The following is a 144,179-nucleotide window of genomic DNA, read 5'->3' as shown; positions in this document are numbered from 1 at the left end:
TTCAGAAAATAGGTCGATTTTTCAACCAGAATCATAGCTTTTTACTCCCTGATAAACTGTTTATGTTTACTCCTCTCAAAAGGGGTACTGTTTTTACGCCATTTTTGTTTCCCCCCTATGGAACAGTTGTTTGAGAGATCTTAATTTATTCGAGTACCTTGAAGCTGAAGGTTTGTTTCTGTGGCTCTTTTGTGTTTTTTTGGGGGCCAACAGACCACCCGCCTTATCAATCCAGTCAACATAATTAGAAGCAGTCAAGTCCAAAATATGAGCTAGTTGGGGGTGTGTTTCAGATAATATTGAGTTAAATCTGTCTGATTCTATTTTATGCCAAGCAAGACATTTATACATTTGCCCAGAAAAGATATATGACAGGTCTGACCAGGAAAATAGTAAAATGGAGTCAAAATTAAGAAATGAATTATCTGAAAAAAATCCATCAATTGTATGACCTGCTGAATTGGAAGCACCAAAACCAACTGGGAAATGCCAAAACTCATATTATCTAAAAAGCGCTCATATAAAAATAAAAAAGGCTTCATTAACACACCTGTGCATAATTAATTCTTGGTCCAGGTGGACGATAAATTAAAAGGTCATTAAATGTATGATTCTTAGATAAATCAATCAAAAAAAAGAATGCCTCACAAAATGAGGAAGCTACAGGCTGGAAAATAGCCTGCAAACAGTCACGGTAAATAACAGCTAGAACACCCCCTCAGTTATGCATGCGGCCATTTCTAAAGATGGAATAGCCTGCAGGAATGGCCAAAACCAGGCCAGGACCAGAGGAAGACTCAGCCAACGTTTCCTTGACAAATAATATCTCTGGTGAATGATTGTGTCAATAAAATCCCAAAACTTTACTTTATTTTTAATCAAGGATCTAGTGTTAATTTTTTTAATCAAGGATCTAGTGTTAATAAGAACACAAGTAGAGTGAAGTTCTGTTTTTATAGCTTCTGGTTTATCAATACCTAATGAAGATTGACGTTAGCCCAATTATATGTTACAGTGAAATTGCAGCTGTTACATGCTAACTTGCATTTACCCATTACAATGCTTAAATCAATTGGGTTACATAAAATATTCTTATGTACTTTATTAAATACAGAGACTGACATCTTTTGAGTAATAACGTCCAACCAGGGTTTTTGGCACTAGGCAAGTTCAGGGTACTAACTTGCGCTCACTGAATTGGTTCAGCAGCAACACTATCTTTGCAAGAGAGGCTCAGCCCATCGGAAATAGTGCAAGTCTGTTAAATAATTCAGTGGAACGCCTGAAACCTTACACCACTCACATTTATCATGTGACTCTCTCCAGCATCATGCATGATCTGAATGGCAAGATATCAGAACCCTATGTTTTCTAATTTGATACCCATATCCAGGTAGTTCCCTTCTTCCAGTCTTTTACGCCCTCACAATGGAAACAATCTTCACTAGTCATTGTTGATGCATACACCTAATATCTCCCCATATCTAGATAGTATTGGCCAGGATTGCATTTAGCCTTTAATTATATGAGTATACACAGAAACAAGGGGCCTCATTTATGAGGCTGTGCGTCACTTTTACGCCGCCGGTGCGTCACTTTGTTGTGCCGCAACAGCAGAGTAAAAAATGTGCCTTGTTGTACCATATTTACAAAGTGACGCATCTAGGTAGATGTGTCACTTTGCAAACCCCTGCTCTACATTATACCTACACCAGGTATAATGTAGCAGGGGGGGCGTTCTGCCGCAAGACAGGGTCATAGAAGTGACGCAGTGAAATCTATAAGATTTCACTGCGCCACTTCAAGGACACAAATGCGTCAATTTTTTACGCCTGCCTCACAGCAGGCGTAAGACTGACGCAGGCCCTTTCCCATGTGAAAGGACACATTGCTGGAGGAGTTGCGTCACTTTTGTGACACACACCAGCAATGCGTCACTTTTGCTCCATACAGATACGTCAGATATACTGACGTATCTGTAACTCCTTGCGCCATGATGCGTCATACTGTAAATATGACGCATCATTGGTGTCGCAAGGAGGGCGCAGTGAAAAGTGACGCATCGCTGTTTTCACACAGCGATGCGTCACTTTTCATAAATGAGGCCCAATGTGTTTTGCATTTCCAACATGTATAACTGTGTATTGGAGGGCAATATTTTGGCAATCCAGAGTTCTAGTGCATTTGAAAATAATAGAGGTGAGAGTAAGCACCCCTGCTTCATTCTTCTTTCTGGTGTTCTGCTTTCTGAGGTCTTGTATAATGTGTAAACCCTGGTTGTGTGCTTTTCATTCAGCTGGCCAAAAAACTGTGTGAGTGATCCTGTGGTCACAGTATGGAGAAATCCAATTGAATTGCAAAATAAAACTAAACTGGAAAAGGAAGAAAATATTTGTCTTTTTGCATTTAGTTTATTGGATAAAATCATCTTTTGATAACATGTTTGATCATATTTAGTCAAATTTTAAATGGATTACTTACTCACTTCCTTTAAATCGTGCAATCATCTCATACATTCTGTATTATAATAGGATGTGAGTTTTAATCTTTTGTTAAAACAAAATCTTAGCATTTTTCTTTTAATCATACCATTTCATGTACAGTTGACTTATTTGAAGTTTATGCTTCTGCTGACATCAAATTCAATGAACTCTGGATAGGTATAGATAGATATAACTAAAACTTTTATATTGTTTCAACTATCAATTATCATTCACCTGGATATGTAGGCTTCCAAAATAAATCAATTGTTGTCATATCACATCTTGTACAAATTCAGAGGAATGACAACTATGAAAAAATCACATAGACCCGCTAAATACATTTTTAAATATTATTTATCTATCTACATATATTTACATGATGAATTGTAATAGAATTATTATGACATCCATCACATGCATGCTCATGACTACTAATTTTACTTTGTCCAGATTCCAAATTCGAATTAACATCAGCCTATTGAGCTATTCTGCTATGCCTTACTTGTTCAAAAAGTGCCTATTTCATCAAATATTTATTGAGAACACAAATGGCTTTTTTTTTTACAAAGTATGTACTAGTGGGAGCACAATGGGTTTCTTTTTTTTAACAAAGTATGTACAAGTGATATAAATGTGTTGTTCACAATGCATTAACTTACGGGATGGTCATGTAGACCTTCAGTGTAACGTGTTTGATGTCTTGGAACACTAACCTAATACATGATCTCTCCTTTTGATTTTTTGTATAATAATATGGCTTGTATTATGAAGAAGACTGAAATATGTCTGAACTATCCCTCCTGTTATCTGTAGTAAGTCCTACACAGCAGGATTGCTAAGAGGTTTTTGGAGCTCACCCCCCCCTTTCTCTATCACTCTGTAAACATAGCTCCGCTCGTGGTGCACTACTGGTTGGGTGATGAAGTCCCCTTTAGTCTTCAGGGACCTTAGGGCCAGGAAGCCCTCGTGCTACCCCTTGTAGGTCCTATGCACTGGGATTCCTGAGAGATCAATGATGTCACTGACCATCTCATGAATGGTCTAGTATGTGAGATCATAAGCAGTGCATTCTGGGGGTGCAAGTTATAGTTAGCTCAGCTAACTACAACTGCTGAATTTCTCTGGTTTTGTACGAGTGAAATGTTAGCCTAACTATAACGTCTCTGTAACCTTTGATTTTTTTCTGTGAATTTGTAAGGTTTTTTTAACTTCTATTTGCTAACTATATCGTCCCTGTGACCTTTGGTTTTTCAGTGAATATATCTATACCGACGCACCATTATATCAGCCATTGGGAGCATGATGGAAAATACATCCAAATATATTGATTTCTTTTTAAAACCACAAGTATCAAATCTATCATCTTATGTGAGGGACAATTGTGACTTTCTCAAAATGATGTATGATACTCCAATGGAACATGATTATGTATTAATAGCACTTGACATAACATCTTTGTACACCAGCATAGACCATACTGATGGTTTGAGAGCAATGCAACACTTTTTACAGGAGAGACCTGCAGGCTTTCTCAAACATACCCAGATTCTAATGTCTATGGCAAAGAGATGCTGTGAAGATAATTTCTTCTGATTTGGGGGTGAGCAATATCAGCAGAAGTGGGGGACTGTGATGGGCACCTGTTTTGCCCCAGTTACACATGCTTGCATGTGGGCTGGTGGGAGGAACAGGTGCTCTGCAGGGAACATGCACATGTATGGGACAAAGACATAATCACATGGATAAGATTCATAGATGATTTGTTTGTAATTTTGAGGGGCTTCATGGAATCTGCAGAGCAATTTGTCAATCTCTTGAGTGATGAAAATAGTCTGAATTTGAAGTTCACCCATACCAATGGCAAGAGTAGTATAACATTCTTGGATACTGAAGTTTTTGTGCAGGTGGTAAAGCTAGAGACTAGACTCCACAGGAATGAAATGGCAGGAAATACAACGTTGCATGCCACTAGTTTTCACCTAACCTATACTAAACTCAGTATACCCTATGGTGAAATGCTGCGAGTTAAGAGAAGGCTGCAGCATAGAAATGGAATTCAACAAATGCCAGAAGGAAATAAGTCATAGAGGAGGCACGCAGGGCTGCCAACAAAAAGAAATGAGAAACTGTCCTATTCTCCAAGAAAGAATCAAGGGAGGAGGAAGGTAAACCCCAGTTGAGGTTCCTAACTACCTACAATGCCCAACATAGAGAATTTAGGGATCTGTGCAATAAAAACTGGCATGTTCTCAAAGCTGTCCATGTTATAGGTAATATACTTCCCAGACACCCTCCTCTAACTTACCAGAGAGCCCCATCATTGAGGGATGCAATTGGGAAAACTAGCCTAGAAACTGAATGTGAAATAAGTTGGTTGAAACCACCCCCAGGCTGCAGCTTGCAGTATAGGTCAGGATACCACTACTTTCTTGACCCCCTTTGGAGGAAGAGTGACAAAGATCATTGGGTTGTATATTTGTAAAACTGAGCTTGCGGTCTATGTGCTGACATGCACTTGCCAGCTACAGTATGTGGGCAGCACCACGCTCCAAGTCCACAAAAGAATCCTACAACACATGAGGGCCATAACCAATGGTGATCGATTGTACCCAGTAGCCAGACACTGTGAGATGGTGTACCAAAAAGACCCAACTCATATAAGATATTTTGTCTTCGTTGCAGTGCCAGTTGATAGAAGAGGTGGTGGCCGCACTAGGATACTCTGGGAGCTAGAAACCAGGTACATCCTGGCACTAGATAGCAAAACACCCAATGGTTTAAACCACTATGAGGAATTTCATTCTTGTTTGTAAATTTGGAAGTGGAGCACTTAAATGTTTTTTCTTTGGCACTCAGAAGTATTTACTGTATAATTAACTAAATCCCTGCTAAGCTGACCTATATATTTTGTATGACAGCATTGAATGATGGTAAAAACAGAAATGGCACTAAGGACTATATGGAAATGAATCCCTGTTAGACCTGACATCATTGGCGTGAGTCTCCCTTCCATTTTTGACGGATTGCCTCCTCTGTTTTGACCTATTTCTGCTGGTTGTATGTTTTGGGCCCTGTGCTACTGCTAATCAGTGCCACAGTGCAAGTGCTCCCTATGTTAAATTGATATACCGATAGGATTCCTTGATTGGCTTATTTGATCTACTATCAGCCCCTAGTAAGTGCACCATGTGTGCCCAGGGCTTGTAGAGAAAATGCTGCTGGTGGGCTTGCAGCACTGGTTGTGCCACCCACAGAAGCAGCTTGTAAAGTGTGTCTCAGGCCTGCCATTTCAAGGCCTGTGTGTAGTCTGTGACTACCATGTCGACTTTACCAAGTGCACCCACTTGCCAGTCCCTAAACCTTCCCTTTGCTTCATATTAGACACCCCTATGGTAGGCCCAAGGGCAGGGTGCATTGTAAGTATAAGGTAGGACATTCTCTGATGTGTGTAGCATGTTCTAGTGGTGAATTACAGCCATTTTCGTTTTTCACTATTGAAGGCTACCTGTTCTCATAGACTAGAATGGGCAGTGAAGATTTGTACATCCCTACAATCCTAACTGACTCAGGGAACATGGTAGAAATTCGTGTTTAGTATGCCTGAACTCAGAATAATAAAATACATCTTTTAGTAAAGTTTATTTTAATATTCTGTGTTTCCAAATACCACTTTTAGAAAGTAGGTATTTGCTTGCCTAACCATTTGAGCCCCCCTCTGCTGACTTGTGTATTCCTTGTCTGGGTTTGTGTGTGACAGGGCTTGGGAAATTCCAGGAGACAGTCTGGGACAGCCCAGTGGTGAATAGGGAGATTTACCTCCAGATGGGAGGGGGAGAGTGCACCTGGGACCTGAATAGGGCTGGGACTTCCCTCCACAATGCTGGCTCCACCCCCTGTGGCTTGTCTGAGGTCTCTGCCCTGCACAGTGAAAGGAAGAGAAGAGTCATGTAAACACAGTGCTCAGGAACTGGTTTGAACTAGGCATAGGCCTCTCTGCCTTCAGAGAACAAAGGGGTGTAAATATTGGGACCCAGTCCCACAGACTTTAGATCACTTCTGGAACAAGAAACCTATCTGCCAAGGAGAAGAACCAAGGAAGCTGCAGGAGTTTGGACTGCCCCTCTCCCAGTGTGCTGTTTGCTGGGTTGGCCTGCAGTGGTTTCTTCATTGCCAAGGGAAAGGAGAAGGAACTTTGTAAGGACTTTCATCTACAGAATATTCTCCAAGGGCTTGAACTGTGCTTGCCTCCAGCTGAAGTCTCAGGGCCAAAAGACTTCACCCCCAGCTCCCTCCTGAATTTCCTTGCTGGGAATTCCGACTCTAGTCACTTGCATGCCACTGGGAGCTGGAAGCACGACGCACGAGAAGAAGCGTTTCGCCGCCGCAGCTGAAATCATCGCAACGCCGGAGAAGCGAGAGTTCGTCGCATCTCCCTGGAAGCGTGTGTTCATCGAAGCTGTCTGCTGTCGCATCGCCGGAGAAGCGCGACGCATCGAGAGAGCTGTCATCGCATCACCAGAGAAGCGCATCGCAGGGCCTGTCGCGGCTCCAAATACAGAGCCGTCGTAAGGCTGCCAGGGCGTCATCGCATCGCCATCGCATCGCCGCATCAAGGGCGCCATCTTCTCGCATCACAACTGGATCATCGCATCGACATCGCATCGCATCAAGGCGCCATCTTTGGCACCGCAACAGGTCGAGAATCTACACATCACCTCCGCACAGGTAAGGCTCACGGCGAGTCCCTTACTCTGCGCAAGCATTGAGGAAGGACACAAACGTTCCCCCGGGTCACGGAACCAATGCATCTCCCCTTCTGCGAGTTTTTTGTTTACTTTGCGTGCCGCATCCAAGAACTTTGTTGAAAACTTTGTCGCATTTACCAACAACTTGAACTAAGAGACTTTTATCATATTTTAAGTATCCTTTAGTATAGTATTGCAAATTTTTGTCGTTTGTGGTCTTGTGTTTAAGTCTATATAAAGAATACCTATTTTTATAAAACCTGTGTTGTGTTCATCTGTAGTGCTATCACTGTATTACTGTGTATATGCACAAATGCTTAACACACTGCCTCTGAGATAAGCCTGTCTGCTCGTGCCAAGCTACCAAGGGGGTGAGCAGTGGTTATTAAGGAGAGTAATCCCCTTGTCCTGACTTAGAAGTAAGGGTCCCTATTTGGACAAAGTTGATAACCATTGCCAACAAGAGATCCCCAGATCTAACAATCCCTTTTAGTTGTAGGCACTTGCCCAGATGTTTGATGTAGTTTACATGATAAATTAAGCTGCATTTTTAATGTTAATGAGATATACAAGGGATGAAAGCAAATTGTTTACTAGATATTTAAATCAATGCATGCAAATGGGACTTGCCCATGATTATGATGGTACTGCCATAATTTATAAGGTTTCTCTGCAATATGACGAGGACGTGGTAATGGTTTTTGCTTAATGTGATGCACTTTATGCACTTTAAACAGACTTGTGCAATATTCTTGTACTCGATAACAATAATATTTTTTTTGTTTGGGATATGAAATTTATTTTGACATGAGTCAATGATTATAATGTAATTTATTTAACTGTGGTCCAAAATGTCAGAAAAATGTTTTGCTAATGTTTGTCAGGAGTCTTACTTCAATGTCAATTTGACTCCAGAAAACAAAGGGTGGTTCTCGATACGTCAAAAAAAAGCACGTGATCAAAGTTGCTGAGATGACCGAAAAGCTTCATTGCTGGCGAAAAATAAAACAAACAAAATCCGCATCGGAGTCGGCTCTGTTTTGTTTGGTAATTGATTAAATTACTTGATATATATATATATATATATATATATATATATATATATATATATATATATATATATATATATATATATATATATATATATATATATATATATATATATATATATATATATATATATATATATATATATAAGAAACCAGGTTGTCCAAGTGAAGTTGTCGCACGTGGAAGGGGACAGCACACAGCCCCTGGCAGTATCACCACAGGGTTCACATGTCCATTTCACTGGCAAACTGCCATACGCGTTTCGAGCCCAGGTGGCTCTTGATCACTGGCTTGCATAATGATAAATGAAACAGCAGGAAGGTGCTATGTGGCTGTGACAACTGGGAATTCTGGTTGGCTAAGGCTTACACCAAAGCTAGGCAGAAACCACCATTCTCGTCAGGGCAAGGGAGTCACACGCCAAGATAACCCCTGCTCACCCCCTTGGTAGCTTGGCACAAGCAGGCAGGCTTATCCCGGAGGGGATGTGTAAAGCATTTGCGCACGCACACAACAGCAACAACATCCAAGGCACACCACAAAAGGAACTCCACACAAGGTTATATAAAAATAACTTTTGTATTGTCAAAACACATCAGATAGTATTCACACAATATACATTGTGCCAACTGGCACGGGCAATATTCACACAAGATTATTTACACCAGGACAGGGCCACATGGGCCACTGTCAGAATCAACACTTAGCAGAAATAGCACTTCTAGAACTTAGAATAAGTGTAGCGCAAAATAATAATTATCGGTCACAACCAGTAACCACTGGTAAAGGTAGGTACACACTACGCAATACTAATAACCATAGGCCTAGATCACGCAGGGACACAAAGTCACTAGTATAACATACTAGGCAAAGCAAACTTCTAAGCATGAGCACCTTTAGAAGTATACACAAGCATAAAAGCAAAGCACATTACGCAGCAATCACATTTAGGCCTAAACAGTATAACTACAGTAGGCAATCTCTCACTAGTCTAAACACATTAGACTTTGCCTCCTAAGAATAAATCACATTCAGGGGCGTAACTCACAGTGAAGTAAACTCTCACTAACATAGACCTACATAGGTAAAATAACCTCATAATCATAGTAACATCACATTGCGCAAAAATCACATTAGGCAATTACCATTATAAACATAGTAAAATCACATTGCGCAAAAATCACATTAGGGTCTTGCGCCCTACCCACATACCAGCCCCCTGGCCAACTGACCATCTCAAGGAGGGGCTCAAATGCTCTTTGTCCAGAATGTCAGGGCCCGCTGCCACGCAGCGCCAGTCAGGGGTGCGCCACCGGCACAAACCTAAACATTGCAACTGCCCACTAATTGCTGGGCAGCTGAGGTCAATCACAAGGACCTAAACACTGCAGCTGGCACTAAGTGCTCCACAGCTGTGGATGGCCTGGCACCTCTGTGCCACTTCTGTCCCTCTCAGGGACTCTCTCTCAATTGCGCCTAAACGGTGCAGCTGCCCACTAATTGCTGGGCAACTGAGAATCAGCAAAACTGCGACAGGGCCCTCACTGACCCTAGGACAAAGTCTGCGCACAAATGTGCAAATGATTGGAGCCCTCTGGCTCTAGAAATAACCACATGTCCTCTGGAGCACTCTTGCTCCTTAAATTTCCAGACTGGGCAAACGTAGAAGCCCCATGTGCTCTGACAACAATGGCACCTGTTGGAGCCACCAAGGCTCTAGAAAGAAACATGCCCCCAAACACTGCTGGGCCCACAAGGGCTCTGGGACAGATGCTGCAGGGCGGATGAGCCATCTGGCTCTGAAGATAAATCTGCCCCCCTCTTTGGAGCCACCTAGGCTCTAGAAACAACTGTGGGGCCATGGTGGAGCCAACGAGGCTTGGGAATAATGGTGGGCGGCCGCCTGCCATCCGGGGCCGCTCGGGGAATGAGACATGCCATCCCCCTGCTCATCCCTGCCTTACCGGGCTCCGGCGCAGGGGGGACTCTTAAACAAATATGGGCATTGGAGCACTCGGGCTCCGTCGAAACGTTGGGGCGGCCAACTGCCATCTGGGGCCGCCCTACCTCCACCCTCATCATTGTGCCGTTTTCCGGCACCAACAGCAGCCCCCACGGAGCCCCCCAGCCCTGACTCACCGGGCTGCTGCTGGAGGCATCGCTCTGTCTCGGGGCAGGACTCCAATTCCGGGGCTCCCTCCATCGCATGGGAGCCCCGCACCACTCGTGCTGCGTCCTCTTCCTTTGGTGGTGGCCCCGGGGCTCTCCATAACTCACCGGAGCCCCGGGCCGCGAGAGGCCAGCTGCTTCTTTCTCCAGCTGGCAGCGGTGGGCGGGACTTCCTGCCGGATTGCAGGCCCCGCCCCCATCCCGGCCACAGCTGCCTGACTTCCGGATTCGCCACGGTCGCGGCGGCGATCATTTTCCCAGGCAGCCACGAGGGGTAGGCTCCCTCCGTGGCAAAATAAAAGTAAAAGCGGGGTGGCATCCAGGTTCAGCACCAATAATGCGGTCATTGAAAAAGCGCCATGAGGGGTAGGCTCCCTCCAAATTTGGCTATAAAGCAGGGTAGGCACCTGCGCTCCACACCACCAGAATAGGCAGCCATGACGGGGGGATCCCCAGGCAGCAGCCCCAAGCTGCAACGGCACACATAGAAGCACTCACTAAGCGCCAGAACAAAGTCACCAGCCTTCTCCCTCAAAAAGCGCTCCCAGGGCGCTTAGGCCACAAAAAGCCTGGGCAAAGGCAAAGAAAGCAAGGCAAAGGGTCCCAAAAGTCCTGGGCAGCAAAGGTGGGGCAAAACAGCTCCCACACAAGAAAAATCCTCCAGGCATCCAGAGGCTGGGCAGGGCCCAGGGAGGCAAGCCTTCCCGTGGGCCCCAGCAGCAGCACGCCCCTGGTGGTTTCAAGTTCGAAAAACAAGAACATCTTCAGGGTGTCACAGCACCCTTTTTATACAGCACAATCCTTTGTCTACAGGTGCAGGGTGGGGGCAAAAACAATCGCAGCTGGTTTGGGAGCACTCTTGATGAGCTCAGCCACCACTCCCATTCACTAGTCAGGCCAGGGTCATCAGTCGCACCACAGGGGGCGGAGCCAGCATTGTGTGGGGAAAGCCCAGCCCTTTCAGGTCCCAGGTGCAGCCCCTCCCTCACATCAGCATGCTAATCTCAACACTCACCACTGGGCAGACCCACCCAGACTCTTGGAGCCAGGCTCACCAGCCAGCTCCAGCCAATCACGTGCCAGCACACTCACTACACACGCACACCCATGTCTAGAAGTGGCACATCCACACGAGACACATTCACGCCGCACACATCACTGCGCAGCATTCAATCTCACGAGTTCGCACATACCAAACTCGACCCTGCACTCCCCACACATCAGGAACTACCAGGGTCACACATATTCCCCATGCATTCCTATGGGAGGGCAGGTCACTCACCACACACACAGAGAGCTCACGCACTTTACACTGTACCACAGTGAAAAAAGTGCGCAGAGGCCTAAAATCACCAACACCAGGTTACAGAAACAGGCTAGGAAAAAGGAAAAAGTTTTGGGGTGAACCTGCCAAAAGGGCCAGGTCCAACAGTGGCCATATTTATTTCATCATTGTTGCCGCCCCAGTGGGCGTTGCCCATAGCATGCTGGTTAATGTAGTCCTCTTGATAACTGGACTCAAATACAAAACATTTGGTAAAGTGCTGCTGTCCTCGTTAAAATCAGCCCAAGTGGGATAGTGTTAAAAAATCAAAGTTATTGGAAATGGCAAAAGGTTTCGCCGTATTGACACCATTATCAATCCAGGGGTCAGGCCCCCTCCACTTCAGAAAGTGCCCACGGTTGCGAGCACTGAATCTGCATGATATGCAGCGGGACGCCTCCTACGGCCGGACCGACCGCTCTATACAAAAGAAACCAGGTTGACCAAGTAGAGTTGTCGCACGTGGAAGGGAACAGCACACAGCCCCAGGCAGTATCACCACAGCGTTCCCATGTCCACTTCACCTGCAAACTGCCACACGCGTTTCGAGCCCAGTTGGCTCTTGATCACTGGCTTGCACATTGATAAACGAAACAGCTTGAATGTGCTATGGGGCCATATTTATTTCATCATTGTTGCCGCCCCAGTGGGGTTTTTAACTTGAAACGTGTTTGGCAAGAAAAGACGAATCGCGACAGGAGCACTGTGCCTGCAACCGCCTGTGGCAGCTGTGTGTTTACCCCCCGTGTGCGATGGCGTCAGAAGGGCAACTCTTTAGTTTTGTGTAATGCGATCTGTCCAGCCGCGAAGCTGTCCTGCCGCCGTAGATAGTGGATACTCAAGTCCCGCAAAATTGGGCCTGCTATGGAACGAGGGGGACTGGAGCCACAGGGAGATATTGGTCGCACTGCAGTAAGCCTGTCTACCGCTTTCAGCTATTTTAGCAGTATTGTTGGAATATTGGTGCCTTGAACATTATGGACAATGCAGAGACCCACTGGGGTTTTTTAATGGGCCTCAAGCCCGGCTAATATTGTTGGACTACCAGAACCAGAAAGCCGTGGTGCTAACTTGGTAACGCCCATATGTGTGGGGCTTGTTATTTGAATGAAGTGATGTCCTGGAAACAATCTGCCGAGTCCATGCACGGTTATGTTAAATTGCCTGCCAGTGATCAAGGTTTTTTTTCTCGAAACGCGTTTGGCATGAAAAGACGAAGTGCGACAGGAGCGCTATGCCTGCAACCACCTGTGGCAGCTGTGTGTTTACCCCCCCTGTGTGATGGCTTCAGAGGGGCAACTCTTTGGTTTTGTGTAATGCGGCCTGTCCAGATGAAGCTGTCCTACTGCTGTAGATGGTGGATCCTCAAGTCCCGCAAATGTGGGCCTGCTATGGAACGAGGGGGACCGGAGCAACAGGGAGATATTGGTCGCACTGCAGTAAGCCTGTTTACCGCTTTCAGCTATTTTAGCAGTATTGTTGGAATAATGGTGCCTTGAACATTATGGACAATGCAGAGACCCACTGGGGTTTTTTAATGGGACTCAAGCCTGGCTAATATTGTTGGACTACCAGAACCAAAAAGCCGTGGTGCTAACTTCGTAACGCCCATATGGGTGGGGCTTGTTATATGAATAAAGTGATGTCCTGGAAACAATCTGCTGAGACCATGCACTGTTATGTTAAATTGCCTGCCAGTGATCAAGGGTTTTTTACTCGAAACGCATTTGGCATGAAAAGACGAAGCGCGACAGGAGCGCTGTGCCTGCAACCACCTGTGGCAGCTGTGTGTTTACCCCCCATGTGTGATGGCTTTGGAGGGGCAACTCTTTGGTTTTGTGTAATGCGGCCTATCCAGCCGTGAAGCTGTCCCGCCGCGGTAGACGGCGGATCCTCAAGTCCCGCAAATGTGGGCTTGCTATGGAACGAGGGGGACCGGAGCCACAGGGAGATATTGGTCGCACTGCAGTAAGCCTGTCTACCGCTTTCAGCTATTTTAGCAGTATTGTTGGAATAATGGTGCCTTGAACATTATGGACAATGAAGAGACCCACTGGGGTTTTTTAATGGGACTCAAGCCTGGCTAATATTTTTGGACTACCAGAAGCAGAAAGCCCTGGTGCTAACTTCGTAACGCCCATATGGGTGGGGCTTGTTATTTGAATAAAGTGATGTCTTGGAAACAATCTGCTGAGTCCATGCACTGTTATGTTAAATTGACTGCCAGTGATCAACGGTTTGTTACTCGAAACACGTTTGGCATGAAAAGACTAAGCGCGACAGGAGCGCTGTCCCTGCAACCACATATAAATATATATATATATATATATATATATATATTATTTCTCCACCTTACCGAACAGTTTTATTGGCATATTAAAGGACGGCACTCGCAGGAATTCTTTTAAAAGTAGTTTTAATGTGCTGGAACCCCCCTGCACCGATAGGCGCGTTTCGGCAGTCTTCCTTCTTTGATGTTGATGACACCAAGTTGAAAACTCCCTTTTGAAATGCCAGATCCTGAAGTGAGTTTAAAAACAGTGACTTAAACCATTGTTACATGCAAAAGAATGTCATGATTTTATTTAACAAGTGCTCCAAAAGACATGCAGGATTTCACAATCTTGAGCTGATTTTGGTGAGAAAACAAAGTTTATTTAAATAAGCAAATACCGACAATACATTTCATTGCAATCATTAGCAAATTAATGTTATCTTAAATAGATATATGTCAGTTGTTCTATATTTAGAAAATTCTATTTCAAACCGAACAAGTATTTATTAAAGGGGGAGCACTTTAATTTTCACAATTGAGCCCTGAATGGGCAAAATCACATAACCTGATACTGAAGAAATGTTTTGTAAGTCTGGATATACATATTGATCATAGCTGGGCATTTATGAACTCAAATGTCTTGTGTCCATACACAAAGAAAAAGAAAAACAAGGCAATGGGAAAAAAAAGCAAATCAAAAGTAAAACAGAAGAATCAGACAAATCACAGTAGTCATAAAGGGCAGTTAACACTATCTCATTGAGGCAGACATTTAATTAAAAGCATCATTCCAAATGGGACTACAGCTCCTAATCATTATTGAGGCCTAATGGGAGCTTGGTTTGCAGATCGATAATATATTTAGATTCTAGGGCTCGTAACTGTCTTGTTCCATCCCTGCCTCTATCATTCTTGGGGATCTGATCGATACAGAAAAAGTTCAGAAGATGATGGTTGCTGTTATGCATTCTTTCAAAGTGATGAGCCACCGGATAGGTGGGGTCTTTTTTTAGAAATTGTGTGCATATGTTCTTGGTTGGATGGATAGTACTGCCCACATATCTTTTGGGCATGGCTTTCTATAATATATACAGTGAAATCTGAATTACAATTAAGAAGTTGATTGATGGTTTTGATCTTATTATTTTCCATCCCATATTCTAAAGTGTTATAGTTTAACACTTTATGGCTAAATTTGCACGCCTTGCATTTTAGGCATGCAAAGAAGCCCCGTACATTTTGAATTTGGTGTGATACTTATTTAAGATGACTATGCACTAAATGATAACCAATTGTTTACAGCGCCTGTAGGTTATTAGTGGATGCATAGGTATGACCTTTTTCAGAATGTTATCAGTCTGGAGAATGTGGCAGTTTCTCCTAAAGATTTGTACCACCTCTGTGGACTTCGTATTGTAGCGGGTTATCATTCTGGCAGGAGTGACCTTAGATTCAATTTCTGCTTTGTGGACTTTGGGTGTCAACAGTTGGAGTCTATCTATTGAATTAGTTTTCCCATGTGCCTGTTTGAGAATATTTGAAGAATATCCCCTCCCTGGCTTTGGCATATTCAGTTTCTGAGGTACAGTTCCTTTTTAAACGGATGAGTTCCCCACAAGTGATGTTGTTAACCATAATCCTGGGGTGGAAACTTCTGGCATGGAGGAAAGCGTTACCCGCTATTGGTTTTCTATACAAGCGGATAAGAATTTTAGATTGGTCAATATAGACTTCTAAATCTAGAGAGCAGACACTAGTGTTGCTGATGTTACCACTAAATTTTAATTTCAAATTGTTATAGTTGAGGAAGGCAACATAATCCTCAGCCGCAGAGCACCTGCCCTTCCACACGATGAAAAGATCATCAATGTAGCGTGCCCACAATACTACATTGTCCAGGTACATCCCTCCAGGCCACGTACTTCTCCTACCAGCCCACAAAAAGTCCGACGATGTTGGCCCTTGAAGATAAAATTGTTGTTTTCAAGGTCAAAGTTCAACATGATTACCAGCATATCATTGTGTCTCTTGAATTTTAGGGGACGATTGTTGAGGAACCATTTAACAGCCTCCACCGAATCATTATGATTGATACCGGTGTAGAGGCTTGTAATATCTAAGTGATTAGAAGCATGTCATCCTCCCAACTTAATCCCTCAATGATGAAAAAATCCCCATGGGGCCAGAAATTAATCAATATACTCAGAGCAGCTTTCAAGTATACTATTGATGGAAGCAACAATCGGTCTCCCTGGTGGTTCTAATGCATTTTTGGGAATTTTTGGGAGGTGGTAGAAAGTGGGGATCCTAGAATAGTCACAGAATAAGAGCTTAAATTCATCCATGGCAATCATACCCTCCTCCATCCAAGACACTAAGAATTCATGGAAGGTCTTGATACAATTGCATAAACCACTTTATTAGTGAGTAAATAACATTCTGTATCCTCAAGCTGGTTCAGAGCTTCTGAGACATAGTGCTCCTGAGAGAAGATAACAATATTTCCCCCTTTGTCAGAGGGCTTTATTATTATGGAGTCATCATTCTCCAAGGACTGAATCGCTCGCCATTGTTCCAATGGAATGTTATAGCCTTTATTTCTGTTGCTGTTGTTTCTCCTTAGGTTCTTCAAGTCAGCTATTACTGCATCGCTAAAGACGTCCATCGCATCAAGGGGTGTTTGAGGAATTGTTCTTGATTTCCTTTTTAGTCAGTCCTTGCCACTCACTTGTGTGATACCAGCTACTTCTAGGCACATTTCGATGTATAGCTGTTGATGGGTGTTGCTATCAGGTTCAGAAGAACTGCCAAGCCCCCACTTCCAGTCCAGGAAAGACATGGCTTGGCAGTTCGGGCTAGACTGTTCCCATGAGGCACAGGGTCAGACTGATTTGCATATGGCCATGTCTGAACTGAGGTGGTGGAGTGACCTATAGAATGGTGATGGATTAAACCCAGATCAGTTGACTGGGGGTGAGTGTTTGATTTGCTCAAACGCTCCGTCCATCATCCCCTTTGGTATCGCTTAATGAAATCACGGCACATAATGTAGTTGCCTCGTACCACCACTCTGCAACGCAGCTCTGTGGCGTTTACTGGAGTTACCTGGTGGACTAGTTGGCCCCCAGGGACCCTCAGTATTCAAGGGGAATTAATTCCCCAACTAACAATGCGCAAGGGGGCGCATTTGCAGTGTGGTTGTAAAAGGGGGTGTGGCCTCCGCCTACATGCCGGCTTTTTAAAAAATAATATTTTTTACGAGGGTGGCTGTGTGGCCCCCTTCTTTTACATTTCTTGGGTTATGGGGACCCGATCTCCAGGGCCTGACCCCTTTTTATGATATTTTTTTAATTTTCTCCCGGGGCTGGCCACTGCGATGGGGACCGTGGGGGGAGCCTCAACGCTGCTGGCTCCCCGCGTCCTGAGAGAGCCAGGATTGCTTTTCCACACGAGGAGCTGCTGACATGCAGCTTCCTTGTGGAAAAGCAATTCTGCTTTGGCTTTGGCTATTGGAAGAGAGAGTAGGTTTCCCTGCTCTCGCTTTTAAAAGCAAATCAGTCTTTGCTAAGAGGTGGCGGGAAGGAACGGATCTGTTTTGTTTCCTCAGCTGCCTATTGGTCGTTGCTGGGTAAAAGCAGACTTGTGGTTGTTTGTCCAAACTGGAGTGTGCATTTTCATACTACGAGCGCCAAGAGAGGCGTTGCTGTTTTGAGGATCCCAGATAGCGGCACTGGGTAAGGAGGAGGAGGGCCTCTACGACTGAATCAGCCTGGGCGTGAGAGGCACTTGACAGGAAAGCCCACGCTCCTGGGCTAACCTTACTTTACAGCTGCCCATGTTTGTGCTGTATTTGGGCGTAATTGGTATGCTTTCAATACTACTCGAGTGCATTAGAAGCACAAACAAATACACTTGCTGGATGCTGTACTGGATCCAGATATTGGATTTATGAATTTGGATTATCTCAGGATCTGGAGAATGCAGAAATTTGCTGGATTATCTGCCCAAAGAATATTAGTTTCCTTAAACACCCATTGGAGTGTGGAGTTCATACTGTTCCTTGGGGTTAATTACAGTCTCTTACCTTGGCTGGTGACATTTTAGTTCTTGTTCATACATACTTACAACAAGGGGAATTGAACAACCAGGGTATGTGTGAGTATGAAAGGTGTTTAATAGAAACAGGAAGGGATTATGAAGGTTGAGTAATTTGTGTGCTTTGTGTTATAGGTGAAGCCTCCTCCTGTGCCAGATGAATCGTGCCTGAGGTAGAGAGGTCACAAAGAAACACCACAGCTGGTGGAACTTATTTTACAGGTACTAGTCCCCACCAGTTAGATCTTTTGAGAGTAGCTAGAATTGTAGGCCTGTATTAATCTATGTGTTTTTTGGTTACAGGTCTCCCTTGCCTGGCTGATCCCACCCTAATTCCTTTCCCTCACTTGATCGCCCCAATACTCTGTATCCCAGCTGTCAGAGTTGGGGATGTCATGAGGTGGACCCCTTTGAGCATTAACTGGCTCCGGAGGAGTTTTCGTGCATTTGACAGAATAATGCACCCACTAAATCCAAGCGAATCAAATAGATGGTGTTTTTCTAGAAAGCACTGCAAGCATTGCTTGCGGTGCAGCAAGCATTAGCAACTTCTAGAGCTGAGACTGCAGCCCTCAGGGAAAGAGTGGACAGACAATCTAGGAATCCGTTTGATGCTTCCACCTCTCAGATTCCGGTACACGTCCCTCCACCTATACCTTTGGCCAGCCCTGAAAGGTATTCTGGGGATCCCCTGAAAATACAGATGTTTTTGACACAGATAACGTTGCACTTTTCATGCAAACCCACCTCATTCCCTAACAATCACTCAAGGGTAGCTTTTGCCATTTTTTGTTTGACCGGGGATGTTGCCAGTTGGGCAGTCCCCTTGGTAAAACATGACGATCCAGTGCTGTCCGATTGGACAGCCTTTTGTAGAGAGTTCGAAAGGGTGTTTGATCGATGGGTGACTACATTCGGCACTGACAAAGAGTTGTTGGAACTGAAGCAGGGAAGGCAGGATCTTATAACATACCTGACTTCTTTTAACCGGTTGATAGCGGAGACTGCATGGCCAGAAGAGAAGCGTATGTCTCTGTACTATCAGGGGTTATGAGATGACATGAAGGATGTGTTAGCCCAGATTGGCCTCCAACCCACCACTTGCATGGACTTAATGAATCTAACCCTACGGTTGGATCACCGACTGGCAGAATCGGGAGGGGAACACAGGAGAGGAGACAGGTCTAGTGATTATGTTGAGAAAGGGAACAGACCACTGAGCACTTCTAGTGATACCGGTCCAGAGCCAATGGAAGTAAAAGCTATCAGAGCTCCTTTGTCCAGACCAGAGAGAGATAGTTGCAGAACACAAAGCCTTTGTAGGTACTGTGGGAAGAAAGGTCATTATGTGAAAGAATGCCCCCATAAACCCAAGTGGTCGGGAAGTTACAGTTCCAACAAGAGGGTGGCAACCGCGACTAGTGTTACTGAGGACACATCTTTGATGGGAGAAGAAGTAGAGACTTCGCTGAGACAAGCAGTAAAGCTGCCTTCACTGGTGGTTATAAATGCCAGGGACACAGAATTTCACATGGTGCTATCAATGCTTCTCATTGCAGGTGAACAAGTGCACCAGGTTTGTGTAATGATTGATTCAAGGGCCAAAGGGAATTTTATTGGCACTAGGTTAGTAGAACGGTTAGATCTGCGACGCATACCTAGAGAGACCCCTGGTAAGGTACTGGCAGTGGATGGTAAATCCATCAAGTAAGTTCCCATTATTGAACAGACAGAGAGAGTAGAGTTGGTCCTAAAAGGAGAACAACAAGACCATGTAGAACACATCACATTGAATATCATAGAAGCACCACAATATGAAGTTATACTGGGTATGCCGTGTTTATGGCAGCAGAATCCTGGGGTATAATGGAAAAAGAAGACAGTTATGTTTCAGTCAGAAGAGTGTAGGTTGAACTGTTTGTACACACCTGGTTCTCATCTTCTGGCTCTGTGACAGAGGTTCAATATAGCCACTGCTGTGGAACAAGAGACGGTGCTTCCTCCTGTGTGTGCTTCTTACAGAGAGGTGTTCAGCGAAGAAAAGGCAGAAAGATTATCATACAACTGTCAAATAGATCTGATTGCAGGGGCTACCATCCCTTCCTGTCGTGTATATGTCTTGTAAGACCCAGAGACCAAACACTTAAAGGAGTATCTGGACCATTCTGTGGAAATCAGCTTTATACGGCCTTCATGTTGACCTGCAGCCTCGCCTCTCTTCTTCATCTCTAAAGCCAATGGAGATTTGAGGATGTGCATTGATTACCGAATGCTCAATAAAAACACAGTACGGAATCGATACCCACTTCCACTCCTCTCAGAGTTATTGGACCAGGTAAGGAAAGCAGTGGTTTACACCTGTCTAGATCTACTAGGGGGCTTACCATCTGGTTCATGTCCTTGAGGGAGGTGCGTGGAAGATGGCAATCAAGACTCGTTATGGATTGTTCGAGTACTCAGTCATGCCCTTTGGGCTGTGCAACCCCCTAGTGGCCTTTCCGTTTTTTTTAAATGATGTGCTCAAAGACTTTATAGACAGGTTTGTGGTTGTCTATATCGATGACATCCTTATTTATTCCAGTAATCAGGATAGGCAAGTAAAGCATGTTTCTCAGGTGCTACAGAGACTTGGGGAACATAGTTTGTTTTGTAAGCAGAGTAAATGTGTGTTTCGTGCAAAAGAGGTGGAGTTTCTGGGGGTTATACTTAGCCCGTCTGGATTGAGTACGGCTGAGAGAAAGGTGGCAGTGGTGCAGGAGTGGCCAGTACCAAGAAATGTGAGAGGGGTGCGGTGCTTCCTGGGATTTGCCAATTACTATCGTAGATTCACCTCACACTTCTCCCTTTTGGTATCTCCCATCACACATCTGTTGAGAAAGGGAACAACATTTTGTTGGAGCTCTGAGGCCATGGAAGCTTTCACATATTTGAAGAAAGCTTTCACTTTGGCACCGATACTGAGACATCCACAAAATGAGGCTTCTTTTATAGTAGAGGCAGACGCCTTCAAGGAAGCTCAAGGGGTGATACTGTCCCAACGTGACCAACATACAGGACAGGTCCATCCGGTGGCCTTTCTGTCCAGGAAGTTGAACGTGGCTGAGCTCAACTATACCGTGGCAGAAAAGGAACTGTTAGCCATCAAGAAGCCATCAGCATGGATTTCGTTCTTGGCCCTACCTAAGGATCAGGGGTATGATGCCATCTTGGTCGTAGTGGGCAGTCTGACTAAAATGGGTCACTTCATTCTGTGCAAAAACTTACCTACAGCAGGGCAGACTGCTCAGCTTATGCTGTCTGATGTGGTGCAGTTACATGGACTCCCAAGGGTTATACTGTCCGACAGAGGACCGCAAGTTTTGGCGGGTGTGGTGCAAAGCTCTCCAGGTTGAAGCTGCTACCACCAAACTGACGGGCAGAAGAAGAGGTTAAATCAGACACTCAAAACATACCTTTGTTTCTATTCTAAGGAAGCCAACAACTCAAGGGTGTCCCTGCTGTGGTTAGCCGAATTGTCCTACAACAACGCGTGGCACAGTTTGATCAACGAAACGCCCTTTAGAACCAACACTGGGTTTCATGCTAAGGTGTTGCCACTGACCATTCAGAGTCAGGTGATGACTCTACCTACGGTGATACAGCATGTCAAAAGGCTACAAGACGCACACAAAAAGGTGCAGGCCAGTTTGAAGTGTGCCAAACAAACGTATAGGGAATGGGAGGATGTGCATCGGCAAGAGCGACCTTGTTATCAGCTGGGTGATCATGCTGAGCGAAATCAACCCGGATGCCTATAAGCTCAAGCTTTCCGCATCACTGCGGATTCATCTTGTGTTCCATGTCAGCCTGCTAAAGCCAGCAGGGGGGGTACGTTGTAAGGCGGTTCCTCCAGTGCTTCAGGATGGGCAGCTAGAGTATGAAGTGCGTTGGGTGCCGGACTCAAGGTATCGTCAGGTTCGCCTATGGTATCTCATTTCCTGGAAGGGGCACTCCTCGGAGGATGATTCCTGGGAACCATGCCCGAACATTCACCTTCCTCGCACGGTGCACTGCTTCCAGGCCAATCCCCCAACAAGCCTGGTCCTAGGAGGTGCTTGGGAGGAGGGCGTACTGTTAGGGTATGGACTGGTGTGCCTGCATAGCATGGTTTCTATATGCATATATTCCTATGAACTTCAATTCCCAGAAGGCCATAACGGAAGGGGCCTTCTGGTATTTCAATTGAGAAAGCACAGCAAGCGGCGTACATAATTCTGAATCCTAGTAGAGGCATTTCAGAGGGAGAGTTCATCCATCTTGAAGGAAGGAGCGGATCGGTTTTGTTTCCTCAGCTGTCTGTTGGAGCCGTTGCTGGTTAAAAGCAGACTCGTGGTTGTTTGTCCAAACCGGAGTCTGCATTTTTCATACTACGAGCGCCAAGAGAGGCGTTGCTGTTTTGAGAATCCCAGATAGTTGTTCCGGGTAAGGAGGAGGCGGGCCTCCACGGCTGCAGAGGCTTGGGCATAAGATGTGCTTGACAGGAAAGCCTGTGCTCCTGCGCTAACCTTACTGTTCAGCCGCCCATCTTTGTGCTGTCTTTGGGCGCAATTGGTATACTTTCAATACCACTTGAGTGCATGAGAAGCACAAACAAATACACTTGCTGGATGCTGTACTGGATCCAGGTATTGGATTTGTGAACTTAGATTATCTCAGGATCTAGCAAATGCAGTAATCTGCTGGATTATCTGCCCAAAGAATATTGGTTTATTTAAAGACCCATAGGAGTGTGGAGTTCATACTGTTCCTTTGGTGATAATTACAGTCTTTTATCTTGGCTGATGACATTTTAATTCTTGTTCATACATACTTACAACAAGCGGAATTGAACAACCAGTGTATGTGTGAGTATGAGAGGTGTTTAATAAGAACAGGAAGGGATTATGAATACGGAGTAATTTGTGTGCTTTGTGCTATAGGTGAAGCCTCCTCCTGTGCAAGACGAATCGTGGCTGAGGTAGGGAGGTCACAAAGAAACATCGCGGCTGGAACTTGTTTTACAGGTACTAGTTCCCACCAGTGAGACTTTTTGAGAGAAGCTAGAATTGTAGGCCTCTATTAATCTATCTGTTTTTTTGGTTACGGGTCTCCCTTTCCCGGCTGTTCCCATCCTGACCTGGCCCACCCGGGTGCTTTTTTTAAACAAAGCGTTGGAATCCCGCGCTTTGTTTTTTTGAATAATTTCGGCACGATTTGAGACCCTATCATGCTTTCCGCCAAAATTATTTTTAAAAAAAACTCTTTTTGGCCTTGCAGGCCTAGGGGGTCAGGCTGTTTATACCCTGCCCCCTTTTCTTGTTTTTTAATGTTTTTTCTGCTGTTTTCTTGTGACTCGGTTCTACAGAGAAACAAGATGGCTGCCAACACTTCCTGGTTTGGAGTGTTATTAGCCAATTAGAATGAAGTTCGTTTTCGGGAGGGTTTGCGAACCCACCGCTGCCCCAGATATCGAAACGTTTTCTTTTTCTAATTTTTCAGGAACTACTGAACGGATTTACACCATTTAACAACAATATTTCTTTCTGAACCAAGACCTACATTTTTGCCAAATTTGGTGTAATTCCGTTCAGCAGTTCGGCCTATAGCTTTGTTTAAATTTTCCATCTGGACAACACATTGGGGAAAATGTGTTTTGGGACCCCCTTTTGTTCTCGGTCCCCCCCTTGATGAATCACCCCGAAACTTTCAAGACAGGAGCTGACCGGAACGTGTCACTAGTTCTAAATATTCTGCGCAGATTCGTCAACCAGTGCCAAAGGTATTGGGAAAAGAAAAAACGCTTTTCCTATGGAAACTAGGTCCTTACTATAACTACCTACTGGCGACCGCCAGTAGGTAATATGTAGATATATGTGTATATATATATATATATATATATATATATATTACCTACTGGCGGTCGCCAGTAGGTATATATAGTTAGGATTTTTTCTCTATGGGATTTTTGAAAATTCTATGTCTAATAACTTTAGCGTTTGTGGACGGAATTGGCTGAAATTTTCAGGAAAATGGCACATTTTGTTTCTGAGCAGCCCTTGAAAATTTGGGGGGGGTTCGTCAAGGGGGGGCCGAGAAAAAAGGGGGGTCCCAAAACGTGTTTTTAACATTGAGTTTTCCATAGGGCGGTTGGCCTCACTTTTAGCCCGAACGGCTGAATGGATTTGCATGAAACTTGGCAAAATTGTAGGGACTGGTAGCCCGATGTGCCTTTTGTAGGTCTCAATATATGTGCTACAGTGGATTTTGAGAAATTAACGTTTAAAAAAAGATATATATCTGTAACAGCGGACCGGGCAGCGCTCCAGGAAGCGTACTTTTCGCGCAACGGAGCTTTGTGAAGCGAAGCTGATTGGTTCTCCGGTGTCTGTCAACATTCCAAACAGTCCGTAGCGGCCGCCATCTTGTCTCTCGGTAGGATCGAGAGACAAGAGGAGGCGAAAGCGAAGGGGCAAATGACCATAAGGGGGAATAGTAGATCCTCGCTGACCCCCTAGGTTTGATGTGGAGGTTTTAAAAGGGCCCCGCGGGGCAAAAAAAATAAATAATAATAATAATCGAACGGCTGAATGGATTTGCACGAAACTTGGTAAAATATTAGGGACTGGTAGCCCGATGTGCCTTTGCTAGGTCTCAATATATGTGCTCCAGTGGATTTTGAGAAATTAACGTTCAAAAAAAGATATATATCTGTAACAGCGCTCCGCTTCGCGTAACGGAGGTTTGCGACGCTGATTGGTCATTCTGTCACTGGGCTATAGTTGGGCTACATCTGGCTGATATTTGGGCTACATTTGTTTTTTTTCGTCTCTGGCGGCCATCTTTGGGCTACATTGGGCTACATTGGGCTTCATTGGGCTTCATTGGGCTACATTGGGCTACATTTGGGTTCCAACATATATATAGGCCAATGTAGCCCAATATATATTTTTCAAAGTTAATTTTCGTAAAAACCACTGGAGCATATATCTTGAGACATAGCAAAGGCACATCGGGCTACCAGTCCCTACAATTTTGCCAAGTTTCGTGCAAATCCATTCAGCCGTTCGAGCTAAAAGTGAGTCCAACCGTCCTATGGAAATGAAGGAAATGAATGGGTAATTTGTAATTAGCAAATAGCTCATCGCAAACTAGGAATGGTAAAGAATCGCAATTTATTCCTTAAAGTTCGCTATTTAGGAAATGCAAAAAACTTTGATGATACATATGGCGGTTCATCTCTAACAAGATAAGAAGCATAGGGATAGATTTATGATGACTGGCGCATCACCAGGGATGTGTTAGTCATTCTGTGCCGCTGTTCCGTCACCTATGGTGTGCTGCATTTACAATGCAGCGCATCATGGGGCAAAAACAGCACAGATGCGTGATGTATCTGTGCCGTAAAGGTGGCGCATTGCTGGAGTTGTATCGCAAGTGTGATGAAGCTCCAGCAAGGGTCGGGGGTGCCCCTGTCGCAGGGTTTCTGTTCTCACACAGAACTGTGGACAGAGGATTGGAACCTCGGCGAATTAGGGTGTCCCAAAACTCACCTTAGTAATCAAAAACCCCTTAGCAAGCTAGGTACAGTGTCACATTGGATATAACAAACTCTCAATGTTTAGACAATCCAGAATATGAACTTATAGTACCTCAGGATACGTGGAACTCATGAACAGTCGGTCGTTATATATTTCTTAGAAACCAGAACATGGAGTTAAGAAGAACACATGTGTATTTGAAATGTTTATTTACTAATGCCGTCTTCTCAGGCGTAGTATCTTAGATAATACAAGTACACATATTATCAGTAGCAAAATTACCAGCATAGTTACTAGTACATAAAAAGCGAATGGTGACAGTATGTTAACATGCTGTAAATGAATAAGAGTTAGCAACACTTATAATCAGCCGCGGGCCGTGGAGGGAGTTACGGTGGGGCAGGGAGGCGGGGAGGGGGAGGGGCAGGGTGGAGAGGGCTCCACCCTGCTTCTCCCCCTCCCCGCCTCCCTGCCTCACCGTAACTCCCTCCACGGCCCGCGGCTGCTCATATCTCACCCTCCCTAATACACATATTATATTATTTGCTAAGAAGGTCTCTTTGTGTTGGTTTAGGGCGTGCCCATACTTTAGTGTCTTAGATTTGAAGGAATCACATCAGCATACACCAGCTCTCTCTTCATGTGAACCGCATCAAGTGTTGTGTATGTGTGTTCGGCAAAGCAATATAAAACCCGCCTCATGCCCAGAATTGGCAGAAGTTGCACTTATGTTATGAGTATGAAGTCGTGGAGATCAGACCTCATAACAATTCTGTATCGTGTTGTTCTTGAAACTTTAGCACTCGCTGTACAGATATAGTTTAACAAGCAAAGCAGATAGTAGAGCAATAACATATTATTCTCATGTAAACCACGATGAACTACTAGGTTGAAAGCTAAAGCAACAACTAAGTGTCGTGTGCAGAAGTTGCAAAAAAGGAAAAATGGCGTTTAAACCGGTAATGAGCCCATGCTAACTTAACACGGTGTAAAGATATCCAGGACGTAGATGACACCTCCCCATGATCCGGAAACGAACTGAATAAGATAATAGAAGTGCCATCTCATGAGAGCAGATTGCAAGTTTATATGTGGACGGTCCGCAAGGTAAAGCATTAAAAACTAGGAAAATTTAATGCTAAAGAAAAATAAAACAGCCAAGTACTTTATCGAGTCTTAAGCCAATAGGCAAGGTAAATAATAAAAACTTGACAAATAAGTCAATGAATTGTCAATGAAATGCTAGTACTCAGCATATCAAACATGAAAAAGGTCTATGACATAACTGTGTATGCAAAATAAGCTGCAACAGCCTCCAATAGGAAGTCACCGTCTTCATCCGAAAACAGTTCAGCCATCCAATTTAAAAGCGGAAAAGAACATACGTGCTCTCCCAGCACCGGATCCTCTATCACCATCAGAGGACAGCTCGGTGGGTTTTCAAGAAAGCTCTGTTCCAAGAAAGACTGTGTTGCCGCCAGTAAATTCCAGGGACCAATTAGTCCATGCATCAATGCCACAGCCATAATCCTTTCGCCAGGACAAACCAACTCGTGAGTAATGATAGGAGTCATCAGCTGATTAAAGTCGACGTCAGGAGAAACCGGTCCGCAGAGACACAAATCAATGGCCCAATCGAAATCACAGGTCAGGCAGTGAAATACAGGCTGGACACAGGTGAAGTAGGAGAATCGAAAAGATAATCCATATGCCGTGCTTAATATCGCCAACGGCATTGTGCCATAATATTCTAGCATGCGATTGCGGAACAGTGTCAGCAGCTGCAGGGCGGGAGGTTGCATAGGAGGGACATCCATATTTAAAAATGTAAAAAAGCACAAGAGCGTCCGCTGGTAATGCAAGTAAAAATGGCAATCCACGAAGCAGAGTGGAAAAAATACAATGAAAGAAAGTAGGGATGACTCGAAAGATTTTCTCAAATGAAGTCACGAGACCACTGGTAACAACTTTAAAAAAGTGCGCCAGGGCCTTTGTGGAGGATGCGTTAGAGATAGTCCGAACCATCTTGCTGAAATGGAAAGGCAAATCTGAATTGAAAAGGGTCTGCACCTCTGTACGGGTGTTCGCTATGTGAAGCACGAAAGTTTCACGGGCCGAACTCAAGGCCACCTCTCTCTGAGACAAAAGAGCTCTTATTCTTGCCATGCCGTTGAAATCTGCTCCCAAGGTTGGTATTTGTGGCGAGATTGAAAACTCCCTATGTTCATGTGTGGGAGGAAATAGAACATTTCTGCAGCAAATAACCCGTTCACTTACTGTTACGATAAAAGGAATACTTTTAATTAACCCAGATCAATCTTCATTATTGAGCATCAAATAACTACCATTTTCCAACAAATTGAACGTGGGGATGATAGCAGGAACTGGCGTGCCTTGCAACTCGCAAGCCATATTTGGTCGGTGTTTGTTGCATGAACCGTGTAACTGTATGTGCCTACACATTAGTGAATGATCTGGCGTCTCAGTGCATTCCTCTCCATTCAGATAAACTTCTTGATCATCTTTGAAACATCTGTATGTGTATGGAAGCGACCAGACCTCATGAAGAAAAGCACTACCTAAAGGTTCATAACGACCTATTGGTATATATTTCATACAATTTGAAAACTTATATAAGGCAGCGTTATTAAACCGTGGATAAGGCACGTTGCCAAAAAACCCGCAATCCTCTGCTGATGATGTCACAGAGCATGTCATGAATGATGTAATATGTGACATCATCAGCAGTGGATTACGGGTAATAGTATCTCTAGTTTACTCCCCTATAGCTGTCTTTCTTTTAACATAAGTGTCTGTTTCCTTCCCTTATACTTACTGTTTTTGGTTCGCTTCCGGTTCGCGTACCGGCGAGCGAACTGGGAAGCGAACTAAGAGAAATAGAGGTTGGCACAGTTCCAAATATTGTACCAATTTTTTAATAACAGGGAGGTAGTTCTGAAAAGAACTTTTTTTTTATTGTTTTTGTTGTTTTAAATTTTTTTTATTATTTTTCGGAACATTTTTTTACTTTTTTTGAATTTTTCTGAACAGTTTTATATTTTTTGGGGTTTTTCTTGGAGGGGGCAATGAAAACGATTCAGAAACACATAATCACTGGATGTTGTCATCAGTGATGTCATCAGTGATGTCACTGACCATGTCATGAATGATGTAATATGTGACATCATCAGCAGTGGATTGCGGGTGCGCGATATATAGTTAGTGCAACTAACTATATATGGAATTTCAATGGTTTTGTGTGAGTAAAATAAGGTTTTGTAAATGCTAATTCCTAACTATATATGGTCTATAACCTATGGTTTTTTCAGTGAATTTTCAAGGTTTTGTAAATGCTAATTCCTAACTATATATGGTCTATAACCTATGGTTTTTTCAGTGAATATATATATATATATATAAATATGACCACGACCTCCTCCAAAAGATAGAGCAGGGACCCATATATATATATATACACACACATATATATTACCTACTGGCAGTCGCCAGTAGGTAGTTTTAGTTAGGACCTATTATCCATAGGAAATCCGCAACATTTTATTTGGAATAATTTTGGCGCCGGTTGACGAATCTTCGTGAACTTTTCAAAACTGGTCACCCGCTTGGGTCTGCTCCTATCCTGAAAGTATCAGGGTGATGTGTTAAGTGGGGGCTGAGAAAAAGGGGGTCCCAAAACGTGTTTTTCCCATGCAATTTTCCATAGGAACCTTTAATCGCAGCTACAGCCGAACTGCTGAACTGAATTGCACCAAATTTGGGAAAGAGGTAGCCCTTGGTTCAGACTTGTGCCTTTTGGTTAAATGATGTAAATCCGTTCAGTAGTTGCTGAGAAAATCAAAAGTAAAATCATAGATATATCTATGGCCGCTGTGGATCTGCGCACCCTATGCGCACCCTGCATGCATCGTCCCGATCACATGCTGCATGCTAATTGGCCATTTTGTGCCTGCTCTCTCTTTCAAAATGCCAAGCAGATTGCTTTTCCCCATGGGGAGCTGCATGTTAGTAGCTCCCTGTGTGGAAAAGCAATGTTGGCTCCCGAAGGATGCGGGGAGCCGGCTGGGACCATGGGGGCATTGGGGCTCCCCCCACGGTCCACAACTTTGTACATGGGGTCCCCGGGGAGAATAAAAATTAGTGGTAGGTGGTAATGTTTTTTACGGTAAAATTAGGAGTCTCTAAGTTTTGGAATGTCGACAATCCTGTCTCCCACTTAAATAGCCACAAAGTATTTAGTGAAGCCCACACTGTGAAGCATTTCACAACACATGAAACAGCAGTGTTAGACTGGGATCGATAAAGAATTGCCCACTGACGAGTACAGAGTAGGCAAATTGTACTTGGGGGTTTTGTAACGCCAGCGGCTGCTGCTCACGTCCTCTCTTGAGGTTAATTCGAAGAGTTGGGTTCTCCTTTTTCTCCTAATGTACACAGCACTCCGTTGTCTCTGTTTGCTTTCCCCTCTGTCATGTAGAGGCCCCTGGGGAAATATGACGGCTTCCCTACAGCCAGCACCTCTGAAAAAGTAAAAGAGCTGGTAAAGAGTCAGCCCGGGTATTACACTTCCAGTCATAAACACCATTCTTTTCTTAGTAAAACATTGAGTCCCAGCACTTATTCTTTTACAAATTAAGTACTGTGTTAATGGCACATATGATATGGGCGCGGAAGGGTACAGAGACCTTTTGCAGTCTAGGAGAACGCCACCTTCTCGGGTATTGTTTACTAATTGTTCGAGGAGTTCAAGATCAACTTAAATCCGGGGATCATCATACTCAGAATCTTTATTTAAATATGCAGGTTACGCCTTGGCAGTCTCTGAAGCTTCGGTGGTCCTAGGTAGTGCCTTATTTATTCTTTAATCACACGGGCAGTACTTATGATGTTATAAAGTGATACCCTCATAAAACTCTTGCAGTTGAATAATTACACAGGATTCATGTGCCTAACAGTTAGTTACATTATTATTTGTGGGTGCAAAGTAATGATAAATAGTATTGACTTTAAAATCTTCTATAAACAGATGAATATCACAATAAATAATAGTCAAATATTCTCAGAAAAAGAAGACCTGTACACACGGTTATTTTTAAAAAAAAAGTAACCTTTAATAAAACAGAAATAAATACAAATGTAACTTTAACAGAACAGTATAATAAAAGAAAACGTGGATTGGATTCCAGTGGAATCAGCGTAGGAAACCTGCAAGACAAAAATGAAACATAAGTATGTGCGCTATGTGGAAGAGGTAAAGAAAACTAGTTTGAATGAAAGGACCATAGTGAAAATGGAAGGAAGGGGCAGTGGTTGGAAGTGAGAAGGGGAGGGAGAGTTAAAAGAAGAGAGGCAGGAGGAGATAGAGCGTCGGCCTATTGCACTCAGCCCTTAGTGTTTACCCTCCGTCACCTGTTTGTCTAGGATGCAGGGATCTGCGAGACAGACTGTGGTTTAAGATGTCCTTAAAATTAAATACATGAAGCCAGAGATTATGGGCCATATTATGAAGGAAGGGCGATAACATTATCGCCGTGTTAGCGGTAGGAAAACGCCGCTAAAGCGGCGATAAGGGGTTCATAATATGCTGTAGTGAATTCTCTTGGCAGCATAGGTTTTGGTGTGAACCTGGGATTCTATGAGAATTCACAAGGGCATATTATCAACCCCTTATCGTCGCTTTAGCGGCAGTTTCCTGTCGATAAAGTGGTGATAATGTTATCACCGTTCTTTGATGATATAGTCCTACATTATTAGTTACTGGAAAATGGCTTGTATTCACCTGTGCACCCAGAGTGCTGCACCCCAGTCCCTTCCCCCGTGTTGGTGCAAGCTCCGAGTCCTGGGTACATTTGTATGGAAGAGCAGGTCTCCAAAAGGGAACGGTGTCTTGATACTGCCATGGAAGGTGTTAGAATGCTCAGGGCATCATTGCGGGAGAGAGTACCCGCTTAGCCCCTTTTCAGACAATCAATGAATTTCTTTAGAGGGAGAAATAATTTAGTGGTGGAAATGTCTGGAGGTAAATGAAGGGTTATTTAAAGCTTGATAGAATATAGGAGTTGAGTGCATCCTTTGTTTTTGAAGTATGATCAACCGTTAGTGGTAATCGCAGTTCAAAGAGGAGTTGGAGTACACGAGAATACACAAGGTTAATAATAATATGTTATGGTAAAGTTTACATAGAAAGGAATACAGCACATGCTAGAACCTTAATGTTCACGTGTGATGCAGTGGCGGGAGCCTGTGTGCATGTACACTCAGTAAGGAGCTAACTACAGTGCCCTAAAAGTCAACGCCACGTGTCTGTAGGGCAGCACTGCCTGCTGGCTCAGTACGGTCCAGTAGGTCCTTGAAATTAGACCGATGTGACTGAATGAGGTCAGAGATCACGAAATAACACATGATTACAGACGGCAACATTGCTTTTTTGCATGTGCACACTCAGTGTAATGCACCCCACCCCTCCCGCAGAATCACCCTCAACAGGTGTCTGTAGGGCAGCAATGCCCATAGACTCAGGTCTACTTTATGGTACAGATGGTCTTTAAAATGAGACAGAGATGTGACTGAATGAGGTCAAAGATCACATCATAACACTTGGCAATATTGTTTATTCGCACGTGCGCAGTCTGGCTGATGCATCCCAACCCTCTTGCAGCACCGCGCTGAAGAGGTGTCTGTAGCGCAGCGATGCCTGCTGACTCAGGTCTATATTACGGTCCAGCAGGTCTTTAAAATGAGACCGAGATGAAACTGAATGAGGTGGGAGATCACATCATTATGCACGGCAATATCGTTTGTTCGCACCTGCGCAGCGACGCTGATGCACCTCACCACTCTTAAAGCACTGCTTTCAATTGGAGGCCCTGTGCACCTAGGCCGCTCTGCTTACCTGCTGGCATTGTTGTGTGAGCAAACACTACAGGCTGCAGAGCTCACAACTTGAATTCAGCTTTGGATTTATACTGCGGACAACCTTGAATTTAGCCTTGATTTATCAATCTACACTGCGGACAGCAGGGTTCACAACTTGAAAAGAGAAAGAGAAACAGTGTGAGAGAGAGGGAGAGAGAGAAAGAAAGAGTGAGAGAGAGGAAGAGAGAGAAAGAAAGAATGAGACAGAGAGAGGAAGAGAAAGTGAAAGAGAGAAAGCATGAGAGAGAGAAAGGAAGAGATGGAGCAGGAGAGGGAGTGTTCACACTGGAGAAAATCTTTGCAGCTCACCTTTCTGCCACCGGTGTGTGTCCAACCATGTGCCGGGTCATAGTGCACCCTCAAGTTTAGTGATCTGAAAGATAGTATAGAATTAGTAATTGCAGAGTATATACAACTGCACACGCATATTTCTGTATTACGACTCTGCCCACCCAGGCTGCTATATTCCATCAACTCCCACTGCAAGGAGGTGTCTGTGCGCTATTTTCCTCCAAGGGTGCTGTACCCTATCCACTCCCACTGCCCAGCGGTGACTTCCCATTACTGCGTACCCAGACTGCTGCACTCCATCCACGCCCATTACCCGTAGGTGAGTGCCTGTTCCTACGCACTCAGGCTCCTGCACACTATGCACTCTCACCGTCCAGAGACGACTTCTCACTGCTGCGTAAAGAAGCTTCTCTGCCCACCTTGTGCCACCAGCGTGTTTGAAAGAGGGTCCACCACGTGCCGAAGCAACCTTCTCAGGCATTGTCAGGATGGCCACGCATCATCGCAGGTTCCACAGATGTTGAGCTCTGGTGGTGTTGGGGGGACGCCAATTTGTGAAAAACTGCCTGTTAGATAAAGAGAAGATAAGATTGTGCGCCATTCGTTCATCAAAGGAGAGGAAGAGAGAGAGAGTAAGAGTGAGAGAGTGACACTGAAGAGAATCTTCGCAGCTCACCTTTCTGTCACTTGTGTGTCTCCCACCACGTGCAGGGACATAGTGCACCCTTAAGCACCACATGTGAAAGATAGTAGAGAATTAGTAATTCTAGGAAAGTCCAGTATGCAGGAATGAAAAGACAGAGATGGTAATTCTCTTAATGTGAATTGATCCTCAGAACACGTCTTGCATTCAGCAAGTAAAAAGGAAGAATGACTGAACCTCCGTTAATTTCTACTTCTCAACCTTCTCATATTTAAAACATAGCATTCAGAAAGCAACGCTAGGAAGTCACGAGCTTTGACACGAATGTTACGCTCGTGTCTGCATGTTTCGATGTTCGCAATACATGTTACCGCCTTAAAAACAAGTATTTGCAATGCAATAGGTCTCGCCTTATTAAAGTTTGCTAAATAATTGCAACACCAATAGCTCAATCTTTAATAATGCGAGACCTATTGCATTGCAAATGCTTGTTCTATGATACAGTTGAACTTAGAGTGATATTGCAGAAAGCATTATGTAGGACACAGATTCTTTAACAGGAATAACACGAAGGAAGATATTTCGACTGATAATTGCCACTATCTTAATCTGGACTATAATAACACCGCCCTCTTACACCCCCTCCATTAAAAACACAACCATCTGCACGGTCCCAACTATTTTAATGGGCTTCGATTGATCAACAATTACAAGAAGTAGTAATGTTTTCCATCCGGTTATAGAAAACAGGTGGTGCGTAGCCACACTTGTGGTTTCAATTATCAGGCCCCTGTCTGGGCACGATAATTGAAACCCCCTGGCCTATATGTGTCTATTATGGGCAGCAATCGCGTAATTGATACCAATAGGCCATGGACGGAACAATGCGCCGCCTCTGGCCAATTGCATGCAGTCTTTTAGAATAAGTCGCACACAAAGTCCAATGGGGTAGGACGGAAGGAAACGCACACGCACGAGCTTGTGCGATTCCCAGGTTAGGTTTAAATCGCTGTTTTTTCACTTACAACTAAGGCACAAGCCGTACTGCGCACAGTAACGCAGTTGCGAGTCCTAAAACAACTGAGAAAGGAAAGGTTGTCAAAATAAGATTGTAAATTTAAGGGTACATAGTATAAAAAAATAAATACTCATCTACTTTGCTACAGATGTGGGAGCGACGGACATTTGGCTGACTATAAAAACTGTCCTACTATTGAAAAAAAATCAAAATTCAATAAGACAGGGTATATAGGACTCCGTATGCCTAAATCGCTGCGTCGCCTTTATGTATCCAGTCTGCTGCACCCCATCTACTCCCTCCGCTCCGCACCCAGGCCTTATTGCTCACCTTTTCGCGGACAGGGCACCTTCTACATCATGCCGTCCCGCACTGCCACCAAGAAGTCCCAAATTTGGTGCTGATTCTTGATATCGCTATTGTAAAGGACATACTCGTGCACCCATCCTCATCGCAGGTTGCTCACCCGCTCAGTCCTTGTGGTACCACTAACTCTGTGACCAAAGAGGACACGCATGTGGTGGTGGGCCTCCCTGTTTGATGGTTCGGGCCTTAATGAGGTGTCTGGACTTCCAGGACGGGCCATCAATGCGCATGCGATGGGAGCAACTCTAAAATGGCGTAGAGCATGTGCGCGTGGTCTTTTTTATTGGTAGGGTCACGTGTCTTGTGACGCCTGTGCTGGATGGGTGTGGTGTGGGTGTGTGTCTGTGCCATTCTGACAACGAGACCTGTGACCAGCAGAACATTACAATGAAAATCTGGGCCATTTAGCGTTGTTGTCTTTTCCCATAAGCGTAAGCAGAGTGGGCTGGCATAACGTGTGCCAGTGCTGCGTGAGGCTGTGAAGAATGAAGGAGCTATGGGCGTGGCTCGGTTGTGAGCTATATGAGAAATCAACCGATTCGGGTGTATGTGTTGTAGTGCTGCCGTCACCCGGGTCTTAAACACAAATGTGTCATTATGTGAATGAAGTCCTACAACATGCACAACATGGACGGTACGGGGTATCACTGACCCTATATTCATCCATAGTTCCACACATAAAAGATGGTGGACATGACGCATTTCTGTGGATATGAATGTTTATTGCACATTCAGTTGAGTGTTGTAGCTGTAGCAATACAGGGCCATGAAAAGTTCAGGTTGCAGTTTTTGGCACATGAAGGGCAGCTAATTAGAGTGAGGCTCGTGGTCGGAGTTAGGTTGCACCAACATATATACTTATGTGGTCAGTCGGGTACACTGTCGAACTTGGCGCTGGAAATCAGTGTTCGAGCCTCGGAGTCGTGTCCACATCCTGTTATTGTAGGCAAATCACGTAATCTCCGCGTGCCTGAAAGTGTAATGTAAATACGGTGCTCATGTAATACGCTAAAATACTTCTGGGTCAAGTTTGAGCTATATATATATGCTACAAAAAAAAGACATCCGGCAATCGCACGCAGTTATAAATACTATATACTTTGCTTGCAGTACTCTAAGGATTCAGTTTCTACGTTCGTACTGAACGAGAGAAAGTTACGTAACCGAAATTTTTCCTACTGCCAGAGGTAAGTTGGTTGTATACACTGTTTACAGCACAATGTAATGTGGTAGGGCCCAGGGGCAGCATTTTGCAAACATAATCAATACAGAGACACAGATAGATTGTTGAACTGGGTACGTACGTTCAACTCCATTTTATTAGCACGGTCACATGTCCAGTGATGTCTGTGCTGCATGAATGTGGGGTGAGTGTAAGCCAGCCCGCTGAGAATTGTTGCTGTTGGTAACAAGTACAATAGTAATCATCAAATCATACACAGATATTCCATCATAAAGGGTTTATGACTTGTGCTGCACAAAGGTTGGAGCACTACATGTGAAATAATACACAAAAGATTCTATCATAAAGGGTTCATGACTTGTGGTGCACTGAGATAGGGGTGGCAGATCTGAACTCATACACAAAACATTCTATCATAAAGGGTACATGAGTTGTGGTGCACTGAGGTAGGGGCATCAGAAGCATTTAGCGTCTGCGGACCCAGCTATGATACGTGATCTGGGTGGGTCGCATTGGCAGCATTGTCTGTTGCCTACTGGACTACATCATCTGTAATCGCGATTCGAACAAAAGATGAAACATGTATGCAATACATTGTCGAATCATGTAGGTTTCAGGGACATTATAGTTCAAATTGTGAGCTGTGCTGTCCGCAGTGTCGACTGCCATTCAGTGTTCGTTTGGACTTACAAGATGAATTTGGTTATTGTACTAAACCTATAACTGATATAAAACAAGTTCTTGAAGGAAGGATACTAAAAGGACATTGTGTAAGTTTGAGGGGCGTTATACTTAGTTTCGTACTGCACTCTGCAATTAATGAATGAAGAGTCAATTTAATTGTAAGCCCTCATGACCGCAGTGTAGGCAGGAGGCAGAGGTTAGCAAGGGCCCATGGCCACGTGACGTTGAGTAGAGCTGCACAGTATTGGCAATTCAGCATGTGTGCAGCCAGAGATGATAATGGTATGGTATACTGAGTTAGTGGCACCTGAAACAACAAGCTTATGTGGAGCGTGCGATGATGCGTGGTCCGGGCAGGCCGCACTGGTAGCAATGTCTTTTGCCTACTGATTTTTGCCTTAATAAGGCCACGTGGCGATTATTTATGGTGCACTGAGTTAGTGGTACGTTCAGCGTTAGTTGTGGTTCTGGTTTGTGGCGATTTTGTTGACGGAAGGCATCAATGTAAGAGTGGTGATATTTGCAGTTTTTACTAGGTTGAGAATGGGATGATAATTAAAAAAGACAGAAAAAACAGATATGCTTAATGAACATTATAATTAGAAATTAACATTTAAAAAAACCTTTGACATTCATTGAAAAAACCATAGGGTTCAGGTATGTTATAGTTAGGAATTAGCATTTAAAAACCCTTAGAAATTCACTGGAAAAACCATAGGTTTTAGAGGTGTTATAGTTAGCTGGACATTTCACTCATACAAAACCATTGAAATTCCTCTGTTATAGTTAGTTGTACTAACTATAACTCGCACGCACCCAATCCACTGCTGATGATGTCACATATTACATAATTCATAACATGGTCATTTCCAATACATTTATGATGTTTTCATCACCTCGCTGTGTGCATCTTCCCGCCTCAGGGCATTTTTGTTGGTTTGGATATTTTGCAGCAGCCTGGTCGCAGGGAATTGATGACACCGCAGCAGCGGGGCCCCTGACGTGAAAAGTGATTGCGCCAGTGAAGGGGGCATGTGAGTGGGATTTTTTTGATCCGCTTCCCGGCCTGGAGGCCTTGAATCTGCATTTTATTGAAAGTGCATCTATCTGAGGGAAAATAAAGGACTTCACCTTCCAGAAGGCAACGTACTTACCTCATATAGAGAAGTCAATCCACGGCGTACGATATTGCATTTAAGGAGGGTAACGCCCATATATGGACTTTCTGACTGCTCCACCCTTTGAGGAAGAGGAGAACTCAAAACGTGTCAGGGCAGCGGTCTGATGCCAGGAATTGCTGGAAAGAGTGGCTGTTCATACCGTAAATAAAGCTGTTTTGGGGAAAGCTGTCCTTTGTCCGAGTGTGGCTTGCCTGTTGGACTTCCCCAGTGAGCAATAATGTAAAAAGCGGCCTTCCTGCCGGTAAGCCTGCACCACTCCGAATTATAGGGGACACTGAGCTCGTGATTCACGGTGCTCTGAATGTGAGGCACAAGACATGGATGAGAGCAGTCAGGCTTCCCGGGGCTCATTGAGAGCCTTGAATCTGCATTTTATTGAGAGTGCATCCATCCGAGGGAAAATAAAGGACTTCACCTCCCAAAAAGCAACGTACTTACCTCATTGCGTACAATGTTGTATATAAGGAGGGTAATGCCCATACATGCACTTTCTGACTGCTCCACCCTTCGAGAAAGAGGAGAACTCGAAACGCGTCAGGGCAGCGGTCTGATGTTTGGAATTTCTGGAGGCTCGAAAAAGGCTGAACGCCGAAATGCATTGTCTTGCTCTTTGGCGCGCAATAAAGTAATTGTGCAATCTCTTTACTTTGTCGTCGTCCAGTTGGACTGTGTTAAAGATTTTCTGGACATATTGCGGTTGCTCTTGCCGTAGAGCTGGCACCTACACTGTCGGATTTGGGAACCACAAAATGCAGCAACTTGGGACACACAAATATGTATATATATATATATATATACTCACTGAAAAAAAACATAGGTTTCACATTTGTTATAGTTAGGAATTAGCATTTGAAAAACCTTTAAAATTCACTGAAAAAACCATAGGTTTCACACCAGTTATAGTTAGCTGAACATTTTACTCATACAAAACCATTGAAATTCCCACGTTATAGTTAGTTGGACTCACTATAACTCGCGCGCCCGCAATCCACTGCTGATGATGTCACATATTACATCATTCATGACATGGTCAGTAACATCACTGATGACATCACTGATGACATCTCAAATGACATCACTGATGACATCTCAAATTACATCACTGATGACATCACTGATGACATCTCAAATGACATCACTGATGACATCACTGATGACATCATCCAGTGAATGTGTGTTTCTGAAAAGTAAAAATATGTTTTATATATTGAAAAATGAGTGGATGTATGAGTGTCTGGATGAAGAATTTAGTAGGTGTGTGACTGACTGTATGAGTGGGTGATTACATGTTTCTTACTGAATGCATTGGTTAGTGAAAAATCTGTTTGAATGTGTGCATCAGTATGTCTGTTGTTGTGTAAGCTGCTGCATGTGTTGATCAGTAGCTATATGAGTGGCTATATGAGTTATTGATTGGTTGCTCAAGTATTTGTATGTGAGGGTGAGTGTGTGTGTGGGTGGCTGGGAGGTGTGTGACTCTGTGCATAGATGTGTGAGCAGTTGATTCACTTGGTATATGGGTTCAAGAGTGCATGTGCAAAGAGCTGTATGGGCGGTTGACTGTGTGCATGGGTGTGTTGGTGAGTGAATGGATATCTCAGTGCTACATGTCCAAGTAAGTACATATATAAAACACAGTGCATGTGAGAGTTGGCATATATAAATGACTATACATGAGAGCCTGTGATTGCGTAAGTGACTGTATGGATCAATGTGTAGTTCTATCAGTGATTGTAAAAGAGAGTAAGTATGTGTTAATCTATGTTTTAATAAGTAAGGTTTTGTGTGTATAACTGTATAGATGAGGAAATGGGTTTGTGATTGATTCTTTCCATGACTAACTTGGTGTGTGAGTAACTCTATGAATGAGTGGCAGTGTGTGAGTGTCTGTATAGGTGTATGAGTGCATATAATAGTGTTGTATTGATGACTGACTGTATGTATGAGTGATTGTATGTGTGAATGAGTGGATATGTGTGTAGACTTAGGAATCAGTGAGTGCGTATGTAGTAACTGGTATTGGTGTGTCAATGGTTTCTGGAATGGTAGTCTGTATTTAACACTAGATGTATCAAAGGTTAGATTAGAGTGTGAGGAGGTGCATCGCATTGTCACATGAATGATGTCATCAGTGATGTCATCAGTGAGTCATTTGAGATGTCATCAGTGATATCATCAGTGATTTCATTTGAGATATCATCAGTGATGTCATCAGTGATGTCACTGACCATGTCATGAATGATGTAATATGTGACATCATCAGCAGTGGATTGCGGGCGCGCGAGTTATAGTGAGTCCAACTAACTATAACATGGGAATTTCAATGGTTTTGTATGAGTAAAATGTTCAGCTAACTATAACTGGTGTGAAACCTATGGTTTTTTCAGTGAATTTTAAAGGTTTTTTAAATGCTAATTTCTAACTATAACAAATGTGAAACCTATGGTTTTTTCAGTGAATTTCAAAGGTTTTTTAAATGCTAATTCCTAACTATCACGATTGTGAAACCTCTGTTTTTTTCAGTGAATTTCAAAGGTTTTTTAAAAGCGAATTGCTTTGTATATCGAGTTTGTAACCTACGATTTTCAGTGTTTTTTATTGGCTGTTTTGTATTACTATTAATTATTATTAATTTATTAAAAAAATATATTTTTTCAATGTATTTTACTTTATTTTTATAATTTTGTTCCTGGGCACTCAGGGTGCGCGCACCGGTAAGCTTACCCGTATCATTTTGTCTTGGAGAGCTCAGGGTGCGCGCACCGGTAAGCTCACCCGAGAGCGCAGCGAGAGCGCCATTTCTGCATTCGTAAAAAAAAATGTATGAAAACTAAATAATAATGCAAGACATTCAGTACTAGACTTATAAAAGTAGTATTTTTGATTTTCAGAATGGAAATGATTTTGCATTTCCGTAAAGCTAGCAAAACGTCATTTAGGCGCGCCGCGCAAGCGCCCACGGAAGCGCCCACGTTCGTGCTGCGTAAGCGCCCCAGGAAGCGCTCCGGTGCGCGCAGCGTAAGCGCGTCAAGTCATGTGACCTTAAATTAACACTTTTCATTGGTTGCTAACAGTTTTTTTTACAAAGAATGAAAACCTCACCCATTTCCTTCACTTCTTCTTTCACTTTTTTGACTGCAAGACCTGTTTTTTTCTGCTCAACCTTTTTGGGATTATAATGGCTGCTAGACCCACCAGTAGCAGTGAGGATTCGGGTGGGTTCATAGAAGAAGAGGCTCCTCAGCCTAGGGTAAAGGAGCACTTCATTTGGAAGTTTTTCACAATACCAGCAGATAAAAAAAAGTGAATGCTCCAAAGGTGGAGTGCAAAATTTGCAATACTGTCCTTTCACGGGGTGACCCTACAAGGAAATGCAGTTTTGGAAATTCAACCATGATTCGGCATGTTCAGAGGAGGCACCCCCAGAACTATGCCCGGGAGAATGTCAGAGCTCTGGCACGAGATGCTCCAAGGAATGGTGCTTCGACTTCGACTGGAGGACCAACTGCATCATCAGTGAGGGGGCGACCTGAACAGCTGATTCCAAATATTCAGCCTGTTTTTGATGGCATCACCATCAAATGTAAAGACTGTGACGAACTACTTTGTTACGGTGAACGAAGTATTATGAACATTGTCCGAACAAGAGAAAACCACCGCTGCCGTCCCCACCCCTGATTTTTACTCTTTTTTTTGCTCCTGTTGAGCAGTTTGACATTCCCTGTTTTTGTTTTTGTTGAGAAAAAAACGAAAAAAGAAGAAAAAAAAGTTCTTTTTAGAACTACCTCCAATTCTCAAAAAGAGCTGTACTCTTAAAAAAAACAAAAAGAGTAACTGAAGTGGAGTGCAGTGAGAGAGGAAAGGAAAATGAGTGAGAAAGCAAAGAAAGGGACGAGAGGGGAAGGGAAGTGAAGTAGGGGGACTGAAAGAAGGTGAGTGTGGGAGGTGAGTGAGGAGAAGGAGAGTGAACATGGGGAATGAGGATAAGTGAACAAAATGTAGTAAAGGAACGGGGGTGTGGAAGGGTAAGAAAAGAGTAGTGATGTTGAGGAAAGAGTGGAGATACAGACTGGATAAAGGCAAGTGAGTGTGAGACAATGTGAGTAAGGGAGTGAAGAGACAGAGAAAGTGAAAGCAAAAGTGAGAGTAGAGGACTGAGTGAGGGAGGAAAGAAACATAAGTGAGGGAGTGTGGCTGCGTTATAGGGAGTGAGCGTGATAGAAGAGGAGTGACAGACTAAGGGGTCAGAGAGAATGAGGCTAACAGAGGGAGAATGAGGGAAGGGGAGTGTAGAAGTAAGAGGACAGAGGGAGTAAGAGAAGGAGTTAGTGAAGTGGGGTAAGGCGAGTAAGGGAAGAGAAAAGAGTGAAGGAGCGAAAGAAGGGAAGAGACAGGAAGGAAAGTAAAGAAGAAGGTTTGAAAGAAGGTGAGTGTGGGAGTGTAGCTGAGTTATAGGGAGTGAGTGTGACAGAAGAGGAGTGAGAGACTAAGGGGACGAGGAGAATGAGGCTAACAGAGAGAGAATGAGGGAAGGGGAGTGTAGAACTTAGAGGACAGAGGGAGTAAAACAAGGAGTTAGTGAAGTGGAGTAAGGAGAGTAAGGGAAGGGAAAAGAGTGAAGGAGTGAAGGAAGGGAAGAGAGAGGAAGGAAAGTAAAGGACAAGGTCTGAAAGAAGGTGAGTGTGGGAGTATGGCTCAGTTATAAGGAGTGCGTGTGATAGAAGAGGAGTGAGAGACTAAAGGGACGGAGAGAATGGGGGTAACAGAGAGAGAATGAGGGAAGGGGACTGTAGAAGTAAGAGGACAGAGGGAGTAAGAGAAGGAATTAGTGAAGTGGAGTAAGGGGAGTAAGGGAAGGGAAAAGAGTGAAGGAGCGAAGGATGGGAAGAGAGAGGAAGGAAAGTAAAGGAGAAGGTCTGAAAGAACGTGAGTGTGGGAGTATGGCTGAGTTATAGGGAGTGTGCGTGACAGAAGAGGAGTGAGAGACTAAGGGGATGGAGAGAATGAGGGTAACAGAGAGAGAATGAGAGAAGGGGAGTGTAGAACTAAGAGGACAGAGGGAGTAAGAGAAGGAGTTAGTAAAGTGGAGTAAGGAAAGTAAGGGAAGGAAGGGGAAAGAGTGAAGGAGTGAAATAAGGGAAGAGAGAGGAAGAAAAGTAAAGGAGAAAGTCTGAAAGAAGGTGAGTAGGAGTATGGCTGAGTTATAGGCAGTGAGCGTGATAGAAGAAGAGTGAGAGACTAAAAGGACAGAGACAATGAGACTAACAGAGAGAGAATGAGGGAAGGGGAGTGTAGAACTAAGAGGACAGAGGGAGTAAGAGAAGGAGTTACTGAAGTGGAGTAAGGAAAGTAAGGAAAGGGAAAAGAGTGAAGGAGCGAAGGAAGGGAAGAGAGAGGAAGGGAAGTAAAGGAGAAGGTTTGAAAGATGGTGACTGTGGGAGTATGGCTGAGTTATAGGGAGTGAGCGTGACAGAAGAGGAGTGAGAGACTAAAGGGACGGAGAGAATGAGGCTAACAGAGAGAGAATGAGGGAAGGGGAGTGTAGAAGTAAGAGGACAGAGGGAGTAAGAGAAGGAATTAGTGAAGTGGAGTAGGGAGAGTAAGGGAAGGGAAAACAGTGAAGGAGTGAAGGAAGGGAAGAGAGAGGAAAGAAAGTAAAGGAGACGGTCTGAAAGAAGGTGAGTGTGGGAGTATGGCTCAGTTATAGGGAGTGAGTGTGACAGAAGAGGAGTAAGAGACTAAGAGGACGGAGAGGATGGGGGTAACAGAGAGAGAGTGAGAGAAGGGGAGTGAGTAAGTTAGAGGACAGAGGGATTGAGAGAAGGAGTTACTGAAGTGGAGTAAGGGGAGTAAGGGAAGGGAAAAGAGTGAAGGAGCGAAGGATGGGAAGAGAGAGGAAGGAAAGTAAAGGAAAAGGTCTGAAAGAAGGTGAGTGTAGGAATATGGCTGAGTTATAGGCAATGAGCGTGACAGAAGAGGAGTGAGAGACTAAGGGGACGGAGAGAATGAGACTAACAGAGAGAGATTGAGGGAAGGGGAGTGTAGAACAAAGAGGACAGAGGAAGAAAGAGAAGGAGTTAATGAAGTGGAGTAAGAAACTGCACATTTTAATTGGTTGTACTTTTAAACACTTTGAAAGTCACATAACATTCACCCATCCCCCCAGTGCTCATTTCCCTGTTACCATGGTAACTCCCTCCTCACCCAGCACACAGTTCAGAAGTTCATCATACTATGTTGCAAAAAAAAATGCAGCAAGGGTGTTTGACCACTCAATGTACCAGCTAATCATGTGCAGTGTTTCTTGAAATGACTTTTCCTCAACCATTGAAATGACTTCTTTATAAAAAAAAGCATGCACCCTAATTTTCAGTGCTGAATTTTTAGAAAGCACCAATCATTTTTTGTTTTCCAAGTGCACTGAATCTCAACCACTTTTTTACATAACTCCTACTTTCAAACTGCCATTTCATTTCCACAACTCATCTGAATACAAGCACATCTACCTTTAAGATGCCAAAAGTCTGGTTTGTGGGTCATAGCTTTGTCCACTGGAGTCAAAAATACGCAGCTAACAGAGGTATTTACAACCTTGATTTACCAAATGTGGACATTGTATGGATTGGACAGAGAGGATTGAGAAGTCACCAATTGATACCATTGGTAAAATCCTTTATGCATCTACCACACCCTGACCTCATAATTGTGCACTGTGGTGGCAATGACCTGGGCACTTTGACTGGGGTAGGTCTGGAAATGCTTTTAAAGGACATCCTTGGGCAATTGAAGTCACTTTTTCCAAAAACTGCCTTGGTATTTTCTAATATATGCCAAGGGCAAAAATGGAACTGGTCCAACCAATTTTGTCCACAGATTGAGAAAGCAAGGAAACATGTGAATAAATCTGTTTCTGCTTTCCTCAGAGACTATGGTATGGGTTCCATTTACCACAACAACTTGCGTTACAACATGCAAGACATCTATAGGAGAGATGGTGTGCATTTTACAGATGAGGGGAATAGAGTTTTCCTCTTGAATATAAGACTCTGCATTGGTACCTACTTGTAGGTACAAAAAACACCCACATAACACAACAGCTCTTTTCAGAGCTACCCTAACTCTAAGCCCTCTTAATTATTTTTTTACTATAATTTTTTACACTGTTTTTCCCCGTGGTGGGCTCAGGGTGCGCGTACCGGAGAGCGCACCTGGGAACGCACCCAGCGCTTACCCTGCGTAAATTTCAACAAAAAAAAAGTTTTTTTGCCCTTCAGGGTCCTTCTAGACCCCCCTCAGAAAACCTAGGGGGTCAGGGGGTGTCTACTCCGCCCCCTTTCAATTATTTCCCCCTTTCTTTTTCACCTCTTGTGTCTCGATTCTACCGAGACATAAGATGGCAGACTCTCCGGACTGTATAGAATGTTCACAGACACCCGACAGCCAATCAGCTTTCCGCTCGCGCACTCCCGTAGCGCGCCGGGTTCGCTCCCCGGTACGCGTACCGGTGAACGCTCGGAGTGCGTCTATAGATATATATGTGTTTTTGAAGTTAATTTTAAAAAAAAAACACTGGAGCAATTTTCACCAAATATAGCAAAGGCACATCTGCGTACTAGTCCCTACAATTTTGCCAAGTTTGGCGTAATTCCATTCAGCAGTTCGGGCTGTAGACTTGTCAGACCGTCCTATGGAAATTAACATGGGGAAAACACGTTTTGGGACCCCCTTTTTTTCCCAGCCCCCACTTCACGAACCCCCCGAAACTTTAAGGGAAGGAGCAGAACGGAGCTGGCCAAAATTTTGGAAAATTACACGCAGATTCCTCAACCGGCGCCAGAGTTATTCCCAATAGAATGTTGCGGATTTCCTATGGTAGCTAGGTCCTAACTATATATATATATATATATATATATATTCTTTACCATACCAAACTTCTGATGAAAGAAGGCGCTGACTCCGTGAGTTTCAATTCAAACGTATTTATTCCTTATTTCAGTTTCTGCTCATATATATATTACCTACTGGCGGTCGCCAGTAGGTATATATAGTTAGGATTTTTTCTCTATGGGATTTTTGAAAATTCTATGTCTAATAACTTTGGCGTTTGTGGACGGAATTGGCTGAAATTTTCTGGAAAATGGCACAATTTGTTTCTGAGCAGCCCTTGAAAATTTGGGGGGGGTTCGTCAAGGGGGGGCCGAGAAAAAAGGGGGGTCCCAAAACATGTTTTTAACATTGAGTTTTCCATAGGGCGGTTGGCCTCACTTTTAGCCCGAACGGCTGAGTGGATTTGCACGAAACTTGGCAAAATTGTAGGGACTGGTAGCCCGATGTGCCTTTGCTAGGTCTCAATATATGTGCTTCAGTGGATTTTGAGAAATTAACGTTCAAAAAAAGATATATATCTGTAACAGCGGACCGGGCAGCGCTCCGGTTCGCGGACTTTACGCGGTACGGAGCTTTGTGAAGCGAAGCTGATTGGTTCTCCGGCGTCTGTGAACATTCCAAACAGTCCGTAGCGGCCGCCATCTTGTCTCTCGGTAGGATCGAGAGACAAGAGGAGGCCAAAGCGAAGGGGCAAATGACCATAAGGGGGCATAGTAGATCCTCGCTGACCCCCTAGGTTTGATGTGGAGGTTTTAAAAGGGCCCCGCGGGGCAAAAAAAAAAAAATAATAATAATAATCGAACGGCTGAATGGATTTGCACGAAACTTGGTAAAATATTAGGGACTGGTAGCCCGATGTGCCTTTGCTAGGTCTCAATATATGTGCTCCAGTGGATTTTGAGAAATTAACGTTCAAAAAAAGATATATATCTGTAACAGCGCTCCGCTTCGCGTAACGGAGGTTTGCGAAGCTGATTGGTTCTCCGGCGTCTGTAAACATTGCAAACAGTCCGTAGCGGCCGCCATCTTGTCTCTCGGTAGGATCGAGAGACAAGAGGAGGCCAAAGCGAAGGGGCAAATGACCATAAGGGGGCATAGTAGATCCTCCTTGACCTCTTAGGTTTGATGTGGAGGTTTTAAAAGGGCCCCGCGGGGCAAAAAAAAAAATAATAATAATAATCGAACGGCTGAATGGATTTGCACGAAACTTGGCAAAATTGTAGGGACTGGTAGCTCGATGTGCCTTTGCTAGGTCTCAATATATGTGCTTCAGTGGATTTTGAGAAATTAGCGTTCAAAAACAAGATATATATCTGTAACAGCGCTCCGCTTCGCGGAGATAAAATTATCTCTGTATTACCTAGCTGTTGCTAACACCAGTTAGCGACGGCTAGTAGGAGATAGCGACCATCTTGGGCCCCACTTTGCATGTGAGTGATATTTATCACTAATGACATGCAAAGTGGGCATGCCAAGATGTTAGCGACTGGAAACAGTCGCTAACATCGCTATCTCCTATTACCAACTTTTGGAAATATTCGCGATAAGCGCGAATATCTCCAAAAGCTACCACCTGCCCTGAGCAGTTTTTAGCCATGTTATCCAATGGGAGGTGGATAACATGGCTAAGAGCATTAGCTCGGTAATGCATGAATATCGCTGAGTTTTCAGCGATATTAATGCATTGCGGTCGTTTTTTATCGTATTTGCGATAAACCTTGATAATAGCAAGGTTTATCTGCGATAATTTCTGAAGATGCTTAGCGGTAAAAAATTCGTTGCTAAGCATCGTTAGGGATAAATATCGCTTAACTTTGGTAATATGCCCCAACGTCTGTTAACGTTCGATTCGAAGGAAATCAGGAAGTGTTGAAAAACATTGTCTGCGCCATCTTTCCTTTTTTCAAATGCCACACTTTTGTCGTGCACGGCAGTCATTTTAGATGCCTTGAGCAGACCCACTCTCTGCACGCTGTCGATCGTTAGCATGGCTCCCCACCCTCGCAAGCATCTCCCCCAGGCAGTGGTCACCCCCGCACTCTGTCTTATGCATGGGTAATAAACCACCCCCCATCTGCGCTGCTCTTCACTGAGAATCACACCCTGTGCCCGCCCGACACCTCCCTTTCGCCCTATTCACTACCGCACCCTCTGACACTCCTTTTCCTCTGTGTCCGATTGTCCAGGCCGGTCCTAGGGTATCAGCTAGCCCTGCAGATGTAGTTTATGGCCCCAGCTGTAAAGAATCACCCCTCTTCAAAGGAGTTATAGTAGATCAAGGCCCACACTCGATGAGATCCGTCACAGCAGACGCGTTCCTATTATCTGAAAACCATCCTGTATTGTGATTGGGGAGGGGACCGAGCCTGAAGCGGAAGATTCCAGGGATGACTCTTTGTACATCAAAGTTTTTACAATTATGTGTCACATTAAAAATATATAGCACTCCAACAAAGTAGTAAGATTATAAAACTTTAATAACTTATAAATATATACAAGAAAACAAAAACAGTAATAACATATAAACATTTTTAGGGAAAAACAACGAAGTAGCGGTCGGCTGTGCGAATAGTCCCAACGCAGCACAACGTCCAGATTTCACTGATTTCGGCATCCGGCGTGGGGCGTCGCGGGGGGTGGGTCATCAGTAGCAAACTGTTGTGCGAATAGTTCCAAGGCAGCAGAACGATGGCACCAAGGTGATGTCCAGTAAGTTGCCGCACTGGTTTTGGTATCCTACAATGCTGCTCCGAATAACGGCGTGGGGCGCCCCGGGGGAGGCGGCGTGAACGGGCCTCTCCAGGTGGAGTCTCTCGTCTGTTGTAGTGGGGCGCCCCTTTACCGTTTCAGTTGCCATTCCGTCCGCTTTTGGTCCACTGTGTCAAAAGCCGCAATTCAGCTGAGTTGCGCCCACTCTTGTGGTGCAGCGATAGGCGGCTGTCACAGGACTCTCAAAATGGCGGCAGGCTGTTTCCTTTTTGGGCCTGGTCCACTGAAATGGCCCTGGGACACCTTGGATATCGGACGCTTGTCTGCTAGGTCTTGGACCCCATTCTCGAAAGCGTCCCCTCCGCCTTGAGGATTCATCAAAAGTTTTGGGGGCCCCCGACTCCTGCAGGCTTCTGGTGGGGAGCGGCTGCCATGATTGCTCGCGGAATGACTACGACGGAGCCACGAGATGGTGGTGCTTTCATGGTGACGCCAGCTTCAGTCTGAAACATCCAGAAACAAGGTGGGGCTTTCATCGTTTGGGGAAAAAAAAAAGTTTTCATCCAATGAAAAGTGTTGTTTTTAGGTCATATGATCAAGCCTTCCATCATTAGGAAACCAAAAGTAAAATGAACCAATGAAAAGTTTTATAAACAAGTCACATGACCTGTTATGCGGCATAGGGTATAAAATGCGGAGAAAATACGTTGGCACGTGAGGCGGCGTCAGTAGCGGACCGATGTGCGAATAGGCCGAAGGCAACACAACGCGCCAAGATCCGGATGGCACCGAGGTGGTGTCCAGCAAGTTGCAGCACTGGTGTGGCCATCCTACAATGCTGAAAGTCGGCGTGGGGCGCCCTGTTGGCCTGTGAGTTCGCGTCAGTAGCGGACCGATGTGCGAATAGGCCGAAGGCAGCACAACGCGCCAAGATCCGGATGGCACCGAGGTGGTGTCTAGCAAGTTGTGGCACTGGTGTGGCCATCCTACAATTGTAAAAGTCGGCGTGGGGTGCCCTGTTGGCCTGTGAGATGGTGTCAGTAGCGGACCGATGTGCGAATGGGGCCAAAGGCAGCGCAACAATATTTTCTGTATGGAAGATACCACTAGGCGTTGAGATGCGAAGATCCGGATGGCACCGAGGTGATGTCTAGCAAGTTGCTGTACTGGTGTGGTCATCCTACAATGCTGAATCTCGGCGTGGGGCGCCCCATTAGCCTGTGAGATGGCGTCAGTAGCGGACCGATGTGTGAATAGGCCGGAACCAGCACAAGGCGCCAAGATCCGGATGGCACCGTGGTGGTTTCATAGTTGAGAGGCACTTCATCTGCAGTGGGGCGCCGAGATCCGGATGGCACCGAGGTGATGCCTAGCAAGTTGCTGTACTGGTGTGGCCATCCTACAATGCTGAAAGTCGGCGTGGGGCGCCCCATTAGCCTGTGAGATGGCGTCAGTAGCGGACCGATGTGCGAATGGGGCCAAAGGCAGCGCAACAATATTTTCTGACTAGAAGACACCACAAGGCGCTGAGATGCCAAGATCCGGATGGCACCGAGGTGGTGTCTAGCAAGTTGCCGCACTGGTGTGGCCATCCTACAATGTTGAAAGTCGGCGTGGGGCGCCCCGTTGGCCTGTGAGATGGCGTCAGTAGCGGACCGATGTGCGAATGGGGCCAAAGGCAGCGCAACAATATTTTCTGAATAGAAGACACCACAAGGCGCTGAGATGCCAAGATCCGGATGGCACCGAGGTGGTGTCTAGTAAGGTGCACTGGTGTGGCTATCCTACAATGCTGAAAGTCGGCGTGGGGCGCCCTGTTGGCCCGTGAGATGGTGTCAGTAGCGGACCGATGTGCAAATGGGGCCAAAGGCAGCGCAACAATATTTTCTGTATGGAAGATACCACTAGGCGTTGAGATGCGAAGATCCGGATGGCACCGAGGTGATGTCTAGCAAGTTGCTGTACTGGTGTGGTCATCCTACAATGCTGAAACTCGGCGTGGGGCGCCCCATTAGCCTGTGAGATGGCGTCAGTAGCGGACCGATGTGCGAATGGGGCCAAAGGCAGCGCAACAATATTTTCTGAAGAGAAGACACCAAAAGGCGCTGAGATTCCAAGATCCGGATGGCACCGAGGTGGTGTCTAGCAAGCTATGCAGCTGAGTTGCGTGCGCACTTGCGGCGAATAGGTCGAAGGCAGCACAACAATGTTTTCTGAATAGAATACACCACAAGGCGCTGAGATTCGGTTACCACCGAGGTGATGTCTAGCAAGTTGCCGCACTGGTGTGGCCATCCTACAATACTGCTCCGAATAACGGCGTGGGGTGCCCGAAGGGGGGGGGGGGGAGGCGGCGTGAACGGGCCTTCCTAGGTGGAGGCTCGTCTGCTGTAGTGGGGCGCCCCTTTACCGTTTCAGTTGCCATTCAGCTGAGTTTCGGCTGCTCTTGATGCTACAGCGACAGGCGGCTGCAACAGGACTCTCAAAATGGCGGCTTGTTCTTTGGATTTGGGCCTGGTCTACTAAAATGGCCCTGGGACACTTTAGAACTCGGACGCTCGATTTTTTTTTCCTTTCCTGTACATGCAAAAAAAGGTAAATGCCCGGTACGTTACACGCTTCATCTGCCACGATGTACTCTCCAGAGGAACCGAAAAAAAATATAGTTATGGTAACTATACCATGCATCGTCATATGGAGAGGTGGCACCAATTAATTATAGTGCTGCATAAAAGAGAGATTTGGAGGAGAACCCCCGACCTGCCAGTACATTCATCAAAGAAGTGGCACTGACAGCATCAGAGGCAAGGGAAATGGTCCCAAATATTTAGAACTTTGGAAAGATTAAAATGACATGTTTAGATTGTGGCAAATTAATTTCATGTGGACAGATGAGTGTTACTCTAATAAATACAGCATATGAACATCATCATAGTCGATGGTTGGTAGAGACATTTTGACTATATCCTGGACCTGCCCGTCCTCGCCCAAAATGGCGCCGGAATAAATGGGACTCGTAACTCCTTGTTGTGTACTGGTTGCAGAACCTTGAAATCACGAGATACGTATGCAGTTTTGAAGCATATGGCGGGCGGGGACGAGAATTGATTGAATATTTCGACATCCCTATTGATATTAAGTTCTGATGTGTTATTGATTACTGTACTATTGAAAGTTCGAATTAACGTCACCCATGGTACTTGCCCGCAAATGTATATCTAGATAATTTTATTGTAACTGGCCCTGTCGTATTTTAATTATAAAATGTACGTCCACCGATTCCGCAACTGTTAGACACCTTAGTTCTTGCAACCTAATGGCCCGCCCGTTACGTTCCTCTACAGTGTAAATGTCTACTCATCATATACGATTACAGTTTGCTCCGTGGCCGGCCCACGTGGTTATAGGCTCGTATTTGTATAATGAAATTTTCACAATAAAGGTTTTTAAAAGAAAACATGGTAGTAGTATATACATTGGTAAAGTTTTTAATAATAGTCACTGTTTTAGAATCATTAAAAGGCAAGTGAAATAAAGCAGACCAATTACATGAAGTGTAAAAGGTATAATACGCAGGAACGCAGTAAAGATAAATGGTCAAGGGCTGTTGTGTTTTCTACTCCTGCAACATAAAGTGATCGATAAGAATCTCATATTCAGGCGTATCGGCGACTAAGACAGCAGGTCGACCCTCTTTTGCTCAACGGCTCCGTCATGGGACGAAGAAACGCTCTTTTTCTCGAAAAAAGAATATATTTTACTTGCAGGACAGTTGTAAATTTTCCGGGAAAGTACATTAGCCTGGAACATTATAACATATATTTAAGAAAAAATAATGTTCGGAAGTAATAAAAAGCGTAATTTTTAGGTCATATGACCAAGCCTTTCATCATTAGAATAAGAAAAGTAAAATGAACCAATGAAAAGTTTTATTAACAAGTCACATGACTTGTTATGCTTACGTTACGCGCTGCGCGTCGCGCCCCGGATGACTTCCGGATGCGCTAACGCGGCGCGTCATATGACGCATTACGCGACAACGCAGGTCCAGAATATAGTCAAAATGTCTCCACCAACCAGCGGTCGGAACACAACCCCTTTCAGCAGGCTAAATAGTTCTGTTAAATGACAACAGAAGGGACAGGCAACAAGAACCATCAGTCAAAGAGGGGAGGGCTAGTTCTTCTCTACCGGGTTACATTGAGGCGCTACCGGAACTGATCGAATTGGTAGTCTACAGTGTTTCTGGATGTTTCAGACTGAAGCTGGGGTTAGCATGAGAGCACCACCATTTCGTAGCACCGTCGTGGCCATTCCGCAACCAATCATGGCAGCCGCTCTTTATCGTTATTTTGGGTGGGGTGGGTGGCGGAGCCGAGCTGTTTTGCAGAGGTCAAAAAGAGATCCCATTAGTGGCCTACTGATTTTGCTCGATTCCTTTTCTTTTTTTTTACACGATTTTTCGTTATCTGCAAAGACTAAACAGAGTATTGCGACTCTGTGTCTGTTTGTAAATAGAGAATGAACCAAAGAGAACCAATTCTAAAACAGTAAATGCTTGGATAACAATCAATCAAATGGAGAGAGAAGCAGGCACGACGTATTACAACGGGGGCAAAGGCCTGCGTTAACTACCTTTCACTATCTGCAAAGAGAGAGTACTCCTAATAGAAATGAGGGGGGCGGGCACCATTCAAAGCAGATCAGTGTGCATAAACACGAAAATGTTTTCACTTACCACGTACTTGACATTCGACAGCTTATGATATTTGCTATTAAAAAACCATTGAAATTCACTGAAAAAACCATAGGTTATAGACCATATATAGTTAGGAATTAGCATTTACAAAACCTTGAAAATTCACTGAAAAAAACATAGGTTATAGACCATATATAGTTAGGAATTAGCATTTAAAAAACCTTATTTTACTCACACAAAACCATTGAAATTCCATATATAGTTAGTTGCACTAACTATATATCGCGCACCCGCAATCCACTGCTGATGATGTCACATATTACATCATTCATGACATGGTCAGTGACATCACTGATGACATCACTGATGACATCTCAAATGACATCACTGATGACATCACTGATGACATCTCATTTGACATCAATGACCACATCACTGATGATATCATTCATGTGACAATACAATGCATCTCCTCACATTTTATTATAACCTCTGTTTCACCCAGTGTTAAATACAGAGTATAATTTTTGAAACCATTGATACACCAATACTAGTTACTACATACGCACTCACTGATTGCTACGTCTACACACACCTTCACTCATTCACCCATACAATCATTCATACATACAATCACTCATCTTTACAACACTATCATATGCACTCATACACCCATACAGACACTCACACTCTGCCACTCATCCATGGAGTTACTCACACACCTAGTCAGTCCTGTAAAGAATCAATCACACTTCCATTTTCTAATCTATACAGTTAAACATAGAGTACCTTACATTTTCAAACATATACTAACACATACTTACTCTCTTATACAATCATTGATACAAGAACACATTGATCTGCACAGAGTCACACACCTCCCAGCTAGCCACACACACACTCAGTCTCCCATACAAATACTTGGGCAATCAATCAATAACCCATATAGTTAGTCATATAGCTACTGATCAACACATGCAGCAGTTTACAGAACAACAGACATAATGATGCACAAATTAAGACAGTTTAGTCACTAACCCATGCACTCAGTGAGACACATTTAATCACTCACTCATACAGTCAGTCATGCACCTACTAAATCCTTCGTCCAGACACTTACACATCCACTCATTCTTCAATATGTAAGACATATTTAAACTTTACAGAAACAAAAAATCACTGGATGTTGTTATCAGTGATGTCATCAGTGATGTCATTTGAGATGTCATCAGTGATGTCATCAGTGATGTCACTGACCATGTCATGAATGATGTAATATGTGACATCATCAGCAGTGGATTGCGGGTGCGCGATATATAGTTAGTGCAACTAACTATATATGGAATTTCAATGGTTTTGTGTGAGTAAAATAAGGTTTTTTAAATGCTAATTCCTAACTATATATGGTCTATAACCTATGGTTTTTTCAGTGAATTTTCAAGGTTTTGTAAATGCTAATTCCTAACTATATATGGTCTATAACCTATGGTTTTTTCAGTGAATATATATATATATATATATATATACATATATATATCCGCTCCACAAAGCACCAGCTCAATGCACTCTCGGACGGGTGCCGATGTTGCGGGGGTGCACCGCATGAATTATTATCGCTCCAAGCTCTCCTGGAATATCTGGCAAGAAACAGCAATCACGGGGGCAGGTTCTTCAGATTTATTTTCGAACCACATGCACAGACGCGTTTCGGCAACAGCCTTTCTCGATGTATGCTGGTAAACGCCATGACCACCATTTTAAACACATTCATTTCAATTTCATAGTGCCAACATCAACAAAGGACAATCCATATAGAGCGGCGTATTGCCGTCATATAACTGACGTGGTGTAGTCCAGCTCTTGCCATCAGATGGTGCCAATGGGGAGAGTCAGGGGTAACAACATGCCCTCAAGTTCAGGGGTGCCCTTCCCTCGCTCCTTCTGCCATCTTAAGGTCAGGCACAGAAGGGGCAAGCAAATCTAGTGGGTGTGGATTCTCGTGTATCAATTAATCAGTCTGCAGGACCTGTGGTGTGTTATGAATGTCCCCATCTTGCTGGATCATTGGAGTTGAGAGAGCCACACAGTTAGAATGTGCTCACCTTTGGTTTTGTCACGCCGCCATCTTTGTCTCAGTTACAAGGCCCATGCTACAACGATTTGGGGATAAATGTTCCTTTGTGGCCTGTATTATTGATTTAGAAGCACCCACCACCGTATACCACAGCCGCCCTGTCAGCAGGAATCCCAGGGACAATAACAGGCCAACTATATCCCTTTCAGGCAGCGCAGGCCTGAGCATGGCTCTCCCGGCAATGCACCGCCCCACTCACCAGGAGTCCAGGCAGTTGAGGGGGGACTCTCCCTCCTGTTAATGGTAGTCCAGTCATCTTAAGCTGAAGTGCAGCACGGGGGCCATGGTAATCTAAGGTTCTGAGTTGCACGTTCAGGCCATCGCATTGCTCTCTCGCCACTGCAGGCCTTGATTAGCTACCGCCCCCACCCCTTGTTTTAGGGGTGCAGAAATAGCCTCTCCGTGTGTCAACCTCCTTCCCAAGGGTAGCCACCACTGCTGAGGCAGGGAAACAGGGTGCTTGGCTTAGCCTTTCCTTAACTGTCTGCAGCAGAGCCTCATTGGATCACGTGGGTCTACTCTGCCATCTTGGCTGGCCATGCCCCATGTATATTTTTTATAGTTATGTACACTTTGCTTTTGTTGTATTAAAGCCCTGAAGACGTTCGCAGTGGTGAATATACTGCATTTGTTGTGTTGTTGCCTGTAACGTTTGGATTTTTATGTTTATTCTGCAAGCAAAATACCGAACATATGGATCACTCTACACTTTTATTTGCACTTTTTTGCATGATCATTTGCTATTGTGCACCACTAGTTGTGTTTTTTCTACCTTGTGGCCTTATGGTTGCACCCCTGAGTAGCAGGTGCTTGCAATGGTTGCACTTCAAAGAAACCCTTTTTATTTTGCAATTACTCTCAGGTGCTGTTTGTTGGGCTGGCTGCTCAGTTGGTTTTGATAAATTGTTTTATAATCAATTTGATTTTAAAAACACTCCAGTTCAGTTTTGTTGGTGTGATACACCTAGTGAATCACTCTCCATATTGTGTAAGGCACAGGATGGCTTTTGAAAAGAGCAGAGATGATCCAGACCATCTCTGACTGTATACTATTGACCATAATGATCCATATTACACTGTTTTATAGCCTCCACTGCAAAGGAGCTACAAACGCTTTGTGGGTTGCTTCTCCAGCTTAGAATGCAGGTAGGCCTTCTGGCTTCCTCTGCGCATCATCTTTACCTATGCATTATGGAACTGCATTCCTTTTGGTAAAGACTTGACTCATTCACCCCACTAGCATAGAAGGAATCAAGTGCTAAAGAGGATTGTGAGACCTGCCTGTCTTAGGATGGTGTTACCCAAGGTTTTCTGAATTCATCCCTCCACTTTTTTTGCTGAATTTGTTTTTGTTGGCCTTAAAACTGCATTTTACCACTGCTAACTGGTGCTAAAGTTTTTGCACTCATTCAAAAAAAACATGGTAGAATTGGTTAACACCTGATTGCCATATTTAGTTATAAGGCCATAGTAATGAAGTATATCGGATACCCAGGGCCATTAAATTACATGCTACTAGAGGGCCTAGTGGGAAAATAGTTCTCAGGCCTGCTATTACAGTCTGCCTGCAGTTTTTAAATGCTAATATGTCTTGCCAAAATAGCCCATTCTCCAACACTAAACCTCCCTTTTTAATTCATATAAGGCAGATCCTAAACAGCCCATGGAGCAGCTGCATTTGTGATCAAACAGCTGGACATAGCCTCTTACATGCCTTGATAGTGAAAAAAACTCACAAATGTGTTTTTCCACTAATGTGAGGTCTACCTCTCCCATAGGATGGCATTGGGTTACCTTATTACATTTAATAAGTGCTAAGGTTTGATTGGACACAGGAAACCTCACCTGGCCAGGACACAGAAAGGATTGACAGATTGATAGCTCTTTCCTGATTCTGTGAGTGGTGGTGCTTGCCCGTTCTTAGTCGGTGGAGCGATTTGTCTGGTTAATTCTGATAACGAACAAGACTCCTCCAATCTAACAAGATATGTGACACCCAGTGAAAAGGATTGGCTGATAAATAAATATTTGTCTTATCCTGTTTACTTGTGTTCATATATATGTATGTTGTCTTGAGACCTCGGATACCCATATATGACATATATTAAAAAAAGATCAAGAAGAAGTCCAGGGATTAAGGATAGGGATCACACCAAGTTAGAAAACAAGGTCATAAATTTCCCATCTGGACGTGTATAGGTGACAGGTTCCATAAAATAAAATACACATTTATGGTAAAAGGGGTATGTTTGTTGTATATTTTGTTTAATTTGATCTCCCCCCTTACCACCTCAACAGGATCACCCCCATATTTGTTACACTGTTTTAAATTGGTAGCAGGTTGGAAATTCAAGTTTTGTCTAGGGGGAATTGTAATGTTAAATCATCTTCAATTATAAGGTCAGATTTTAAGTCACCATTCTGAAAATACCACGTTTAGAAAGTTTCTTCTTCTACCCAATTTGTGCCTACAGCTTGTTCCTGGGTCACATGAATCAGTGTAGTTGGCAGTTGGCCTTTGTGTATTCCTCCCAGTCAGCATCCCAATAGAGTGTCTGGTTGTTGGCACCATGGGTCATCTCTGATTTGACAGGTGGGCACGGCTGCCATCTTTCACACTTAAACTCCAAAGGCATTATCTTAGCTCAACCAGAAAAGACTTCACATTAGCATATTGCGTCCCTGATACACTGGAACCAGGGCAGAGAGGCAGGAAATTCCAGATACTCTGTAGCCGAAACATCAGAAGCTTTGCCCACTTCAAAGTGGACACCAGGTATGAATATTGGACCCTCAGACTCACACTTCAGATCACTTCTGGAACTGTGGAACACTCAGAAGGAGGACTGCCTTGCAGCTCTGCTGCAAGAATGACTGCTCTACTGCCTTGCTGCTCTGCTGCCCTGCTGCTCGTCTGCCCTGCTGCCAGAGTAGGAAGGACTGTACCTGCACCTTAAACCACTGACCACCAGAGTGAGTCCAGGGGCTAGTAAGCTCCTCATCAGAGCCTCCTGGACTGAAAAGGCTCCAACCATCTTGAACCCTGCATCTGCACTCTGCTTGCTGTGAGTCCTGAACCCCAACTGGTGCCTCCTAAGTCCTGGATGTTTGGAAGTGGGATTAAAGGTGCTCTAACAGTTAAGTTGTGGTCGCCATTAGAACGGACGCAGTGCTACCCTACCCAACTAAGGACCTCATATCACTCCTTTTGCAGCTCATTGGAAAAAGTGCAACGGAACTTACCATGGACCAAGCAGCCCTTGCAGCAACTCATCGAAAATTATGCTGCACAATGCAACTTGACGCAGGATGCAGTGTTCATCAGAACAGCTGCTGCGGGGCGCATCTCAACACAGGACCTCAAATTACACCTTTGAACCATTGCTGTGCAGTGCAACAGCCCGCATCTAAGAAATAGGTTAAAATTCTCAACTGGCCAAACCAGATCCGTGTATATGGCCCATGCTCCATTATGGTCGGCCTGAACTTGCGACTTTGTCACAGTTCAGTACGACCAGACAACCACAGTCGATGCTTTGTGCTTTTGAGCACTATTTTTCATAAAAGCCGTTAAAATTGCATATCTCTGGCCCAACTAAGTGATTTTTTGTCAATTTGGTGTCTAATAATTTATTAAAATGTATTTTGTTTATCTAAATTGGTGTGGGATTGTTCTTGTGATATATTTTGTATTACTGTTCCTGTGCTACATAAATATTTTACATATTGCCTCTAAGTTAAGCCTGACTACTTTTTAATCAATCTACCAGAGAAGTAAGCACAGGTCAATTTAGTGATTGTAGTGGTTTGCTCTGATAGGGATTGTGGCTGTTGCCTGGGAAGAGTTCATACCCTCCTCAACCAACAACCTAAATTCTCACAAGGATCATCTAGCCAATCAAATTGAGTACATTAATATTTTCCCTGAGATACTAATGGTCAATGGAAGTAGTCCTGCTAGCTACATATCAGTAACTTCTACCTAACCAAGGACAATAAGGAAAAACCTCTCACTGACCACAGAAGAATAACGTGTGCATCTAATGTCTAAAAACGGGCAACCCTTAAATAAACAAACATCATGGACTGCATCACATAAATCGAGCACTGTGAATGCTCAGTTTGGACTAGTATATAAAGAGCAGGAGCATTGTTATTTTACCATTTTTGACTGTGGTAAAGAGTTGCATTCCATTGTAATTTTAAACTAATATTCTGCTTTGTGCTGGAAATGCAGGAGCATGTGTTGAAATATCTCAGATAAACAACAGAATGTAACACAATATCATACACAAACCAACATAACAATACTTTAAAACATAACGGGGCACATCACAACAAAACAGTCACAATTAAAGTCAGCACATCTACTGCAGCACAATACAACTACATCTTATTAAAATATTGTGGCACAAAAGCACAACAGCATAAAACCACATAAACACATCACCACCTCAAAAACAAAATTGCATACAACGAATATGCCCAAACGCTCTTGGCAGACATTACCAAAGTCCTGCATTCATAATACTGTGGTAAAAGGCATTTGCAGCAAACACTGTTTTAACTTACTAAGAAGTACATAAAGTAGCGCAAGACAAAAATTATTTGTGATACAGTCCCCATCGCTTTCAAGCATAAAATACACTATCTGAATCCATTTTGTACTTCACAGACTCATATTTTCTCATGTGTGTCTCAGAACTAGTAGCACAGCAGACCATTTCTCCACCTGATTCAACAGCTGAATGAACTGCTTGGGCTTCCATTGTATGTGCAGTTAAGGTAAAAAGCAAAAGCAATACATGAGCAAGTGCATGCAACCATAAGTGTGAGCAGTCCAACAGGCCAGCTTTTTTTAAACGACGAGGTTAGCTTTTAGCTGTATATTATCTGCCCTGATGTTCCGTTCAAAATTGCAAATGGGATCCTATGGCAGTGAACAGAGGAGTACAACAATTATTTAAGCGTATTAAAACCTCAATGCCAAGGGTGTCAAGCAGCCCTCCTACCTGTTGGACAAGGTTTGAAGGGTAAAATATAATTATAAATGATGCCCTTGATCCTCTTTAAGGGTGGTGCGAGGCAAATGAATCTTCTCAGCCCCTTGCACTCCCACTTTGTCAGCTTTGTCTCTTCATACATTAATCCATGTTAGCTATCAGGAGAACCCATCTTGCTTAAACCAGAATATTTCCCTGTCTGAGACCATAAAACCATTTCAAGACAGAATTCAGCTATACATATGCTTGCTTTATATTCACACGACACATGCCAGATCGCTAATAATTATTTCACTGACATCTAATTTTCCAAAGAAGTCTGAGTACATTTCCAAACTCTTAATCTGTAATAGATATTGTTAACACAAAAAAAATATGTACGCTAAAAAATTGTTGCAAGTGCAGTTCCTGTGACAACTTTTGTACCTGAAGAAACTCTCAACTACGTGACATGGTAAAATGTTGTTAGATCCAACATTTCACATCACAAACAGAATGCAAAATGTTCGATGTTACTGGAGATTGGGCCGTTTTATTAAAACATGTGCATGGATTTGCTGCCATGTCCTCATTCACATCCATTTGGATAAAGAAAGCTGACCTGTCGACAAAAGAACAGAGCATAGGTCCTTTGTTAGCTGGTTCACCGAAAGTTGTCCAGTCTTCTGAAATGCACACAGAGGCACTAGGCCTGCCCCAGGTAAGATCAGGCCCAGAACCTGTTCTCTATCCTGAGTGGGCGCTCATGGAGTGCACCCATGATGGGTACAGGAAAACTGTCCATGCTCTGGGCACATTCTGTACATCTTTCGTGGCAGAGCACAAGGATTTTGTGAATCAGTAGTGTGATCAGCCCTTTTTCTTTGTGTTGTTAAGGGAATAGTCTACTGACTCCTCTCATGTAAAGTTCTGCTCTTAAGTGAATCCCAGAAACTTGTGTTAACATTCTGTATGTGTGTCAATAGCCGGCACGGTATGTGCAATAAGTGTGTAGCACATAAATGGTAGAAGGACAAGTGTGATCCATTTTAAATGGTCCTGAATTAAAATGGCACGAGTAGGAGAGTGATACAGTTTCCCAACAAAATTGAAGTGTACTGCCTCTATTGCTATGACTGGATGCTGGAGATTCAGGCACTGAAGTGAAGGAGGATGTATAAAAGGCTACCTTTAGAAATTTAATGAGGACTTTGCTATCAAAAGGCTGCTGATTAGTTCTTCCTGAGCAATGGCATTTGTTAGATGGCAAGTGTGGGATGTGGACTGCATTTCTGTTGTTTAAGATGATAATGCTTCTACTCAGGTTATGTCCTTTTTTCGGTCCCTGATTACTACTTCAGAAAGGGTGATGATAGCAGAGTGTAGAGATATCAAACTTCATTGTGCCCTTGTTTTAGATACCCCTGCTGGGAGCCAGCCTTATTGGCTGTAAGAAGCAACACATTCCATAAAGGCTGTGTCTAAGCTGCTAAATTATATTTGAAAGAGAACCAGCCCAATCTACTTCTGAAACCTTAAAATGTGAATCTACATACCCTGTCTGGGATTGTTTATAAAAGTGGAATCCAAAACACTCCACTTTTTTGTAGTTCCATGTTCTTCATAACCAAGAAATATCAAAACTATGGGGATGAATACAATGGCAGAAGGCCCGCCACCACCAGCCCCGCGGTGGCGGGCCCTCCGCCATCGGACAGCAATTTCCCCCCGCCACATTACGATGGCGGGGGAATGGCTTTCTGACTGTGGCGGATGCAAAGACAGCCCGCCACGCTTCTGCCACAGGCAATCATACTGATTGCCTGGCGGAGCTGTAAGCAAGCCTAAAATGGTGGCAATGCCTAGCAGGCACCGTCCGCCAAAATATGATGCTGGCTTTAGCCAGCCTTTCCATGGTGGCGAAACTGCCATTGGTTTCAGGGGCCTGTTGTGGGCCCCCCTTGTGTTGGGGAGGTTGTGGTGTACTGGGGGGTACCCCCCTGTATTTCCAAGCACTAAGTGGCAGGCACAGTGGTGTGCCTGCCACGTAGTGCAGGTTCATGCACTACATGCATTTTTGACATAGCAGAGGGTGCTGCAGCCAGCAGCACCAGCCGCATTGTAAAATTGTTGGATGTGACCGCCATGGTGGCAGTCGCATCGTAATGTGGAGGGCGGAACCGCCGCATGACAGGTGGGAGGTCCCAATCCCCGCTACGATCCTCCCTCCATCGTAATCACCCCCTATGTCATTACACATTAAGGTTGAAGAATGGATTAGAGTTTTTACCCAATTCACAACCACCTCATAAATATTTTTGGGGTTTAAAAAATATGTATATGAGTCTGGAAATGGTATGTGGTCAAAAGTCTCACACCGTGCCCAAACTCTGTAAGGCTTGGCCAAGGAGCAAGACATGGTCAAAGGTAAATCACTGTTTCCACAGTCCATTGTTAAAAATTAAGTCTGAGCGTAATTTACACAATTTCCTTTGATTAATTAACACAAAATTCCTGACAAATTTCACAAAATGGTGCAAAATTGCAATCTTGAATTTTGCACAATTTTTTGCACTAAATGCATTCTCATATCATTTTAGGGAATCGAGGACACATTCTACACTTTAAAGGTTCAATATCGAGTTTGGCATGAACGACAACACTCGTATTCATCTTGTTCATGTTATTCCTGTGCTCCCAGAATAGGGTGTTTCCCCCGGAAGAGGCTAATTTTATGATGCGACGTAATAGCATAATTTCGGCGTTTCGCATAGTAAGCATAAAGCACAATGATGGAAATTACATAATATTACGCCAGCAACAGAAAATGTCTCGAGGGCTAACCAAAAAGCATGCCCTGTAGTATTTTCCAGCCTGGTGGGCTGGAAAATTGTGCCTGCCCAAAGGATTCGTACTGTGATCAGTACTCTCTGAGCAAGTTAAAGGAAATGGCACTGCATAACAAATCCAAAGCATTTCAAGAAAGAAAAAAAGAAAAGTAGTTATGGTTTCTTGTTCGTGCCAAAAAATGACATATTCTTCAAAAATGGCATACACATTCCTATAAAAAATGTGTTAAAGGGAGGTTTTGACTCTACACTAACACAGTTGAAGCCATTGGTGTAAAGATTCTAGAACACATAATTCTAAATGCCTTCAATGGCTGCATGGATAGAAATTGCTAGTAATTGCTGATGTCTTTCTTCACTTTATATTCTTTACAAAGAATATAGTTTTCTCGGATGTTAGAAACAGCATTGCTTTAATGACTACTATACTGGTTAAACCAATCATTTGAGCACACTATTGTCGTTTGTTTGTCAGTGATAGAGCATGATACCATGGAAAATCTGAACTTATGAACCCTATTATAAAATTATGCTATCTAAAAAAAAATTACTGGAGGATGACTGACAGTGTTTTTATTTAAAAATAACAAAAATGAAAAATGTATAACATTTTTATACCACTTGGAAAAAGAAAGCACAATATATAGCTTTGCTAAATGTTCAATTTCTGTTTTGACTGTTTGATGATATTTACTTCATCCTCTGCTACAAGCTACCAAGATCGGAGGCATCATTTAATCAATACAAAATACCAACTTATCAGGAGGTTTTTCCTCAAAGAGAAGGCAAACTTTTCATTCCCGCGTATTCTGCCTCTTCCCCCTGGATTTAAAGCAGAGCTTGGATCATAAAGGAGAAAAAACACAAAATAGAAAAGCACTTCAATGGAGTGTCTGGCCCAGGTTTAGTCGTTGTCTTTGAGCATACAAGCCAAAGTGTGTACTGGGGCCAAGCACCTAACCTTTAACGCTCGCTCCTGCACCGCACATCTGAGGGAGTTGACAAAATGGAGGGATCGCGACCTGTCCGACGATGTCTCACGCTTAAATAACATCTTCATGTATTATTGACTTGCTGCACGTGGTTGAGGCTGAAGGCATCGTCACAGCTGACGGGCTGATTCAGGGAGGAGGCTATCTCCTTTTTAGGGATTCCTGTGAGACAAAAAACGTTACTTTCTGAAAAGATCACTCTATTTCCTGCCAGAGTTAAGCCACTGCTGAAAAAATTTGAATGATGAGTTGGTAAACAATTGCAGATTCTTTGTGCTATTTAATGCTTGCAGATGTCTCAAACGAAAAGCATTGTTTCCTCTACTGGAGAAAGTGTAAATGATGTAGGCTGACCCTTAAAAGTAATACCTTATTACCTATTTGAGAAATTCAGTGCAGCAAGCCTTAGGTGTTATAAATAGGGGTGGTTTCTTCTGCTTTCGCCTTTCCATAAAGTAAAAAATCACCCTGAGAATGTGCAGTTATTATCTTTCATGCATGCTCTGTTTTTTGCTCTCAGCCCTCTGGAAACTGTCTGTGCACAACCAGCTGTAAAGGGTGTAATGCCTTTACTGTGAGCTACTGTTAGGTATAGTAATGGTGGAGAGATTGATTTTTAACTTTCTTTTTAGAAACTCAACGGAAACAATAACACCTACATACGTTTATACATAATACATAAGGGTTTAAACATGTAAATAAATCGAGCTCCTAAAACAGGAGCAGTACACAACATTCGATAAAAGTTCCTCTACTTGCAGTGGACATAGACTATAAGCATGTGTCTTTTTAGTGAAGACCAGAGCTATTCCTTGGCATATATGCAGTGAAATCGAGCCAGATGGTCTTAGATCTAGCAGACTATACAATAAGCATACAGTAAGTTTCCTCCGTTTTATTTAGATACATCACATCGCTATGTTAATAGGCAGAGCCTCTTCATGACTATATCGCCTCTCTGCTCTATTTGCGGCATAATATAAGAATAGCCTTCAAAGGAGCAAACTCACCTCAGATAGCCCGAAATGCCACATCCCATTGAACATATCAAGTTTTTCGTTGACTAGTTGCAACAAATTTGCTGCCAGTACTCACTGATGGAAGACAGATCCAAGCTAAGAGTAGGGTGCCTACCCTTCTGGAGTCACACTTCGGACAAGCATAATGTTACAGCTGAATCTATCCATGCAGCCGCATTGATCTAACGTAATGCATCAGCTTATGCTTCTAATTAAAGGAAACATTTTTTGTTTGTAAACAAGATTACACCCAATTGCTGATTGGTCATGGAGCATCCCCTCTTCAGCCTTGATGGCCCGTCAAGAGTCTGTCACACAATTAGTTTGGACGACCTCAATGATCCATACATATTTGGGACCCCACATTTACAAAGTTTTGCCGCCTTCTTGCTGTGCTCCCTATGTAAAATAAAATGGGCAGGAATGCTCTGTATCTATAAGATATGGTGCATTCCTCTCCTCTTTTACTGTGCTCAAAAGGCTGCCTTGGCCCAAAGCAGGCACCCTTGCACCATAGTGCAAGGATGTTTGCGTTGTAGGGATGATTGTTTTTGTGCAGGAAGGGACACCTTCACAAGAGACTTTTTCCTCTTTTTATGCGTGCTGCAGAATACAGCACACATAGAAAGAGGAGAAACAAAGTTATTTTTCCTCTTGGTGCCTCCCTTATGCCTCCCCTGGGGAGGTGTAGGCTTCTGACACATTCCCAGGTTTAAAGCTTGTTGTAAATCTGGGAATGTGTCAAATGCCATGGGTGTTACGTGGGAACACCCACCCTAATGCCCATGGAACACATACCCATCGTAGTGTGAGGCAACACAGCTACTTGTGCTGCATTGCCTCACACTGTATCTGCGAGGCCATGAAACGCCACTCAAGGAGGTCTTACATGGCCTTGTCGATATGGCTAAGCCCTGTGCACCATCGGAATGGCAGAAAAAGTGATGTTCTAATGGCACACTGGGCTTGTTAATAAGCCCCCAAGTGTCATGGGGGCTCAGATGCCTTAATGTAACACACCAACTTAGATTCCTTTGGTGCTTTTGGATAGGAAAGAAACTTCTCCTTGAGGGCATTGCATAGGTGTAAAAAAACAAAAACTTAGGGAGAACAATGAGGGCTTGATTTTCAAACTTAACTTACACTTTTGAGCACATTTGGCAAAGGTAACCTACACTTTGAGTAAGTTTATTTTTACTTTTCTGTATTCACAAACTCAGAATGTAAGTTACTATTAAAGAAAAAAATTGTAGCAAGTCCAGCACAACTCATGGCCAACCGCAGGTGCTGCACCACCCTCCCATTCAAAATAATAGAGATACAGACTTGAAATAAAAGCCCCTAGGAAAAAAATACATTTCTTCTATGAATGTAAAATAGTTAAATAAATATTAATTAATGCTAAAAACAATCAACATAGTACATAAACATATAATTTAATTATACAATATGTAATAAACTATTTTGAATTTAAATAATGATGTAACAATACACCTTATGAAAAATATTTACATTCATTGTAATTAGTTCTTTACATCACTTTTAATGGTTATTAATGGCCATTAAATAAATGAGGTTTTCTTTGGGTAGAAATTTATTTTTTCATTTAAACATCAGAAAAAATACATGGACTTAATTTAATTCAATATATTTCCATTAAATAAAGTATTAATTCAAAATTAATGTAATAGTGCTCTAGCTTTGTATTATTTTGTTTTACATTTGAAATAAATAAATACAGTTAATTAAAATTATTATTTAACATAAAAGTATTTTTAATATTTATTTTCAAATTAAATACACATTTAGGGGTCTATTATAATGGCGGGCGGATCGCCACTGCCCATATGGCCCGCCATTATACTCCGCCCGCATACAATTTACCCCCACCTGATTATGTTGGTGGGGGGGTACCGCAGCGGACGGGAAGACCGTCTGGCGCTTTTCGCCCGGTTGATAAGTCAACCGGGCGGTAAACGTTTGAATATGGTGGCATGGTGATTTTACACCGCCATCCATATTACAATGAATGAGGAGAAAAGCCTTTCCATGGCGGCAATGCCGCCACGGAAAGGCATACAGATTTACGGATTTAGAAAATGGGGGCCCCAAGATGTTGGGGTGTGGGGGGCACATGGGGGGTACCGAAGGTACGCCCCTGCATTGGCACCGACAAAGTGGCACCTGTCACCTTGTGCATGCCAATACACGACGTGCATTCAAAACATTGTGGCGGGCGGTGCTGTTGATGGAGCGGGTTAATGAATAATATTTTGTTCAGCCTTGTGAAGTCAGACTCCCATAATGTTTAATAAAACTAATGTTTGCATGCATGTTATTAAACCAACCTAGAATAAAGTTGCACACACCAACATGAGGGTTTAACATTATGTGCTCTATGTTGCAGCAAGTACGTTTTTAAAATAATTAACTAACCTTGTTTGTTTGTCTATTGTCTTATTAATTGCAGCTATTCAATTAATTTGCATGTGCCTATTTTATGTATGCTTTTGTCTATGTGGTGTCTTTTTATTTTCACAGGTGCATATATAATCCTGCTGGACTAAGTGAAGAATGGTAGATATAAATGCTGCTTTATTTGTTTGCTTCAGCTAGGTATTTTAGACTAATGGGTTAATTATTAGCAATGGTGGGTGGCAACAGAACGAACTGTATTTCTTGCATTAATTACTGTTTTATGTTTGTTTATATAATAGTTTTACAAATGAAGCTTAGAGATGGCTGCAGAAAAATAGTGCACTTTTAAAAAGTGACGCAAGAAAAAGGTGGCGCAGAAAAATGACTCTTTCTGATAAGAAGCCTGTTGATGAAAATGCCACAAGAGAAAATAATTCTGAAAGAGATGAAAAGCCTATGAGCTTTTATTTTGAAAGGTTTTGGAAAGAACTGCTAAAAGGGACTCTGTGGAGAAATTTGCTAATGTGCCACGGGAGCTCAGAACGGACAGGCTCAAGGTTGGAAGGAAGAAACGTGATAGATTTTGCATTGCTTGAACTTCTTTCGTTACAAAATGTAGCAGCCTGAGGAAGTGCTGCCAAGACTTCGTGTATGAACAATGGACTAGTGAATAACCCGGACATGAGGAAGAAGATGTCATATTTTACTGTGGCATGAGGTGGCTCAGCCAATGGAGAGCTAGAATTCATCTGCTGGAATGTGAAAAATAGTTAGCTCAGCATAGTTTTAGGGTATAAGAATGGGCTCAAAGAACAGACATTTGGCTTACACTCGAGATTCCAGAGGGACGTGTTATGCTGATGGACAACATACGTAAGGAAAGGAGCTTTTTATTAAATACTTTATTTCTAGGTGATGAGGGTAGAGATAGAGAGATAGTTAGGGTTTGGAAATGCTTAATTTTACTTACTTCTGCTAATGAATAATAATTCTTGTATTAGGCTCTCTTTATTAACCCCTTCGACGCTCATGACGAGCCCAGCTCGTCATGGAGTTTCCATTGGTTTCAATGGAAATTACATGAAGGAGAAAAAATAGACTTAGCATCCAAGTGGTTAATTCTGAATAAACCTCTCTTTATGACATTTTCTAATGCTTGTTTAATAAAATTCCAAAACCTAAGTTTTTCTGATTATGTTTAAATAAACTTTCTAAAATGACAAGCTGGTCTTGTTTATTGTGGATAGTTTAAAACAACATATTTAGATCTTATCGCCTCATGATTCAGTCGCTCTGTTGTTGATATGGGCCTAGTGTTGTATGGTAAATTTAGTGGTAGTAGGTAGAGTCATTTATGCATAATTTTGGTGAGAGCGCTGGATCAATTTCCTGGTAGCAATCGGACGGTTATATGTTGTTTTTGACATACATGTTACATGCATGACACATATATGTTGGTATATTCATAGGATAAATGTTTAAGATATGTTGAGTTAGTGATTTTGTCAGATTGTTTAATGTAAGGGATTTTTCCAGCAGTGTGAAAATTCCCAGGTTAGCCATGGCAAGGTTAGTGTAACGCTGTGATCAGGACGCTGATATGTTATCAGGTTACACAAGTACATTTGTTTTGCTTCTAAAGGTGATATCGCCGCATATCATTGTGTTGTGGACGTGCAACACAAGTTTAGGGTTTTAGGTGTAATAGGTAAAATTGTATGTATGATAGTGAGGATTATCTATGAAATCGAAGCTTTGAACTATAGGGACAAAGAGCCTGTTCTAAAACTCTCTGTGGGAAAGTAATAGAATATATCCAAACTTGAGTGAAGGGTAAGTGTTATTTTCTCTTCCAAGATTAGGTTAAAGTCCTAAGGAAGAAAAATTTCTCTTCCAAGATTAGGTTAGAGTCCTAAGGAAGAAAAATAAGTGTTGTTTTCTCTCCTAAGGTTAGAGTCCTAAAGTAGAAAATAAACAATGTTTTCTTACTGGCGATTCTGGATTAGTAAGGTTGGTTAGAGTCCATACCGAAGTTTTCATGTATGTATGTTTTAGGGTTTTCCTATTTGAAAGTGCGTGAATGCTCTGTAATGTCAATTGAGTTGAATTTGAATTGCTAAATATACCTGCATTCAACTGAAACACTTTTGATTATTACCTGTTAGAAGGGTAGGGTAAGAATTGCTCTATTAGCGATTGAGATTATTCTGTGAGAATAGCGCCGTCTATTCCACACCAAGAATACTTGAACGAATGTATAAAACTGTCACTTTTTAGAGAAGCAGGCAGATGAGTTTGTTTTATGTAATTACTAAATTATACCAAAGTAATTTTAAAAGCACTTAGGAACCTTCAAGGTAAAGTCTGTGCTATTTAAAAACATTAGAAGTGTTGCGCGCTAATAAAATACACTTAAAAGTATTGCGCGCTAATAAAAATCAATATAAAAGTATCACGATCGAAATTGTGAAGGAGGGGCCGATTTTAGGAGCGAGAGAGTGTAGGGAGAGCCTGAAGCCGCAGCGGCTGTCTGCGTCAGAGCCGCCGCTCTCTGATTGGCTAAGGCGTCTGGAGCATTAGGGCAAAGCTGCGCTCTGATTGGCTGAAGCGCTACTGTATTGAATACAAAAATAAATGTCCCCGTTTTAAATTGCTTTCTTAAATGAAACAACGCAAATAAATAACGCATGTGTAACATATGAATTCTTTCTAATTTTAAAGTGTCCCCGATATGGTTTCTCTCTTTTTTACAACCGCGCTATTGTGAATTCAGTGAATTCTGAAGGGAGGGGCCATTTACCGAGTGAGGAGCGTAAGGGGAGAGCTGCCAGCTGCAGCGGCTGTCTACGTCACAGCCGCGTCTCATTGGTCAGGGTGCCGCAGCGTCATAGCAGGGCCGCGCCCTGATTGGTTGAAGTATCACAGCGTCAGAGCAGAGCTGCGCTGTGATTTGTTAGCGGGCGTTTCTATGTTTAAGATGGTTGCGCTCGGGTTGGCTGATGCGCGTCACTACTGCCTGTAAATTTAGCAAGTGTTCTCGGATAATGAAGAAATAGGTATCCGCTTTGGTTTCCCTTGCTGCAGTTGCGCGGTTATTTTCGGGGAGGGGCGTGTTGTGGCTGGTGCGGGAGAGCAATTACGCGCTATATTAGAGTTATATTTCCTAAAGGAAAGACTGTTTAGAACGCTAGGGAAGAAGGAAAGATTGTAGGGCAAAATGTCACGGCAAAGTGTGTGATTGGAGGAAGCATTTAAAGCCACGCTCTAATCGATTGAAGCGTTCGGCACATCACAATAAAGCCGTGCTCTGATTTGTTAAGGCGTCCAGAGTGTCAGAGCAAAGCTGCTCTCTGATTGGCTGAGGCGTTGCTATGCTGTGTGATTAGCTAAGCCTCCGCTTTTGGTTTCCATCGCTACAATCACGCAGTTGTTTTTAAGGCTGATGCGTGTAGCAAGCACGCTATATAAAGAGTAAATAAATATAATGGCAGCTGTCAGCGAGCGTTGTTAAGTGCGAGAATTGCGAGGGGAGAAAGAAAGGCAGCAGCAACAGCAGTAACATTACAACTACGGCCGCGCTGAGATTGGCTGGGGTGTCACGAAAGCGGCGCTCCAATTGGCTGGGGCGTTCATGATGTCACAGCGAGGTCGCGCTCTGATTGGTTGAGGCGTTACTGTGTTGTTTAAGAGTTTGAATGTCCCCGATTTGATTTTTTTTTTTTATTGTGCTATTGATTTGGGAGAAGGATTTTGCAACTGATGCACAAGGCGAGCGATTGAACGCTGGGTTAAAATCAAATTTCATAAAGGAGAGACTGCAGTGGCAGTGTATATTACAGCAAAGACGGACTGTGATTTGCTGAAACATCACCAACAGCTTTGTGATTGGCTGAGGCGCAGGGGGTGTGTCACAGCTGATGCATGTTTTGGCTTTGGAGCAGCTGGAGAATATCGCGCATTGTACCTAAGCTAAGTGGCACGTTGTTGTGAGCTAACGAGCTCTGAGTGTTTGGCTTTATTTCCTTTTTGGTGCGAGTATCCTGAAATAAAAATTTGATTGTAAAGAGGCAGATAGTTTAGAAAATAAGTCCCTGAAAATTACAGCGGCTGGGAGCATCAGAGTCACCGTGCACTGATTGGCTAAATGGTCCGGCGTGTCACAGCAAAGCAGCGCTGTGATAGGCTGAAAGAATGATAGACGCTGCATTCTCATTGGCTGAGGCATTTGCAGAAGTGCTGTGATTGGCAGAAGTGTTACAGCAGCGCGGATTCTGTCTGCTGAGTTATTTACATTTTGGCAAGTGTCTGTCACAGCTGATGTGTGTTTTGAATTTGAAACAGCTGGTGAGTGTCGCGCGCAGTATTTAAAGCTGACAGCATATTCATATGAGCTGATGTGTTTCAAGTGTTTTGACTTTAATTTTCTTAGTGCGAGTGCGCAAGAACTAGCATAAAACTTGATTTCTAGCCAGCAAATAGATTATAAGAATGGGAGCACTGGGAACTGGTCCATAGCTTTAGGGACGATTAGGTGTAATAATAGGTTACCACAGCAACCACCGTGGTATAAACAAACGCAAAGGAGTAATTAGAGCAGGGACAGCAGTGATAACAGCTAATAAATAGTAGCAACACTAATTTGGATCATAGCAAAAGCCATCACAGTTGTGAATTTTAAGCTGCTTAACAAAGGGGGAGAGCGAAGAGTTGTACAGCATAATTAAATAAATAAACATTACTGAGCCTTTTGCTGGCTGCTGTATTACTAATGTGATTATTGTATCCCACAAGGCTACAGATAATTCATTGACAGCAGAGTAGGAGCTATCTATTACTAAAATAGAAAAGGTGTATTAGGGAGGTTACCTGTGTTTAAGGTGGTCACGCACGCAGAAGAATTATTTTAAAAATACCGAGTTCTGTCCTTAATTTTGATTTATTAATTAGATTATTTCCATTAATATTTTAATTGGTTTTATTTGCTACTGCCCAAATTAAAGTAAAATCAGTAAAAAAGAGAAAGTCTGTTAATTAATTTTAATAAAGGTAAGTATTTAAAAACATGGATAACAAATTTCTAAAGAAAAAGAAAATGATTTCTTGGTACATGAAAATGAAAAAGGTTGTTGCTAAATGTGAGAATAAATTAATGATTCCCAAATTAGCAAAATAAATAATAAACGTGTCAGAGTAGAAAACATTGATCAATGTAAAATTGATGTTGTGAATACAGATCTGGACAGAAATTCAAGAAGACCCCCAGAACAGATTAATGTAACACCAATAATCCCGGTTCAGTTTAATAGAGTCCCAGCTCAAACTTCTTCTCAACGTGACGCGACAGAAAAGCATGATGAAATGCCTAGTACTTCTGGAATTAATATTCCTAATTATGTGAATTCTACAAATGATTTAAAAAAGTCAACGAAATATATGAAAGCAGTGAAAATCCCTATGCTTGGAAAATATGAAATTAGTTCTACAGTTTTAACAGTCCCATTAAATTCTGAAATTGAAAATTTTAATGAAAAACGTTATTCTAATATACCTGAAAATGAGCCAGTAATGATTCCAACTCAATAAAAAAAGAGGGATGATTCCAGTCCTAGCTAGTGAGAAGTCTGATATTGATCTGATTGATTTGACACTGTCTAATGTGTCAAAATTTTGGTCAAAGGAAAAGGAGATTGAGATAAATGAGCTAAATAAACAGCTACAAATACAGCGACAGGTGATGATTCAGCAGAATGAGATGGCTTCATCGCCATTGCAAAATTATGTTAATAAGCAGACAGACAATACAGATACAGGATCAAATAAAGAACAAGAAAACAGTCTACAAGGAATAAATGTACTTCCAGTATCTTGGAATGAATGTAATGGTCTTTTAAGTGAAGACATCCAAGTAACAGATGAAATTGATCGACAGATTAAAACAAACTTGACAAATGATCATGACTGTCAGGATGTATTAGAATTTCACAAAAAGTCCAGACAGGACATTAAAGATGTTTCTCTGCCAGAGTCAAGTTATGTTTATTTCACTGATGGCTCATGTCTAAGAACAGAGGAAGGCTTTATGAGAGCAGTATATTGTGTCTGCACAGTTCCTGATGTTGCTGACTGTGAATACGGTTATGGAGTTGTACATGATTATGAACAGCTCTGGTCCCAAAGAAGTTATTTGACTTCTGCAGGTTCACCAATCAGAAATGCAAAATTAAATAAAGGACTGATTTGCAGCATTCAATTACCAGAAAAGATTGCTGTAGTGAAATGTTCAGCTCACAAAAGAGGTGAGGATTTCATTACCAAGGGAAATGCATATGCAGATGAAATTGTAAATTGTTGTGCTAGAAATAATCTTGAAATTAATTGGGAAAATTTTGATGAACATGCTTTGACTTCGCTAATACTAACATTTGTAGTTGAAACATGGCAGGGAGTCAAAGATTTACAAGATGAAGCAACTCATGAGGAGAAAAATACATGGTTGAGAGCAGAATGTAAACAGCGAGATGAGGATGGAATTTGGACACACAAAGATGGCAGAGTAGTTTTACCAAATAGCATGATTGCTGACATGGACAGCATGTACCATAGTTTTGAACAAATTGGAAGAGATTCAATGGTCAAGCTTTTCAGAGGAATTTGGTTCAATACAAAATTTAGAATAATTGTAGAATTTCTTTACCAGAGTTGTCTGTCTTGCCAGCAAGTGAACACAATTAAGAAAACAGTTGTGGGAATGAGAACAGAAGGACAGGAGAGTGATTCATTCACCAGATTACAAATGGAATTCATTGAGATAGAACTGCATAACTCACTGTGCTACATTTTTGTGATTATCTGTTTGATTTCAAGATGGGTTGAAACATTTCAGACGCGACATAATGATGAAATTACTGTTGCGAAGTTACCAAATGGTAGAAGATATGCTGAAAACAGACTGCTCCATTGTACATATAGACCAGAAATTTCAGGTGTTGTGGAGCAAGACAATAGTACTATAAAGAACAGAGATACAAAAATGTGCCTAGCTACAGGTATAAAGTGGACAAATGCCTTTCTACTTGTTTTGATATTTCTGAGAAGTACTACTGATAAAGAGCCAGGTTTAAGCCCACATGATATTGTTATGGACAAGGTCATGAGACAGGCATTCATACCAGTGAAAAGAATGATGACTATTAATGATAGCATCATTTTGGAGTGCTGCAGGAATTTATCAGATGAAATGACTTCTGTGTCTAATAAAGATGGAACTGAAGTACAGATAAGTGAAAAAGAGCACGAACATGATCTGTCACCAGATGACTGGGTGAGAACAGAAGTTCACCAAAGAAGAAACTGTTTGATACCCAGGTGGCAGAAAACAGGACAGATTATGATTGTCATTAAGAAAAAAGTGAAGTACAAAGGCCTGAAGAGGTGGATTGACACTGGCCATACTTTTGGTGTACCTATACTTGAAAATTCTGATGAAGAAAGTGTCATCATTGCTGATTCATATTCTGAAGAAGAGCCTGAAAGAAATCCAGATCTTGAAGATCGACAGGTTGGTCGACATCTGGAGAATATGAATAGAAAACAAGCCTTGAATGAAGAAGACTTGAAAGTTGTGACTGAAGATTCAGAAAATGATGAAGATCTGTTAGACAAAGAAGCAGAAGAAGAGTCTAATCAAGTTGTGATTGAAGACCAGGAGAGTATTGAAAAGCAGAAAAGAAGCTCTGAAAGCAGGAACAGGAATTCTGAAACTGGGAAGTTGAAGGTAATTGAAGAAGAAGAAGAAAATGAATTACCAAGTACCAGCTACAAAGATGATGTTCCTAACAGAGTGAAGCTGCCGAGTAAAGAAGTACCTGAGTCCAGAATTCAAATTTCTGACAGTGATACTGATGAGAGTGATGAAGATTCTCAAATAAGAAAATTAAGAAAAAGAGCTTGGAGAACAGAATATAATGTGACCAAGCAAAAGAAGAAATTATCAAGAAAAGATGGTAATTGGCCAGGAGAAAATGAAGGCCTAAGATTCAAATTGATTCAAAGATCAAAAGAAAAGATTGATGAAATATCAAGTCAAAAAGATTCTGAAAAGAAAAGTGAAGCAGGAAAGAAAATAGAAGTGATACCTGTAGTGAAGGTAAATAGTTGCAGTCAGGAAAAGATTGAAGACAATAGTGACAATGATTGAAATACTTACCTGTTAAAAATTCAGGTTTCCTGTTTTTGGCATAAGGCTGAAGAATTTGTGTTAAGTGACACAAGGTCGAAGAAATAGTGTTAGGTGGAAAAATACCTTGTGACATTAGGTCGAAGAAAAGTTGTTAGAGGGTTGAAGTTGTAAAATAAAAAAAATTGAAAAAAATTGAAAAAGGGGGGTGTTATAATTTTTGGAAAAATTTAGACAATTAAAAAAAAAATTAATTTTTGTTTTATTTTTCCTTGCAAGCTTAGTGAAAATACTTTCATGTTTTTGTAAATAACAGCTCAAGATGCTCAATCTTTAGGGGATGTTGTAAGATGTCTCTGATATATGTGCTCCTAATAATGGTACTCTGTTAGTTTAGTTGTCATTTTTTTTTTCTTTTGGAATTGACAAGGAGAAGTTTAAGGTCATTATGACAAACAAAGCTTTAGCTAATCTAGACTAACATAGTGTAATCACTGGGCTACAATTGTTCCTTAGAAAAGGATGAAAAAGTTTTATGAACGTCTGTCTAAAAGATTTCAGGCAATCAAAACCTGTTTTCAAGAAGATTGGTGGTTCAGTTCTTGGCAAGATACTGACATTTTTATTGATTGTAGATTTTATGACAATACTTTTATTAATTATAGTTTTTTACGACACTTTTGTTGCAGATCAGTTGCATGTTACATAAGAGAAAGAAATACTTGAGGAAAAGAAGAGAATTTATAAAATCAGATAAGCACAAGAGAGAGAGATAGAACTGAAGGGGATTCGTAAAACTCAATATGAGAGTTGCTGACAAACTGATGAGACAAGTCTTTAGAAATACTAACATAAGTGAAATCGAATTATGTTCATCTTAGATAAAATGTTTGCAAACATTTTTGGTGGTGTTTGGTGATTTTAAAATCACCAGATGAGGGAGTTGATGGAGCGGGTTAATGAATAATATTTTGTTCAGCCTTGTGAAGTCAGACTCCCATAATGTTTAATAAAACTAATGTTTGCATGCATGTTATTAAACCAACCTAGAATAAAGTTGCACGCACCAACATGAGGGTTTAACATTATGTGCTCTATGTTGCAGCAAGTACGTTTTTAAAATAATTAACTAACCTTGTTTGTTTGCCTATTGTCTTATTAATTGCAGCTATTCAATTAATTTGCATGTGCCTATTTTATGTTTGCTTTTGTCTATGTGGTGTCTTTTTATTTTCACAGGTGCATATAGAATCCTGCTGGACTAAGTGAAGAATGGTAGATATAAATGCTGCTTTATTTGTTTGCTTCAGCTAGGTAATTTAGACCAATGGGTTAATTATTAGCAATGGTGGGTGGCAACAGAACGAACTGTATTTCTTGCATTAATTACTGTTTTATGTTTGTTTATATAATAGTTTTACAAATGAAGCTTAGAGATGGCTGCAGAAAAATAGTGCACTTTTAAAAAGTGACGCAAGAAAAAGGTGGCGCAGAAAAATGACGCTTTCTGAAAAGAGGCCTGTTGATGAAAATGCCACAAGAGAAAATAATTCTGAAAGAGATGAAAAGCCTATGAGCTTTTATTTTGAAAGGTTTTGGAAAGAACTGCTAAAAGTGACTCTGTGGAGAAATTTGCTAATGTGCCACGGGAACTCAGAACGGACAGGCTCAAGGTTGGAAGGAAGAAACGTGATAGATTTTGCATTGCTTGAACTTCTTTCGCTACAAAATGTAGCAGCCTGAGGAAGTGCTGCCAAGACTTCGTGTATGAACAATGGACTAGTGAATAACCCGGACATGAGGAAGAAGATGTCATATTTTACTGTGGCATGAGGTGACTCAGCCAATGGAGAGCTAGAATTCATCTGCTGGAATGTGAAAAATAGTTAGCTCAGCATAGTTTTAGGGTATAAGAATGGGCTCAAAGAACAGACATTTGGCTTACGCTCGAGATTCCAGAGGGACGTGTTATGCTGATGGACAACATACGTAAGGAAAGAAGCTTTTTATTAAATACTTTATTTCTAGGTATTGAGGGTAGAGATAGAGAGATAGTTAGGGTTTGGAAATGCTTAATTTTACTTACTTCTGCTAATGAATAATAATTCTTGTATTAGGCTCTCTTTATTAATTCTGAATAAACCTCTCTTTATGATATTTTCTAATGCTTGTTTAATAAAATTCCAAAACCTAAGTTTTTCTGATTATGTTTAAATAAACTTTCTAAAATGACAAGCTGGTCTTGTTTATTGTGGATAGTTTAAAACAACATATTTAGATCTTATCGCCTCATGATTCAGTCGCTCTGTTGTTGATATGGGCCTAGTGTTGTATGGTAAATTTAGTGGTAGTAGGTAGAGTCATTTATGCATAATTTTGGTGAGAGCGCTGGATCACTGTGAGCACCGCCCACCACAATGCTGGGAATGGAGGATGCCACCGCCACGGTGGTGGTGGCATCCTAATTGCCGGTCCGGGACCTCCGCACCACTGGCGGCCGGTTCCAGCAGCGCTAGGGTCCGCCCGCCATCCTAATAAGCCCCTAAATTTGTACCCTTCACTTTTCCATGCATGTATCTATGTCACAATTGTGGAATCTCTGCATGATAAAATATAATACAAATTAGAAAATCCATATAACTCAAAATAAATATTACATAATTAAAATATTGAATTACATTAATTTATCTGAATTTTAAATGACAAAAAAATTCACCTAGAGAAAAAATATTTTGTATTTGTAATTAAGTAGCAATGTTCTAGTTTTTGTATGTTTAATATTAATTTATATTTATTTATGTTTTTAACTATTTTAATTTAATATTTAATTTAACCTTCTTTCCTATGGAGATTTATTTCAAGCCGTTACCTCCATTATTTTCTAAGGGAGTGTGTTGCTATACCAGTGGTTGTCCATGTGCAGTGCTGGACTTACTACTGTGTTTTTTTTTATTAGTAACTTACACTCAGTGTTTGTGAGTACAAAAAAGCAAAATTATTCAAAAGTGTAAACTTCCTCAAAAGTGTAAGCCACCTTCGTTACTCAGGCCTTGAGCTTTCATTAGTTACTTGCAACGCTGTTACTGCCAATTTGTCGATTAGCCCGGCCTTTAGGTTTGCTTTTAGTGTGTTCTATACTCTGGAGCTCCCTAAGATCTGCATCTATGTTTAATCTGTTTGAAGGGAGCTGCTCAATGAGTTTCTTTGGGAACGCTTTGTTGATGATGCTACAGTATCGAAGGATTGCCAAGACTAATGCTCTTGTGAGCTTCATCCTTTAATGTAATGTAATGTAATGTAAACCCGCTTTTATATAGCGCTGCTATCACTCCAAGGAGCATCTTGGCGCTGTAGCCCGTAACCCAGAATAAAATAGGCCGGAAAAACTACTCAAGCATCAGTCCCATCATATTAACACCATCATACTTATACCAGAGCTGTGCACGCGGTGTCTGAAAGATTGAAGATCCAAGTTTTCAAGGACTTCCTAAACACGTTCTCAGTGGGGATTTGCCGCATATGGAGTGGAAGCTTCTTCCACGCCCTGGAACCTAGCACTCCAAGAGATTTCCCTCCTTTCGTGGAAAGCTTGAATTTGGGGATCAGCAACAAGTTCATATTTGAGGACCTAAGGTTGCGAGATGGCACATACCGTCTAAAACGGTTCAGGAAATATTTAGGCCCCTGCTGATGGTAGGATCTGAAAGTGATGACTAGGACTTTAAACAGGATACGATTGTGGATTGGTAACCAGTGTAGGGCCTTGAGTGCCGCCGAGGCAGATGACCTCCTCGGCCAGCTCAGAACAAGGCGGGAGGCTGCATGCTGGACCGTCTGCAGCGTGTGCAGGACTGATTTATTTGATCCTGCATACAAGCTATTGCAGTAGTCCAGGCGAGATGTTATCGGTGCAACTGCCACCGTTTTCCTGGCTGCCAAAGGAAGAAGGTCAAAGAATTTTCTCAATCCTCTGATTATGCTAAAACAGGTGCCGGCCACAGCCACTGCCTGTTGTTTAAATGACAGTGAATCGTCAAACCTGATACCCAGGTTACGGGCAGTGTTGATGGTATTCGGGGGGACTTCTGCATCTTGCGGCCACCATAGTTTGGGGGAGAAGAGGTTTTGCTGTCCAAAAGGCAGGATTTCGGTCTTACCCGAGTTGCACTTGAGGTGGTTATTTCGCATCCAGTCAAAAGTCGCTGCGAGGCAGTTTCTCAGATTTTCTTCTGCTCCCGCCGTCTCGCCATCCAGTACTAGGATGAGCTGCGTATCATCCGCGTATGATATAGTACTGATGTGAAATGAGGTAATCAGCTCGATCAGGGGGACCATGTAAAGATTGAAAAGTAAGGGGCCCAAGCTGGAGCCCTGTGGTACCCCTGTTGTCATTGTTTTTTCCTCTGAGCAAAGCTCTCCTACTACCGTGACTTGCCGCCTATGACTGAGGAAGTTGTTCAACCATTCAAGCACAACACCTGCTATCCCTGATTTTACTAGGCGGCTAATCAATACAGAGTGCAAGACCATATCGAAGGCCGCCGATAGATCAAGTAAAATCAGCACCGCCTTCTTTCCCTGATCCCTGGCGGTCCTCAAAGTCTCTACAGTGAACAACAGAGCAGACTCCGTCGAGTGCATAGCTCTAAAACTGGACTGGTTGGGATGTAGAATATAATTGTCCTCTAGAAACCTTGTCAGTTGTTTGTTCACTACTGCTTCCGTAAGTTTAAACAAAACTGGGAGCAGCGAGATAGGGCGGAGGTTGGAAAGTGTAGTAGGATCCGCTAAAGGTTTCTTCTGTAGGGGCTTCACAGCAGCCAGTTTCCATTCCAGCGGGATCATAGCAGAGGACAGTGAGGAATTGATGATGTTATTAATGGTTGGGTTCACCGTGTCTACTAAGGCATGTAACAATATCGGGGGGCAGGGGTCAAAGGGAGAACCAGATTTGCTAGAAGTCATAGCCTGACGAGATTCTTCCAGGCGAATGGGAGTGAAATGTTTGAGCTGTACCATCCCAGTTCCTTCTTCATTCACTCCGTACGGGGGGAGTGCAGTTGGTTGTGGAAAGTCTTTAGTTATATCTAGTATTTTCTGCTCAAAGTAATGGGCGATGGAGTTGCACAAGGTCAGTGAGGGCGGGATCTCTTGCGTGAGAATTCTAGGATTCATAAAACTATTTACTATCCTGAAAATCTCTTTCTGTTTACAGTTAGAGGAATTGATGGCTTCTCAATAATATTCTTTTTTGGCAGTTTTAATCAGGGCATGGTAATGTCTCCTAGCCTTTTTATAATTACTAAGTTCTTCGACCTCATAGTGTCGGCACCATTTCCTCTCCAGTACTCTAACCTCCCTTTGCTTCTCTTTTAGAGAACGCGAGAACCATGGTTAGGACAGTTTTTTACGATTTTTGCCTGCATTGCTCGGGTTCACCAGGCCACAAAGTTCAGTGATCCAGTCACAGAAACTTTTATTATCTATATCAGTGTGACCGGTCATTGTGGGTCTGCATTCAGCGGCTATCTGTAGGAGATCAGGGTTGTCAATTAATATTAGCCAGTCCCGTTTCGTGCGGCCACCAGCATTATTCCGGCCAGTCCTTTCCGCTTTCCCTACCACTAGGAGAGCAAAAGGGACTAGCATTTGAATTTATTTGAATTTAAAAGCATTTATTGAGCGCACTTATACCCAGCGGTTTCATGGCGCTATAGGAGCTAGTACTAGCAACAGCAGCAGGAGGGGCAGGTTTAGGCGGCAAAAGCTCTGGAGAAAAGGAAGGTTTTTAAATTCTTCCGGAACTCCAAGTAGGAAGTTGCGGATCTAAGTGTCATGGGGAGGGAGTTCCAGAAGACTGGTGCAAGGACTGCAAATTTCGCCCCACCTGCTTTCTTTTTCTTAAAGCGAGGTGTGACCAGGAGTGCCATGTGGGTAGAGCGGAGTTCTCTTCCCGGCAAGTAGGGTTTGATGGCTGAGCATATAAACTCGGGGGCAGTGCCCATCCTGGCCTGGAAGGTGAGGCAGCCCAATTTAAATAAAGCCCGCTCCCGCACAGGTAGCCAGTGCATCGATTTCAGCAGTGGGGTTGCTCGATGGAATTTGGGCAACCCGTAGATCAGACGGGCAGCCTGATTTTGCACTAGCTGCAATCGGTGTGTGGCATAGGCCGGTGCGACATTATAGATTATGTTCCCATAATCAAGGCGCAAGAGCACCATTGCCATCACAATTATTTTCAGTGCCGGGAGGGAAAAGAAGCGGGATATTTTCCTAATTATCCAGAGGGAAAAAAAACACGAGGAAACCACCGAACTGACCTGGGGGTTTACAGATAGTTGGGAATTGAGAAAGATCCCAAGGGTTTTAACTTTGGGAGCCGGGAGGGGAGGGACACCAAGTGAGGGGGGCCAAAACGAGGGGGACCAGGGACTGCAACCACCTCCTGTCAAGACCAACTCTGTCTTGTCAGGGTTAAGTTTAAGGTGGTTGCAGTTCATCCAATCTTGGATGAATAACATAATGGTTTGAAAATTCTGAACAGAGGAGGGGGAGTGAGAGAGGTTGAAGATAAGCTGGAGGTCATCAGCGTAATTAAACAACGTGATGATATGATCAGACCAAGTCTGAGCACAAGGGGGTTTTACCTTCAGGGTATTGATGTTCGTACAAACGCAATCCAAGATGTGTCCTGCTTTATGAGTGGGATCCAATGTCAGCAGGGTAAGCCCTAGGACATTCATTAGATCTCTGAAACATGTCGCACTTGAATCTGCGGCGGAATCCAGATGGAGATTTAAATCGCCTAATAGTGTAAGATTGGTGAATTTAAGGGTAAGATTGCTAAGTACCTCCCCAAGGCTTTCTAAAAAATCTTTTTGTTGACCTGGTGGACGGTAAACTAGTGCCCCTGAGAAGGTGAAAGACTCATGTATCTGTAAGCAGAAATCCATACTTTCCGCCCCCTTGATCTCTGGTAGTTCGTAAGAGGTGCATTTCATGGAGTCACGATAAATGATTGCCAGCCCCCCTCCGCGTTTTTCCTGCCTGTCCAGACGTTGAATAAGATAGCCTAGCGGGAGGGTCAGTGCATTGTCGGGGTTGCACCAGGCTTTCAGCCATGTTTCTGTAACGAAAAGCCAGTCAAATTCACCTTCGGAGATCAAGTCAAATATATGTGCCCTGTTCTTGCACATAGATCTAGCATTGATAAGCCCTCCCCGGAGTAATGTAGATCTGTTTCTCCCTCTGATGTCTTGATCAGTGGACAACTTCATCCTACAATGACGGCAGCAGGTCGGCCCGACCATTTATCTGCCTTTAGGGTATCGTGACAATGGATGGCCTGTGTGCTCATAGATAGTAACATATCCCTGGTCAAGTCTTGCTTGGGCATGGAATGAACAGAGTGCATGGCCCTGGGCCCATACGCGACCCGGACGGGCACAGACGGGCTTACCTTTGCCGCACCTTCGGCGCGCCATCGATGCGCCCGCTGCGCGCGTCCGCTGCGCATAAGCCCCCTTCGAGCTTTAAATAGGAGGCTACTGGCGGTCCTAGTGCAACCACTGGACCGTCACCTCTTCAAGATGGCCCCCGGAAGTGAGGGTGCTAGACTCCCTCTGTGATGACTTGTAGTGGAAACCACAGCTCAACAACAAGATGATCCACCATTCCAATTTTAAACCTTTCCTTCATCAGGATTTCTTCATACAAAGAAACACTTCTTGATCCAAATTAAAATGTAATCCAATGTTAAGGTGATGGTAGCATGCGTTTCTGGGTTGTTTTCCAGCCTAAAGCGAAATAGGTGGGAGAGATGGCAAGGATCATTGAAGACTGAAGTTTTGTTCAGGGGATGAGAAGGATGGTAGAATATTGTTATTCACTTTTACTAGACATCCATCATCTTTCTTCAAAAGTTGGAGGAGGTGGGAGCCAATATATATTATAGATGGGTCAACTTCTAATGGTTTTGAAATGTAATACGTCTATCATATTTTTGGAACCCAAAAGCTGTCAGGTATTTCCATTCTGCAAGAACTAAAATTACAGTTATGGATCCAAATTACAGAGTCACGAGGCCTTTAAGCAGGTAGGGAATATCATTGATATGTTTGACAAAAAATAAAGATACAATAGATCAAATGTTTTAATCCTCACCGGTTTCTACAGTGTAAATAGCAGTTATATCAATATCCAAAGCATGCTTGTTAATCCTGCAGCTCTACATCAAGTTTACAAATATGTGAGAAACAAAAATAAACTAAATATTTTAGCAACGTTACTAAATATAAAAACATTAAACTGGATAATCTTAAATCAATCTTCATTGTTGTAAAACATACAATGGATCCGATTCAGAAAAACAGACCACAAAGTACGGGTGGAGTATAAAGCCTGTACGTAAGTCTGTTTCCGTTTATTTCCTAATCACAAACATCCTTGATAGTATGTGCGAAAGCTGATCCTAGATCCAATATCCGATCGTACTACTGTTGCAGGGAGGAGTTGGCCTAACACCTAGGGCGGTCAACTTCAAATCTGGGGAACTGGGTTCGAGTCTCTGCAATGACGCTGAACATCCTGTGATTTTGGGCAAATCACTAAATCTCCCTGTGCCTAACAAAATTTAATGTGTCCTCATGTAACGTAACTGGTGACCAATTCGGGTCAAATTTGCGCTATCAAACTCAGCAAAAAAAATAAAAAATCTGCACAAACCCAGAACTATGCGTAGGATTATGGGACCTTAGTGCATAGGGACTGAGTCATCTTACCACCTTAGGAACCATGATGCCAGGACCGACTAGCTATAGTGGCTCACTTGTTCTCCTACTCAATCACAGAGAGACAAATGATTAGACACCCAGAACACAACACCCTCGACTCTCGCACCCTTTCGCTCGAACTATTGTACTTGTCTACAATAAGATCTGACAGAGACATGAACAAGTTTAATATATTTATTTTAACCACTGTGCTCTAACATTCAGTATATGTGCCACAATAAGCCTGAAAATGCGTAATACAAATATGGTAAACATAGCAATTAGTCCGTAAATCATGAAAGGAGCTGTCATTATAAAAAGACACTATAGTCTAATCTCCCTCCCCTTGATAGAAGCAGAATGATTACATATCAGAAGATCTCTGGGTGTTATCTGCAGACCCGTACCTCAGTCTATAGCTGGTATATCTACATCATGTGTGCTGTCTTGCTCTTCTCCCTGGAATGGTCCCTCTCCAATTGTGTCTGCAACCTGTCCAATAAGACCAAAGTACGTATTCGCAAACAACAGTTGCATCAGTATGTTTTGTCTAGGTGCTATGGCCGACCAGAACAGAATAACAAGGGACATTGTTGATTGAACTTGCTCACAATGTTTAGACAAAATCCCAGGAACCTGCAGAGTGTGAACACAGCAATAGGTTCTCATGTGAAAACAGCAAAAGAGACATTTGCAAAATAAACTTGTGTAGTAATGTGTGCAAAGCAGGAAACAAACTGCAGCATGTCCATGCTGACTTAGAGAAGACGACAATGTCCCTATGGACACATTGACATTACCAAAGACATCAGTTTAATTTTCATAGAGTTCCTCAGTGCTCAGTTCCATACAGCAGAGTAGTGTGCCTAAGCCTGCAAGGTGTGCTGTGTCCCTTTGTTCATTTTTTTTCCTCCAAGAAGAAAACATTTTTCATCATGGGGAAAGCCACTGTCCTACACCCCACCAATTGTTGATGTGGTCCATTCCCCTTCCTACCCTAGAAAGAGAATTATTCCACCCCTTCACTGGAGTAAAGCTCCAATCAGTTCCAGGTTGGAAGTGAGATGGAAAGGAGTTGCAGAGTGCCTACAAACGATTCCCAAACTTCTAAGGCACTCCACATCTTGAAAAACCGATTTCCCACCCCTTGAGTTGGATTTGCTAGTGCAGATTACTTCACACTAATGATGGAGAAATCTGCCCACATCAACAGATTTGCGCGAGACAGGTGTTATCCCCAGGTCCCACCTGTCCTCGTCCCATGCATGACAAGTGGAGATACTCATCTCTCAACAGAAAATGCTGGGACCCTATTCCCAGCCCATTCCACTGGGAGTACATAAGCCATACTTTTATTTTTTTGCCAAGTATTTTTATTCATTTTGTTTTAAGAGAAACCTATTCCATGAATGTACATGTGAATTAATTTTGTTACATGTACTTCCGATCTGCAGAACCAAGGTCACATCTCCAGTTTGAGAATCTTCTAATATATAGTATAATTGCTGTCATAAACGATGTTACCCAACCTTTCATGTCTTTCACATGAGGAAACATCTCCTTCCCTTTTATTGCCAGTGTGTAAACAGAAAAAAAGAACCTTGCATGTCCTTTCACATGAGGAAATATCTCTATCCCTGTTGATGCCAGTGCGTTAAAAGAAAAAAAGAACAGGTGGAAGGCTGGGTATGTACTGGGAGTACATAAGCAGTACATACCCAGCCTCCCACCTGTTCTTTTTTCTATCTGTCGACAGAATTGGGATGAGGTGCTGGTGCTGCTCCTGCTGGGCTGGAGTGCCTTTTCTTCATTTGACTCCCCATCTGGCTGCCTCACTATTAGTTCGGGGTGTCTGCTGGTCTGTCTCCTTGCCTGTCGGCCTTGCTGGGAAGCTTGGATGTTCCTGGCCAGCTTCTCTCCAGGTCCTTTGGGGCTGATGCGCCAACCTTCGGTTCCTTCCGGGTTGCTGGGTGCATCTTCATGTGGCCTGGCCGGGTGGAAGACACGCCACGATCGATGGTTTGCCTGCCTTAGTACACATTTGTCCTACTCTTGCATGGTTGTGGGTTGGGGGCCTTGGGATGACTGACGGTGGAAGGGGCATTTTGGCTCCCCGTGAGTACTGCATAGTGAGGTATCTTGCTGGCATTTGCCTCCATGTTGTGTTTTGGCCCAAGGAGTTTTCTTGTTGTGTTTGTAATTGTCCTCGTCTACCATGACTTGCCTGCCAATCCTATGCAGTTGCCCTCTGTGTCTATACTGCTTACCGGAATTGAGTTGGCCTTTTGATTGCACATTCCCAGTGGCACCTCTGCAAGCCTGTGTCGCTGCTTGCCTCCTGCCTTTGAATGCCGGTGTATGATGGCCTTGGTCTGGCTGTGGAGGTGAGGGTGGGGGCCTTGGTTCATGTCTGCCAGCCCTGGTGAGTATCCCTTTGCAGTTTTCTTGCTTGCTTTCTGCCCTTGAGCTACTTGACTGCTGTGGTTAGTGTACTGGGAGCCGGTGCAGTCATGAGTACCCGTTGTAGGGCTTTGGGCGTGTGCCTTGTGGTGAGACCAGTGTTACTGGGGCCAGGGTTACTGGAAGCAAGGTTGGGTGGTCGGAGTCTGGGTGTCTGCATACACAGGCTCCTGGGGCCCCCGTACCCTCTGTCTATGTTTCGTTTAAGCTCCTCCTGGTTCCCTCCTGAATTCCCTCATGGCCCTTCGCTTGGATCAGCTGGGGTCTTGAGGCGCCTTGCTTCAGTGCTTTCTCCTGTGTCCCTGTGGCTTGCTCGCTCCCAGTGGGTGCAGAGCTTGAGCCATCCATGGGGCTTGGGAACCTGTTTGGGTCTTGGTTTCAGCTCCCCATTTGGTATTCTGCTTTGCCTGTGCCATTCTGTCATGCCTCTGGTGCTCCTGTGCGGAGCCTAGTTGTCTTCTGGGACTGCGGCTGTTCCTTCCTTGTCACCCCTGCTCTGGTTTGCTGTCTGGGGTTGTGCTGGTTGGGCCTTGTTTATTCTTGGGCCTGTGCTGTTTGGCCAAAGTTTGTGGGTGTTTGTCTGTGGTTCCCCATTGCTGTTGGGTTGTTCCCCCTGCAGCGACACCTTGGTTGAAGTTCTTCTTGTTTTGTCCCTCCATTGTCCCTTCTTCCCTGCCCTCAGGGGTTGGACCTGGTTGGTTCCTGATTTGGGGTCCGCCTCGGTGTCCGGATGCTGTCTGCTCTGTGTTGGTCGTGTCCTCACATTATGACTCTTTTGGCTGTTGGGGCTGTGTTTGGGGCTGGTTGTGCTGTGGGGTTTGTGCCAGCTCTGGGTTGTGTTTTGCCAGGCGTCCCTACACCTCTTGTTTTCTGGTGTTGGTGCCCTGGCTTCCGTGATCTCAGTATGTTGGGGGCTGGTACCTCTGCTGTTGTGGCCTCCTCTTGCCGACTGGGCCTGTATTTGCCTGTCCGCCTGCTCCTATTTTCTTGTGGGTGTTTTTTGGGCGGCGTCACCCCACCTGTTGTGGCGGCTGTCTCGCTGTGTTTGTCTTGCCTCTGCAGGTACAAACTGGCCTGTCTGATGGTTCCCCAAGGTCTGCCGCTGTGTTTTGAGAGGGGCCTTTTGCCTCTGCCCTCTGCTTCCTTCTGTTCCTGGACTGTTGTCCCTCTGCTAGTTGTGTTCTCCCCGGGGCCACTTGCTCTCCACATTCTGGTTGTGTCTGGTTGATCTGCTTGCATATCTTTCTCTCCTTTGGCCACTTCCGGTCTCTGTTCCCATGTGGGGCAGTGGGGGCTGTGTGCCCTCCGTGGACACTAGTCTGGTTCTGGGGCTTGGCTGCTGCTCTGTTTTGTTTTGAGCCCGGCGGTTATGTCCTCGGCCCTGTACTATTGCCTTGTTTGTGTTTCTGTCCTGCGTGGATCAGCTGTTCTGTGCCGGAGGTCTCTGTTGCCCTCCCTGGCCTTTGACTTTGCCTGTGTGGTACTGGGGCCTTCTTCGCTTTGGGCCTTCCCCGGGTGTGCCGGGTACTTATGTTTGGGCGTGTTGCTTGGCTTCAGCCCTGGCTTCCCGGCTGCATTTGCCCTCTGTTTCCTTCATTCTGTCCCAGGGGTGTATACCGTTCTCCTGCCCTCCCTTGGTGCATGTTGGGCCACGGAGGTTTGGGTGCCTGTGCAGTCTGCTTGGCTTCCTACGTGGCTTCTGTTGCTTTTGTGGCTTGGCTGGATTTGGGAGTTCTTTTCCTCTACTCTGGGGTTGGGTTTTTGGGTTTGTTGCTGTTGGCCCTGTCCCGCTGTTGGTTCTGTTTTCTTGTCCTCCGGTCTTTGCTAGCCTGTCTATTGTTTGGTTGGCTGCCTGCCTGGTCTCTTTGAGGGCGTCTCTGGCTTTGGCTCGTCTGCTGCCAGTGCTGAGCTGCTTGGTCAGCTGGCTGTCCTATTGGGGGACCCGTTGCCCCTCTTCTCCGGTGGTCGGTGTGTGCCTTCTTCGGGGCTGTGGTTTTCGGCTCCGGTCACCCTGGGTTTGCGGTCGGGGTGGTCTGCTGGGGCTGTGTTTGTTTGGGGCAGCCTTGCCTGGCCCTGCTGCTCTGACGTTTCACGGCTGGCCCTGGTTCTGTTGGGGCCTTGCTCCGAGGGTGGTGTTTGGCCTTCTGAGGTTCTGGTCTCTGCCAGCCCTGCTCCCTGCGGACTCTCGGGGCCTTGTGGAGTGGCTTTCCAGGGTTTGTGCTCCTGTTTCCCTGGTTTTGTTCATGACTGCCTTTGCCTTTTGCCTCTTGGCCTGTCACAGGGCTCTGGCTCCGCCTCCCGGGCTGGGTACTTGGGGGTTGTTGTCTGTCGGCCCTGGTGGTTGGTGCTGGCCTTTCTTTCCTGCGGCCTGGTGCTCTTCTGTGGGGTTTGGGGGGATTTGTCCTCTGGGCTCTCTGGGTCCAAGTTGTTCTGGTTGGGGAGGCTTGTGCCTGGCCGGTGCTTCCTACCCTTCCTGGTTTGGTCTGGGTGCTCCTGCTCTTGGAGGGTTCTTTGGGTTTGTGCCTTTGCCCTGTTGACTGGCCCTGTCCTCTTACCTTTTTTAGTTTGGTCTCCGGTGTGGCTGTCCGTTGGTGTTGGGGTTTGACCTCTAGTTGGCCATTTTCGGCCTTCATATCTGGTTCTTTCAGGCTGTGGGGCTTTCCTTTCTTCCCCTTCTGTTTTGTGATTGGTTGTGGGTCTGTTTGGCTTTCGGGGCTTTCCTCCCGTTCTTGCTGGGCCTCGCTCTGTGTCTGTGCTGCTGCTGGGTACTCGGTGGCTGCCTTCTAGTGATGGGCTTGTTGGCCTTGGTCCGTGGAGCCCTGGCTCATGTCTTATTGGTGCTTCGTCTTCTCTGGTCCTCTGCATTCCGGGGTGTTAGTTGTTTTGGTTCCTGTTTCCCTTCTGGGGCTCTGCTTTTGAGGCTCTTTTTGGGATGCCTCATTTTCAGCCTGCTCTCCTTCGTGGAATGCTCTCCTCCACTTAGCGGTTTGGGGTTTGCCATTTTGTGGGTCGGGTGCTCTGTTTCTTGTTTCTCTGATTGGCTGCCTCCTTGCTGGCACCTTCTGTCTTCTTTGGTCCTGGTTTCCAGTCCTGTTCTGGCTTCCTGGTCAGTTGGTCTGATGGGGGTCTTCTTCTTGTGCGGCCTACTCGCTGTCTTTTTGTTGTTTGCAGCCTCTGTTGATTTTTTGTTTAGAGTGTTCTCCCCCTTCTTTGTTTGGTCATCTGGAGGGGGCTCCTAGTGTGTGCTGTTTGCCCTCTATGGCTCGTCCTATTCTTTGCTTGGTCGTCCCTTGTTCATTTGGAGGGTGCGACCCTGATATGGTGGGGTGCTTTTCAGTCTGGGTGCTCTGCCTGTTGTTTTCTGTGGTTCTCCCTTTTGCTTTTCATGGGTTGCTGCCTTGGCGTGGCTTCCTGGGTGTGCTTGAGGGTTTTGGAAGGCCGGATTTCTGCTTTGGTATTCTCCACTTGTCATTAATGGTATGAGGGCAGGAGGGACCTGGTGCTAATGGTCTATTACTTACCAGTAATCTTCATTACTCCCATTGTCCTTGTCCCATTCATTACCCTCCGCCCTTTGTGTCCGGCCTTCCTGTTGGGGGCTTGTAGTTGCTGGGTAAGTACTGCTTATGTGCGAGGGGGGGCTGGGGTTAGGGTCCCAGCAGTCCTCTGTTCTTTTTTGGAATGGGATGAGGACAAAGTGACCCCAAGTAATGAAGAATACGGGTAAGTAATAGAGCATTCCTTTGTCAATTACTGACAGGTATAAAAAGTTATAAACGTATGTTTACAATTGAATGTACCTTCATGAATTGGCCCCACTATTGTTTGCCCTTGCAGCCAAATAGCAAGAAAGCAAAATTGTCATGGTCTCTCATTTCATTGTAACTGGGAGTTCAAGGAAATATGTGCTAATTAATGGTTATTTGTTCACCGAGATAAGGATAATTTTGTTTTTAGTGCTGTTTTACCAACCTTCATATGTATAAACATTAAACAACAAAATATAGTTGAAATATTAGCAATACACTTTTATATTGGTGCTTATTTTACGGTAGCCGTGCTCAACGAACTATAGCTTCAAAGTTAAACCCTAGTGTCACTTAGAGTATTCTATGTTCATCCTTATAACATAATGGCATCTAATGAAATAAAGTTTGGCACAATTGTGCCCTTTTTTGTGATGCTCATTTACTTTTGTATTACATGGAGAGCGTGCACAACCTGTTCTAAAATAATGCATCAGCAATGTTTATGAAAACAGTGATCCTCATTGAGATCACTGGGGCTACCACTACTCTGAAGGGTAATAGGGCCAAAAGTCTACCATTACTCCCCCCGTTTAGGAGCCTTTGGATAAAGGGCACAATGAGTCTTACAAACCTTCGTGGGCAACATCAAATTTGCACCACAAAATGGAAGGATGATTTGTCCTCTTTCAAAAGTAGGCTTTGAATAGACCAGCACATACCCTGCAGTGGAAATGGGCTGCATTTGTTTTCTGCACGCAAACCTCTTGATGCCCTGACTAACATTCCTCGAAAAAGCTGTGTGGATTTTCTTACCACTTTCACAGAATAATATATGAGATTTCCACTCTCTGACAGTTCATCATGCTGTTTTACCACAATATCGAGTGCTAGATATCATCCGGAAAAAATATTGTGTCAGAAGAACACCACATAGTCAATGTAAGAGTCTATAGGTATGTATAGTTCATCTCTTGATTAAAGTTAGGGCGATGTTTTGCCTCACATTGTTACTAGACTGTGAGACACAGGTCAAACAATGATCTGTAGCTCCAGCTGCCCAGCTATCAGGACTGCATGTTGGCTACAACATCAAGAGGTTGCCTTTTTTTGTAATTATACTTTTGTATTAAAAATATTTGATAATTATTCAGCCATTTATTAGGTTTTCAAGTTGCAAATGATTGTACTCATTGTGCCTTGTATGGTGAAAGCTCTTCTTCAGGTGTCACATCATTTCTCACCTGATTTCTTTAACACGTTATCCAGTAGATCAAGCTACTCCAAAAGTTGAAGTGTAGGGGACGTGCTGGAAAATATATCTCAGACTCCAACATATTCTGTGGCAAAATATGGATAAGCAGGGGTTGACATATCCTAAAATGTGTAGAAGTACAGTATTGCTCAAAGTTTTTGGACAAGCATGGGCGTGAGACTTCTGCCATTAAAAAGCTGTCACACTTCCTTCAGGAAGAGCAGAGCCAATGAATACACAGAAATTGCTTAAGGAGTACAAGAGCTGGTACAAGCGGCAAAAAAATGACAATCGTATGCATCGTCTCTGCAGTTAGTCCTCTGGTTGTTGATGAGCTGAGAAAAAGGCAGACATACCCGAACCCATTACGAGGTTATGAAGAGGGAGCCATCTTACCCTGTCTCTAAACCACAACTCCTAACCTCTGCTTCTGCGAAGACCTGAGAGGTTATGTCTGCAGCAGCAGATGGTTAGCACAAAATTAAAAATACTCATTTATTGTGTTAATCAATCATTCCAATAATTACGAAATTAAGGAAATATTAATACGACAGCCAAACTCAACAAAAGACAACAATAAAAAAACAGAATACATTCAGAGAGAAATTTCGTAATAATTGCAATAATTGATTAATACAAAAATACGTATAATTTACATGTATAAATAGAGAAATACACAGACATGAAAGCAAAATATATGTAAATGCAAACTATTACTAAATATGTGTTATATGCTATTTTTTTTCTTTCAGGAGTACGTTATTGTAGAATAATGGTAGTGTAAATGATACTTTAATAAATATGCACTCATCACATGTTAGGAAGAAATGTGTAGACTGTGCTACAGTAATTTAAAATGTTGATGGTTTAATATGCAGACATACACCTCCTTTGCTGCTTCAAAACGGAAGGTTCATTTTGTGCGTTATTTATCCCAAGATGATTTCAAAGTACTGTCACTTAGAGAACCTTGCTTCTATTATAGACGAATTTTCAAAGCTTCGGAAGGAGTAATGAAAATTACTATTGCATGACCTTCAGATTTTCTTTGTTTCATAAAGGGCTTAGATAGTATTTTGTAATTTTTCTTTCAGCTTTGGCCTTTCATCATAAATTTCAAAGCATGCAATTATACCTTTCTGATACTCGGCCACATTCTGCTTGTTTCCAGTTCACAGTTATGTCTATGCTCCCGTGCCTTTTCCTTTGTTGTTTAAACCCTGCAGGAAATCTATACCGTTGATGTGCCTTATTGTGACAAAAAAGCAAAAGCCCACATAAATGTACATGTTATTTAAAATTAATGTATAGCGGCTGCATTCTTGCAAGCTCGAAATATACGAAATTCACAGTGTACCTTTTACAAGGAGGTGCAATTACAATACATGCATGTCTTTCGTCTTTTTTTTAACTTTTTTTTCAGCCAAAGGGGTCGGAGCACCACATTACACTACACAAGGTCAGGTCGATTTTTTGTGGCTTGGGGAGATTAAGGCAGCATCAGCGATGCGTCAGAAAAAGTTGCACATACTGAAAGCCTTGAATACACCATATTTATGGTACGGTACCACGGTGCTTGAAAAAAAATATGCTTCTGTGGTATGGCTGACACAGAGAAAACTGACACGTGCAGCCAAAGTGACGTTAGGGTGCTCTGTGGAACGCAAACTAACGTAAACTACCCTAGCATCACATTGGAGTGCGTCATGCATCAAACAAAACATGTCTTAGGAAGTGAGGCTGTCGCTTTTCCCCCAACGAAATACACGGGAACCAGGAGAGTATCTCAACACGTCTTTATTCACCGTGCTTTCTCTCAGACTGACGTGTTTCCCTTTCCCACTTCCCCACTCCCCTTCCTCTATCGCCTGGCCTGTCGCAGACAGGGTCAGGCAAATCACCTCATGACATCTCCCCCTTTTGTATAAAGTCTTACTTGCATGTGGCCTCAGATTATTTCGATGAGGCGCTCTGGCATCGGGTTGTTCGCCGGGGTCGACCCACTTGTTCTGGCGTTTCCCTTCGAGGAGGTATAGGGTCATTTCGTCTCGTTGGACTGTGTTGGCTGTGGTAACTGCTCCTGTTCCGATTTCCTGAGTCGGTGGAGGATTCCCGATCTCGACTGTCGTGTCTTTCGTAGGGTTTGCAAGGTAACTCTTGCTTGGCTCAGAGGACTCACCCCTTGTGTTGTCAGTTGCTGCAGATCAGCCGCCAGGCGCTCTGTATTTTTGCGCCGTTTTTCTTCTCCTTTCTCTGCTTATTTTATTTATTTATTTATTTTGATTGTCCCCACCGCACCTCGCGCTGTTCTGCAGTGTTTTGCCTCTCTGCAGGCGGTGACTCGTGTGGCTGGCGCGTGTGTCTGGCAGCGACGGGGGTTTTTGAGCACCAGTTTCATTCGCGCTCTTGCACGATGTCCCGTCGTGGGCTGCAGGCTTTCCGCTCCTTCGTTTTGGCCGCTTGCATGAGGCAGGGGTTTAAGCGGTGTGTGGGAAGGTATCCCACCCTCGTCGCCAGTGTCGCTTTTCCCCCAACGAAATACACGGGAGCCAGGAGAGTATCTCAACACGTCTTTATTCACCGTGCTTTCTCTCAGACTGACGTGTTTCCCTTTCCCACTTCCCCACGCCCCTTCCTCTATCGCCTGGCCTGTCGCAGACAGGGTCAGGCAAATCACGTCATGACAGAGGCATTTGAAGAAAAAAAAAAATTCTATACCGCTAAAGGGAGCAAATGGAGCAGGCAGCAGCAGTTAGGGAAACATCCCTCAAAACCACAGCACCAGCCAGGATGTCCGGACAAGACCCCAAGGGGAAGAGGAAGAGTAATTTTAGTGAGGATGAGAATCAAATTCTGATAACAGAGGTGACAAAGTAGGAACATTAAATCTCTGTCACCTCCAAATTGCCATTAGTTAAGAAAGAGGCAATTGGGCTTTCCATAGTGGACAAGATTACCTGTGTCGGGCAAGGACAGTGCCAGAGTGCAAGCAGCGCTGGCATGATTGCAAGCGTATGACCAAGCAGAAACCTGCCAATAACCTGAAGGCAGTTATGCGGACCAAATGTAAGGCAAATTGCCTAGTCAAAAGTTTCACAGCCCACTCCAGCTCTGTCAAGTTTGTCCAGTCCATGTGTGATGTGCAGCACCAATCTCGGTTCACCTTTGTATACTGGGACTTGCAGTGGAATGTATGACATCAGTGACCAGGACTACATGTCCTATAGTACATAGAGAAAACCTGACACAGGAAACCTGCCCACCCTGACTTTGACAATGCATGCCCCTTTGTACCGTGATGCTAGTTTATCTGTCTTGGGGCCATACTGCCAAATCTGGACTGTAAAGCAATAGAATAGTGTTGTGAGAGGATTAACTCCTCATAAGAGAGGGGTTTCAGGTATGCTGTAAGTGAAGTATCAACACTTAGGAAAATGCAAAGAGCTACATATACAATCACTAGCATAAATCTACATTGCATGCAGCTATATCGATTTGCAGGGTGGGAGCACACAGGTGTTGGCTGCCATGGTATGGACCACCCTACCTCCTATCATACGCAAATTGAAGCTGTGGGTGGGGGTGACTGCAAGTGATGCACATCAGAGGCCCGCACATCAGAGGCCTGTTGGATCAATAGATGCTGTGTGAGCCTGGTGGGCCCCTGGTAGTGTAGTGCAATGTAGGTGTGTCTGAGCATATTGAACTGGCACTTTGTCTGAATGGGAAGACACTGAATAGCAGGGAGATGAGAAGCGACATGTGTACTGGAGTGAAGTGGTGTGGCTCACTGGTTAGTGGCGGCAGACCCGTAAGCAGAGAACGGCCCGGGACCAGGGTTCAATTCCCGACGCGGCAGGGTCGTGGACTAGGGTCAAAACGGACTCGATAATTCTCGCCTCGGTGCCTACTCTAACCAGGGAACACACTCGGCAACTCTGGGCATTAAGCTTGCCTCATCTCTACAACGGCCCCCCACAGACGCCGGGGATGCCTGGTTTCACCTTGGAGATACCCAGAAAGGGACCATCTCACAGGGAAAACCAGGACGGGTTCCCCAGCGGTCTTCAGCGCCAGGATACTCCATGGAGTCGCAGTGCGCTTTACAAGTACACCCACATTTACATTTACATTTACTGAAAGGTAGCCTGACTGATACTCGTGCACTGCTATGTCTGATAGTGTCACACTTGTTATGTAGCTGGGAAGGGATGCTATAGGAGAGGGCATTGGAGAATTGCATCCCACATGTAATTTGAACTTTGATGATGATGTAGCACCAGTCAGGAAGGTTTTGGAAAGAGAAATATCTGATTATGCCACATATGTCAAAGCAGGAGGATATCAAACAGAGAAATGTGAAGTGACTGCATGAGATATGTTTTCAAGATGAGCCACATTGCCCTAGATGTTGCCACGCTCAGGCGGATTTTCCACATATGGTGTGGACCTGCCCGATGATCCAGATGTACTGGAGGGCGGTCCTAGAGGACCTAACCAGAATTACAGGGTGGACGATTGCTATGGATCCGCGCCGTTGTCTCCAGGGCCTGATTCCTTGTGATCCTAAACATAAGACAAGTAGGCGATTCCTGGTTTTGAGGCTTGTTATAGCTAGGCAGCGCATCTCGATCCATTGGTTAACCCAGCAAGGGCCGCTAGTGGCGAAATGGAAAACAGATGTGAGGGAGTGGGCTCTAGTCGAAGAGGGGCATATGCGTAGCACCAGAAGAGATGCCAAACTATCTGAAGTATTGCTGGCATGAGGACTGATGGTCCAGGAGATAATGGGACAGGCCTCACAATCCACACAGGTGTCACTGGAGGGGACGACTTCCATCAGGGGTCCGGCCCCATGCCAGGGGGGGAGACATGAGGAGACCCAGAACGAGCATTGAGATGCATCGACCTAAAGTTATGCAGACCCGGCGGGGAGCTGAGAGGGGGGTTAGTTGGGGTGGGGTTGGGGGATGGCAGGTTGGGGGTAGGGTTAGTTACAATTGAGATATCATGACACAAAAAACAAAGTAAACCATGATAGCTTGGAAAACCTCCAAGGAAATGAATATAAGTCTAATCTCCTGAGTTTCTTGTTGGACTATTTCACTGCCTCGGCTGAGGTTAAAGAGATATGTAATTGTAATTGTATATGAACGTGATCTGCAGATTTGGAGGAATAAACTAATAAAGAAATTAAATAACAAAAAATGTTTCCAAGATGATGGTCAGGTCTTAGTGATGTTTCCAGGGTGAGGTGTATGGTATTAGTTGGGTGGCCAACATGGATAGGTACATGTCACAACATATCATAACTACTAGAATGTGGGCCACTGTTGAGCCATAGCCTTCAGATACAGGCAGCCATGTTGGTTAATAGCAAATGGTGACTCACAATGGGGGTTTTGGTGTCACACAAGAGTCAGGTGATGATCTGTGTGCCAACAGTGTGTGACAGAAAGTAGAGTTCTGGGTCCACAGGAGGATTGGCAGAGGAGTCATGTACAAGTACAAAGTGAGCAGGGTTGAGTTGAGTGATGTGATATATTCTGCAGATAAATAAATCTGGCAATTACAAAATGGAGTGAGCGTCAATGGTAGCAACCTTCCTAGTTTGGCTAGGCCGATCCCCTCAGAGTTGGTACACAGTAATCATGGTACAGAACTATCGTGACAACTGTGTGTGTACTGTCACGACTGTGTGTGTGAGTATACACAATTAGGGAAATCTTGGTAAGTACAAGGCCTTGAACATACCTACAGTGTAACAAGGTTGATAGTTATGTAGCTATTTAGGGTTGTGTGGATGCGTGTCACATATGAGCCCTTGGCAAGACAACACAGTATGGAAGACTGGAGTGGTGTACAGTGTGAAAGGCACACTGCATGATCAACAATAATACATGACCAACATCACATCACTTACCCTAGGGCTGTGGGCTGTGTAGTGGCCAGAGGAAATGCAGCCACCCCGGTGACTTGGTGCATTGCACACAGAAGTGGTGTAAACAAGTGAAACTCCATTCAGTATAGCCATCATGAAAAAGAAAGGATATCACCAAGGCAGGTGTGGACCTTACCTTATCTCACCCTCCATGGCAGGGCAGGTCAGCAAAATGTGTAACTGTGTTGCAATGTGTGTTATTATGCAAAATAACACCCTTGTCACACAATGGTCCTGTTATCAATGTATATTTAATGCCATATAAAAGGCAACCACAATGAATCTTGACGACAATTCCTATGAGTGACATATATCCTACACATCAATGTTGAATGGAAAGAGAATGAGAATAACATCTGTATGTCTGCCAAAGTACATCTGGCATAGATCACCATTAACATATTCCAATTTCATTGCAGAGGGAGAAACAACACCTCCCGACAAGCAGCCGGTCCTGACTGACCAATCTTTTTGCGATGACATAGTGCCCCGCCATGACGATGGCACTTTTCAGCAACTCCTGGACTCCATTCGAACACCTTCCCCAGTCACGACAAGGGGTGACTGCATTGCTGAGTCTCCAGAAGAACCGCCTAACACAGAGCATGCCCCATCTACCAGCCAAACTCCAAGCTTGGACTCTGAGGACCCCCAAGGTGTCTTCCAACAGTGAGCGGTAGAAGTCCAGCAGCAGCTGGTAGATGAGATATGGGCATGGATGGAGAACATTGTGGGCACCCTAGAGGGCCTCAGTCCCAATAAGGATACATCTGAGGCAATTAAAGTCAGCTAACCTTTGTTCCATAGAATGGAACAGTCCCTGGCTGACATTGCTAGTGTCATGAGACAAAGGCAACAACAACAGCCCTGCCAATGTAACACCAGTACAGTTGACATCCATCTGGGGGCCATCAGCACCATCCTCCAATCTATGGAGCAGAAGAAGAACTCTTACATTGCTGCTATGGGTGACTTCCAATGTGATGTTTTTGCCTTGCTGACAAGCCATCAGGCAATGTCAGTGCTGTGTGCCCTCCTTGCTGGTGGAGACAAATGCTGCCAGGGACAGGGGAGCCACATCATCAGCCCCTGATGTATGTATGCCTCAAATGCCTCCTGCACAAACACCACCACACTAAAGGGAGGCACAACACACATCAGAGGAAGAAGACGTGGACTTTACCAATTTCTAACAACAGTCTATAGCAACAGATGGTGAGGTATTACCAGCGCATAGCCCATGTAGCAAATAGTGAAGAGAAAAAAATATATTCTTGAGTGGCTTCAAGGGAACCAGAGACAGCTACCACCTAACGCTGTCAGGAAACAGCAATTACAGAGTAATTGCTGTTATAATAGAACAAAACACAGAAGGTTCCCTGAGCACAAATGCACGTATCTGTTAGTATTACAGATAATATTTGTTCACAAATAATTGTCCATATCAGCGCATCCAAAGTATGAAAAGTTCTTATTTTTATTTTCTTAGTCCATAGATGTTCACGAAGACTTGTGGATACATCAGAACAGTCTTGATACAGTACACAACAGCCAAACGCCAACACGTGTTTCGTTAAGGGACATTACCCAATGACTTCTTCAGGGCTGTAACAATAAATATGTACCCAATTATAAACCCCATACAACGGGGTGCCAAGTCTTATCATAAAATACCTTCACCAGGAGCTCATGAAGGATATCAAGAAAAGAAAACGCTTCACCAAAGAAAATAGTGAATATTGAAATGAAATGAACAGGAAAAGGATACCCAAAAGCTACCAAAATATAAAGCCAAAACGTGCCACCATACAGGAAACACCGTGACGGAAAAGAAACAAATGAAAAACACACCTCACAAACACCAATACCACAGTTGATAGTTACAATCCCGTTTGTGGTTTAAATATTAATCAGTGCAATGAATTAAGGATGTACTATGTGCTAAGAAACGAAGGTACTTAAGTTCCTATACCTCTTAAAAGTAATCAGGACTCACCCTGAAACATTCTCAGTCTTAATGTCATACAAACAGGATCAAATCAAGGACCTTTATTATTTAATTCTCTATAAGAAAGATTAAAACAATACAAGTTATTCAGACTTGTATATCATCTTATTGCAGGTGATTTTAAAACAACCTAATCATACAAATAAGTAATCAAGGACCCTTTCCTGCTCAGAATCTTACCCGTCTGTTGGCGCCAAAGAAACGAAGGAAAAGCGCCAGGTTACCCTCGCAGCCTCCCTGTGTCCCAGGAGGGATTGGCCGCCCCGCCACAAATCAACAACTTGCAGCACCCACTTCGCGGGTGCCGCTGCGCGGCGTGTGGCGTGGGGTTGAGGCTGCTGGAGTGCCCGTGAGCTGGAGGAAGGAGGAGGGAGTACAGCGTTCACAACGGAGGGCGCGCGCTGCAGGGACTCTCTAGACCAGGAGTCCCTGCGCTGCACAGGTGTGCACGGCCGCGCCCCCAGCAAGACACGCCTCCCGGCCGCAACGCTCCCCTTTAAGAACAGCGCCCTAACGCTTAGCGGGACGTGAGCGGGACGACGAGCGAAGCCCGGGCAAAGGGCGGACCCTCTGTGGCCCTCAGAGGCCTAAGGAGGCTGGGCTGGGCCACCCCCCCCAATATCATTAACCAAAGTCTCTGCGCAAACTAGGTATCGAAGTGGGACCCTTCTACCCCCGTCAAAGCCATCCACCGCCCTAGCATTCTCTATCAGTTAATTATGAGGAAGACTGCTAAGAAGTCTAAGATGCCCACTTTAAGATCAAGCTCAAAACCCAAAGCTGACCAGCCCTCACCATTACCAACATTAACGGCTATCGACATAATGCTCAAACAAACCATAGGGGCGGTATCTAACGCCATCGCAAACACCGAGAGAAGATTGTCCTTACCACCCGTGACTATTGTTCAAGAAACACAGGAAGCCCTCATTAACTTAACTGAGGCTTCTCTAGACTTTGCAGAGGACCCTGACATTAGCCTGGCCCTCACCCCCTCCTCTCTCGTTGACCTCCCATGCGCCCAGGTGTCTGCTGAAACGAGTAGAGAGAGAACGGGCTCAGAAACAAACAACTATAACAAGAAACCAAAAACCACTGATAAACTCTTGCCTAAGGAAGGCCCTAAATGCAGGGGAAATAAAGGACCGACCAGAAATCACAACCTGGTAACGCCTATAAATCCACCCACTCCAGGAATACCTTGTTGGATCACCAACATGGTGGCTGACCTTAAAATGGACCTTGAACATTCTATCTCCGTGCTGATAAAACCCCTCATAGCGAAAATCGACAGATTAACATCACTGGTAAATAACAAGGGGATTGGCCTTAAAGGCCAACCAGCACAAGAAGGCGCCCTAACAAAACATAATGAGGGCATACCTAAAAGACCAACCGAAGACAAGGCCAACTTAACACCGGACACGGTAGCAAAAAACTCCACCGGAGTCACGCAAAAAAGCATCAAAGAAACACAAAAGGTCACTACCACACTGAATACAGGTAAAACTAACAAGCAATTAAACACTGAAAGTAACAAATTACCTCCTGGACCCTCCCAAATAGTGGGAAGAAACAACGTTCAAACCCCCAAAATTAGCTCAAAGATCAGCCCCACATCCCTTACAACAACTACCAAAGAAACCAAAACAGCAATTCGCTTCAGGACAATTAATCTCCCGCCTGAAGCCTTACCTTTCGTAGTAGTTTTAACAGGAGTTCCACCTTTAAAGGAGGGCAAAAGGGAAACACATGCAGAGCTAAAAAATAAATGTGCACAGTGGCTCCAAATACATAGACCACTGCCCCCCAATATCTATGGGGAGATTCTATCAGTACAAAGGGGGGAGTGGATCGGTAAAGGCACAAAAACCATAGCAGGGGACATAATTACGATAAACTTCAGAGACATGGCAGCAGTCAACTTCATCTGTAATGCCCCCCCCTAGTCCCACTCACTCACAAATTCATCCGGTACACTTATCTTACTTTTATCCTCTTGCAACCCAAAGGCCCAGGCAGAGTAACAGACCACCGACAATCGGAATGCCTCACATGGATTTCCATTATGGACCCCCGCAGTGGCAAAGGCCACATTATGTGACTCCAAACTATGATTCTTTTTTAACGCAGCATGCACATTGGAATAGATTTAGCGCACTTGAAGAGGTGGATTGACAGGGACGGGAAAAATACCCCCCTAATTACCCAAGGTGGAAGGAGGCAAGCCTAACTAAAATAGGAAGGAGACCGAGGGTGGGAAATAGATTAGAAACCGACCTAAGCGAAGGAGGCAACATTAAGTGGTCGCACATAAGCTTACAACTCAGCCCTGTTACTTCATCTAAAGGGGGAAAACAGGCAGCTCCCCCAGTAAGAGACCCAACAGGAACCTTAAAGGGAAAGACTTACAGAAACTGCCAAATTGTATCTTGGAATATTGCAGGACTAGCAGCCAAATTTGAATCCCAGGAATGGCTTAGCTATATAAATAAATTCCAAATTATATGCCTGCAAGAAACATGGGCTATCGAATCAAATGACTACAGCCTGGAAGGCTATAAAAGCTACTCTGTTCCAGCCAAAAAGGTAGCCTCGGGAAGAGCCAGTGGGGGGCTCATTATATATGTTAATCTAGACATCAAGGGCATCTGGTCAAACATCAAATGGGCCTCACACAATCTTCAAGTATTAAGGTTTGATTCTTCAAGACTAACCTTTTACTTAGTTAACTGGTATAACGCCCCTGGCACGCTGGAAAAGGGAACAGCTGTAAACGAGTTGGAGGCCTGTCTAAGAAGTTTGAACTCTTTAAACAAGACACCAAACCCCCCAAGTTTAATTCTCACTGGAGATTTTAATTGCCACCTTTGTGATAAATTAAAACCTTTTAGCAAAGACTGGTCAAGATGCACCATAATGAAAGGCCCACACTTCACTCACTCTAAGGAGGGATGGGACCTGGAGAGACTAACAAAAAGGCACAACCTGACCCAAACCTTAGACCTTGTCGTGCTGGGTGAAAAAGGAGAACTAACCCCAACGTTTAAAGGAAGAGGTTGCCAGTCCTTTATTGACTATGTTCTAGTCTCGTCCATACTTAAAAGAAATATTAGTAATTCAATTATTGACGCTAGCATCTTTAGTGACCACAACCCGGTCATAATCACAATTGAAGGCTTTGATTTTAACTTGGGCTCAAATAGAGCTGTTGCCACAGAAAAAGCAGTGGACCAAGGAAGACGAATCAAATGGGCTAAGATTGACGGGGAGAGATTTTATAAAAAACTGATAGTAGAGGCCTCAGAAGCAATAAACAAATGCCTTGACCCAAACATGGATGGAATATCGGTGATCAGGGCATTTGAAGAAATTGCGTCTCATGTAAATAATTCCCTCAAGACCTCTGGGACTAACAAAGCGTCCTCAAACCCTCGCTGGTTTGACATGACTTGTAGTAAGGCACTTAAAAAACTGAAAGCCAGTCTACACGCTAAACCAAGGGATAAGATCATGGTTGCACAGAATAGAGCCGTATACAAAAAAACCCTGAAGAAACGCAAACAAAGCCTTCAAAAACAAGCCTGGGAGGACCTAAGGGACGCTGCTGAAAGGAAAGATTCTGCAAGCTTCTGGAAAGTGATAAATTCCCCATGTTTTCAGGACCAAGGGACACCAAAAATCACGAACACTATCTTGCCGGAACAATGGCAGAACCACTTCCAGAATCTATACAATCACTCGTGTCACTCCACCCAGGGGGACGCACCAAGGAGCTTTCAGCCGGCTAAACTGGACTTCTCATTGAAGGAAATTGAACTGGGAATAGCAGGGCTAAGTAAAAACAAATCCCCTGGCCCGGACGGTATTCCACCTGACTTATTCCTAAGCAAACCTGAGCTATGGGCCCCACTGCTCACTAGGGTGCTGAACGAGGCAGTGGTGGCAGGACTGCCTCGGTCTTGGTCAACAGCGACCATAGTCCCCATTTATAAAAAAGGGAACCGAGATGACCCTCAATGCTACCGACCCATTTCCCTCATTGATGTGACGGCAAAGGTATTGGGGCGAGTCATTTTACAGCGGTTGCAAGATTGGGCCGAGGAGCACCAGGTCCTCTCGGAAATCCAATATGGCTTCAGGGAGGGCAGATCCACCACCGACCAATGCCTAAATTTATACCTCCTGACAGCCAAATATACCATCGCCGGGAAGGGGTCCATTCACATGGGGTTTATGGACCTCTCAGCGGCGTTCGACCGCGTAAACAGGAGGAAGCTCTGGTCCATGCTACTAGAACTAGGAGTGGACCTACCGCTAGTTGAGACCCTGCAAAATCTCCACTGGAATACCACCGCAAGTGTGAGGTATAGCCAAGAGGGAAAAAAGACCGATCCCTTTACCTGCAACAGTGGAGTAAGGCAGGGATGCATCCTGGCGCCCTTCCTTTTCACCATTTATATTAATTCGCTGGAAAGAGACCTTCTCAAACTCAAGGTGGATTCACCTCAAATCGGTCATCGTGCTGTGCCTGTACTACTATACGCCGATGATGCGGTTTTGCTTGCCAGAACCCCCCTAGGATTACAAAAACTGATCGACGGGTTTGTCATATTCATGGCTAAGTTGGACCTGGCGACAAACCTAGAAAAATCCTATATCATGTCCTCGGGGCATCTGAAAAAAGGGAATTTTACCTACCATATCGGGTCACACAAGATAGACCAGGTCAAGACCTTTTCATACTTGGGGGTATTGTTCGATGATCATCTTAACTTCAAACCCCTGGCAGAAAAGCACTCAATAAAACTGGCAGCATCAGTAGGAGCCATCATGGGGTATGGTCAAAGACTAGGAAGATGGTCCCCAGAACAAATATTGAATTTGTATAGGTCAATCTGCTGCACGAAGGTATCCTACGGGGCAGAAGTGTGGGGCTTCCTGGTTAATAAAGTACAGCAAATTCAGACAGAAGAAAACAAATTCCTAAGAAGAATTCTGAAAGTGCCCCAGAGCGTATCGGCTCACATCATTCATGAGGAAGTGGGAGAACCCTTTTTAGAAGATAAGATCAAAATTAAACCTCTCCTGGCATGGGTCAAAATATGGACTAACCCTGAGGCGGCCCTAACAAGACAAATTATATCGGACTGCCTCACACGAGATAAAGGCCTAGTCATTCCCTGGCTGAAGTACGTGGAAAAATCACTAGCAGAGATTGACTGCACAAACGTCTTCACAGCCCCACACTGTCTAACAAACGAGAGCAAAGCTCTGGTGAAAAAACTTTTCCCGGCTCGGCTTCAATTATTAAGGGCAGAGAAAGAAAGCCAGAAACCCACCAATGCATGTTACAATGAGCTTACAACAAAGCAAGGAATGGAACCTTACCTGAGGGTCATGTATAACGCCCAAGACCGGTACATGATGACCCGCTTCAGATTTAACATGCTTCACCACCTCTTCGCGGTCCCAGTTGGGTTCACCCGCACAGTGGCAGAGAAGGGTCCCTGCGGCTGCGACCACAGGTCTCCGCAGGACACCCTTCACTTTGTTTCATTGTGCCCATTTTACACTGTCCCAAGACGTAAGTTCTTGGTGGGGATTTTGAAAGACCTAAAATTCAAACATGCAAAATTGGCCTTGAAGTTCTTACAGGAAGCCGAGGACGCCTACACTCTTTTTTGCACCATAAATTTTATCCGGATGGCAATACGGCTGAGGAACACCAGAGAATCTGGACCCTAATATTATCTGTCCACTGGAATAATTAACTCTTGTTCCCCTTCTTTTAAGAACAAGGATGATAGACAATTTTATCTCTTTATAATCTCTTTTAAAATATGAAATTTACTCCGTCTTTTTTTTTTTTTTTTTAAACATCTTTGTGTGTATTCTGTGCATGTGCTTTTATGGTGTCTTTTTAAGAACCGAATAAAGATTATAAATTGAAGTAATCAAGCTCTCTTACCCTTCAAATGAATTCTCAACTATCCCAATAGTAACTATCTTCCTTAATTTAATTTCTTGATAAATAACTCCAGGCAATGTCAGCCTTCACACTATAGAACCATCATTAGTATCTGAAAATAAAACAGAGCAAAAAAATTGGTTTGTACCCAATTCCAGATGACACCGTATGCATGCAAATGCTTATTCCAAGGAACACTATTAATATGCCATTTCCGACCAGGGAACTTTTTACCGTTAATATGTAATCACGGCATCGCATAATAGGGATAGTATCAATAATAACGATTTAGGCGCCCAACCAGTGTGACATAAAGTACACCCAGTTATACGGGTATTTTATTAAATCCTTCCCACTCATCGGACCCTATATTAACACTCACCTTGGGTTCTCCGAGCAAGCGCGTGTGTCCGATCCTATTCCAATACAGCGTGTAACACCAGCGCCATCTTGGATAGGTTGTTTATCCAGGAACCCATTGACAACGAAAACGGACTGCACAGACAAGATAGTCGATACTCAAAACGCGCCATATTGAAACAGTCCGGTTCCAATTGTTTACTGATGCCATAGTACTCGCAGATCAGTATTCATAAGGGAATATTACAATTAGATAAGAATACAATTATTTATAAATCAATAAAGAAAAAAGATATCTTTAATCAGAGCCTATTGCCAATGACAACAGGTTTACCAGAACAACCACTCAATACTAAAAACACCATATTGCCACAGGCTGATTTCAATTATTTATCCAAGTTTGCTCCGTCTTTAGCGTGCCTTTTCATGGGCGACTTCGAGGCGGAGCACATTTGGGGACCCTCGGGGGCAAGGTGGCGGGAATTCATTGTTTACTTTGGCAGATACATAGACGATTGTTTTATAATTTGGACAGGCTCGGATGAGCAACTAAATAATTTTTTTGATTATATCAACAATAACAAGTATCACATGTCATTTACTATGTCCTCAAACAAAGAGAGAATTCTCTTTCTCGATATTAAGCTGTTTGTAGAGGAGGGAAAAATCAACAGTGTGTTGCACAGAAAAAGCACTGCATGTAATTCGACACTCTTCGCCACAAGTGCTTACCCTAAGGCTCAGAAACATGCAATACCCTATGGGGAATTATACAGAGCACGAAGAAATTGTAGTAAGGATGATGATTTTCTGCTCTGTTCACGTGATATGGAATCCAGATTTCTGGCAAGAGGATATGATTATGAAACTATCAGAAAAGCTAGGAATAGATCATCTAAACTAAACAGGAAGGACACCTTAAAATCAAAAATAAAAGCCACAGATAGTGTACAACCAATACGTCTAGTGACTAATTATCATCCGTGGTCCCACAAAATATACAATATACTGAAAAATCATTGGCATTTGTTAACATCAGGCCAGACGATCAGCCAATACATCTCAAAATATCCCTGTGTCACATACCACTAGGGTACCACTCTAAGAGGACTAATTAGTCCTAGCTATCCTATGACCAAGAGTAGGGATCGAAATTGGTTGAGTAATTTGAATTGTGGTTCATTCAAATGTGGCAGATGTAGTATGTGTAGATTAGCGGAACAGGGCATTAAGGAATTTAAATATAATAACTCACAATCTTACAAAATTTACCAACATATTGACTGTGGGACTAATTTTGTTGTTTATATCATCAAATGCAAATGCTCTAAAATTTACGTAGGTAGTACAATAAGATGCCTTAGGAAACGTATAGCTGAGCACTTTAGAGCATTAAAAAATGTGGATGGACGCTATCCATTAGCAATTCATGCATGTGAATGCCCTAGTCAGAGTAATAGTAAATCGTTTTCCTTTCACGGTATAGAAAGTATACCGAGTGATGTCAGAAGAGGAAACAGAGAATTACGTTTACGACAATGTGAAGCACGTTGGATACTCAAGTTACGTGCAGTTGAGCAGGGAATTAATATTGACTCAGAATTACAATATTTTTTGGGTACATGATCAGACCCATTGTATTTCTCTTCAGTTCTTACTGTCAGTATAAACTTGTATGAAGAGTTACAATAGATCAATATTGTCCCTGTCTGGCTATAAATGAATACGAATGTGTTATTGCTTTCTTTTGACTTCATGAAAAACTGTAAAATGTCTATATCTACTGTTTGAGGTTAGAAATGCTCTATAGAAAGATCAAAAATTGTATATGGTATGTATATGGTATGTGGGGTTTGACACTTTGCTATACCCTTTGGATATATCACTGATACTCTCTTCTTCACATTTTTCTTTGGGCTTAACCTATTCTCTCTACTTGTTTACCTCCTGTAGCGATTGCCTAGTTTATATATACCTTTTCTCTGAATTGGTAACTAAGAACTTGATCTAACCGAGCAATCTATTTTTGTGGTTAGCTGTCAGTAATCTAACAGCTTGCCTCTTATAACATTTATCGATTACCAATATTGCATGGGTTAATAATTGAAATCAGCCTGTGGCAATATGGTGTTTTTAGTATCGAGTGGTTGTTCTGGTAAACCTGTTGTCATTGGCAATAGGCTCTTTTTTCTTTATTGATTTATAGATAATTGTATTCTTATCTAATTGTAATATTCCCTTATGAATACTGATCTGCGAGTACTATGGCATCAGTAAACAATCGTTGTCAATGGGTTCCTGGATAAACAACCTATCCAAGATGGCGCAGGTGTTACACGCCGTATTGGAATAGGATCAGACACATGCGCTTGCTCGGAGAACCCGAGGTGAGTGTTAATATAGGGTCCGATGAGTGGGAAGGATTTCATAAAATACCCGTATAACTGGGTGTACTTTATGTCACACTGGTTGGACGCCAAAATCGTTATTATTGATACTATCCCTATTATGCGATGCCGTGATTACATATTAGCGGTAAAAAGTTCCCTGGTCGGAAATGGCATATTAATAGTGTTCCTTGGAATAAGCATTTGCATGCATACGGTGTCATCTGGAATTGGGTACAAACCAATTTTTTTGCTCGGTTTTATTTTCAGATACTAATGATGGTTCCTTAGTGTGAAGGCTGACATTGCCTGGAGTTATTTATCAAGAAATTAAATTAAGGAAGACAGTTACTATTGGGATAGTTGAGAAATCAGTTGAAGGGTAAGAGAGCTTGATTACTTATTTGTATGATTAGGTTGTTTTAAAATCACTTGCAATAAGATGATGTACAAGTCTGAATAACTTGTATTGTTTTAATCTTTCTTATAGAGAATTAAATAATAAAGGTCCTTGATTTGATCCTGTTTGTATGACATTAAGAGTGAGAACGTTTCAGGGTGAGTCCTGATTACTTTTAAGAGGTATAGGAACTTAAGTACCTTGGTTTCTTAGCACATAGTACATCCTTAAATCATTGCACTGATTAATATTTAAACCACAAACGGGATTTTAACTATCAACTGTGGTATTGGTGTTTGTGAGGTGTGTTTTTCATTTGTTTCTTTTCCGTCACGGTGTTTCCTGTATGGTGGCACGTTTTGGCTTTATATTTTGGTAGCTTTTGGGTATCCTTTTCCTGTTCATTTCATTTCAATATTCACTATTTTCTTTGGTGAAGCGTTTTCTTTTCTTGATATCCTTCATGAGCTCCTGGTGAAGGTATTTTATGTTAAGACTTGGCTCCCCGTTGTATGGGGTTTATGATTGGGTACATATTTATTGTTACAGCCCTGAAGAAGTCATTGGGTAATGTCCCTTGACAAAACACGTGTTGGTGTTTGGCTGTTGTGTACTGTATCAAGACTGTACTGCTGTATCCACAAGTCTTCGTGAACATCCATGGACTAAGAAAATAAAAATAAGAACTTTTCATACTTTGGATGCGCTGATATGGACAATTATTTGTGAACAAATATTATCTGTAATACTAACAGATACGTGCATTTGTGCTCAGGGAACCTTCTGTGTTTTTTTACTTTACCAATTTCTGTTTGCAATCTACCCAGTAACATTTGTCTGTGCCTCTTGCCGGTTTTCCATTGGACCTGTGTTAATTATCATGTCATCGCCCTTGTAACCTGGTCCTGTACGCTTTTTGTGTGCACACCTGTTAATATGATCCATTTGTGGACTGTAAATGAGGCCTACATTCCCTAATGGCAATTTGGACCTCCTCACTGGAATACTCCTCTCCTCAACATGTCAGGTGACATGTATCCCCCATGAACGCTATCTGGACATCCTTGGACTCTCAAAGAATGTTAGAGTTGCTATTGCAAGAAATGCTTCTTTGAATCAGCATATGAACACATCTGCAAATAAATACACTACCTTAAACCTGTGTGTTGTATGCTTGTTGCAGATAAGACCAACTAGACCATGGTGGATATGCAGACCCAAAAGGCACGTCCTACTATCTCAAGGACATTGCACTACAGTCCCAATCATATGCTTTTGTTGGCCATGGCCAATTCACATGGCCCTCCCCTTACATGGCATTATATTGCACATCCCTTTGAACTATAGAACATCATGGTGTGACAATAGACATAACTACCTTGAGTGTCCCACTGTGAAATAAGTCAACTAAACACACAATTGAAGAACTTCCTAAAATGGGTCCTGTGAGACATGTGAACCACTAATATATGTTCACACATCTACAGATATCTTGCTCAGTTATCATAACAATGTAATCATGTGCATAAAATGTTAGCCTCAATGCTTAAACTAAATACATCCTATGAGTAATAATATAATGCATGCACTAACATTATGCAGATATTAATGAACAGGCTCCTTCTGAATAGCATCAAATCTATGCCACTCAAGGATGTAGAAGTTCAGTGTTACACTGTGAATGTCATTAAGCATGAACTACAACATTTGGGCACTGAGTCAAATGATACATGGTGTAGTAAGGCACAGTACGATATGTAGCGACTGTGAGTGTAACCACACCTGACATCAATTGTACTATATACACACACATAACAATATAGAGGAGCCAGAGCACAGACCCTTGTACCAAGGTACAGATCCATAGGATAAGAGGAAACATCAGACTTTTTTCCATTCCAACTTAGCAACTAGTTGCACAAATTCACATGCATGAAGTCCCACACATTGGCACCAACTCAATGCCAAGGATGATTGACATTTATGGGCAGGTGGCGCCCAATTTCATGGATAGTAACCAGCAAACAAGAATGACCAGTACATTGATTCGGTGAGTGCCTAAGTGGCAGGCACCAGGGTATGTACCAACACAGCCATGAATGGGTACTATGGGGTGACAGATCCATCCCTACTGTACATGCAGGACCTCTTACACACATAATGTTACAACATGGTGCTATCTATGTAGGCCTGTTCGTCAGTTCACATGAAGACATCCAATGACTGTGCCTAAAGATTGGTGAAGAGTCCTTAAGTGACCCAATTGTGAGGTAACCTGACTCTTGTCCATAGGCCTCTGACTAAGTAACACTTATCTAATAAAAATGCAGGCGAGTGCTACCCTCATGTACTCAGCTCAACTTTCTCCATGCTTGCAAATCATGATTCAAACAGGATGACAAAATTGCGAACATAGAATAAAATTATGTATATGAAAAGTATTGTCTAACTACACCTATCTAACCGAAACTAACTATACCTAACAACACATTACACTACGTACACTAGCCTAGCCTCTACTAACTAACCTAAACTCTATACCTACACTATCCTAACTTATCTTAAACTATCTTAACTATTAGACACAGAGGACAGCGTAATAGCTGCACCCAACCCCCTTAATACATATACATCAGCACAATGCAAAAGACAACCACTTCCTAAACATACGCTACCTAAACTTATAAATCTAAACAAATATATATTTGTGGGTGTTTTGATTTTTTATATTTGTCTTTTTTTCCTAATGCACAGACTATACATCAACCCCTAACCCTCTAAAACATACCCATACACATACCTAAAAAGCACTGCGTACTAAAATAGTAAACTAACTTATACTACCCTACATTAGAACTATGTTAAAACCTATTCTAACCTGTGCTAAAAATCCTGTTCCAACTTTCTCCATGCTTGCAAATCATGATTCAAACAGGATGACAAAATTGTGAAAGTAGAATACAATTATGTATATGAAAAGTATTGTCTAACTACACCTATCTAATCTAAACTAACTATACCTAGCAACACATTACACCACGTACAATTGCCTAGCCTCTCCTAACTAACCTAAACTCTTTACCTACACTATCCTAACTTATCTTAAGCTATCTTAACTATTAGACCGAGAAAAATAAAAGACAGCGTAATAGCTGCACCCAACTTCCTTAATACACATACATCAGCACAATGCAAAAGACAACCACTTCCTAAACATATGCTACCTAAACTTATAAATTAAAACAAATATATATTTGTGTCTTTTGATTTTTTATATTTTTCTTTTTTTCATAATGTACACACGATACATCAACCCCGACCCTCTAAAAACATACCCATACACATATATAAAAAGTACTGCTTACTAAAATAGTAAACTAACTTTTACTACCCTACATTAGAACTATGTTAAAACCTATTCTAACCTGTTTTAAAAATCCTGTTCAATGTAAACAACTAGTTAACAACTGAGGAAAGGGAGCAGCCCGAGGGAGAGCCATAGCTGGGTTCCAATCTGCTCCACTGCCTCCCTCAAGGTGAGTATTATGGCCCATAGACTTGAGAGTTCCCCCTCAATGGCAGCCATCCTCAGTTTTATTTCTTGTAGGTCCTTCAGGGCCGGTGCCTCAAAATAGGCCCTAATCAGGGGTAGTGACCAGGGCCAGTGTTACTTGCACCGGCTGTCCAGTGGACGGTCCTGAAATGGTCAGTGGGACCGTTGCCTTTGAAGGTCCTGGTTGTTCATGACTTGCTGTCCTCCAGGTACCGGCCACCTTTCCTTCCTCATACAATTTGGCCATCTCTTGTATGCCTTAGCCATGTGCCTGATGTGGTGAGTATAAGCCTCATCTACTTTCATGTTGTCTGGGGCTAAAGGAAATAGTTATCAGCAATAGCTGAACTTGTACATTATGTCAGCATTAATAGCCTCACATTTTCTGAACAACCCATGTGGCATGTCATCCCAAACAACATCTTGGCAAAGAGAAATGAACAATATTCCTTCTAAAAATATACATCTTCTAATGAAACAACGCAAAAATACTCAAGTGCTGGCAGTGCAGATATACGAAATGGCAGTGTTGACACAAATTCACTTATAATCATATCAATCCTGACACTGAATTGCAAGCATAATGTGGTGTACACATGAAATTGAACATATGGTTCTAATATGGTTCTCATATTGACTCCCTGGTGTTGGCTATGCAGCATTTAACTGGGTATGTTTGTGGTCAACGTGTGTGAAATCAGTTATGTCAAGCAAGTTCAGGTACAGGCTAACTCATCTAGAAAATTCACAAAGCCACACACATTGCTGTATTGACTGACTCTTTGTCAGGTGGGTAGCTGCCTTCCATAAGACAGGGCTGTTTAACACTTCACCAATATTGACTAAGGCACATTCCAGAATCTTAACGCATAGCTTATGGTATACAGTTCTAGCAATACCACGGTGACCTTAACATATCCTAGTGTCTGTCCACACAAATCAGCAAGACTGCCTTCCTTTATGCACATCAACAAAAGCCTATCCATGTCAGGAGTGTCTGTATTCATGCTGAAAATCTCATGTGTATAAGTAATTTGTGCGGTATCTTGCAGGTAAACTTCCACCATGAGTCAAGGGTGACAGGATTGGCTCAATCTAGTAGAAGTAATGCCACCATTTGTTGAGCAGTGTAATGGGTTGTATGCTGCTGACACAGTGCAGACCTGCATGTGGTCCTTACCACATTCCATCAGAAAAAAAATCTCTCTGCAAAGGTATTAATAGGACAAAGGGTGTTAAAAGCTATGAGTAATGCATGTAATTGTATTTCCATGTGTAGACTGGTGACATATGCCACATGTACTCCAACCTAGTCTGTCTATTCTGGGGTAGGATTCCTTACCTCCTGTCAAACGACGAAACTGACGAGAGACGGTGGTGTACGTAAGGAGCAGGGAGAGAGGATCCCTTTTTAATGATTATATAAAATCTTTATGGCAAGTTCACAAGAGGACACCCCTTGTATCCTATTGGCCATTCAAATAACTGTGCCGGCGGCTATAGTGCTTTGTTTACCTTATTTTTTGATTGTGCCAAACCTGGAACATTTTATTAAATACCGGTGGCTCCAACGTACATCGTGGGACCTTAACTGTTACGAACTGAGGTTAAAGAACCAGTCGTGAGAAGTGATATCCATGCTATTCCAGCTGGTCCCTGAATGTAACTGTTGAAACCTTAATCAAGATTCGTATTTTGATGTCTTGTGAATGAATTTTAGTTTGAGAAATTGTCCTGAGGAAGGTGTTTTATTCCTATAAACCGAAACGCAGGGTCAACTTCTACTTCTGGAATGTTAAAACTGTACAAACTATGTGATTTTACTGTGATTTTATTTATTGTGTCTTTTGATATATATAAGATTCTGTGAATATTGTATCTGAATAAAACAAAGAAGACATTTTAATTGTGCTAGTTACAGTCTTTTTGTTTTTAAGTTTTTTCCATATGTTGTTTTCTCACAGTGGAGCATTTATTTTAATTCTTTGGGCATCTATATGTTTTTTTATTGTAACTCATAAGTTTATGTTTAGGTTGAGGGCATCAGTCTTTTCTGATTTGGGAGTCCTTCATTTTCGGTGTACTTTGCCCCTTGTCCCACATTGGATTAGTAAGGGGACCTCCATCTTTTTTGCGTGTTTTAGTCACTGGACAGTACTACACTCACTTTGGACTGTGGCCGAAGGTCTGTAGCTGAACACACTGTAGCAGCACAAACAATCGCTGCATGTACACGTTGCAGATGTTCTGTTGTGTATGTCTTGCACAGGCACATGTGTTCTGCACATGGTTTTATCATGCACACATATAACGGAGAATATGGGGTGAGTGTGTCACACAGCAACAGACCTTTTGAATATGCGAGTGAGTCATCAGTCACCATTGCAGTGAAACATGGCTAAATAGTCCATTATACTTGCAATGTTCAATTAACAAGATGCTGCAATTCACACATGATCTGTGTGTTACTCCTATCAACTTTAGTAACACTACATAGACTCAGAGGGCAGACCTTTTTGTTTGCCTTCTTGTCCAAGGATACTGCATTTCCAGACACAGATATATGTAATGGCACACAATCAACTTAATTTTCACCTTTGGGAGATAGTATGTGTGTTATCTGCTCAACTATGCATTTGTACACTCAGGTCAGACGTACACAACTCTTGCCATGCTAAGGTGAGCTCATATCTAAATCTCTCCATCTGACCAGGTGCAGTAGGTTGTGTGTTTGCCCATGCATGATTGTCTGACTTTTAATCCAACTGAAATCACACTACTGGCATCACAGTATCCTTCAGGTGTTTAGATGTATTCATATAATCTATCCATTTTCATACTGCTCTGGCCATATACACACTGTACAATGTCATCTGATCATGTTGTATTTTTACAGGTCTTTGGTTCTCATTGCATTGCTAAATGGTGCATGACAAATGTGCATTTAATGTACTGTAGCAAAATGTGATATATGTGACATTGTAGCCAGGAAATAGTTCACATGTGCTTTGTTTTGTGGTTAGCCACACATTCATAAATGTGTCTTAATCCAAGTGACTGTTTTTCATGTTTGCATGACAGTAGATTTGTATCCATTTCAACTGTCACTCATGATCTCTGATAGTATCTGCAACGACATGAGTTACAGCAAAACACCATAGTTCTGCATGGGAACAAGTTGCTGAGGCACACTGCAATGTGAGGTTGTTCTCAAGTATGATAGTTTGTGATTTGTGTTCCTGACTTCACTGAATACCATATGTTGTACACTTTGCTGTTACACAACATAGCAAGATTGCTAGCTGTGCAGCTCTTCACTGCTCAAGTGTAAGAGGAGATTAATGATCAATTTGGATCTTGAAATGTGGCATGGCTGGCCTGTCCCTTTAATGCAGAACACTGCTTCACATAGCATTTGTAGAAAGGTGGCTCGCTATATAGTCTACTAAAAAGAAATACACTGTGCAGAGAGTCCAGAGAATTCCCAAATGGTACACAGAGATAAAAGCAGATCATTCTAATGCTCTTTTTGTGGTAGCGTGAACAAGCAGCTAGGCTTATCAGAGGGTAGTGCTAAGCATTTGCTGTTCTCACAGAGGCAATACATTAGACACACACTCAAGTATAAATCTGAGACCAATTTGTAAAAATACATTTGATTTTTATGTATTTTTAAGACCAAGAATACAGTTCTAAGGTAAGTACTTTCGGAAAATAAATCACTGTTGTGTGCAATTATGCATCATAGAAAACAATGTGAAATAAAGAGGAAAAATGCATGTAAAATTAGGTAATGCTTTCATGAAGTTCACTTTCTTGTTTTAGGTTGATGTCAGAACCAGATTTAATGTTCGAGCAGGAGAACTTTGAGAGCATCCCATATCACGTGGGAGAAGAGCCCTTAGGGTTTTGGAAACTGGTGCGCAAAGACAAAGGGGGGCATTTGAAAATGCACTGCATAGGTGGACCTGCAGGTAAGTCCAGTGGGTCTCCTTAGAGGAAGGAGGTTGAAATGGCCTGGTGACCATGGGAGCAGAGCTGGTTAGTCAGTGCTGGGGCCAGGTGCAGAGCGAGCATGTCAGCCGGGAACTGTGCCGCTTGATGGTCCTCTTGTCAGAAGCAGGCAACTTGGAGAGGTGTTATCGGAACAGCTGAGCCACTCGTTACTCGACTGTGGGAGTCGGGTGTGGACTCGTATTCTTGGTTTTTACCACTGGGTGTCTTGTAACCCAGGTATTGGTACGCAGCTGCTCCTGTAGGTCCTGGTGCCTCAAAGTTGGTGGAGAGGAAGATCTGACCCTCCAGAGCTGTTGTAACTCTTCTTGCTTCTATGCTGCGTCAAGGTCATCAGGGAGCAGCAAGTCGACAAATCAGACTTCATGGGATCGGTGCCTGTGGTATGCAGGGGAGTGATGCAAACACAAGGAGATAATGGACGGAGGGCTGAAACTTTTCAGAGACTCGCCCCCAGTCACAGATCTGGGTTGAATCCATCATCGTTCTTTAACTCACTTCGCCACCTCCATTCAGATGAATCCATCAGGGGAGTGATACCTGCACTCCAAGGGAGCTTCTCCATGATTTCTTGAAGGTTGTAGGTACTCTGGGGTTCTTGGGGTCCTTGGAAGTCCAGAACAACACAACATACAGCGAATGTTGAGCAGCTGTCAGATTTTGGTTCCTTTTTTGCTTCTTCAGTTCTCATGCAGTGGGTTTTAGTTGTCCTTGTCTACTTTGGTCTGAAGAAACTGAGGTTTAGGTCTCAGGGAGCCACCTAAATACTGAGGGGCAGATTTATGTTAACTGGCGCATCCCCAGGGATGCGCCAGTTAATGTGCGCCACAGTGCGCCACAGCTCCGCCACCCATGGTGCGGCGCATTTACAATGCGGCGCACCATGGGGCAAAAACGGCACAGATGCGTGACGCATCTGTGCCGTAAAGGCGGCGCATTGCTGGAGTTGCGTCGCAAGCGCGACGCAGCTCCAGCAAGGCTCGGGGGTGCCCTATCTGACCAATGCTGCATCAAGACCTACGCCTGCTTCAAGCAGGCGCAGGCTTTTGACGCAGCATTGGCCTGAAAGTGACTGAGTGAAATCTTATAGATTTCACTCAGCCACTTTTGCGAGGCGCACCTGCCCCGGAACGCCCACCCTGCGCCGGAACGCCCACAAGCGGCGCAGGGCTTTACAACGTGACGCATCTGCCTAGATGAGTCACGTTGTAAATCGTTCGTAGGGATGCGCCACGTTTACGCTGCCTTGCGTGACGCAACAGCGGCGTAAACGTGGCGCAAGGGCCTCATAAATCTGCCCCTGAATTTATGGGGGGTTACAAGGGGAGACAGGTCATAGATAATGGACTATCTACATTTAGGGTGCCTACATTCTTTAGTGAACACTTCATGTGGAAAGAGGCACTAACACAGCCCTGAATTGAGGTTTTCTCACCATCTCACGATAGTGGAATTTCAGGAGAGGGGTTCACTTCACCTGCCCCACCTTAGGGGTTGTGTAAGCTAAAGGGGGACCCTCCTCCTCATCTGACTAATTTTTCCACCATTCCTTCCACCAAGAGTGGAGTCAGAAAAGGGGCTTTCCCCCCCCACTATCTGGGGGTTCCTGGGTTGGATTTCAAAGGCAGCATTGCCTATGAACCTTCCGCCCAGGAAGGCCATCCTGTCCTGGAGGAGGTGTGAAACACCCCCGCATAGCGCAAGTATTGTTTCTGTCCTCTGAGAGTGTTGGCTCTCACCCTATGAGGTAAGGAATATATCTGATGGTGGCAGGCTGGTAAAAACCAGCCAAGGTCCCCACTAGTGTTTGGTTAGGTTTCATGGGACCCTCTAAAAGGGTCTCCTGTGTGAATTTATTAATAAATCCAACACTGGAATCAGTGAGGATTTATAGGGCTTAAGGCCTGCAGTAGGGGTGACTTACCTATATCCTATGTAGTGCATGGGAGGCATGGCACACAGGACTGCAGCCCCAGAGGTTCCTCTGTAGTACTCATGCCCTAGGTAGCAGGGGTACCATTTACTAGGGTCTTACAGGGGAAGCTGAAGTTGTGCCGATTGTGGGACAGTGTTTTGGGAAAGAGATCTAAAACTTACAGTTTGAAATCACATCAGGCATCAAGCAAAAAGTGGGTGCTAACCAAGCAAAAAGAGGGGCTTTCCTACAGCAGTTCTGCATGTGTTCAAATGATAGATGTGAGGCATGGCACAGCGTTGGTCAATATGTCGGATGACACAATAGTTACATTTTGAGGCCTACTTCTAGTTGACGAGATTTGGATGAGTTGATGTTTACTGGAACTGTGACATACACACCAACACAAGTAATGGATGCAAGCTTCTATTTCCATGTTGAACCTTCCTATTATGCTTGAACATTCTGTCCGTCCAAGTACATGTAATTTTAGAGAAGAAACATTGCACAATGTGGGTACATCACCTATTCCTAGCCACTGTATTTTGTATCTCTCCTCCATCCTCTTCCGCATCGTCCATTGGTTCATGCTCATCATAGTCCATATCCGACTGGACATTTGTCCGGACACAGATGTGGAGAACGGCACATACTAGTATGTTCTTGCTGACCCTAGGGGCGAGTATAGCAATCTTCCCTTGACATGGCCAAGCATCTGAACCAGGATTTCAGCACACCAAAGGTTCTCTGCACAATGTTCCGGGTCTTGGTCAGTGACTATTGTAGTGTTGGTCCGCCTCAGTCTGGGGCTGTGCTATTGGGATTATGACCCACGGTTCGAGACCATATCCTTGGTCAGCTGAAAGTCACAGAGAAATAACATCTGTCAATACTTTCGCTCTCTGTTACAACTGCATTCCTTTCCATGTGTGTAATGTGTACTTAATCACGGATACACATTTCTGATGGTATTTCACAATATGTGTTACTTATATAGTTAGCCATAGGTTTAGACATGCCTCTTCCATTTCTCTGTGTAATGGCAAATGATGACCATGGCCTGATACTTTGTACAGTTCTACATTCTAACGTTCATGTTTGGCCAGCAGCTTTCTGTGATGGCTGTTTGGAGATGTCCCTGATCACTCTATCTTATGTGCACTCACTGCATGTGTGAAGTAACAGATTTGTGATCATATATTTGGTTCATTCGTCCTGCCGAGGACAGTAGTGACATTGCCAACATGTATTATACTCACACATACATATGTCCATGGTAAACCACTGATTTCGTGGGTAGCCTACTGACATTAACACAGTCATTTCATAGTACCTTTCCTTCACCATGTGATTTTGGTGCATAAATGTGGTGCAGTTCAAACATATCACATGGATTGTAATGCTACTCGTTGTCAGGATTCAAATACTGTTTTTGGCAGATGAGTTGTAATGGTGCACTTTTTATTCTATTCTATTCTGTAGTATTTATTTAGTACATGGCTACCCGGAGCCCTTAACGTGCTGCAACAGACGCCATGGATCATTAGAAGCTGCAAGAGGATTAGCACCTAAACAGAAAGATCTTTAAGGCTGGAGGATGGGGAGTTTGTGCCTCCCCAGTAGATGCAGTTCAAGAGATTTTGGGTATTCCAAAGTTTGGACACCAGAAACGAGGTGGAAAGACTACCCCTTTGGGATCTAGGGGTCCTCATGGCCTTCAGTAAATAAGCTGGAAAAGGTCTAAGAGATCTCCCAGGCAAATACAGAAGGCTAACTGTCTTCGCAGTGAGGGGCCTTTTCTATTACTTGCACTATGCTTAATGCAAAGGGACTTGATTTAAAGTTGGCATTCTACCGGAAGCCAGTGGAGATCTATAAGAGCCCTAGTGGCAGACTGAGGTTGAGTGGCAGCATTCCGCACAATCTGCAACCTTCTGATAACATAGCAGGGTAAACCAAGATACAGGGCATTTCCGAAATCAAGGTGTGATAGCACAAGGGTCTATATGATGACTCTACTGGCTGTGAATGGGAGAAGATTAAGAACCTTCCTCAGCAGTTTCAAGATGCCATAGCAGGTAGCAGCAAGTTTTTTGGCTTGATGGCCCATCGTAAGATTCCTATCCAGCCATATCCCAGGTTCTTTATTGGCTATTTGGGGTGGACAACTTCCTCAGTCTGGTAGAGGGCTCAAGAGATTCCTGCAGAAATTGCTGCAGAGCAGCATAATATCAGTTTTGTCCTCCTTGAGTTTTAGTTTACAACCAGCCATTCAGCTGGCTACTTCCTGGAAGCATGGAGTCAAAGATAGGTGACTGTAGTTGGGTTGGGGGAAAATTGACCAACTGGGTGTCATTAGTGTATGAAACCAATGACAACTCAAATGAGCCCACAATATCGGCACGTGGGAACATATTAATTTAAAAAAAGGGTGGAGCTCAGGGAGGAACCCTGAGAAAATATTTTTATTAATATATTTTACAAGTAGTTTGGAGACTCTAGGTAACAAGGAGATTGGCCTGTTGTTACACAGGAAGAGGGGTTGAGATTGTGTTTTTTCAAAAGTGAAACTAAAGGGAATGATGGATGGAGTGTTAAACATTGCAAGCACTCACCCCCAGTCAACTGATCTGGGTTTAATCCATCATCATTCTTTTGCTCACTCCGCCACCCCAGTTCAGACATGGCTATATACAAATCAGTCTGACCCTGTGCCTCATGGGAACAGTCCAGCCTGAGCTGCCAAGCCATGTCTTCCCTGGACCGGAAACAAGCATCCTGGGACCGGTTTCGGGCTCACAGCCATCATTAGCCAGGCTATCTTGAATCCAGTGGCAAAGTGAGCAAGGGACCCACGTCTGGGCAAACCCTGCCAACTTAGGGTGAACAAAGCAAAACCAAAGGGGATGATGGACGGAGTGTTGATCATTGCAAGCACTCACCCCCAGTCAACTGATCTGGGTTTAATCCATCATCATTCTTTAGTTCACTCCCCCACCCCAGTTCAGACATGTCTATATGCAAATCAGTCTGACCCTGTGCCTCATGGGAACAGTCCAGCCTGAGCTGCCAAGCCATGTCTTCCCTGGACCGGAAACAAGCATCCTGGGACCGGTTTCGGGCTCACAGCCCTCATTAGCCAGGCTATCTTGAATCCAGTGGCAAAGTGAGCAAGGGACCCACGTCTGGGCATACCCTGCCAACTTAGGGCGAACAAAGCAAAACCAAAGGGGATGATGGACCGAGTATTGAACATTGCAAGCACTCAACCCCAGTCAACTGATCTGGGTTTAATTCATCATCATTTTTTTCAAAATTGACCTGACTGTTGCATGCTTCCACTGGTGAGGGACCTTCCCATAGTAGAGGGAGCTATTTACCAATCTGTCAGCATGGGGGCAATGCATTCAGACCCTTGAAGAATACGAAGAGGGGCAGGGTTCAAGGAAGAGCCTGATTGTACAGTATTTAGAAGATCTTTTACAAGGTTCATGGAGAGATGTGAGAAGGCTGTGAGTGTGCCCTCTTTTTGATTTTAAGTAAGTTTGCTACAGGGGAAGTCTGCCAGGTTAGTTGTACCAGAGAAAGAGGAGTGAATGTCCATAATTGTCTTGTGAATGAAACATGCCAAATTGCCACTGTGCTCAACAGAGGCGTCCGGAGTGAGGCTACCTGTTGGAAGCGCAGTGATACCATGGAGAATCTTAAAAATCTCGTTGGGAGAGTTAGCGATTTTGGTGAAGAAGAAGACGACATGAAACACTTTATTTCTGAGTGGTACAGCCTGACAGATTTCCTGTGTTCAGATTTGCTGGACTCATCGTAAGTCCTTCTCCATCATCTCTCTAGTCGCTTAGACTCCTGGTGGCTGGCCAAGTCGGTATGTTCTGGGAGGTTAGGATTTGATGCTTCAACATCACCTAACCAGTTTTCCGAATTAAGTTTTGGCTAGGTGCAATCCAGCCTTCTGACCGGTAGAGTGGGAACAGGTGAGGAAGACGAGGTGATGGTAAAAGGATCAAAAATGGTCCGACCAAGTTAAGGGTAAAGAGGTCTGGACCTAGAGATTACGAATATTGCTGAAAACAAGATCAATAGTGTGATTCTTATCATGAGTCAGGCCCTCCGCCAATTTTATTAACTGTGGGGAGGTCCTGTCTTGTAGGAAAGTAATAGAGGCGCGATCCTTCATGTCATCCATATGGAGATTAAAATCACCAAGTAAAGTGAGACTGGCCTTATCCAGGGCTAGCCCAGCAATCACTTCTGGAAGAGCCTGGAGAAATTATGAGTAAGGACCCGGGGGCCTGTACAAAAGAATTCCAGACAAGGAGAAGGTAGGCCATAATGTTAGCGAAAAACACAGACCCTCACAGTCTGGGAAATTCTGCAGCGACATTAGGCACTTTAGCGATTCACTGTATATGATCACTATCCAATTGACAACTTTACCTGGCCTATGTAGCCTTACAATGTGATAATCATAGGAGAGATTCTGGACAACCTCAAGACCAGAGTCCCCCAATAGCCACATCTCAGTGAGAAATAATAAATCTGGGCTAGAATCAGCTAGGAGATCAAATAAACCCAGCTCATGGGCGGCCCGTGAGAGTGTGGATATGTTTCCATGAAACTATACTTGCAAGGTCTATACATACATTGTGCAAATATTTGATTCTGTTTTCATCCCTGCAGCAACACAGCTATCTATAGTACATAAACAAAGGCAGCCTGACTAGAATCTCGGACCAAGAAAAGGATTCTTTATGTTGTAAATAAACAAGCATTTCGGGGTTTAGGGACAGTAGCACTTGCTGTCATTTGCTAGGTTGCTAAGTGTTGAAAACTCAGCCAAGCTGTTAGCTAATCCTCAATGATGTCCAACCTGTGATCACGACAGGGACCTACATTTTTCATTTCAGGTAATGGGATTAGATCATTCAATGGGGGATTTCTGGCAGATCACATACATATACCCTAGGCACCAGAGCCAAAAAAAGGATTTAAAAAAAAACTTATTTCATCAGGATACGCGGATCCATCCACAAATGTTTAAAAAATGAAGCATGGGCTTCCGCGTTTTGTTCATTATATGCCCTGGGTGGGCCAGGTCCTGGGGCATTTATTTTTTATAATGGAGGGGGCGCACAGGCCCCCTCTCCTGGGGCTCAATGTTGCCCTGTGGCTCACCACCTCCCAGGGGTTTTTATAAAAAGAAATGAAAGCTGTACAGGTTTCCCCTGCTGCTCCATGGACCACCACCTCCCCGGGCTTATAGTTTTCGAAATGGGCTTACTCTTAGACCCATCCTAAGCCCCGGGGACTGCCATCTTCCCGTACCTACATCTATAACCAAAGTGGGGGGCTGTGTGGACCACCCCTCAGCCCATGAGGTTTTCAATTTATATAATGGGAGAGGTTCCACTCAGAACCCCGGGGATTGCTACCTTTACATGGCTTCATCTATAAAAAAAGAGGGGAGCCACATGGACACCGCCACATCCCTGGGGGTTGCCACCTCCCGGGGGGCTTTTAATTTACATAATGCAGGGAGGCAGCAAGGACGCCCTACAGCCCAAGGAACTGTCACCTCCCTGCGGGCTGTAACCAAAAACAATGTTGGGTAACACAGCCCCTCGCAGTCCTGGGGACCACCACCACCTCCCCGATGGTATAACACACAATAGAGGGGGCGTGGCCCCAGAAGATGACTAAAGCAATCGCGCTGGCTGGGACTTACCGGAGGTAATAGGAGGAGCTTTGGCCCCCAAGGACGTCCTTGTGGGCCAACTATTCCTCCTATTATCGTCAGTAAGTCCCGCACTGCAGATTGCTGGGAGGTCTTCGTGTCGTGCCTCCTTTCTCTACCACTCTACAAACATGCCTCCTGGTGCACTACTAGTTTGGGAATGAAGTTCCCTTGGGTGCTGAGGATCCTTATGTGTGAATAACCCATCCAGTTACATCCAGTAAGTTCTACACAGCAGGATTGCAAAGAGGTCTTCAGAGCCACGCCCCCTTTCTTCACCACTCTGCAAACACGTCTCCTGGTGCACCACTGGTTGAGGAATGAAGTCCACTTGTATGCTGAGGGACTGTGGGGAGCAAGAAGCCCTCCTGGTACTTTCTGTAAGTCCTACACAGTGGGATTCCTGAGAGCTGGTCAGAGGCCCGCCACATTTCTCCACCACACTGCAAACGCCATTACTACTTAAAAAAACATAGAAATTCACTGAAAAATACAAAAGTTACAGGGAAGTTATAGTTAGGACTTAGCATTTAAAAAACCTTAGAAATTCACTGAAAAAACCAAAGGTTACAGGGACGTTAAAGTTAGGAAATGGAATTTAAAAAAACCTTAGAAATTCACTGAAAAAAAAAGATTATAAGAACGTTATAGTTAGGCTCAGGTTCCAATTGTACAAAAACAGTGAAATTCAGCAGTTATAGTTATCTGAGGTAACTACAATTCGTACCCCCGTAATGCACTGCTTATGACCTCACACAGTCTTATCCGGACTGATTTTTCTTTGCGTCCCGCCGACTCATATATCGGCTTCCCTCTATTCGTGGGCAATAAAACGCGGCGTGAGGCAAATTTATTCATTCCGATCACAATCGGGCATGGAGCATCAAGAAAGTCAACACTGGGGCTTTGTTTCTAAATCTTTTTTCCATACCAGGAAGACGCATTCATCACTTTACTGAGGGATAACTATCTTAGAGCTCCACCTTCCGGATTTGGTGGCATCTGTCCCTCGATCGTTCCATCATTCTATTTAAATGTCATTTTAATATTTGTATCTACTTTCAACATTGTGCCAGATAATTCTTGACTACATAGAAAGGAAAAATACATGGCTCTCCTGATGAAGGCACTTTTTGCTTCGAAACGTGTGTTGAGAAGATCTCTGTCACAGCCACCACCTTTTCCTATTTATATGAAATCATGTCTGTTTCATCATACAATGTTTTGCATACATTTTTTATTTAATCTGTTGCGCAATGTATTTTGGTGTTATTCATTGAAATGATGTTATATCATTTGTACTATTTTCGATATATCCTTTGTACTTTAAATTAAATTAAAACTATATATGGAGACAGCTTGTGAGGCAACACACTTGGGTGAGAATATGGGATTAAGCAGCTGAGCCAACTAGGGTAAAATGTACCTCAGCAGTCTGTTTTTTATCTCTGCAACTATGTAAGACCTCCTCTCACGTCTCATATTCTGTGTGATCAAGTAAGTTTCACTGACGAAACGCGTCATGAATAAAAACACTTTGGTATTTACTCGGAGAGCAAGTCCTTCTTTCAGACGATTTGGTGTGTATTATCGTTACCGGGAGACCTGCCCGGTGTGATTTGCCACTTGCCAACGGGCCACAGACTTCGGGAAACATGGCTGTTTGTGGGATATATTGCTGAGAAGTCCAACGGCCTGCCGCTGCTCTGCTTTTGGCTTGGCAGATTACCATACACTTCATGCTGAGGACTGAACGATTTCCTAACGCTGCAAGAGATAGGTGTCTCTTTTTCCTACACAGGGAGCGTGGGGCGTGAAAGGGGAGGGTATCGTTTGGGAGCAGACGGGTGCCATCTCTTCGTTCTTCAGAGCTTTAGGAGACACGTTTCTTGTGTAAGCGTCTCTACACTACAAACAGTTATCAGGTGCACAAGTATTCCGGGAGTGAAATGACCACTTGGGAAATAGTCGTATTCAAGGAACGCTCTGCTTGAACTTATAACTAAGAACCTCGGTCACGTGGAAACGGGGTGGAGGAAATTGGTATAATCCTCAGTACAAGACATTGGTTCCACTAAAGTATGTTACGCGGCAGCAAGAACCTCCAATTACGTGGAGGGGAACAAGACCAAAGAACTGTGGTTAAAAAGTGCCTACCACATTACCTGACAATCCTTTCTCCTGCACTTTCACTTCAAAGTGCAATCTGACTCACAGATCCGTTTATTATCAATCATGAACACAGATGCAGAACGCAGGGCTGCAGCAGCTACACTACTAGCCCGCGCACCTGGTACAGGAAGCAGTACAATAAAGTCTACTAATAACACAGACACAGAGCCTTTTGGACAATTTCCAGATCTTCTGCACCAGTAGGGGGCTCAATAATAATACCGACAAAACTAAGTACCTGGTACTGAACCCTCCCAGAAAGCTTGGCCAACCTCCAGTATTGAACTGCGTCCCCCTGGAAAGAGTTAAGGAATTTGACTACCTGGGCATTCGCTTGTCTGACTCTATGCAGTGGAGCCCCCACCTTCAATAATTGTTGTTGGGCCACAAAAGGGTTGTTGGGATACTTCTCAAAGAGCAGCGCTCGTCCTCATTCAAACCTATTGCCCCTGTGCTATTGTTATTGTTATTGTTATCTAGATTTTATATAGCGCCAAATCACCGTCAGGTCTCTAGGCGCTTCTGACAGGTACAGCAACAACAGATCAATAAGTAAGCAAGGTATTCAGATTATATCAGCCTAACTCACAGAGACCCAAAGGCATCTCTGAATAGAAGTGTCTTCAAAGATTTCCTAAAAAGGAGGAGGTTGGTTTCTTTACGAAGGGCCTCAGGTAGTTTATTCCACATTTGTGGGACTTGGATTGAAAAAGATCTCCCGCCTTTGGTTGCCATTTTAAAGCGTGGGCATGACAGCAATTGGGAATTGGAGGATCTTAAAGCTCTCTTGGGATTGTAAAGTTCAAGCCTCTCTTTTATAAAGGCAGGTGCCTGCCCATAAATTGCCTTATGGGCAATGCACAGGCTTTTAAATTCCACCCTTTGCTTTATGGGGAGCCAGTGTAGCCTGTGCAATAGTGGGGAAGCGTGGGTCTGTCTAGGTAGTCTGAAGATTAACCGTGCTGCATCATTCAAGGTGACCTGCAGGCGGTTAATCAGGTTTTTTGGCAGTCCTAGATACAATGCATTCCCATAGTCGATCCTGGAGACTATTGTTGCCGAGACAATAGTTCGGAGCATGTTTAGGGAAAGTAAGGGAACTAACTTTCGCAACTGCCTCATCAAATTAGTGCAGGTTCCAACGACGGAGGATACTTGGCTGGTCATTGAGAGCTCCTGGTCGATCTTAATACCAAGGCTCTTTACGCTAGGGCATGGCTTTGGGGTCGGTCCGAGCTCTTGGGGCCAAAACAGATCATTCCAAGGTGAGGTGGCAGTTGAAACTACCAGGACCTCCGTTTTATCTGGATTAATTTTTAGCAAATTCGTCGTCATCCAGATCACCGTGAACCTTAGTATATTCTGGGTGATGGACTGAGCCGATGTTGTATTATCGATACTCAGCAACAGCTGAGTATCATCGGCATAGTTAAAGACTTTTCAGCCCATGTTGGCCAGCGAGTCTATAAATGGCTGCAAATAGAGATTAAACAGGAGTGGTGAGAGTGTGGACCCTTGCGGGACTCCACACTCCAGGACGCCCATCTCAGAGACACGGTCTGCTAGATATCTATAAAGCAAGAGGAGTTAGCGCAGCACTGTATGGGGCAGAACTTTGGGGGTTTTCTAAGATCAATCTCCTCTCCAGCTCTGAAAACAAATTTCTGAAGGATTTGATGTCCCTCCCCCAGAGCATAACAACGTTACCCCTGTTGTTGGATATGGGCTGCTGATCGATTAGTGACCAGGCCCATCTCCGACCGCTACTATTATGGGCCCGCCTTTGGAGGGTACCTGAACTTGCTAGTTATGCGGAAGGGCTGTCAGAAATATTGGCGATGCCAGGCTGGTCTAAAATAGGGTGGCTTAGTAATGTCAAAACCCTGCTTGGAGATTTGGGACTAGCTGACACTTGGACTTCCAGATATGCCCCCCCGAAAGCTGCCCTCAAGACTATATACTGGCAGTGGGTAGCTAACAAACTAAATTCCAATCCCAAGGAATGCAGAACTACTATGGAGTTCCTCAAAACCAAGGATGTATCTCTATATGAACCCTACCTGGACTTGATTTCTAAGCCCTTTGATAGAGCCTTGTATTTCAGGTTTAGGGTGCGATTGCTTCCCCTGAGAGAACTGTCGGCCCGTTGGAAAATTCCGGGGCAAACTGCTCCTTTTTGTATATTTTGCACCTCCAGAGTGGAGTCTACTGCACACTTTTTATTCGAATGCCCAGCCTATAAATCCCCAAGATCCAGGTGGTTAAAACCATTATGCAAAGGGCTGGCTACCAGACACTATAAAGACGCCTTACGAATATTAATGTCTGATACCCGCCCGCTGTTTGTTTGCGGTATGGCTAAATATTTAGGCTGGGCATGGTCAATTAGACTTAAGCGGCTAAAAATCATTGTTTAATTGTGGTCATGTGCTAGGACCATTTTATCTAATTTATTGAAAAGCATTTTTATCCCAACTGTTTAGCCAATGTTTTTAAGTCATGGTTTTTTATTGGTTTTTTGTAATGCTTTTAAGATATTTCTTTTATCGAAATAAAGCTAATTGACTGACACAGACACATCGTTAAATGCCAAACTAAGACGCCTAGAAAAATTGAAGAAAAGCGAAACCGCCAAATGGTGGGAAGCAATTTCGCTGCAGGGTTAGGTGGATAAATCAATGGTGCCACAAGAATTCTGTATCTATATCATGCCCTCATATGAATCCCAGAACCTGCGCATGCTACGAGATTGGCAAGAAAACTCAGCCAACAGTTCAAGAAATATGTTAAACATACTAATTAAGTATGCTTTGGAGGAAAGAGATATTATTCTATCGGAAATCGCTGTGCTGGAAGATGAACTATCCAAATGCAGTGATCAGGACACCGTCACCAAATTCATGACTGAGATTAAATCAAAATTACAGCAACACAAAGAGGACATAAAAAATCGCAAACAAAGAAAGCTCCACAGGGATTGTGTGGACTATGAGTCTGGCCGCATCCTGACGTATAGTCATAAATATGACTACTTGTATGATGATGTACCACAAGGAGGAAACAATGTACAAGAAACCACTACACCTGAAGCAGAGAATCCAGCTACAGAAACTAGCAAGTCTGATACGGATGTATCTATTTCAACAGTCAGCTCAAGATCTGAAAGACAAGTACCAACAAGAACAGCAACTTTTTTAGACGAGTTCAGAGTCCTAAGGCAAGGCTGACAAATACCCAGAGTGGCACCGCAATCACCCCTGAGAAGAGGGTGAGTGCCTCGAGGCAGAGGCCGTGGAAGAGGAAGAGGGAAGGGAGGAACAAACAGAGACGAAAAAGAAGAAAACAAAGGGAATCAAAAAACCAGCACAAAGGAGCCCATGGGAAACAAGGGATGTGGCTCAAGAAGCAAGAAGTAATGGATCCGGACACCGTAAATAAAACCATCATAAACTTGAGTGACAAAGAACTCAATTAAATTCAATTCAAAGATGTTTTATTCGGAATGTAGAAATACAACCATATAACAACAACATAAAAAATAAATACAACATACATATGTGTCAGTTTGGTTTGCCAAATGCCTTGGTTGCTTGAATACATTATACATTTAACAACACATATCCGACAATCTTTAAAGTACTTTTTGGTACATTTGTCTACTAATGTATGTGCAAAATTAGCATTATCGAAGTGCAGGATCAATTATATCATCCTCACAGATGTATAACTTACATTAGGGCAAATTTCTACTAATATATGTACATTTGTCTACTAATGTATGTGCAAATTTAGCAATATTAAAGTGCAAAGATAATTATATCATCCTTAAGATGCATAGCTTCCAGTGAAGCATACTTCCACTAAAACATGTGCAAAAAATGGCAAAATAAATTTCAAGCAACTATACCATTCTTTCTGTGTACGATATACAATAGCAGCATTTATCCGGCATTAGTAGATGTGCAAATTAGCATAATAAAGTGCGGAGTGTCTATACCATCTTTCCTAAAGTGCAATATGCATTTAGCAGCACAAGTCCGAATACTTTAGGAATCTATCTCACTACGTTCTGCTAGCTGTAAGTGGTATAGATGGTAAGAGTATTCAATTTCAACATAATAAAAGGTTCAAGAAAAGCGCATCGTTGGTTGAATTCATACAAAAATTGATTTTCGTACAGAAATACATTTTAAAATATAAGTGGCCACATGAAAACATACATCTGGGGTCTCTAAATTAAACATCAATTGCATCGCTGTTTGTATACCACGCGTATTGTATTTTAAAAAGATGGGTTTCAGATAAAATTTCCTAAAAGAGGTATAAAAGTTACAAACTAGCATAAAGTGACAAGTGCTCTGTTTGGATTTATCATCACAGGGACAAAAACAGGTACCGGGTTTCTTAGTTACGGGGAATGCCACTAGATGATGCACAATTCCCAACCAGAGACAGGTCAATACAAAGCGGTGGGAGTTAATACTAACAACAGTAAGATAAGTTTGGAAGCCTTCATTTATGTTATATTCCAGATAGAGATTAAACGTACTTTGTTTTACATATCTTTCATTCTAGTCCCAACTGTATATTTAAGGAATGAGACTTTAAGCTCCCGCTTCAACAGCGTAGATCCCGTTGTTAGACCTTTAAAGATGTTTAGACCATACAGTGTCTTATACCAATGTTGTATGTGGCTTAACCAGGGAATATTTAATCGGTGATCGAGTTTAATACAGTCAGTAATTACATCCTGAGTAAATTTTGTCTCTTCCTTTGCCCAAATTGAGCGCCATAGGGAGAGAGGTCGTAAAACAATTAAATCATTAACATAATTTATGTCAAGTTCCCTATGTATTATCTCAATTGAGGCCGTAGCCGGGGCGCAAATTAATCATTTTAAAAACACATTCTCCTCGCGCTGGATCAAGTTAGTACTCTGGGCATCATACCCCCATACCCCGGCCCCGTATATGGCTGATGTTATACATCTTGCATTAAATATGGACAACATTTCATGAATTCTGCGGCCCCCTAATTTGGCAGCAAATCTAAAAATACAACTTGTGTTCCTAGCCATTTTAAAAAGGACACTTTTTTGTTCACTGGCCCATCTCCCGTCTCCTGAAAAAGTAGTGCCTAAATAACAGAAACTCCTGACAGATTCTAATCTCTCCCCATCTAAAAAAAAGGACTTGCATTTTCTTGGTTTCTTACTACATATCATTGTAACCGTCTTTCCTTTATTAATTTTCAGCTTCCTACTTTCAGTAAATATGTGGAACTGATCAATTAGCTGTTGCAATCCGTTATAAGTCCTGGAAAGAAGGACCGCGTCATCCGCGTATAAGAGGATTGGGATTGGGTTACCATTAATGATAGGTGCATCTGCATTAGTCTGTCTTAAAATTTGGTCAACTTGATTTATAAAAAGGGAGAACAGGAGAGGGGCGAGTACACATCCTTGTCGGATACCTCTCTTGATTTTAAAAAAAGGGGTGCACTCTCCATCTGTTCCAAATCTGACTTTACTGGACAGATTATTATACAGCCTGACAAGCAGATGGATGATTTCAGTAGGGGCACCCATCGCGAACAGGATAGGCCAGAGCAGTGCGTGTTCCACCAGATCGAATGCTGAACTCAAGTCGGCAAAGCACAAGAATAGATTACCATCTTTAGCTTTAGTATACTTGCCGACTATAAGTTCCAGGTTCAGGCACTGCTCCATTGTACCCATCCCCCTACGAAACCCATACTGCACTGGGGATAAGATGTCATTTTCCTCAACCCAAGCTTCCAATCTCACTAATAGGACTCGACTAAGGATTTTAACTGTCGAGTCTAGAAGTGAAATGGGACGGTAGTTTCGAGCTTCGGACCTGGATCCTTTTTTGTAGAGTGGTACAATGATTGACTGACCCCATGTCAATGGCAGGCTGTCTTCCATGGCCGCATTAAAATAGCGTGTCAATATTGGTGCCCATAGAATCATTTCGTGTTTATAAAAGTCCATGGGTACCCCGTCAGGCCCAGGTGCTTTGCCACCCTTACTATTTTTTATTGCCTCTGTGACTTCATCTAAGGTTAAAAATAACTGCATTTTCTGCCATTTAAGGCATGGTACTATATCAGCACTTAAAATGGACCCATCTGGATTAAAATCAGAGTTAAAAATTTCTGAAAAATGAACAATCCATGCGTAGCAACTAACATGGGAACTGACTTCAGGAATATTGTCGTTCTTTAAAAAGGGACCGTTTATAGTTTCCCAGAATAATTTGTGATCTTTTGTTTCAGCAGCCATATCCAATTTAAGCCAGGCATCATTTTGCAACTCTCTTTTTTTCTGGATGCTAAGGCAGTCTTATAATTAAGTCGCTCTGCTCTAATTCTATCTTTATCTCTTGGTTTAACATCAAGCGCTGTTTTTAACTTTTTTAGTGACTGAGCACAGTGCTTGTCAAACCACACAGTTTTATTTCTCTTGGGCTTTCTATTTCTTACGGCCAAGGAGTTCTCAACAGTACTAGTTATTAGCAAAAAGTTAGAAAGTAAAGTCGACGCGATCACATTAGGTGCTAAGCAATAGCCAACCTCTCTGCTACATTTGCGGATAGTGTCCACCATTAATTTATTGGGGTCTATTTTGGTCCATTTGATCCTCATGCCATTTGGTCTCTCGGCCGTGATCCCTTGGACGGGTCTACCATACACATTGGTTTTTGGACCCCAACCCATCAATTCCACTGATATACTATTATGGTCACTCACTGGCTGCTCTATTACCCAGACATTGGAATAAACAGAGCCATTCGACACCAAAATATGATCAATGCTTGAGTGGGCATCTCTCCCTCTAAATGTTGGGTACTTTTCATTATTTTTATTCTTTGCACACTCTAGTAGCTCCAGATTTAATTTAGCTACCAGATTGTTTAGTGCACTACCGTAATTCCTGTGGGGGAAGTGATTAAAGATAGTACTATCACCACCCGGGTACTCCTCTCGATGTCCACAAATCCTCTTCTGGGCGTGGCTACATGCTTTGATATTAAAATCTCCTACCCAGAGTATTACGGGGCTTTTGTTTGAAAGTGCGATTGTTTCTTCTATTGCACACTCAACGTCCGGGACAATCTTACCCCGGTTGGGCCCCACAATATTATTATAAAAATTACTAATAACTAAATCCCTGCATTTACTGTGTGTTAATCGCAAGACTGATGCATGCTCACCCACCTCCATATATCCCCCAGCATTGAATTCCGTTAATTTAGTGGATACCAGGGTCAGTAGGCCGCCCTTTGCTCTGCCTGCCTTAGACGCTACTGCTGCCACGCTATAGGAAGTGTAACCATCAACTTGTATTTGGTCTCTATGCCATGTCTCTTGCAGACATATTATATCGTAGCCCTGTGTAATGAAATTGTCCCAAAACGGAGTAGTTAGTTTAGCGGCAATTCCCGCTATATTCCAAGTGGTGACCTTAAGGGAATCGACGGAGATGCCTCGTGTAACCTCAGAATGGTCAGTCAATAACGATGTTCCAAGACTCGCAATCATATTAATGTCTGTAGATGTAATTACATTTGTCACAATTGCATCATTGTCTTTACATTGTTCAGTACTAGCCAAGTTTAAGTTTAACGCAGTTACATCTTCTACCCCACTTTGGCCCCCTAGCTCTTGTTCGATTGTAGCTATATCACCAGATACAGTAATTTCAGGATGTGGGGCCATAGATGATACATTCAGTCAATCGTTCTCCTCTAATGAGTTGAACACCTGAAATCTGTTACAAATCGGAACTGTGAAGTTGTCGTATATATTATACAATGGAGATGGTATGGGGGAACATTGGGATAGTTGATATGTATAGCTCTAGGATGCTGAAAAGACTGCGTTGTAATTTGTCTTCCTGACTGGTTCCTGTAGAAATAATCAAGTGGGAACAGCGTGATGTTATATTCATGATTAGATGGTATAGGTGCATTTAGAATCGAATCTCTCGCCCACTTAGTAGTCCTATAGTTTATAACTATGCAATCCCCGTTTATCTCCTTTTTGCTTGGTCCCACCCATCCTACCCTCTGTGTGGAAATAATCTGGCTAGCCCCTCGTGTTGGAAAACCACAGTTTTTCACAAGCCAGTGCAAGGTTTTATTTTTCAGGGTTTCCTGATTTTCAAATTGGGTAGGCTGCAGTTTGGGTACATTTGTAAGGATAGCTACATACGGTCTGCATTCCGGTGGTAGGTTAATTATGGCAGGGATGATATTGTTAATGTGGCACCTGGGAGCTGACAAGTTCTTGTTGTTATGAATACGGTCACCTGTCTCCCTTTGTCCCCCAACAACAACTTTCTGACCAGTTGTTATATTTGGTGCGGTGATTGCTAACATATTCGTTCCACTTGTGGTTGCTACCGAGTTCACTACCGTGGTGGACACACTAGGAACTTTAGTTGCCATACTTGCATATTATTGCTCAGTCTCCCAGTTGGTGCATTAGTTGTGGGAGACTTGACTTGTGTGCCCAGATGTTCTAAAATATCTAAGTTAGCCATGCCCAGTTTTTCCAGGTTCTCCACTTTTTTACTTAGGGATTCTAGGATTTCAGTCACTGGTGCAATGTAGGATTTTATCATATTCTCCAAATGTTAGACCAGTCCCTCGATATTAGTTGGGGTTAGTTTTTCATTTAAATGTGTATTTCCGTTATTTTGGTGTACCTCACCCTCCCTCCCATGGTCTATTGAAATTTGGGTTACTTTCTTTCTTTTGCGTCTATATCTCTTACCCTGCTTATTGACTACCAACAATTTCCGACTGTGAGTAGATTTCCTTTTGGGCCGGGCAGACCCGTGGTCGATTGCACTACTTAGCAGACTGGTATTGGTTGAGTCCGCAATAGGGATAACACCATTGGTGTCACAACCATCCAACTCTCCTATGTCATTAGACACATCATTCAGTGTTATGGGTTGGGGTGTGACGCTTGTTGTCAAATTGGGCGTTAATGATAATCTACTCTCCCTAACAGAAAACACAGTAGGTTCTAAAAGTTGTGGTACAGCAATCTGATTTAGGTCATTCCCTGGCAGACCTGCGAAAGATTGTAATAAAAGGGAGTCATGTGACAACGTTGTTTCATTTGTAATATTTGCAGGTGTATTGGCTACTTTTGGCGATTGAGTTATTAAACACATGCTAGGTGGTAATGATAGTCTTCTTTCAGTATTCTCAATCGCGTTAACAACAACCCCAATTGTTTGCTGCAGCATTCTGTCGATAGCGGTTAAAGTAGGTAGTGGGGTTGGCGCCAATGTTAATTTTCTGGTAGCAGAACGTGTATGCATAGGTGTCTTTTTCACCACAGCCCTACTTTTACTTTTACCCTCCATCGGAGCTGGTACGGACCGCTACCTTTTATACTCAAACGTGAGAGGGGATACCTTAGTTGGAATACAAATGAAGCCAAAGGGGGTGGCCCAGCCCAGTCTCTTTTGGTCTCTGAGGGCCTCAGAGGGCCCGCCCTTTGCCCGGGCTTCGCCCGGCATCCCGCGAGACGTTAGGCGAGCCGTTGATATAGGGGCGTTGCAGGCAGGGGGCGTGGCTACCAGGGGGCACGGCCACGATGTTCCTGGCTGTGCAGGGACTCCTGGGCAACAGAGTCCCTGCCGCGCACCACCCCTGAAGTTACTGCTGGTGCCCCGGCTCCACAGAGTTCACAGGGTCAGGTTCCTCAATCAGCCGGCTGTCCACATGCACGAAGCGGCACCCGCGAAGCGGGTGCGGCGAGGAGTGACCGGAATCCTTACAGGAAACAAAAGGGTCCAAGGTCAGTGTTCTTGCACCAGTAATGTGAGCGTCCCGTTAGCTCACGGGGAGTGCCGTATTTTGTACACCTGGTCAGGCAGGGGGCATGGCTACCAGGGGGCACGGCCGCGATGTTCCTGGCTGTGCAGGGACTCCTGGGCAACAGAGTCCCTGCCGCGCACCACCCCTGGAGTTACTGCTGGCGCCAAAGAACTCACATTTTCTGAAAAAAGAACTTAGGGGGTCCTTAGGATGACAGGCGGACTTTGTCCGCCCGCCATCCTGTCGAAATTCGGGACCGCCCGCCATTAGGGCGGGGGTCCCGTGGGGGGTATTAGGATGTGCCCGCCACAGTGGCGGGCACATCCTGCATTTATAGCATTGTGGCGGCGGTGCACAATGCAATGCATTTGCATAAACAAAGCGGCAGGCACCGCGCGGTGCCTGCTGCTATGTTCATGCAAATGAAGGGGGGTACCACAGGTACCCCCCGTGTGCAGACCCGAGTGAAGACCGCATGCTTGAAGGCATCCCTTTAGGCCCCTCATAATATGGCTGGCGGTGTCTATGAGACACCGCCACCATATTAATCCTTTTCCGCCCCGGCCGCAAGGCGACCGGGGCAGAAAATCGGCAGACGGTCTTTCCGTCCGCCGCGGTCCCCCCCGCCATATTAGAATTCAGAAGAGGATGTCGGGCGTATTGCCCCCGCCAGGCCGGCGGGGGTTACCGCCAGCCTGGCGGGGGCAATACGCCCGACATCCTAATGGGCCCCTTATTGTTTAGGCCCTACCTTCTGCCCCACGGAAATCTTTAATTATGCTGACACACGCATCGATGTATACAAATTTGTCAGGAAGTGTAAACTAAAAAATGGCATACCCTTTAGAAACAGGACCAAAGTAAACAACTTCCTGTAGAGACTAACATTAATCACCCTTTTGCTGACTTGAACATTGCTTATGCAGACACACTAAGAGACATGCAGTATTTAGCTAAGGGATTTGAATCATCTGAGACCAACGTAAATGAAGAATGGGATCTTGATATCCCAACTGATTCCACTGCATCCACAACATTCAAGCCCAAATCAGTTTTTTTTCTAACCTCCCCCACGACAACATAGAAACTTTTCAAGAGGTGGTAACTCAGACACTATTAAAATTTAAACCCCGAACCAACAAAAACAAAAGCTTCCAATACAATCTGTCCATTACACAAAGAGAATTTTTGAAACAATTGGCTAATGATACGAGTATCATCGTCCGCCCTGCAGACAAAGGGGGAAATATCGTCCTTTGGGACGGACAAATGTATATCGCAGAAGCACATAGGCAACTGAGTGACCGTAAATTCTACGAGAAAACTAACATGGAAACGTACAATAACAGCATTTTTGACAGCTGGAATAAACTTAAAGAATGGGAAGAAAAAGGTTACATAACATGGGAGGAATACTGTTTTCTTAAACGTGATTACCCCAAACTATCTATCCTGTATCTTTTACCTAAGATCCATAAGAATGCCACTGTGCCACCAGGGAGGCACATTGTTTCCTCCATTGGGAGAACATTAGAGTATGTGTCAAAGTATGTAAATCATTTCCTCCGTGAATATCTCACAGGACTACCATCACATGTTAAATACACTGGAGGACACGGACCTAATGATAACTTCAGACATAAATTCCCTGTACACGATCATCGATCATGTACAGGGCATTGCAGCATGTCACCACTACCTAATAAAAATAGACCTACAGATTACTTAGAACATACCAACATGATTCTAGAGAAGATACACCTTTGCATCACGAATAACATCTTTATGTTTGATGGCACCATCTATAAGCAGACACTTGGTACAGCTATGGGCACATGTTTTGCCCCTAGTTTTGCCAACCTCTTCCTGGGCAAGTGGGAGGAGGACATCAGAGCAGACCGCACCCTGGCTTCATCTTTGGCAAAGTCAAAATCTGGCTTTGCTATATAGATGACCTTTTCGTAATCTGGACAGATACTGAAGAAAAGGCTGCCGAGTTCATTGAGAAACTCAATAATAATGAGCATAACATCACTTTGACCAGTAAGATGAGTAGGCACTCTATCGAGTTTCTAGATCTCCTAATAGAACCTGAAGGTAAAAATCTCGAACCAGTCTATTTCGGAAGTCCACTGGTAATACCCAGCTTAACGCTCTCAGTAGCCATCCCGTTACCCTTAAGTGGAGTATCCCCTATGGTGAGCTACTGAGAGCGAGAAGAAATTGCAGCACTGAGATGGCTTTTCAAAAAGAAAAGGAGACCATGATCCAAAGATTTAGCGACAGAGGCTACCCTAAATGGGTCCTTCAGAAGGCCATTATTAGAGTTAACCAAATTGACTGTGTCCAAACCCTGACCAATGCAACAGATACCAACACTGACATAACAGCAAGTGAAGAAACCAGTAGAGTAATTCTCACCTATAGCGGGAACTCAGGACAAATACAGAAAATACTGGCCAACAAATGGGATATACTCACAAGGGATCCCATTATTGGCCATATTTTCCACCACAGACCGAAAATAACCTATAGGAACTAGGGCCTTAGAGATATTCTTGTTCATAATGACATAACACCTACATCGACCATTAACACCATGAATCCCAAAGGTTTTTATCCATATGGCCATTGTAAAACCTGCTACAACAGCTGCATGAGAACAACAGTGGCTTTTCAGGGTACAGCAGACCTAAAAATATCAACCAATTTGTAACCTGTAGCACAACATATTGTGTATATGTGCCCATTTGTCTGTCTGTATGGCCAAAAAGAGAGTACTTGAGCACATGCGTGCTATCAACAAGAAAAGCAAGAACTACCCCATTGCCAGACATTTTGAAATCTTCCATTTATCCAACAGTTCCCTGCTCAGTTATTTTGTGTTAGAACAAGTACACACTGGACCAAGAGGAGGTAACATAACTTTACTTCTCCGAAAACGTGAATCAAGATGGATAATTAAACTTGAAAATAAATATCCGAAAGGTCATAATTTGGATGAGGAATTATGTACACACCTACGAAATGACTAGTATTGTGCCCCTCTGTAATCGCTTGACCATTTCTGTAATTTATTGTACCAATCCTTTTCAGACCATAATAGTATCCATTGAAAACTAATGATCTTAAATTGCATTGCTTATGGATGGTCAGCAATTTTCCTGTATTTCCATGCTTGACTGTGTAAGGTTCATGCTATTGGAATTTTTTTTATGCAAGTGGTAACTTTTAGAACTATATAATCACTTTAATATTTAAACACCACTTTTCTTTTCTCTTTTGACACAGGCGGAAAGGAAAGGTCACCATCCTGGGGACTCTCTTCCCTTCCGGTTACCCTAACCTTTTCTTCCCCGTCCTGTGGGTCCTCACCTTAAGATAAGATCTCTTTTTCTTTATTCTATTGCATATTTGTTCACTTTGGGCACTTCTTTTACAGAGGAAGTCATAGTTGTTTCGGCCAAGATATTTTAACCCGGGTAACCTGTCGCAGTGTGCCAACAAACAATCTATATGTTCTACCACTATTGTGATTACATTGTATTTGTATTAAGAGTTGTCCCGAGATACATTGTATTTTGTCAATTGGGACGCACATTTGGCACATTCGGTTAATTATTCATTGTACTCATATGTACCTAAGACAATCTTGAATCATAGAATGTGGGCACTATGCTGATAATACTTACAGTCAAGGGACCTACCTTCACTGGACATAAGCTTGAGTATGGCACTATGCTGCTGTAACCTTTACAGATTGTTTACATTTGTATTTACTCTGCTTAACCTCAAGATTGTGTTGACAAGAGTGTACACGCTCCCAATTAATGTGCGCATGCGCGTTACACACAAACGACTACTGTGAACATTCTGAATCCAAATTGCTGGTAATTATCTCCCACATTTCTAGAATGAAAAAACATTATGTACGTGATTGAACATGGAATTTGTTACATAACCCGGGCAGTGATTATTTACATGTGGTTGAATTGTATACATTCCAAAATGGCAAACTTAGCCACTCTGAATACCTGCACTTCAGCAGTGTGTTTTTTTATCTCAGCAACTGTGTAAGACCTCTGCTCACGTCTCATATTCTGTGTGATCAAGTCAGTTTCACTGACAAAACGCGTCATGAATACAAACACTTTGGTATTTACTCCGAGAGCAAGTCCTTCTTTCAGAAGATTTGGTGTGTATCCTGCTCAAAGTGGCTGTAACGTATGCGGGGACCAGAGGGAGCACTGAGGACACTTACCTGACCGGTCTCCTGCCATCAGGAAACATCGCGTTCAGTCCCGCACAGCACACGTCCATTGCGATGACTATTTCCAACAAGGGTTCCCCGCGCAACACCTTCCCATCTATGGTGAACTCTGGGAGCTGTAGTCACCACTTGGCTACAGCTGATGGGCGATAATGTGACCAGGGGCTAACAGTGCTTGCACCAATGGGAGCAAAGCAGGACTATTCTAAAACGTGGGTGTGGCAATATCAGGACATCAACGGCATCTGAGGAAGGCTAACTATAGACGAAATGCATCATGCCCAGCCAATGGTCCAATAAAGAGTTTCCTGATGAAATTTCCCCGTGTGGCTGCTTCCTTCGTGGATAGGAGGGTTTGTTTCACATATATATATATATATTCACTGAAAAAACCATAGGTTATAGACCATATATAGTTAGGAATTAGCATTTAAAAAACCTTATTTTACTCACACAAAACCATTGAAATTCCATATATAGTTAGTTGCACTAACTATATATCGCGCACCCGCAATCCACTGCTGATCATGTCACATATTACATCATTCATGACATGGTCAGTGACATCACTGATGACATCACTGATGACATCTCAAATGACATCACTGATGACATCACTGATGACATCATCCAGTGACTGTGTGTTTCTGTAAAGTTTAAATATGTTTTAGATATTGAAGAATGAGTAGATGTATAACTGTCTGGACGAAGGATTTAGTAGGTGCATGACTGAATGTATGAGTGAGTGATTAAATGTGTCTCACTGAGTGCATGGGTTAGTGACTAAACTGTCTTAATTTGTGCATCATTATGTCTGTTGTTCTGTAAACTACTGCATGTGTTGATCAGTAGCTATATGATTAACTATATGGGTTATTGATTGATTGTCCAAGTATTTGTATGGGAGACTGAGTGTGTGTGTGGCTGGCTGGGAGGTGTGTGACTCTGTGCAGATCAATGTGTACTTGTATCAATGATTGTATAAGAAAGTAAGTATGTGTTACTATATGTTTGAAAATGTAAGGTGCTCTATGTTTAACTGTATAGACAAGAAAATGGAAGTGTGATTGATTCTTTACAGGACTGACTAGGTGTGTGAGTAACTCCATGGATGAGTGGCAGAGTGTGAGTGTCTGTATAGGTGTATGAGTGCATATGATAGTGTTGTAAAGATGAGTGATTGTATGTATGAATGATTGTATGGGTGAATGAGTGAATGTGTGTGTAGACGTAGGAATCAGTGAGTACGTATGTAGTAACTAGTATTGGTGTGTCAATGGTTTAAAAAATTATACTCTGTATTTAACACTGGGTGAAACAGAGGTTATATTAAAATGTGAGGAGATGCATTGTATTGTCACATGAATGATATCATCAGTGATGTGGTCATTGATGTCAAATGAGATGTCATCAGTGATGTCATCAGTGATGTCATTTGAGATGTCATCAGTGATGTCATCAGTGATGTCACTGACCATGTCATGAATGATGTAATATGTGACATGATCAGCAGTGGATTGCGGGTGCGCGATATATAGTTAGTGCAACTAACTATATATGGAATTTCAATGGTTTTGTGTGAGTAAAATAAGGTTTTTTAAATGCTAATTCCTAACTATATATGGTCTATAACCTATGGTTTTTTCAGTGAATTTTCAAGGTTTTGTAAATGCTAATTCCTAACTATATATGGTCTATAACCTATGGTTTTTTCAGTGAATTTCAATGGTTTTTTAATAGCAAATATCATAAGCTGTCGAATGTCAAGTACGTGGTAAGTGAAAACATTTTCGTGTTTATGCACACTGATCTGCTTTGAATGGTGCCCCCCCCCCCTCATTTCTATTAGGAGTACTCTCTCTTTGCAGATAGTGAAAGGTAGTTAACGCAGGCCTTTGCCCCCGTTGTAATCAGTCGTGCCTGCTTCTCTCTCCATTTGATTGATTGTTATCCAAGTATTTACTGTTTTAGAATTAGTTCTCTTTGGTTCATTCTCTATTTACAAACAAACACAGAGTCGCAATACTCTGTTTAGTCTTTGCAGATAACGAAAAATCGTGTAAAAAAAAGAAAAGGAATCGAGCAAAATCAGTAGGCCACTAATGGGATCTCTTTTTGACCTCGCTAAAATAGAAACATTAGGAACAACCCCTCATGACAAATACAAAACTAGTGAGATGAACTGAACTCCACACAATGATGGCTGCAAAACAGCTCGGCTCCGCCACCCACCCCGCCCAAAATAACGATAAAGAGCGGCTGCCATGATTGGTTGCGGAATGGCCACAACGGAGCTACGAAATGGTGCTGCTCTCATGCTAACCCCAGCTTCGGTCTGAAACATCCAGAAACACTGTAGACTACCAATTCGATCAGTTCCGGTAGCGCCCCAATGTAACCCGGTAGAGAAGAACTAGCCCTCCCCTCTTTGACTGATGGTTCTTGTTGCCTGTCCCTTCTGTTGTCATTTAACAGAACTATTTAGCCTGCTGAAAGGGGTTGTGTTTCGACCGCTGGTTGGTGGAGACATTTTGACTATATTCTGGACCTGCGTTGTCACGTAATGCGTCATATGACGCGCCGCGTTAGCGCATCCGGAAGTCATCCGGGGCGCGCAGCGCGTAACGTAAGCATAACAAGTCATGTGACTTGTTAATAAAACTTTTCATTGGTTCATTTTACTTTTCTTATTCTAATGATGAAAGCCTTGGTCATATCACCTAAAAATTACGCTTTTAATTACTTCCGAACATTATTTTCTCTTAAATATATGTTATAATGTTCCAGGCTAATGTACTTTCCCGGAAATTTTACAACTGTCCTGCAAGTAAAATATATTCTTTTTTCGAGAAAAAGAGCGTTTCTTCGTCCCATGACGGAGCCGTTGAGCAAAAGAGGGTCGACCTGCTGTCTTAGTCGCCGATACGCCTGAATATGAGATTCTTATCGATCACTTTATGTTGCAGGAATAGAAAACACAACAGCCCTTGACCATTTATCTTTACTGCGTTCCTTCGTATTATACCTTTTACCCTTCATGTAATTGGTCTGCTTTATTTCACTTGCCTTTTAATGATTCTAAAACAGTGACTATTATTAAAAACTTTACCAATGTATACACTACTACCATGTTTTCTTTTAAAAACCTTTATTGTGAAAATTTCATTATACAAATACGAGCCTATAACCACGTGGGCCTGCCACGGAGCAAACTGTAATCGTATATGATGAATAGACATTTACACTGTAGAGGAACGTAACGGGCGGGCCATTAGGTTGCAAAAACTAAGGTGTCTAACAGTTACGGAATCGGTGGACGTACATTTTATAATTAAAATACGACAGGGCCAGTTACAATAAAATTATCTAGATATACATTTGCGGGCAAGTACCATGGGTGACGTTAATTCGAATTTTCAACAGTACAGTAATCAATAACACATCAGAACTTAATATCAATAGGGATGTCGGAATATTCAATCAATT

This window comes from Lissotriton helveticus, chromosome 4_1, assembly GCF_964261635.1.
Source record: "Lissotriton helveticus chromosome 4_1, aLisHel1.1, whole genome shotgun sequence".
NCBI classification, from domain to species: domain Eukaryota; kingdom Metazoa; phylum Chordata; class Amphibia; order Caudata; family Salamandridae; genus Lissotriton; species Lissotriton helveticus.
This window is presented reverse-complemented; position numbering follows the sequence as displayed.